This window comes from Pipistrellus hanaki, assembly GCF_964339955.1.
Source record: "Pipistrellus hanaki genome assembly, chromosome: 12".
NCBI classification, from domain to species: Eukaryota; Metazoa; Chordata; class Mammalia; order Chiroptera; family Vespertilionidae; genus Pipistrellus; species Pipistrellus hanaki.
The window spans coordinates 49,863,415-49,986,591 of NC_140514.1; the positions used below are offsets into that span (position 1 = coordinate 49,863,415).

Genomic DNA, 123,177 nt, shown 5'->3' on the forward strand with positions numbered 1-123,177 from the left:
TTCAGCCCCGGAGACAATCAGGAATTCACTGGGACCAGGTTCGCCTCCGTCGTGGACTGAAATGGCTGTTTTATGTGCGTTTGGCTGAAATAAGGGGCACTTCTGTTGACTCGGGTTTACCTAACTGAGTTCAGCTGCGCGGGGAAGTTTAGGTTGGCGCCCAGTCTGCAGGCGCACGGAAAGCTGAAAGGAGCTGGTGTGTCAGCAGCCCTGGGGCTGAATCACAAATTTGTTCAGGAAGTCCAAGATTAAAGTCCAGTTTATATTATTATATAACAGAGATGCCCGCCAAGCAACATATCCAGGCAAATAAATTTGAAACATTTTTTAATACAGCTGGCATACAAAACTCATTTAAGACTTATGTGAATGATAAATAAGGCCACTTCTGTGGAACCTCTTAAGGAAGGTAGTTTACAAGTTTGGAGCCGAGTGAATGTCCCAAAACCCCGGAGCGAGGAGCATCCTGCCAGGAGGATGAGCCCCGCCAGCAGGCAGGAAGGGGCCGTGAGAGAAAGGACCCAAGGGCACCCATCCATCTCCCTGCCAGCCACAAGCAAAGGTCTCTGAAGTGCAGATATAAATTTAAAAAGAAGGTATTGTGATGTCAAACAATACTTAGAGTGAGCCAGGTTTCCACTTCTGGGCCAGTGACAGAGGATCTCTGAAAATGCACTTCACAAATCACGAGAGAACGCTGGCAAAACCTGCTAAAGCCATTTTTTCAGAACTCTGGAAATTAAGTTCAAACAGATGAATTCAAAGAGAATTTACTCAAGAAAAACAGCTGAGTTGTAGTAAATGCCTGGTGGCCGTGACTTGCCCCAATCTCACCCTCCTCCCCAGCTCACAACCATAGGAACTGTCAAACCAGCACCCTGGGGTCCCCCGTGAGTGAAACAGGTTTGGAGCTCCTCAAAACCCCTGAACATTTGCTCTTTAAAAATTCCTCACCTCAAGGTATTTTTCCTTTGATTTTTTTTTTTTTTTTTTTGAGAGGGTGGAAAGGGAGAGACAGAAACATCCAAGTGAGAGAGACACATCCATTGGTAGCCTCCCGCAGATATGTGCCCTTGACCAGGAATCGAACCTCGACCCTCGACCTTCAGTGCCTGGGCTGATACTTAACACTGAGCCACTCGGCCAGGTCTCAGTCACTTTTGATCTATATGACAGTTCACAAGAAGCTATGTTCTCAAGGCATCTTCATCTGGCCAGACTGTCGCAATTAAAAACCTTCTGGGCTCCTTTGGGAAATGGCTGATTCGAAGGCTGAGGTGGGAGCGTACAAATGAGCCTGGAGCACTCCTGGCCAGTCCATTCGGTAGCTGGCAGAATTCGGTGAATCCTGGTGGCTGAAGACTGAAGTTCCCTGGCTCTCACAGCACGGCAGCTCCCAGGCCGGCAGGACCTCCCTCTGCTTTTCGGCTTTGATTTCAGGAGGTGCAAGTGTCTTTTAAGGGTTCATCTGATCAGTTGAGACCCACCCAGGAACACCTCCTTTTTCTTAAACTCAAAACCAACTGACCCAAGACCTTAATTATATCCAAGGTAAAACTGCTTCCTCTTTATCTGTATCGTAACTGAGTCCTGGGAGTGAAATCCCTCACACTCACAACAACGCCCACTCGGAGGAGGTTCCAGTGGCCAGGCAAGGAGTCTTGGGAGCCAACTTAGAATTCTTCCTCAGCCTGGCCAGGTGGCTCAGTTGGTTGGGGCATCATCCTGCTACCCCAAGGTTGCAGGTCTGGTCCCCAGTCAGGGCACATACAAGAACCAACCAATGAATGTGTAAATAACTGGGACAACAAATCGTTGGTTCTCTCTCTCCCTCCCCCTACCTCTCTAAAAAAAAGTATCAGTCAATCAATCAAGAATTCTGCCTACACAAAGGGGAAGAGACAGAAACCACTTTTTCATTAAAAACCTCTTTGTTTACATAATTTATTAATTCAAAATAAATTTTATAACAAATTTTATTTCACAGTAAACTTTTGACTATATACATGTACAACTTCAGTTTAAAATTATATTCAAATCTAAACATGTCATGAACCTAACAAGAGCCACCATTATTCATGTATCAATAAAAATAAACTGACAATACAGTGAGGTGTGACATTATATCAACTAAAAAAGACACTCCAACCTTAGAGATGTTAACTACAAAAACGTACCTCAGAATAACATATAATAATAACATGTTTATTTCCCCCACATTTTTAAATAATGTAAAGGAGGGCTGCACATCTCACAGGAACCAACCCCACCTTGAGGTGAGCTGAGCAGCTTGTCCCTCCCTATTCAACATGCACCTTCTCTCCTTTCAGCCCTCTTAAATGGGCCCTTTCCTTGCCGGTGTCACGTTCCCGCCTTTCTCACACCGGCTTCCTGCTGTGTGCGGTCAACAGGAGCCGAGGAGACTTCGGTGAAGAGAGCTGAGCAGAAAGGTGGACTCAGACGAGGAATGTCGGTTTGATTCTTGGCTCACATTTATCATCTTGCCTTTGGCTGCAGATAAAAGAGAACTCAAGTCAAAATGGCTCAAACAGTAAAAAATAAAGATAAAAAATTGTGTATATATTATATAATTTCACATGGTATGTATAACATGCAGGCTGAAGGTCGGCTTTCCTCGCTCAGGCTGGTGAATTCCATGGCTCAGCTATAGAGGACCCAGCTTCTTCCCAGGTTTCTCCTGTCAACCTCGGCTGGTTTGCTAGCTCCCCTTGAAGTCCTGAGACAGGTGCTTCCGCTCTGGGTGTCACATTCAAGGCAAGGTCTAGCCTCTTCCTGAGTATCTCAAGAGATGATCACTTTCCCAGAAGTGTACCAGAGGAGCTGCATCCCTATTTCAAGCCTAAACCAACTGCTGGCAAAAAGAGTGGCACTTCTAATATTTGTTGAGGCCAGTGTTTTTCAACCTTGGCCGTGCTTCAGAATCACCTGGAAACTACTGAAAATCTCATGTCCGGACCCAGCCCCAACCCCAGATCAGAATTTCTGGGAGTGGGCTCCAGGCACCATATGTTTTACAGAGCTTCCTAGGTGATCCCACTGTGACATCAATGTGGAAATCACAACTCTAGACCCTTGTGGCTACACCCTAAGGGTTCGGGCCAGCAGGGTCCATCCTGCACAACGCACGACCAGCCATGGACGAGGGAGGGACATCTCAGCGAAACTGGAATTCTGTTAGGAAGGGGAGCACACATGCATGATACACAGCTAAGAACAGGAGCCAGGTGACCTTCTTACAGACATGGTTTCCTCATCTGTAAATAGCAAAATTGGATTTCACTACCACAATCCCTGTGACAGGTATTAAGGAGGACTTCATATGTATGGTCCTAGCATTCCTTCAGCAGGTGCTTATCCTGAGATACTCTGATCCCATTGAACCCCAGTGTGGGGTCAGTGCTTCTAACCAGCAATCTGAGCTCCTATTACTCAGACCAGATCACCCAATCACAGCATTCTGACCTCTACAAGCAATTTTGTAAGAAATCCATAACCATAACCCCCCAATGGTTATGCTTATCAGAAACTAGTCAGTGAACCGAGACAACTGTGCAGGAAGTCAGGAAACCTAGGAAGTCAGGGACAAGTCACTTAACATCTCTGGTTGCAATTCCTCTAGTTCTGCAACTGGATCAAGTCAAAACATCAAAAAGCTACACACTTGGCTTATCTTACAAAATGACAAAAGTTGAGTTTTACTGTTGTGGCATTTAGTGAGTGACCACAAAAAATGTGTATGAAACCTGTCACACAGGATCTTAGAAATGAAACTGCTGTCCATTCCATAATGAAGACTTACATTAAGAACTGTTTTATGAAATTATAATTACAAGAAGTTTTTCACCCTACCTTTCCGATAATAAAAGATAAATAGATAAACTATTCATCCTCTTTGTTTTGGCTCTAAAGAAGAGCAGATATAAATTTAATTCAGCCATGATAACCATGCTGGCCACATATGTGTAAATACATATACAGCTTTTCCCTCACAGCTTTCTTACTTATATTTCCTCTAGTCCTCATTCTTTAACCAACTATGGTTTCATTATATGTATGCTTGTTTGGAGCTGCAGGGGTCAGTGAGATTTAGTTCCCAGGAGGAAACCGAGGGGAGCAGAGTGGAGCAAAGGGCAGCAGGAACTAGAGCTCAGTAGGCTTAGATGGCCAGACTACAAAGAACAAGCAGATCCCGACTTAGGGCATTACACAGTGGAGGTGCAGCTGAAGTAGTGCAATGGGAAATCTGCCCTCTAAGGAAAAGGAAGTGGAATGAGGCAGATCGGATGGAAAGGGCTGCAATAACACAACCATGAAAAGCTAAAAATTATGTGATGGTCAAATGAATATTCAAAATATATGCAAGGGTAAAAAATATGGTAATAGATGGAGATTTATCATTGGGTGTTAAACACACAATGCAATATAGAGATGATGTATTATAGGGATGTACACATGAAACCTGTATCATTTTATTAACCAATGTCACCTCAATAAATTTAGTTTAAAAATAATAAAAGTATTAGAAAAAAAGTTTTAAATAACGTAAGTTTTCTGTAATACAAACAAATAAATAAATGCAAACAAATTTCCAGTTGCAATGCAGAATCTGAAACCACATCAAGGAATGATCTACACTGTTACATGAAAATACATTAGTCTGTATTGCAGGTTGGATGGGTGTTTTGCCCATGCATAATTTTGTAATGTCATGTATTGTTTATTTGGAAAATGTTAGTTTATTAATTTATGCAGATCTTTCAAAGGTTCTACTATATAGTATTTTAATAATCACATTCTTTAATATTACCAACCAACTTCACCAAAAGAATGTTTAAATACAGAAAAGTTTTCAAAAGCTTAGAGGCAGATAAAATGTTCTGAAATTGTCCTTTGTACTCAAAAGACAGAATTTCACCATTGAAAACAAATATTTTCAGTTGTTTTCCTTGAAGTGACAGGGTCACTCCATTCATTTGTGGAAAAGTGCCTGCCAAACCACCACATCTGAAGAAACCAGTTGGCCCCCACAGTTGTTCTTTGAAGTAGAGAGTATTCATAAAGACATGCAGTTGATTCAGCTTGAACTCAGATAATAGCACGAGTGCTCTTCCTCAAAATACCACTTAGTGTGTAAATGTAAATACGTGATAATATCTTTCCACTTTGCTAGACATGATAATGAAAGACGAGCACTCAAGATCTGAAGTTTAATAGCATGAATACTTTTTACTGCCTCATCAAGGGCATTCATAAATGAAACTGGCGCCTAATGCAGATGTTTCCAGAGAACCTTCTTTAATTGAAACTAGACATTTCTAATGGAAATGCCTCTGCTGTTTGCCCATTAAGTACAATGCTGACTTTCTTACTAAGTGTAACATTATATCATGTTAAGAAAACATCCATCCGATGATCTCATATGTAGAAAATTTACTTAAAGATTCCACAGAAAAGTTAGAATAAACAAATTCAACGAAACAGTAGAATACACAGTCAACAAAAAAATATCTGTAACATTTCTATACAATGACGGTAAACAATTTGAAAAGGAAATTAAGAAGATAATTCCATTTACTATCTCAAGAGAATTAAAATACTTATTAACTTGACGAAAAGGGAAAAAGCTATACAGTGAAAATTCTGAAACATTGCTGAAGAAATTTAAAGAAGAAATAAATAAATGGAAAGACTCCCGTGTCCATTAATTAAAACACCTAGTATTATTAAGTTGTCAATACTATATAGTGACCTACAGATTCAATGCAATCCCTACCAAAATCACAATGCCTTTTTTTTTTTTTTTTTTTTTTACAGAGAGAGAGAAATCCACCCTAAAATTTGTATGAAATCTTAAGGGGTCCCAATTAACCAAAACAAAGTTGAAAAAGAACAAAGACCAATGGAATAGAATATAGAGCCTAAAAATAAACTTTAATATATTCCAACAAGAAGCCAAGATAATTCAATGAGGAAAGAACAGCACTTTCAACAAATGGTGCTGGGAAAACTGGATATCCATTTGCAAAACAATGAGATTTGGCCATTTCCTAATATCATATACAAAATTAACAAAAAATGGATCAAAGACCTAAACATAAGAGCTAGAGCTACAAAACTCTTACAAGAAAGCATAGGATAAAAGCTTAATGACACTGGATTGATAGTGATTTCTTAAATATGACACCAAAGGCACAAATAGAAAAAACAAACAAATTGGTCTTCATAAAAATTTTAAAATCTTATGCATCCAAGAGCACTATCAACAGAGTGAAGAGGCAACTCACAGAATGGGAGAAAATATTTGCAAATGATATACTGTCTATCATGTGATTAATATCCAGAACATAGAGAATTCCTAAAACTTAACTATAAAAATAAAAACCCAATTCAAAAATGGGCAAAAAACTTTAAGACATTTCTCTGAAGAAGATAAACACATGGCCCATAAGCACATGAAAAGATGCTCAACATCACTGATCATTAAGGAAATGCAATTCAAAACTACAAGATATTACCTCACCAAAAAAATAAACAACAACAACAAAGGTGTGGATGTGGAGAAAACAGAATCCTGTGTACTCTTGCTGGGAATGTAAATTGGTAGAGCTGATGACAAAACAGTATGGTTGTTCCTCAAAAAATTAAAAATAGAATTAGCATATGATCTAGCAATTCTACTTCTGGGTATATATTCAGAATTGAAAATATGGTTTCAAAAAGATATTTGTATATCCATGTCCATAACAGCATTATTCACAATAGTTAAAACATGAAAGCAACTCAAGTGACCATCAACAGATGAATGAATAAAATGTGGTATATACATACAATGGTATATTATTCAGCCTTACCATTAAATAAAATAAATGATTAGCTGCACTTCTTCCTTTCTCCCTATAGCCAGAGCCACACTCTTTTTCATATAATATAGCAGTTCCTCCAGCACAGAAAGTATAAAAAAAAGAATGTACTTCCTATTCCTTGACTTTGGGCTTGGACATGTGACTGACTTTGGCCAATGGTTGTATATAAATGTGATGCAAACAAGACCTCTTGAGCTGCTAGGAAAAAAAAGTGCCCAGCCAGCCTACAGGTCCCAGAAAGACAAACGTGGGGCAGAGCCATCTCAATGGACCTGCTACATAAGTACAGCCTACCCAATGATCTGCAACTATAGGAAAAAGAAATTTTTATTTTTACCCGGGATGGAGAGTTTGTGGTACTTTGTTAAACATCATTATTGTGGCAAATGTTGACTGATATAATTTCAGTTCAAGGAATCTACACTAATAAAGGAGAAAGATGCAAATTTGCCATACCTCTGTGACGCCCACCAGCCAATCAAGAGTATGTAAATTAACCCAACAAAGATGAAGGGTTAATTTGCATACACAGGTGCCAAGCGGCTTGGGTCCCAGGAACATCCTCAGGACTCAGACCGGGGACACAAAATGGCAAAAGAATAGATGGACGGGTTCTGAGCCTTGTCCCAAAGCAGAAAGAGAGAGCAGCTAAGGGTCACGCTGGGAGTGTTTGTTAGAAGCTAAGGGATAGGCGAACTCCAGGAGAAGGTGGAGGACTGCTGATCAGGGTGCCCCTGACAGGGAAGCACCCATGGAGGGGCTGGGTCCCCTCCCGGAGCTACCTACGGGCTTGGACGGGGAAATCTCACCATTTTTAAAGGAAAAGTGGATCTTGTTAGAGGCCTGAATATCCACAGCCGCAGCGACCACCGAGCAGCTGTGAGCCCCAGAACGCCGGTCCTAGGTGGTGTGAACACTTGGACTCAAAGGAGCCTCCACCGCAGGACTCAGACCGCTCTATGGCTGAATGCCATATGTAGGTTCTGAGCAGCCGAAGTCCCAGAACGCTCCTGGCCAGGAGTGGCCTATGGGCGCCGGCACCAAGTGGTCCCCAGGACAAGCAGCCTGGGGCGCCAAGCACAAACAGGCTCAGGGCAGGGCAGGGCGCTTGCATATGTGCCACTCAAAGTGGCCTAGGTCCACACCCCCCAGCCTGGCAGACATAGCGAACGCAGGGCTACCCCAGTGTGTGCCTCTAGCCCAGTGAACACAACACAGGAGATCCTCTGCACATGGGCTGCAGAAGAAACACCTTTTTTCTTTTTTTAATTTGTTTTATTGATTTTTTTACACAGAAGATAAGAGAAGGATAGACTATCAGAAACATTGATGAGAGAGAAACATCGATCAGTTGCCTCCTGCACATTCCCCACTGGGATGTGCCCCATCCAAGGTACATGCCCTTAACAGGAATCAAACCTGGGACCCTTCAGTCTGCAGGCTGATACTCTATCCACTGAACCAAACCAGTTCGAGCATAAACACCTTTTCTGATTGCTCATTGGCTAAGCTCCCTGCATGCCCCCACTTGCAGTGTTCTTGGTAACTTGGGTTATAAGAATCCAAGAAGGTGGTCTAGGGTTTTCCCACCACACTCCTGGAGGAGAAAACAAAGGTCCACTGCTGGAGGGGCTAAGAAATGTCATATCCTGCCCTAGCCTGTTTTGCTCAGTGGATAGAGCCTCGGTCTGCTGACCACAGGATCCAGGTTCGATTCTGATCAAGGGCATGTTCCTAGGTTATAGGCTCCTCCCTGGCCAGGCCCAGGTCAGGGCTCATGCAGGAGGCAACCAATCAAAGTGTCCCTCTCACACTGATGTTTATCTCTGTTTTTCCCTCTCTCTCTTTTCCATACTCTCTAAAAATCAATGGAAACATATCCTCAGGTGAGGAAAAAAAAGGAAAGGAAGGAAAGGAAGGGAAGGGAAGGGAAGGGAAGGGAAGGGAAGGGAGGGAGGGAGGGAGGGAGGGAGGGAGGGAGGGAGGGAGGGAGGGAGGGAGGGAGGAAAGGAAGAAAGGTAAGGAAGGAAGGAAGGAAGAAAAAGGAAGAAAAAGAAAGAAAGAAAGAAAGAAAGAAAGAAAGAAAGAAAGAAAGAAAGAAAGAAAGAAAGAAAGAGAAAGAAAGAAAGAAAGAAAGAAAGAAAGAAAGAAAGAAAGAAAGAAAGAAAGAAAGAAAGAAAGAAAGAAAAGAAAAGAAAGAAAGAGTCATATCCTATGAAAGACACATCTTGAAAATGCCTAAAGAAAGTTGTCATTTTTTTCATGGTGAAGGGACTAGAGTCTGTGTTGATAAAAACACTTTGGCGGCTGCGGTGGCTGGCAGTGGCTGTAGCCGTGGAGTGATGGGGCTGGCCTTTCCCTGATCAGCCCAGTTGCCTCCCGCAGAGGGAGCCAGCCTGCAGCAGAGGCCTTACTGACCTAAGCTGTCAGTAGGTCGTCTCCTGAGGGCTCCTAGTCTGTGAGAGGGGACAGACTGGGCTAAGGGACCTACCCAAGTGCACGAATTTCATGCCCTGGGCCTCTAGTTAAAATATAAAGGTAAAAAGTAAAACTTTAAAAAATATTAAATTATTTTAAATCTTCATGATTGAGAAGAAGTATTTCTTAAATAAGATACAAAACACAAAACATACCATAAGAAAAAAATTGCCAAAATAAGTTATTCTGCTCATTGAGATACCTCAAAAAAAAAGTGAAAAGACAGCCCACAAAATGGAAAAAGACCTGCCATACATACCTCACAAAGGATTATACCAGGAATATATAAAACCAATTTATAAAGGACAATCAGGCCAATAAGCAAAAGACATTAACAGCCATTCCACCAAAGGAGACACTCAAACACCAGTAAAAATCAGAAATAATGTAAACTTCATGAAAATAGAGCTATGGGCCCTAGCCAGTTTGGCCCAGTGGAGAGAGCATCAGCCTGGGGACTGAAGGGGCCTGGTTTAAATATGGTCAAGGACATATGCCTGGGTGGCAGGTTCAATCCCCAGTAGGGAGCATGCAGGAAGCAGCTGATCAATGATTCTCTCTCATCATTGATGTTCTATCTTTCTCTCCTTTTCCCTTCCTCTCTGAAATCAATAAAAAATATATTAAAAATAAGTACATAAAATAAAGCTATGGACACCATTTCCCCACCTACTAAATTGGTTAAAAAAAAAAAGTAAAGTCTTAATAAAACAAAGTATTGTTGGCAAGTGGATCAATAGTTCTTTAACAATTGGTGAGAGTACAAACTGTTACAAGCACTTTACAGAAGATTGGTATCATCTTAAATATTAAGATGATGCAACAATTCTATTCCTTAGTATACACCCAGGATTACTCACACATTTTTATATCATGATACATGAACATGATTATTTGTAATAACAGTTTGCATTTAAAAAACTGAAAATAACTTTAGTGCCCTTCAATAGAAAAACTAAATAAACTATAACATATTCAATGACTGAAATACTATGTAGGAGTAAAGTGAATGAATGACAGTTGCATGCGTCTACATAAATCTTGGAAGGATAATATTGAGTGAAATAGCAAGTTACCATTTAATACAGAGGATGATAATATTTAAATAAAACCCAAACACAAGCACAACTAAATATACTATTTAGTGAACCATGTACCTTTGGTAGATTTATAAAGAAACAGAGGAGGAAAATAAAAATATAAAACATAGTGACAAACCCAGAGAAGGAAGCAGGTCCATGGAGACCCATAATATACAGTGTAATACTCTTTAACAGCCGATTTCTATTACATTTTAAAAATAAAATATATTTCAATAAACACTGCCTTTATAATTTTTCAAACTGTGCATACATTTTTGGGGGACATATGTACCAAATATTTTACAATTTTTTTAGTGGAGGAGGAATGAGAAAATTACTTCTATTTGAGAAAAAGTCCTGTTTCCATGCCAATTTCTAGAGATGCTTTAGGGAAAAAAAAGAAAAAAAAATGTATTAAATCCTAATTTTACCTTATTTTTATGTTTTTCATCTTCATGATGACTTCCTTTCAGTATCTAAAACCTAATATGAAAAAAAAAAAATCATTTTATGCATATCACATATATCATACTTGTAATTTTTCTCATGATCCAATAATATTCATCCTAGTATTCATCTAATATTGACTGTAAGAGAAACTGAAAAACAAATTTTACATATCATTTTTCCATACGTATTTCATACTAATAAGCAAACAAATATTTGTTATGACTTCTAACTCTAGAGTAACACTTCAGATTTTACAACCTAAAAATATCTAGAAACTAGAGGCCTGGTGCACAAAATTTGTGCACGGGGTTGGGGGTTGTCCCTCAGCTCAGCCTGCATCCTCTCCAGTCAGGGATCCCTCTCACAATCCAGAATTACTGGCTCCTAACTGCTCACCTGCCTGCCTGCCTGATGCCCCTAACTGCTCCTCTGCCAACCTGATGGCCCTAATTGCTCTCTCCTGCCAGCCTAATCCCCCAACTGCTCTCTCCTCCTGGCCTGATCCCCCTAACTGCTCCCCCTTGCCAGCCTGATCCCCCTAACTGCCTAACTGCTCTCCCTTGCCAGCCTGATCGTCCTAACTGCCTATTTGCTCTCCCCTCCTGGCATGATTCCCCTAACTGCCTACCTGCTCTCCCTTCCTCTCCGTGTCCTTCAGATACCTGATGCAGGCAAGCTGAGAGCTCCCTGCCACAGCCCACCCCCATCCTGATTGGTTATTAATGATGGTGTCCCAGCTGATTTGCATATTCCTCTATTATTAGTATAGATAAGCTCCTGTGAATTTCTAACATGTGCATGTGCTCAGAACAACTCCTGTCACAATATGGTATGGCTTGGTTTTAAAATAATTTTTTATTTTCACGTATATGTCAATTTAATTTTACAGACTTGCTCCAAATAACACATGGGAAATTATAGAATATAAATGATAGAATATTATTTTTCAATTATCCTTTCTCACAGACTGAAAGAATATTTAAAGAAAAGGCTTGAAATAGCTAAATATTCTGTGATATGACTCTAAAATGTTTATCAACCAATCAATGATTCTTAACTTTCCTTCCAAGAGTGTAATAGGAATACCTTTCTCCTATTTGCTGCTTCCTTTTTTAGCTTAGCTATTAACATTTCTAATTTGCATTCAAGGTTCTAAGAATACTCAAATTTATAATAGCAATGAGTGTAAATTTTCCTGTAAGCTATAAGGACAAATATAAAACTGAATAATACTCTAAGCTGAAGTAAATTCTTATATCATTAGTCCTTAATATAAGTCCTTAGCCATTTGCTAAGCTATGAGGCATGTTACTTCAAGAACAATAGCTTTTCAAATTTTCACCCTTAGTTGAAACATATTCTTTAAAAAACAACAACAAAAGATGACTAAAACTGTACTTACTTTAGCCAACAGTTCCTGTGTTTCAGCAGTGAGAGGAGCATGGGAAAACTTGCAGCTCTCGCCCTGATAGCATTTTGCTCCTGTGTGGTAAAACTTGCAAGGATATTCATGTATCCCAAATGTTAAGGAAGAGAACAATCTTAATTCAACAAAATCATTTTGTTATTCACTTAATGACTTTATTTTTCCTACTTAAAGAACCTTCTGACTAGCAGAAATATCAAATTCCCATATAAAATTCCCCATTTAAGACAATGAATTATTAGTTGGGCTACATGGAAAAAAATCTAACTTTAGGATGATTATATAAATCAAGTTTATTAGCTATCACAGGACATTTTCTGCTTCATATCCACTCTTCTAATAGACAATGGATACTTTTCATTGATATAAGAAAGAGGTGTGGCTGTAGCCTGTTAGCTCAATTGGTTACAGCATCATCCTGATACCCAAGGTTACGGGTTTGATCCCACTAGAGCACATACACGAATCAACCCGTGAATGCATAAATAAATGGAACAACAAATCGATGTTTCTCTATCTTCTCTCACTCTCTCCTCCCCTCTCTTTAAAATCAATAAAATTTAAAAAGAAAAGAGATGTGTATTTTAAATACCGAGAAATGTGATTATTTTTAAAACATTCTTTTGGGGTAGAGAAATTAAAGTCAATGAAAATGGTATGTCTTAACAAATCTGAATCATTCATATATAAGAATCAATTTATACAATGTCAACATTGTTTCCCAGGAAAAGAATCTCAAAATCAGAATTTGTGACTTCCTGTACTGAATGACTAAAAGTAACCAAAGATGCTATTACCTTAAAATGTTCATGTTTTTATAACATGTCTTTACTCTGTGCTCTGAAGTGAGGGTTAGCTTTAAATTAAGGAACAGTTAACCCCACAGAATACAAAATACACAGAAACAAGCATTCCCAAATAATGCAGTCCTGCCTCCTGTAGATTTAGTGAGTGTCACAACAGAAATTCTGACTAAGTCTTTCTGGACTTAAACAGGTCTCAGAAACCTACCATACTTCATCTGAGAGACTTTCTAAGGAAACCCTCTTTTCTTAAGTGAAATAAAAAAATCTGTATACAACTGAATCACTTCAATACTGAGTTGGGCTTAGATAATAAAGCTTTGCCATAGCTAAGACATTGGTTCCATTCAAAACTGTACATATTTTAAATGTTCACAAAGTATTTCTGAAGAGTAAAGTTATAAAATCTTGTGATAAAGGATATTATGCAAATACAGACAGTTTTCACCTTTGGTGCAATATCCTTGTACATAAAATTTACACATTTCCTTTTTCTTCTCTATCTCTGCATCGTGATCAAATTTACACTCGTCTCCCTGGGCCAAAGAAGGAACAAGGAAAAGAAATTATTTCTCACAGTTAACTCATTACAATTCCTACTAAACTTCAGACAAACAAATAATTCCAGAAAAAAATAGAAGCTGTATGGTTGAATTCTTACTGAGTTTTCATATTTAGCTACTTAAAATTTTAAGGCCTAAACATTTGTAATACAAAACATTTTTTTTAATTACCTTTCTTAAACTTAAAAGAGTATTTCAGTAAAATTTTCTAAGTGAACCTTTTCCAGGAGGAAACAAGAATGCTTTTAATAGAACTAGAAGTCAATCTTAGTACATTTTTATCACACCTCCCATTTTAGTATATTTTTGCTTACACATTTTTTTACCTTAATACATTTCCTTTCGATGAAATATTTACAAACTTGCTTTCCCTTTTGATTCACTGTGTGTTGGTTGATGAACCCCTGATTCATTTGAATGCGCTGCTGCTTCTCTTTAGGGTTACCATCCTTTGGATACAAAAACAAAAAAATGTGAAAAACAGAAAATGAAATATGCCATTGCATAAATTATTTTAAAACACATACAAAACATTAAAAAGTGATTTTTCTAAATTGACCTTCATATATAAGATCTGGACTTTTGTACACCAGCTGAAAAATAAATGTTTTGCCAGTTTAAACAGCATTCTATTATTGAACATTAGTATTTATACAATTTGAATATTTTATTGTACTTTGTCCTTTTTTAAATGAATAAAAAAATAAATAAAAGTGCTACTACTTGTGATAGAAAGTGAAGTCTAAGAACAAGCCTCTTTATTTTTATTTTTTATAATTTTTTTATTGATTTCAGAGAAGGGAGAAGGAGAAACAGAAACATCAATGATGAGAAAGAAACACTGATAGGCCGCCTCCTGCACGCCCCCTACTGGGGATCGGACCCACAACGTTGGCATGTGCCCTGACCAGGAATCAAACCTTGACCTCCTGGTTCATAGGTTGATGCTCAACCACTGAGCCACACCAGTCAGGCAAGAACAAGGCTCTTCTTTCAACCACTGAGCCACACCAGTCAGGCAAGAACAAGGCTGTTCTTTCAAGAACAATGGAGACGAAACTGGAAATCATAAAAACTGAAAGCAGTGTAATGTTTCATTTCAATGAGATGCTCTCTGGGTGTGAGCTAAGTATACTAACCAGCTCAAATGAACAAATGTAGCCCAACCTGAGTGGCTCATTTGGTTAAGTGTTGGCCTGTGCACCAAAAGTCAAGGCACATTCCTGGGTTGAGAGTTTGATCCCCAGTCAGGGAGCATAAGGAAGGCAAGTGATCAGTTCATGTTTCTCTCTCTCCTTTCCTCACTCTAAGCACATCCTCAGGTGAGGATAAAAAAAAAAAAAAAAAAAAAAAGAACAAATGTAACTAGAACTATCCCCTTAAAGATGGTGATAAAGGTATAAAAACAAAAGGGGATTTCATAATACATTTTAGCTCTTTAGAAGCATAAACCACTGTTAGTGTGTTAACTTGTAATACAGCTACTAGGTTCTGCACATAAATTTTCTGAATAGTTTGAGAAATACAAAGAAGGGAGCTGGCTATACATAAAATTTACTATTTATATGTCTGTTTTATAATAATGTCAAATTTCCACTGAGCACTATAAAATAAGTAGGTCTTATAAATATGTCAGTTTAAATTTTTGGTTCTCTTTGGTTATGTTGTTAAAATTGTAACATATATACTTAGATTTATTTCTCATATAGAATAGCTATCAGATTTGGCTGAATAACCTTTCAAGTCAATGTAAACCAAATAAAAGCAAATACTTATGGGAGGGTCAAAACACAAAGTGCCAGCACTGGTATGGCCCTGGGTGGCCATGGCAGTCACCTGAATCCTAGGCCTGATTCCTCATTTGTAAAATATGGGGGCAGAGCAATATTGTATATAAATATACAATTTAGTATTTCTAGTAATTTGGCACATGTTTCTGTGGCCAAACCTGATAAAAATGGTTTCCACCAGTTTAGAAACCCTCACAAAGGCCAAGTCCAGAGTAATCACTTATTGTCCCACCCTGATTACATGTACAGAACTTCTACAGTCAAAGTCAAACTAAGAGGAGGGTAGCAGTGAGTGGGAAAGCCGATGCTTTGATATATTCATTTTTAATTTCCAGAAGGAGTCAATACCCAATAGACCAGGGACTGCAACAGCAGAAACTTGGTAAAACTCTGTGGCCTTTGAAATATGATTATCGTATTTTCTCCCTGTTACCCGTCAGTCTGTCCATATACACTGACAGCACAACACTCAAAAATCAAGTCAATGTAAACAAATGAAGGGAATACTGATGTGCATGTATGCATGGAAACGGTGCAGCACGAGGGCTTAAAGGCGGTGCTGGCAGCTCCTGTGTGAGCAAGAACATGGAGCCCATTGTGGTCGGAGATTTCACCTCTGATAACCCTCGTTTTGTAACTTGACACCGAGGGTAAGGCAGAAATGGTCCTTGTACCTGACCCTACCTGTTCCTTGTACCTGTTCCTCAGTGATGGATTTGATCCCTTGTCTGCAGTGCCAGGCCATTTCCGCTTCATTTTCTTCTGTTTACCATTCTTATGGGCAGCTTTAAAGTTATTATTTCTTTGTTCAATATCTGAAAACAGAAAATTAATTTTAATGATGATATAAAAGTACAATAGCAGCCCTGGCTGGTGTGGCTCAGATGGTTGAAACGTTGTCCAGTACACCAAAGAGTCTCAGGTTTGATTCCTAGTCAGGGCACATAGCTAGCTACATTGCAGGTTCAGTCCCCAGTCTAGCCACAAGCAAGATCCTTCTGAAGTGTTCAGGGTAGGAGGAATCTAGTTAGGAACTGCCATATAACAGTAACAATAAAACTGTAACAGTAAAACTTTCAAATGTTTAAACCGACTGTGTAGATTCCTATCAGATTTTTCACTGAAAACATTTTATATAGATTAAACTCATCTATGACCCATATTAAACAGAAAAGCATTTTAAGGGGGGAGGCAGTAAATGAGGATCAAGTATTGTATTTATACAATGATACTGTAATAACTATGTATGGGGCTAGATGGGTACTGGATTTATTTATATAACTCACCTTATAGTCATACAACTGACTAATCACTAAGTTGTAACCTGAAACTAAGATATGTAAAAGAACATATACGTGAAATTAGTCCTACACACCACCATCCCTGACACTGAGTCAATTCATCTTCAGATGATAGCAATACAAACAAGTATATCTTGTCCCTTTTACATGCAGAGGCTGGGATTTACATTCTCCCCTTCAAAGTAGTCATGGCCTCTGATAACCCTCCTGAACTCCCAGCTCCTCCTGCAAACTCAGTGAGCATTGTACACTGAGTGGCCAGGAGTTGAAGGGTGTCTCACATCTGGAGTTAAGATCCATATAAACCATGATCTTATCATAAAATGCAGGAGAACCACCAACCCCCAAGTCATGGACAAAGTGATTGCTCCTATAGATAGACTTTAAATGATAAAATGTTTTATCTTTACCTTTCTGTGTACACATTGCTTCCTCTTTCTTCAAGGATTCTTTATGAGACAGTAAGGTCTGAGCAGCATTTGCCATTTCTTTGGCTCGTATATACTGTTGAAGCTCTTTAGCAAAAGTATCTTCTGGTTCCTGATTGCAGATATTATCAGTGTATACATCATAGTCCTTACTTCTTGATTTTCTATATAGAAAATTCTTTGGTGAGGTTGTAGAGTTTCCAAAGTGCCTAAACTAAGTAAAAATTAAAATTTCAATTTAAAAAACTTAGCATGATACAAAACCACGAAGAAACAATGACTGGCCATAAATGGATCATTGCTGAGGATAGGTGATGGATACATGGGGGATCATATACTATTCTTTCCACTCTCAGGTATTTGAAATTTTCCAGAGTTAAAAAACAAACAAAAACAAAACAAAACAAATACCCAGCATGACACAGCCATTCTTAAAGATAATTTGAGGGAAGATTCTGAATTTTGTATATACCATGTACTATGCTGAATTAACAGAATAAATCCCCAAATCTTAACTTTTTAATAAAAAAAAAAAATTGCCTGGCTGCTGTGGCTCAGTTGTTGAGGATTAAACCGGGAGATCAGGGTTCGATTCTTGGTCAGGGCACATGCCTGGGTTGCAGGCTCAATGTCCAGTAGGGGAAGCGATAAATGATTCTCTCTCATTATTTCTATCTCTATCTCTCTCTCTCTTCCTCTCCCTTCCTCTCTGAAATCAATAAAAATATATTCAACTAACACCATACAAAAAACTTACAAACACAACTTCTGGTCATGAATTGGCAAACATTGGCCTGGCTTCCTGTTTTGTAAATAAAGTTTTGCTGGAATATAGGCACACCCATTCATTCATCATCTATAATCTATAGCTGCTTAGTTGAGGCAGACAATATGGCTCAAAAGTAAAAAGATGCACTATTTGGTCCATTATAAAAAAGTTGGCTGATTCTTGTAATGATTGTTTTTACCTTGGTTCTGTTCTTTAATTTTTATTTAGAGAACCAAAAAATAATTCAATATGCCAGAGCTCCTAAGTTCAGCTTAATCAAACACACAGAGATAAAATTCCACTCAGTGTATGTGAATCAATTACAATAATCCAAACGAGTGACTAAATGTCCCCTTTGCACAAAACATGCAGGCCTACAGTACTGCAGCAGACCCCTTTTATTGCAAGTAATAACATATTTGATTACATATGTTATTAATTAATATTGCATATTAATTAAATATGTTACAAGTAATAACATATTTGATTTTCTTGTATTAAATAAAAAAAGCAAGATGACTTAGTAGTATAAATAAAACCAGGACAATGGCAATGGTAATGACCCAATTAAAAATGCACTAAGATATATTATAGCTACCAAAGCCTATTCTTGTTCCCATAATTCACAGCGTTGGTGACATAGAGGAGGTCAAGAAAGACCTGCCCGGTTCTCTTTAATCAGGTTAACTTTACTTTCAGGAATGCTTTTTTAACTGCTGCTGGAGCTGTCTTGAAATGACAGTTGCAAACATAGGTGCCCACTCTAGCAGAAGCCCACAGCTGGCACCTGCCCTTGGAGAGCTTATTTTAGTAATATTAGAGATGAGTATTACTAGTTGATATGATTCTTTTCAGAGGGCAATGAAATAACACAAAATGCAAATGATTGCTTTAATACTTTCCTTCACACAACTAGCTATAAACTCACTGCTTTGATGTTTGCTGTTCTCTATATTACACAAACACGACAGTACAACTTTTTCCCCCATTTTTGTAAAGGAGTCTAATTAAAGCAGTTTTAAGTAAAAAATTTTCCTGCTCCTGATTCAGGATGGTCTACTAAACTAGTATGGCTTCCTGACATTCCACAGAAATAAAGTACAGAAGGGTATGAGGTACATTCATCAGTGATTAAGAGAATTCAACAGGTTCTTGGCAGATTTTTTGTAAAAAAGCAAGTTCTAAGCTGGAGGCACAGCTTAGGTTGAGGGTAAGAAATGAGGCCGTTACAGGACAAATTAAAATTCTACTTGGAGCCGGGACAGGTTTGGCTCAGTGGATAGAGCGTTGGCCTGTGGACTGAAAAGTCGCGGGTTCAATTCCGGTCAAGGGCATGTACCTTGGTTGCGGGCACATCCCCAGTGGGGGGTGTGCAAGAGGCAACTGCTCAATGTTTCTCTCTCATCGACGTTTCTAACTCTCTGTCCCTCTCAATTCCTCTCTGTGTAAAATCAATAAAATATATATATTTTTTAAATTCTACATGGAAACAAACAAAGCTATTATAACAAGTTCTCTCTGCCCATCCCTCATCAGAACACATTCAAAGAGAAGTTTATCCTAGGCAAAAAGAGAGGGCTGTTCTCCAAAGAAATTGAATAAAATGTCTGATAAAAATCAAGACTCCTGCCGGGACCGGTTTGGCTCAGTGGATAGAGAGAGCGTCGGCCTGCAGACTGAAAGGTCCCAGGTTCAATTCCGGTTGAGGGCTTGGTTGCGGGCACATCCCCAGTAGGGAGTGTGCAAGAGGCAGCTGATCGATGATTCTCTCTCATCGATGTTTCTAACTCTCTATCCCTCTATCTTCCTCTCTGTGAAAAATCAATAAAATATATTAAAAAAATAAATCAAGACTCCTTAGGTGGGTAATAAGACCTCAGAGTAAGTCCTCCACATTCTGGCATTTGGGAACACCTCAGTGCACCATACATTTCAGTGACAGTTATAACTTGACTAGAAGTCTGATACATGAAATTTGTGCATGAGGTAAAAGGTGGAGGGTCCCTCAGCCCAGCCTGCACCCTCTCGGAATCCAGGACTCCTGGGTCCTAACTACTCACCTGCCTGCCTGCCTGCCTGATCCCCCTAACTGCTCACCTGCCTCCTATATACCCCTAACCACTCACATATCTGCCTGATCCTCCCTAACTGCTTGCCTGCCTACCTGATCACCCCTAATTGCTCCCCAGCCTGCCTGATCACCCCTAACTGCTTCCCCTGTCGGCTTGATTGCCCCCTAACTACTCTCCCTTGCCAGCCTGATTGCCCCTAACTGCTCTTCCCTGCTGGTCTGATCGCCCCTAACCGCCTCTACCTCAGCACGTCTCCATGGCTTAGTCAGGAAGGACGTCTGGAACAATGTCCGGTCTAATTAGCATATTACCCTTTATTGGTGTAGACAATTTAGTATTTCTAACAATTTAGCACATGTCCCTGTGGCCAAACCTGATAAAAATTGTTACCACCAGTTTAGAAGCCCTTAGAAAGGCAGAGTCCAGAGGAGTCGCTTATAGTCCCCCTCTGATTGCACGTACAGAAAGAACTCTACAAGCAAAATCAAATAAGACCTAGTAGCCCAGAATTGCAACTGCAGAAACTTTATAAGGCTCTGTGGCCTTTGAAATATGGTCATGATTATTGTATTTTCTCCCTGTTACCCGTCAGTCTGTCCATATACACTGACAGCACAACACTCAAAAATCAAGTCAATGTAAACAAATGAAGGGAATACTGATGTGCATGTATGCATGGAAACGGTGCAGCACGAGGGCTTAAAGGCGGTGCTGGCAGCTCCTGTGTGAGCAAGAACGTGTAGCCCACTGTGGTCGGAGATTTCACCTCTGATAACCCTCGTTTTGTAACTTGACACTGAGGGTAAGGCAGAAATGGTCTTTTTACCTGTCCCGGTGAGCCACCGTTCCTCAGTGATGGATTTGATCCCTTGTCTGCAGTGCCAGGCCATTTCCGCTTCATTTTCTTCTGTTTACCATTCTTATGGGCAGCTTTAAAGTTATTATTTCTTTGTTCAATATCTGAAAACAGAAAATTAATTTTAATGATGATATAAAAGTACAATAGCAGCCCTGGCTGGTGTGGCTCAGATGGTTGAAACGTTGTCCAGTACACCAAAGAGTCTCAGGTTTGATTCCTAGTCAGGGCACATAGCTAGCTACATTGCAGGTTCAGTCCCCAGTCTAGCCACAAGCAAGATCCTTCTGAAGTGTTCAGGGTAGGAGGAATCTAGTTAGGAACTGCCATATAACAGTAACAATAAAACTGTAACAGTAAAACTTTCAAATGTTTAAACCGACTGTGTAGATTCCTATCAGATTTTTCACTGAAAACATTTTATATAGATTAAACTCATCTATGACCCATATTAAACAGAAAAGCATTTTAAAGGGGGAGGCAGTAAATGAGGATCAAGTACTGTATTTATACAATGATACTCTAATAATTATGTATGGGGCTAGATGGGTACTGGATTTATTTATATAACTCACCTTATAGTCATATAACTGACTAATCACTAAGTTGTAACCTGAAACTAAGATATGTAAAAGAACATATACGTGAAATTAGTCCTACACACCACCATCCCTGACATTGAGTCAATTCATCTTCAGATGATAGCAATACAAACAAGTATATCTTGTCCCTTTTACATGCAGAGGCTGGGATTTAGCATTTTCCCTCCCTTTCAAAGTAGTCATAGCTTTTGATAAGTCTCCTGAACTCCCAGCTCCTCCTGCAAACTCAGTGAGCATTGTACATTGAGTGGCCAGGTGTTGAAGGGTATCTCATATCTGGAGTAAAGATCCATATAAACGATGATTTATATATATAAAAGGCTACTATGCAAAGTGTCCCCTGGGGAGTTAGACTAGGAGACTGGGAGTTCAATTGCTCGCTATGACTTGCGCTGACCACCAGGGGGCAGCACAGAACATGGCAGGCAATCAGCAGTCAGCAGTGGTGGGGAGCTGAGGGAGCGAGAGAAGGAGGAGGCCAAGAGGTTGGAGGCAGGGAGGTGAAGAACCTGATTGGCCCTGCTCATGGAACAGGCCTAGGGAACCTACCCATGCACAAATTTCATATACTGGCCTCTAGTCTTATCGTAAAATGCAGGAGAATCTCCAACCCCCAAGTCATGGACAAAGTGATTGCTCCTATAGATAGACTTTAAATGATAAAAGTTTTATCTTTACCTTTCTGTGTACACGTTGCTTCCTCTTTCTTCAAGGATTCTTTATGAGACAATACGGACTGAGCAGCATTTGCCATTTCCTTGGTTTGTTTGTACTGTTGAAGCTCTTTAGCAAAAGTATCTTTTGGTTCCTGATTGCAGATATTATCAGTGTATACATCATAGTCCTTACTTCTTGATTTTCTATGTAGCAAATTCTCTGGTGAAGTTGTAGAATTTCCAAAGTGCCTAAACTAAGTAAAAATTAAAATTTCAATTTGAAAATTTTAGCATGATTCAAGACCATGTGGTTATAAAGAAGAAACAATGACCGGCCATAAACTGATCATTGCTGAGGATAGGTGATGGATACATCGAGGATCATATACTATTCTTTCCACTCTCAGGTATTTGAAATTTTCCAGAGTTAAAAAACAAACAAACAACAACAAAAACGAACAAACAAACAAAAAACCAGTATGACACAGCCATCTTAAAAGATAATTTGAGGGAAGATCCTGAATTTTGTATACTACACGTACTCTGCTGAATTAACAGAGTAAATCCCCAAATCTTAACTTTTTGATTTAAAAAAACTGCCTAATTGCTGTGGCTCATTGGTTGAGCATTAAACTAGGAGGTCAGGATTCAATTCTTAGTCAGGGCACAAGCCTGGGTTTCAGGCTCAATGCTCAGTAGGGGAAGCGATCAATGGTCCTCTCTCAATCTGTCTCTCTCTTCCTCTCCCTTCCTCTCTGAAATCAATAAAGATATAATTTTTTAAAAGAAGCAGAGATTCTTGTATTAAAAAAAAAATACAGTATTACAGTTTACATTTTATTTCTCCCATGATATTGACTATACTTTCAAATGGTTTAATTCAGTGACTGATGATTTCACAAAAGTAAGTTGTAATAGCCCAATTAAAAATGCACTACAGTAAGATATATCATAGCTACCAAAACCTATTCTTTTTCCAATTTAAAGGTTTGCTAACTGTAAGCCTAGAAAAGTCTACCAACAACAGATCTAGTATGTTCAAATAATGGAACACTATGCAGTTAAGAAAACAAGCAAGGAAGTATACACCATAACATCTAAGAATCTTATAATGTTGAGAAAAAGAACATTCATGGTGCTATCTTATTTCTATAAAGTACAAAAATGGGCAAGAACAAACTGTGTTCTTATGGATGACAGCACTAGTAAAACTGTAAAGAAGAGAAAGGTAAGTTAGGACTCTAGGAAGAAACAAGGAGGATGGCCGAGAAGGGAGGCACCAGAGGCTCTGATGGTAATGATCTTTCTTAATTTCCAATGTGTTTTCCTGGGTGCTTTCTTTTTAATCAGCTGTGATACATTGACATTCTACACACTTGTGAGTAAAGAGCCTGGGCTAAAGCAAGCCTCCTTAGGAATAATATAGGTGTCCATCTTCTCACAGTACTGCTCCTTGGAAACCACTGAAAATATCCTGGAATGTCGTACCTGTCTATCTCCTGTATAGTGTTATACATGGATTAGAGAACTTTAAATGGGCATGAAGTAGTGGGCTCAAATGACAAAAATACATAATAGGAAAAAATTGTAGGGAATCCAAGCTGTAATTTCTCCCTGTCAATTTTGGCCCTAGTCTATAGCAGGGCAAAAGAAGTCATATATTTCGGTAGCTGAGAGTCTTCCTGAGGAGCTGAAGATGCTGTACCTGATATATTTTCTGTCTTATATCTTGTACAGACCTATGTATAAGAGTATCGCAGTACAGTCTATTCGTATCTGTGAGTCTCGGTGCCAATTAAAACCCATTCTTTTGTAATGGTCTAAAATTAATAATTAAAAAAAGTTCAAAAGAGAAAAAGAGGCAAAAGAAGAGCAGATATTGGCTTTGTTACTGGTTGTGTCCTTCCAAATTCTTAAGTTGAACTCCTAGCCCTAAGTACCTTAGAATGTGACCTTTTTCTTTTATTTATTTATTTTTTTAAAGGGCATTGTATGTATAACTAAAAAGAGGTATTAGGGTGGGCTCTAATCCTTTAAAGCCAGTGTCCTTAAGAAAAGGGGAAATTTAGACACAGACATGCACACAGAGAACGCCATTCAAACAGATAGGTAAGGATCAGGGTGATGCTCTGGAAGCCAAGCCAAGGAACACCAACGATGCCAGCAAACCACAGGAGCTATGGGAAAGGCCTGGAACAGATTCCCTTTCACAGCCCACACCTTGATCTCAGACTTTTAGCCTCCAGAAGCATGCGTCAACAAACTTCCACTTTTTAAGTTACCCAGTTTGTAATACTTTTTTAAAATTCTCACCTGAGAATACATTTTTCATTTATTTGAGAGAGAGAGGAAGGGAGAGGGAGAGAGAGAAACATCGATAGGTTGCCTCACATACAGGCCCAGTCCGGGGATTAAACCTGCAACCTTAATATGTGCACTGACTGGGATTCAAACTCATCACCCTTTGATGTGCAGGATGACACTTAACCATTGAAAACAGCAGCCAGGTACTTTGTTATGGCAGTCCTAGCAAATGAATACAAGCTTTAAAGCTTGAAATCTCTAAGGTTAGTTACATTAGCAATATGATATCCTTAAAATTTAGATCTAATTTAAGAAGAAAACTTTGAAATACTTGACAACCCATTTCAGAAATAGGAAAAACAGCCGGGACCGGTTTGGCTCAGTGGATAGAGTGTTGGCCTGCAGACTGAAAGATCCCAGGTTCGATTCCGGGCAAGGGCATGTACCTTGGTTGCAGGCACATCTCCAGTAGGGGGTGTGCAAGGGGCCGCTGATCGATGATTCTCTCATCAATGTTTCTAACTTTCTATCCCTCTCTCTTCCTCTCTGTGAAAAATCAATAAAATATATTTAAAAAAAAAAAAGAAAAGAAAGAAATAGGGAAAACAAAAATAAATGCAATGCACTAGAAAATAGTTCATGTTAAATGACAAAGCCTTTAAACATAAATTTTTTAAAAAGTGTAACTGGGTTGCCCTAACCAGTTTGGCTCAGCAGATAGAGCAGCAGCCTGCAGACCGAAGGGTCCCAGGTTCGATTCCAGTCAAGGGCATGTACCTTGTGAGCACATCTCCAGTGGGAAGTGTGCAGGAGGCAGCTGATCGATGTTTCTCTCTCATTTATGTTTCTAGCTCTCTCTCTCTCTCCCTTCCTCTCTATAAAATAAATAAATTAAATTAATAAATAAAATAAAAAATATAACTGGGTTTGATATAAATAACTGTGTCTTAAATACTAACTAAAATGAAACAAACAGGATCCCTAAAAAATTTCTCATATCTATTACAGTAAAACCTCAATATTGCAGACTAATTCAGGTAAGGGGGTGCCTGTTAAAGCTGAAAGTCCATTATAAAATAAAGTATGTTTTACGAATTTGTATATTAAATAATTGACAAATTAATTTACCTGTTTTTATTTATGCACATTGTGCAATTAAAATTAAGTACGAAAAGTTTAATTTCACAGAAAAGTATTACTGTAATTTTAAATTTATTAAATGTGTGCATACACCAGTTACCATGAGCAAACAAATGCACATGGCTGGGCGTGGCTTAGTGCACATGGGAACATCCCAAGGCATGAGTTAATACTATTGCCGCAAGTGACACCACTCAAAAATAGAACCAATCATGTGTGCAATAAGGTGTGATCACATTCTAATCATTGGCCAAACATTGGCTACAAGCAGTGACTCTTGGATTTAAATATGTAAACTATAATTGTAGATATGTAATATTTATTTATGTTGGCGAAATTACTACAGTGTGTTTTCTAAAATATAGCCGATCTGCTAAAATTTGTTTAAAATACCGTATTTTTCGGACCATAAGACGCACTTTTTCCCCCCCAGAAGTGGGGGGAAAAAGTCCCTGCGTCTTATGGTCCAAATATAGCCTACACATATACTGTAAAAAAAAAGTTTTTTTACTTGCCCGGCTCTGTGTGGTCTCTGTGTGCTTGCCCGGCTCTAAAATGGTTCTAAATGCTGCTGTTTACTTTACAGGGTTGATTACATGTGTTTATGACTGTGATGTTGGGTTTTAATGCACATAAAATATTTTAGGACACTATTTGTTTCAGAATCTTTTTTTCTTCATTTCCCTTCTCTAAAAACTGGTGCGTCTTATGGTCCGGTGCGTCTTATGGTCCAAAAAATACGGTAACAGTGAATTGGAGATCCAAGATGGCGGCTTAGGTAAACACACCTAAACTGCTGCCACGCACAACAATTTCAAAACTACAACTAAAAACATAACGTCTATCACCCAGAACCACGGAAACACTGGCTGAAAGGAAGCTCTACAACTAGATTGAAAGAGAAAGGAGCATTCAGGGCACAAACGCTGAAAAACTGAGGTACAGTGACTCGAGTGTGATACGGGCAGGCGACAGATCCCAACTGGCAGAGGGCGTTGCTTTCTTCAACCCGAAGAGAGACAAGCTCCCAATCTCTCTGAAATCTAGTTTCTGGGGAGAAGCTAGACTGTCTGCCATCGGGTCGGAAAGTGAGGGTGGCTTGCTTGCAGACTGCGTGCAAGAATAATTGTTTGTTGTGCTGGGGCAAGAGACGCGGGGACATGGTCAGAGAGGCAGAGAAGGCTGACTGGCAGCCATCGCTATTTGCCACGCCCTAGCCTAGAGACACCCTGAGACTCTGTCCCACACAATCTACAAACACACTCAAGCTCCAAGCAGCGGCTTTTGCATATGAATGGCCTTCTCTATTGCAGTTTAACCTAGCAAACTTGCAACCTGGTGCAGATAGCTCCAAAGCTTCCAAGCTCCAAGCAGGGAGATGAGGACTGTGGTTTTCGCTGTAGTTCCTGCAGGGTGACTTCAGATAGTAGCTGAACTGCACCCCCCATTGGAGATCCGGAAACTAGTGTATCTAGTGGTCAGTATGAGACAACACCAAATTTCAACTACTCTCATAAGGGAAACATTCAAGAGACAGACTCAGTGAGCACCAAAGCCCTACTGGAACAAGTCCTCCCCCCATAAACGTGTCTCCAGTACAGCAATTCTTTCATTATAGACACAGCAAGTCCTCACAGCCAATTGGCCTGGAGGTCAATTTCTCCCAGTGACACCAACAACAATCAAGACTTAACTACAACAAGGGTGTACACACAGTCCACAAAGGGGTGCACCAAGAATGTCCACATCAGGCAACTGGGAGGCTGACCCATTGAACCATATAGGACACCCAGGCCCACAAAGCTACCCTACCAACTCAGGGAAGTAGCGAATATGCTGAGAAAAGGAAGGAAATCTGAAACAAAAGAAATGGAGGAGAACAAAAGACTGGATATAGAGTTTAAAACCACGGTTATAAGGTTTTTCAAATATTTCCTAGAAAAGGCCAATAAACTTAATGAGACCCTCGAGGATATGAAAAAGAAATTAAACATACACTGACTGAAATAAAAATTATACAGAGACCCAACAGCAGACTACAAGAACACAAGAATCAAGTCAAAGATTTGGAATACAAAGAGGCAAAGGACACTCTTCCGGAGAAGCAAGAAGACAAGAGAATCCAGAAAGTTGAAGATAGTGTAAGAAGCCTCTGGGACAACTTCAAGCGTACCAACATCATTATTATGAGGGTGCCAGAAGAAAAGAGAGAAGACACTGAAAACCTATTTGAAGAAATAATGACTGAAAACTTGCCCCACCTGGTGTAAGAAATATTTACAAGTCCAAGAAGTGCACAGAACCCCAAACAAAAGGAATCCAAAGAGGACCACACCAAGACACATCATAATTAAAATGCCAAGTGCAAAAGACAAACAGAGAATCTTACAAGCAGCAAGTGAAAAACAGTTAGTTACCTACAAGGGAGCACCCATACGATTATCAGCTGATTTCTCAACAGAAACTATGCAGGCCAGAAGGGAGTGGCAAGAAATATTCAAAGTGATGAATAGCAAGAACCTACAACCAAGATTACTCTACCCAGCAAAGCTATCATTCAGAATTGAAGGTCAGATAAAGAGCTCCAAGCAGGGAGATGAGGACTGTGGTTCTCCTAAGTCAGGAGAATCCAAACTTGTATTGAAGTGGAAGGTGAAAAAGAAAAGTTGTTTTCATACTCACAAGGACTGAGAAGTTGGCATGCATGCACATCACCAAGTTAAGTTATTTGAGGGTATTTCAGCAAAACTAAAAATGAACCCAAGAAAGATAAAGACAGATAATAAAAAGTTAAAGGAGTACATCACCACCAAACTAGTATTATATGAAATGCTAAAAGGTATTCTTTAAAAAGAGGAAAAATAAGAAAAAAGTAAAGATAAAAATTATGAAGACAAATACATATCTATCAACAAGTGAATCTAAAAGTCAAGTGAGTTAAAAATCTGAGGAACAGAATAAACTGATGAATATAATAGAATCAGGGGCATAGAATGGGAGGGGATTGATAATTCTCAGGGGAAAAGGGGTGTCTGTGTGGAGGGTACGGGAAGAGACTGGACAAAAATCATATATCTATGGATGAGGACAGAGGGATGGGGGCGGGGATGGAGGGGAGATAAAGGCAGAGGGTGGAGTGGAAAAGTAGAGGAGAGCTATGGGAGGAGGGGGGAAAAGGAGAAACAATTGTAATAAATTGAACAATAAAGATTTATTTTTTAAAAAATATTATAATAAAATAAAATAACAGTGAATTAATAAAAATAATAACCAGTTGATTTAATTATAAACAAATCTTGGTTAAAACATTTAAAAATTAACAGGATATTAATTTTCACATGACATACGGACCAGAAATTTTGTCTGCTAAATCAAGGTCCGCAAAATTGAAGGTTTACTGTGCTATTTTTTCAATATGCCAACTTAATCTTACTTTTTTGGGAATATGCTCACATTCCACTTTTACTTTTATTTTCTCTTCTTGTGCTTCTTCAACTTCTGTATCATCTATTTCATCATCGATTCTGTAGCAAAAATATAAAATAACACAAGAGAATTTTTTTCAACCTGAAAGGGTTCATCCCACACCATTAAAATCCACAGCTTTGGCTTATCTTCAACTTGCCCAAATTCCAAATTCAAATTCTACTCCACCTACCCTTCTTTCCAGAGAATTATGTACAAAATTATTATGAGTAGTTAATGACAACATGTTTATGAGTAAAAAATAAAGCTGAAATTTTAGATTACATAACCTTGAACATTAGCTCAAGTATTAGCAGGTTTTTAATTTATCCATTCATTCTCGTTCAATTCATTCAACAAATGCTGTGTATCTATCATACTCAGCATATAGGCTCTGGGCCTTAAATCCTAGGATACAACAATGAATAAAATAGACCTTGTCCCTGCCTTCTGAGAACTTTCTATCTGTTTGGAAGAGAAAAGGAAAGCAATTTCAATATGGTGTGGTAAGTACAGATATATATATATATATATATATATATATATATATATATACACACACACACACACACACACACACACACACACACACATACACACATATGAATATGTATGAAGAAAACAATCTAGATTTAGGTGCCAGAAGTTTTCTGAACCTAAAAGACATGAAAGAGTTAGCAAACAAAGAGGAATGAATGGAAGGGAGAAGAGTATTTCAGGTATAATTCAGGGTGCTTTCCTAAGTCAGGAGAATCCAAACTTGTATTCAAGTGGAAGGTGAAAAAGAAAAGTTGTTTTCATACTCACAAGGATTGAGAAGTTGGCATGCATGCACATCACCAAGTTAAGTTATTTGAGGGTATTTCAGCAAAACTAAAAATGAACCCAAGAAAGATAAAGACAGGAAATACCAAAACACACACACACACAAACAAAAACAAACAAACAACAAGAAAAACACCTGGTGAATAGAGAAGCCAGTAAAATCCTATGTAATAAAGAGGTAATGTGCAAATTAATCCTCATGCCCTCACAAGATGGCTGCCTATGACCAGGGGCAACCAGGTTGGCAGGGGGACAGTGAGGGGCGACCAGACTGGTGGGGGGAGGGAGGAAGTTAGGGGCAACCAGGCTGCCAGAAGAGGGGGGCAGTTGAGGGTAATTGGGTGGGGGGGGCAGCAGTTAGGGGCAACCAGATCTGCAGGGGGTGGGGGGGCTCTTAGGGGTGACGAGGCAGGCAGGCAGGTGAGTGATTAGGAGCCAGTGGTCCAGGATTGTGAGAGGGATCGGGCCTAAACCGACAGTTGGACATCCCCTAAGGAGTCCCGGATTGGAGAGGGTGCAGGCTGGACTGAAGAGGACCCCCCCCCTCCCCCTGTGTACGAATTTCATGCACCAGTCCGCTAATTCATAAATCGAAATAATGGTTGATGGTATAGACACAGGGCTTTAAACACAATTTTGTCTCAGAAAGTAGTGACTACTGAATAAAGCTTCAAATATGTGTTACAAGCCAGATAAAGGCAAGGACTAGGCAATCTGTACATATAATACTCAAAGCAACATGTTACAAGAATGTGAATAGTGGCTTTGTGCTTCTTTCCAAGTTACAGGAATTCAGGCTTCACAGCTATATCCAATCTAACAGTTTACCACGGATCTATCTCCATTCAGAGCTTCAGAGTTACACCCATCAGATAAGCTACCATGTTTTGAGCCTTTTACAGAAGCAAGAGCCAATAAACAAAATCCTGTGGATCTTTATTGTCCTAGTTTTCAGTAATGAATCACAGGGAATAGGAAGTAATATATCCTTGGGCAGAATGATGATGACAATAGCAACTACAGCAGCAGCGAACACTTGCATTATGATTACTCTGTGCCCGCACACTGTCCCACACACATTATCGCAATAACCCTATAACGTACATACTACTGCTTAAAAGGCCGTTTTACAGATGAGAGAACTGAATTATAGAAAGCTTATACAACTGGCCACAAACCTAGTAAATGGTGGAGCTGAGACTGGAATGCTGGCAGGCAGAGCCAACTCCCTATTCACCATATCTACCTGGTGTCTACTAGACTAACCTTAATATATCCAAAACTGAACTCCTGTTACTTAAACTGCAACTCTAACCTTTTTAATGATACCACCCCAAAACCTTGATGTTGTCCTTGGCTCTTCTCATGTCCCGCACCCAAACCATGAAGACATCCAGTTTATCTTCAACATTTTATCTATATTTGACCACTTCTTACCACTAATTCTATGACGCAAGCTCTTGCCCCACTACATTCTACTCTCAACACAAACAGAAAGACCCTACTAAACGGTCACTCTCTGCTGAAAACCCTCCAATGGCCTCTTATCTTATGTAGGGTAGAAGATAAAGTCCTTATTATGGCACCTACAAGTCCCTACATGATCTGCCTACCCCACCCTACCCAATACCACTCAAGTCTGACTACTCTTACTCCACTCCAATTGTCATTCTGGCCACTTTGTTCCACCACCCAATCACATCAAGCTCCTGCACTTCAGGACCTTTATATGGAACATTCTCCAGCTAGGTATCAACCTCCTTCACCTCCTTCAGGTCCCTACTCACATATTACTCATTAATGTTAATATATAAGGCTTCCCTTAATCACCTTCTTTAAAATATCTACATCCTTTCCATCATACATCCTCCCTTCTTATCCAACTAACCCTCTTTCATTTTTCTCTGTCATTTATCACCACCTACAATACCATACAGTATATCATCCATAGGCTCCTGGAACTACAATGAAGCATATAATGAAATCAGTTTTACCATAGGCTAACTGATATACACAGGAGTTAGGTTTCTATGGCATCTCATCGACCTTAGAATGAAACAAAGAATAAAATGACATTACTTGATAACTGTATATTTACATATTGCCTGTGCCCCAAGAATATATAAATTTCATGAGCATGAGACTTTTAAAAAATATATTTAATATTATTATGTTCCCAGGGCTTAGAATAATATCTTGTCCATAGCTGGTGCTCCAATAAATGAGTAATCCTATATTCCTATATAATAAAAGCCTAATATGCTAATGTCCAGTCATCCAGTTGGCCGTTCAACCAATCAAAGCGTAATATGCTAAGGCCACTCACTTGCTTGCTATGGCATGCATTGACCACCAGGAGGCAGATGCTTCAACCAGTAGGTTAGCTTGCTGCTGGGGTCCAGCTCATCAGGACTGAGTGAGACAGGCGGGACATGCCCTGGAGACCTCCTGCAGTCCCTCCCTGGCTGGCCAACCTCCTGTGTCCCTTCCCAGCCCAATTGTGCACCAGTGGGGTCCCTTGGCCTGGCCTGCATCCTCTCCCAACCTGGGACCCCTTAGGGCAGGGGTCTTCAAACTACGGCCCGCGGGCCACATGCGGCCCGCAGAGGAGTCTGATCCGGCCCGCCAGGTTTTTTGGGCAGTGAGCGCAGCCGAGGTGTTACAGTAGGAATTAGTAGTTCATATAGTCTGGCCCTCCAGCTCTCTGAGGGACCGTGATCTGGCCCCCACTTTAAAAAGTTTGAGGACCCCTGCCTTAGGGGATGTTGGAGAGCCAGTGTTGGCCCTAGGGCAGAATGACTGTTTGCTATGATGCACACTGACCACCAGGGGGCAGGTGCTCAATGCAGGAGCTGCCCCCTGGTTGTCAGTGTGCTCCCCAGGGGCCCGAGGGATTTCCCACCTGGGAGAGGGACCCTCTGAGTGCACAAATTTTGTGCACCAGGTCTCTAGTTCCATAATAAAGTTACTAGTAAAAACAAAAAACAAACAAACAAACAAAAAAAAGAAACAATAAAAGATTGAATCATTTGACTGCTTTTAAAACAAAAACCTTTATGCATAGAAAATAATGCCATAAGCAAAGTCAAAAAACAAATAACAAATTGGGGTACAATATCTGCTCACTAGAGAGCCTAAAATTTCAAAGAGAAGAATGGGCAAAAGATATGAATAATAGTTCAGACACTCACTATAACCATATTGCAATACCATCTGCACCTGACATTTTTGCAAAAATCCTTAAGTGTTATAAAAGGATGACATAAAAGTAGTTCAGTAAAATTTTCAAACTGATGGCTGCTGTTGGTTTTTTACATGTTGCCACATTCTTTTGTGTGATTATTTATATTGCTGATTTCTCTTATGTATTTTAAGTTTATTGATTCCTCTCCTTTTTCTTTGTAGATGATCCTATCATCTGCAAGTAATTAGTATCTTTTTCTCTTTTCAATATTTATAGGTTTTATTTTAACCAACTGTGCTTTAGAAACATGGGGATGAAATCATGGGGCCTAGAGGAAGACTTATCTAAGTAACTTAATCCTAGTTTTGCCACTTACTATCAATAGTATACTGTGTAATCATGGCAAGTTATTTATCATCTCTGTGCCTCAACTTTCTACTACAAAAATATGGATATCTTAAAGGCTGTGAAGATTAAAAGACATTTTATGTAAAGCAACATAATAAAGCTCTTGATGGTAGCCTGAATTAAAGCAATAGTTCCAATTAAGGTATGTGAGCCGGAGAGAAGTGAAAAGATTTTAGTGATCTGGAGGTAAAGTCAACCATAATACGACTTATAGTTGATAAGAGAAAGAAAGGAATAAAGGCTCTGTTATAGTTTTTGGCCTAGGGAAACTGGGGCAAGGATGCAGGTTTAGAAGAAAAGATGGGTTTCTAGCATTTCAAAGTCACAAAGAAAAGAGTGAATTAATATCTGGGTGTAAAGAAACTACACTATCCAAGTCTCCACGAATGAGATGAGTTAGGAGCCATTTGGCCAGCGGCCTCATTTTCCCTTTCAACATAAAGGAAATATAACCAAAAAGTCTTTGCTGTTCTATGATAGTTCTTAGGGTCTTTCGATGCTGATCAGTGGAATAAGAGCAGACTATTCACTCATACTTCACCACTTGGCGAACTAACGGTTTCATTATTTTCTACAGAAAAAGTACCTAGCACGTGTCGGTGAGAAATGACAGATGACCTCTGTCTTCTAGGAGCGCACACGTGCTCTAGTCCGCCGGGAGAAAAGGGAGCTTCCCGGCGCACCCTCGCCCCGCACGGGCCCCGCACCTCCGGCTTCCACCTGCGCGCCCGCCCCGCCCCGCACCATCGCTCCGCATCTGAGCTTCCCGCGCGCTTCACGCCCCCCGCGACTGAGCGTCCGGGACGCGCGAAGGGGCGGAACCCGCTGGGACCCCGGCGCTCAGGGCAGCAAAACACGGGCGTCACCTGTCGTCAGAGTCCTTGGCGTTGGAGTCCGTGACCGATTTCCTGCCCAGGGCCGGGTTGGGGGGTTTGGAGAAAAGATTCTCAAAATCCATCCTCCCGTCCGGAGTGCCGCAGCTACCTAGTGACAACCCCGGCGGCAGCGGAGAGGGGAGAGGAAGGAGGGGCTCCCCGACCCCGCAGGCGGCCTACGCATGCGCCGCCCGCCCCCTCTGCGCACGCGCTCCTGGCCCCAGTGCGCACGCGCGCTCTGATCAACTAGCTCCGCACAGGCACCGCCCTACATGTAGGCTTCTTGTTGCACTTGGCTACCCGTTATCTCAAATAGTTGCTATAGTTTTTAGGCTCGGTCCTTAGGGTTCTTCTATGGATCAAAAACCCTTTGTTTCTAAAAAGAAACATTGATTTAAGCACTTGCTTAATATCAGACATGTTTCACATTTAGCCCACTTAATGCTCACTGGAACCCAGGACACTCAACTTATTACAGGTGCTATTCCACATTTTCTAGATGAGGAAACAGGTGTGGACAGTTCACGTGACTTGTAGAGTGTTGTCATCCAATGGGATTAATACAACTTTTAGGCTAGGGGTGTCTAACTCAATCAGAGAAGGGGCCAAAATCTAAAATCCAGCCTAAATCGCGGGCCAAATGGTTTACTGAACAGTCATAAACTGACAATGTCATAAACTGACAGCGGAGTGCAGTGATGACAGCGCAGTGCGGGCCACATTGCAAGGCCTGGCGGGCTGGATTTGGCCCGCGGGCCGTGTGTTTGACACGTGTGTTTTAGGCAGACAGTTCATTTAAAAGTACCAAGAACTAAGAGGATTCAGAAAAGTGGTTGGGAAGGCTTCTTTTTGAAAGGAGCATATTTGAGCTCGGTATTGATGTAATGTCCACAGGAAAAGATAAAGCTAGGAGTATAAATGGACTCTGGGTAAAGGCAGTTTTCCAGTCCCTTTTATGCAGTAGAACCAAAGGAGCAATTATAAGAAAGGTGCATGAAATCCATTGGTGGTAGATTAGGGAGGTGAGGGAAAGCATTGAAATCACTGGATAAAAAACAAAATGGAGTTGCATACTTCTTTTACGTCGGTAGGTATGGGATAATTAGCAATTGCAGTAAATAAATGGGCAACAAGATAACAATAAGGAGTTTCATCGTCTCCCAGTCGAGGTGTTGGAAAATTACCCAGATCTTTCAAATATGGCTTATCCTCCTAGATGCATGAAACTAGCTGGGCTCATATTCAAGGCAAAGAGTGAGTTGCTAAGGAAGCTAACAGCCTGGAACTTGACACCTGCCACGACCTGCCCAGCTAGCAATCTGTCATCAGACCACCCAGGGTAGTTACTCCTGGTCACCCTGCCTGCCAGGACTGCAGTTGGTCCCCAAAGCTGGCCTGGCCTACTTGTACCTTTTTTGTTACCACTAAGCATGGCAAAGGGAAGTCAGATGTTTGGGAGGGTCAAGTCCTAAGTCCATCATTTTAAAAAAAAAGTAAGGGCGTTTCAGCCATGCTATTTTCCTCAAAACGTGATTCTGAGTCCTAGGCATTAGAAAAAGAGAGCTCGCTACAACCATGAAGGAGAAAGTACATTTCTCCATCACTAAAAATATATTAAAAATAACTCCCAATATCCTATTTAAAAAACACACCCCACGAGTGACGCATATTAACACAGCCCACACCGACGAAGGACTGCTTCAGAAGCCACTAGCTAGGGGCCTCCCCCACCCCCGGCTGGCGGCGTCCTGCGACGGCACCGAGACCCGAGCCGCCGGGGAACTCGAGCGGAGGCCGCCTCCGGCCCAGAGCCGCCTCCGCCGCAGAGCCGCCTCCGCCGCCGGCCGCGCCGGAGTCCCGCCCCTGCAGGTGACTGACGGCCGCATCCGGCAATGAAGGCGCGCAGGGGGCGGGGCGAGGCGGGCGCGCGGAGGGATATTGCGCCTGGAGTCCCCGGCTGGCGAGCGACGCCATCTTGTCGAACGCCGCCCCGGGGCCGCCATGTCGGTGAGGAGCAGTCACCGCCACGGCCACTGTCCAAACCCCTGCGTCGCGGCGCGCTCACCCGCCCGCTCCCGAGCCTCGGCCGCCGGCGGCGAGTAGAGACTAGCGTGGCGGCGCCGGCCGCGGCCGCGCCCGTGTGTGCCGAGAGCGCATCTCTCTGGCGTGGTTGTTAACAGACTGGAAAGTCTGTGTCTGTGTCGCTCACTAGTAACCGTGAGTTTTTACCGCCTCGTTACGGCGGGCGGCCGGGGTCCCGCGCCCCGCAGACCGGCCCGCAGCCCCGCCCCGCTCCTGACCAAACATGACAGACTGTGAACACGCAGGGCGCGGCAGGTCGGAACCTTGTCTGTCTGTGTGTCGGAGGAGAGGGCTGGGCGGGGGCGGGCGGGCCCTGTGCATGACCGAGGCATCGCCGGGCCGCTGTGCTGGCCGGCGCCCGCCCGGGGAGGCCGGCTGGCGGCCGCGGGCAGGCCGCCCCTCCCGTCCGGCCCGGCCCAGCCCGCCGCGCGGGTCCTTCCGGCCGCCCGCCCCGCCCGCGCCCGCGCCCGCGCGACCCCCGCCCACGGCGGCGCTGCGGGCCCGGCCAGGCGGGCCCGGCCACGGATTGGTAATGACTGGTGTGTGAGCGGTACCCTGGCACACTCCGAAAAATAAACATGTTTGGGTTTTTTGTTTTGTTTTTTTGTTTTGTTTGTTTTTTTCTTTTAGGAAATAATGGAAGCAAACCAACAGGCCATGTTATCTGAAATGGCAAGTTTCAAGTTTAAAATCTTAACACATATCCGCAGGCTTTGCCAACCTCGGTGTAGCACTTAGTGGAAACTCCATGGATTATCCCGTCTAGCCCAATCTTCTAACTATGATATGTCACCTGAACATGTAACTGAGGTGTTGATTTTTTTAGTTTTGCTTTACCTTTAGAGGCATCCTCTTAGTTCCACGTAAAGGTTGGTGTTATGCATAGAGTTTAAATAGGGTAAAGAGCGTGCTGAACTTTTGATGAGGTTTCTAACCTAGAGTCTAAGCGGTGAAATGACATTTGGGTCGACAGTGGACCAAATAGACGACAGAGGTCTTACAGGGTTACACAGTAACGGAGCTGAAAGATTCCTATCGCCCGGGGCCACCTAGCTGTTGTGTTCTAACATCTTACTTAGCACAAGGTATTCCCGTGTTTGTGGCGATGCTGGTGTCCACAGACCGCTGGGCTGCCGGCCGGTCCTGTCAGGTCTGGCACCTGTAATTACGTGGTCTGTGTTTGCTGCACCGTCCAGTTAGCGTGAGTGCACTCTGTGATGCTGGCACAATGCTCTCACCGAGCCATTTCTCAGAATGCATTCATTCCCTTTGTTAAGCAGCACGTGCCTGCCTGTACGTTGACATCTTAATGATTAGGAAGAAGGGCTTTCCTTCTCTAAAATTACCAGAACCCACTGAATGTGACTACAAAACCCATTGCATCTGATTCTTACATGTAATATATTTAAAAATCTAGAATCTAGCAATTCTTTGGGGATAGGGATAATCAAAAGGACACCTGGTACATACAAATTGCTGAAGTTCTACCGATAGACTCATGTCTGCTTTCAGCAGCATTCCAAACACTTCAACACACACGATACAGAAGCAGAAATCACAAACATCACAGAAATTTGAAAATATAAAATATCTGGCAATTGACATTTTTCATGATTTATTTTTACAATGTCTTACTAAAATAAGAAAATTCTAGGGATGGGTTGAGAGAAATTTCCCACTCAATATTTGTAGACAAATCAAAGATGAGGTTTTGCTTAGGAGCCAAAAATAATTTTTGTGTGTATGGAAGAAGAAAATCTGTTCTTTGTTTACAATATGTAGAATTATTCTATGTATTGAAGAAACCATGGCACCAAATTCAGGTGTCAAAATAATTTTGCTAGTAAGGAACTTTAAAAATAATGAAAATTTAAAACACTGATTCAGAAGTTAAAAAAAAATTTTAAAGAATTCTTCGTAAGATACATTAATAGCTTAGTAGGAACCAAAGATTAGTAGTAAGCTTATTTTCTATTAGGACTAAGAAAATATTTTCTAGTAATTTCTGAAACAAGGTTAGCTTATTAAGTGGCAGCATTATTCTGAGGCAAAAGATGTGTTTTCCACACTTTTTTCCGTCAACCTACATGAAAAAAAAAATCAAGAAAACATAGTGAACTAGGAGTCAGAAGAAATTCTAGTTCCAGCTTTGGTACCATTTAGCTTTGTGAACTTGAGCAAGCCTGGTTTCTTAATTGCTAAAAGGGTTCTACGAGAATGTTTCAGGTTCTCCAAGATCTTGTTCTCAATCTATCAAGAGCTTTTTCAAAGGCGTTGATGTTACTGCTATGTCTAAACCTCAGCCTGTGTTTAAAGTTTTTAAAAGCTCAAATTATGCTAAGATCTTGTAATTTGAGAACTACTATACTAGATCAGTGTTTCCAAACTTAGCTAATCATCCAGTCACTTTGAGAAATAAAAATTTCTGTCCTGCTTAGAGCAATTGAGTCAATTTCTGAGGAGAATTGTGGTGATCTGTATGTTTAATAGGCTCCCCTGAAGTAATTCTTAAGAAATTGCGGGGGGAAATGGACTAATATATGGAATCCCCAAATATTCTGTGCTTCTTTGTTACAGTTATACTGTAATAAAAGTTTGTTAATTAGATGGTGAGGATATATGAATACTGATATTTGTGGCTATGCATTGTCTCAAGGACTTCTATTTCTGACATTCCTGAAAATGAAGGTATATTGTGAGTGCAGGAAAAACTTAAATCTATGATTTTTTATTAACCACTACTTTGATTATACAAGTTAAAATATTACTATTATACTATATATGCAAGTGAGATTCTAAATGGAAATTAACATAATGCACATTTTTTTCTATTTAAATTTTAGTTTTCTTGCACATGTTTCATTTGGTGAATATTTTGCACAAGATTTGTTTGCCAAATGAGTTAACTTTTTTAAAAAAAAAAATACCCATTTGGTGTACTTTCCTCTAAATATAGTATGGGACAAAAGTAGGTCTACAGTTCATTTGGAAAATTTTATAACTAATAAACAATAATACAAGAATAAACTGTTTTGCATCCTCACCACTGTAAACCTACTTTTGCCCCACTCTATTTTCATGCTTGGGGTAAAAACACTTTTATAAAGTGTTAACAATATTAAAACACTTATAAACATGTAGACATATAGAATATTAATTAGTAAGTAGAGGGCTTCTGCCTAGATCTTTAGAAATAAATAATAGAGGTTGGGAGAAGTTAAAGAAATGAAATTCTTGTCTCTTTTTTCCATTCATTTCTTCCTTTCATCCAGTTCTCTTAGGCACAACTCCAACCACCTAGCTTTATATTGTACCTGACTATTGTCTCAATTAAGACAATCCACAAACAACTCCTAAAGGTTAAATACTGAGTCTGGCCTTTAGACATATCTGCAGTAGAGTAGGAAAGGAACTATACATTCAAGTAACTATTGTACAATTTTCTGAAATAAGCTAAAGGTCAAAAGTTTTAGAGGGCTATCACTGGAGGAAAATTAACATGAGCAGTTTATATAAAGCTTAAGAGTCTGTCTTTTATTGATAAGAAGGTATGGTTAATCCTTTCTTTTTGGAAGAGGTTATTTGCTCGTTATGAACAACTTTCCTACCTTCTTTCCCTCTTCTGCCTCCTACTTTTCTTCCTCATGTAAAACAAGAACAACAGAATTCCATCCCATCAGAATGGTAGGAGTTTGTATCTTTCCCTCGCCCCCACAGAATGATGGGAACCTTGCTTGGAGACTTGGAGAATCTGGAGAAGTGAAGTTGGAGAAGATGGTTATACGTTCCCTTTGTAATAGGGCTTTCATTTGATTCTCATGTTAATCCCAGTAGGTAGTATAACATTACAGTGTGTCATATTTGTTTGATATCTCATAGGTAGAGCCTAGATAACCCAAGAATGCCAACTCCCACCTGAAGATTTAATGCAGTAGGCACTAGCCTTCACTTCTTGAATTGTTTGGGATTGTCCTGTGCTAGTAGTGTGTGTGTGGGGGTGTGGGTGTGTGTGTGCGCGCGCGCACGCATGCGTGCACTCACTAGTATTTTAAGAGAGCTCTTTAATTTTTTTTAAAATATATTTTATTGATTTTTTCACAGAGAGGAAGAGAGAGGGATAGAGAGTTAGAAAAATAGATTAGAGAGAATCATCGATCAGCTGTCTCTTGCACACCCCCTACTGGGGATGTGCCCTCAACCAAGGTACATGCCCTTGCCCGGAATCGAACCTGGGACCTTTCAGTCCGCAGGCCGACGCTCTATCCACTGAGCCAAACCGGTCCTGGCAGCTCTTTCATTCTTAATAAAACCTGGGTTCTGAGCTTAGTTTTTTCCTCTAACTTGGTTAATTCTTTTTTCTTTTCTATGACTTTTCTTATTTCTGAAATCATCCAGTTTTAATAAGTCATTAATTTTAATTAAATTACAGATGCAACTTCTTACATCAGTGTTCACTCAGTGCTCCATACAGTATTTGGTTTATAAATTAGTATGTTTACTGAAGTAAACATCTGCCCTCTTTAGGCCATTAGTCAATTAATTGTATTCTTAAGTGTACAATTCAGTGGTATTATGTATATTCATATTGTTGTGCATCCAATCTCCAGAACACTTCATCTTGAAAAACTAAAACTATCATGTTTAATTCCTGAATCTGCTAATTCAACTATTACTAAAACTATCAGAGTGAGTTTTTCTTTAGCCTAAAAACCTCAGACATCATGTACAGATTTGATGTAGGAAAGCACTTGACTGTTAAGAAGACATTTTTCTTTTCCTAGCCCCTTATAAACAAGTTATTCCATTCACTTTTAAATTTCGTTCATTAAATATTTTTTTACTTATTTTAATTTTAAATATTTTTTAAAATATATTTTATTGATTTTTTTACAGAGAGGAAGGTAGAGGGACAGAGAGCTAGAAACATCGATGAGAGAGAAACATCGACCAGCTGCCTCTTGCACACCCTCTACCGGGGATGTGCCCGCAACCAATGTACATGCCCTTGACTGGAATCAAACCTGGGACCTTTCAGTCCGCAGACCGACGCTCTATCCATCGAGCCAAACCGGTTTTGGCTTTAAATATATTTTTATTGATTTCATAGAGGAATGGAAAAGAGAAAGAGATAGAAACAATAATGAGAGAGAATCATTGATCAGCTGCTTCCTGTATGCATCCTACAGGGGATCCAGCCTGCAGCCCTGGCATGTGCCCTGACCAGGAATTGAACCGTGACTGGGAATATAACCGTGACATCCTGGCTCATAGGTTAAAGCTTAACCACTGCTGACCTAAATTTTTATTTATCTGACATTTCTGTGCCGAGTATTGTGATAAGTACTGGGGAAACAATCTGAATACAACATCATTGAACTTGCTCTCCAGGATCTTTTGATCCAGTAGGAGAAACAGATTGGTTAATACATAGTGATAGCACCGTATATAATGGAGGTATGAACTGAATGCAGTGGTGGCACAGATGGGAGCATCTGGGAGGCATCGGGGCATAGGCAGGACTGGAGGGTGAGTAAGAGTTTTGGCCAAGCAGAGACAGAAATATATGAAAAGTATGAAGAAATGAAATGGTAGATTCACTGGATAGAAAGAGTGTAGTATGTGGAGTGTGTACAACATATTTTGGGCAATGAGGAAAACAATAAAGATCTTGTCAAAGTTTTTTCAGCAGGAGAGTGATCAGATACATTTTTGGGTATGATATCTTGGAGGCTAGGAGACAGTAGACTACCGAAAGAGATTAGAAGACAAGTTAGGGAGCTTTCAATCACTTTCATTAAATGTTAAGCACTTAATATTTAGTATTCTATGCTCAGGGAAGATAGCAGTGAAGAAAATAATCCTTTACCTAATGGATGTTACATTTTCTTTGGAGACATAAACATGAAAAACAAATGTGTTAGGTGATAAAGTAGGTAAAGGAAAGTAAGAGTATACTAAATTAGGACATTTAAAAACTTGAATAAAAGAGTGCTGCAGGATTTGCAAACAGGTAGATTTCAGGCCTAAAATCTGCCCACATTGTGGTTTTCCCTACAGGATGTTTCAAAATATTTGTGTTTGAATGCCATCAGGTTTGACTTGTATTCTCCAACCTCCACAGTACTATCACTCATACTTTCTCCGCAAAGTTCATACCTACGCAAGGTCGGCTGTTCATAGGTGCCCCCTGGATTTGTACAGCATGGTGGTCCTGCTTTAGTTTTTCAGATTCGGAAACTGATCAGTCTCATAGCATATCAGACTTGAGGATGTTAATTCATCCTCAAAAATAACAATAGCTAACATTTATTTGGTGCTTAGTGTATGAGAGTGCTTTACGTGAATTATTTATTATATTTTAATCTTAACAACCCACGGAAGTAGTCTCCATCTTTGCAAATGAAGAAACAGATAGTATGAGATTGCTAAATTTTCCAAGGTCACAGAGTAAATCAGTGGGAACTCAATCTAATTCCAGAGCTCAAACTTGTATAAGGAAGTATATTCTCTTCATGTAGAATATTTGAAAAACTTAATTATTAAAAGTTGCCTAATAAACAAGAGCATGGGGTTAAAACAAGGCAATCGATTATAAATGACTATGATTTTAAATGGCATTAGGCTCAGATAAAGTGATATTTCCATCTTATATCTACCAAGTAGATTCTTGCTCCATCTGCCTTTCAGGATATCCTCACTCCTAGGCCAGTGGTGGGCAAACTGCGGCTCGCGGGCTTGAGAGCCACATGCAGCTCTTTGAGTGTGATTCTTCCACAAAATACAGGGCGTGCACGTACAGTGCGATTGAAACTTCGTGGCCCATGTGCAGAAGTCAGTTTTCGGCTCTCAAAAGAAATTTCAGTCGTCGTACTGTTGATTATTTGGCTCTGTTGACCAATGAGTTTGCCAACCACTGGGCATTGGCCACATTTGTCTTTCCATGTTTCCTTTTCATCACTTTCATTACTAACCAATCCTCATTTCTAACAGATAAAGGTCTTTGCATTGCATGTTAATATCTTAAATTTTAGTCATATTTTTACTTGGTTCTGTGTTTCTGACTTTCTAATCTCCATTCTGGTTCATCTTATTTTGGTTTATGGTTGAACTGAGGGCATTTTAAAAAATATTTTCATTGATTTTCAGAGAGAGCGGAAGGAAGGGGGAGAGAGAAACATTGATGTCAGAGCATTGATTGGCTGCCTCCTGCATATCCCTGCTGGGGATGTAGCCCTCAAATCAGGTGTGTGCTCTTGACTGGGAATTGAACCAGCAATCTTGAGCTGCACACTGACCAGGACCTGAGGGCATTCTTATTTCCAATCTTTTTCAGGTGTTTGTGTCCTGGAAGATATACTTGACTGCTGATGCCATGTACCAACCCAGACAGTAGTTATTGGAAGACATTAATGAAAGCAATTTCAATTGATTATTATAATATTTCTCTTGCACAGAGCAACTTTTCTCTATTATAAAATTATATATGTTACTTTTCTTTATAATATAAGTTCATAGCTTAACTCTTTAAATGAACTGTTTTAATACTTAAACTTTAACAAATCAAAGCCACATTCTTGAGTGGCAAAGAAATGTCTAAAGCAAATTCCACAGAGTTGTTAAAAGGAGTCCTAAATTAATTATCATTTAAATTATACATAAAACAATTGTGAAAATCAATAATCTACACTAATAAAAGAGAAACATGCAAATTGACCGTCACTCCACTACACCCACCAGCCAATCAGAGTGAGTATGCAAATTAGCCCAGCAAAGATGGTTAATTTGCATATGCAGGCACAGAAGACTGAAGACAGCTTAGAAGGAAGAGAGAGGGAACTTGGAAAGCAGGGCAGCGGCGGGAGGGGAAGCGCAGGGCTGCAGTGGCAGGAGGGAGGCCTGCCTCTGCGGCCTTCACTTCTCTGCTTCACTCTGGCCACTGGAAGCCCTATTCTTGCAGGATCTCCCTGCAATGGGCCTATAGCTATTATAAAATTGATAGAAAAATGAAAAACGTAGGTTTAGAACTCAGGATACTCAGTATTTTACATATACTGTTGTTTATAATTCACATACTTAATTCATTCGGTCCATAAGACTATTAATATCTTCATTTTATAGTTTAGGATACAATTCAGAGGGTAAATAACTTGTCCAAGGTGACTAAACAGCTGAGTGGGAATTATAGTCTGTGTGGCATTCGGTTTCAGTCCTCTCTGTTGCTTCCATTGCCTCCTAATGATAGTAAACCTACTATCAGATGCTGGGTTGGGTTTTGGACATTTAAGTGGTTTGGGGTTTTTTTTGAGGTGTTATTTGATCACAGGTAATTTCATCCTAGTCATTATAAATTCATCTTATATGACAGCACTTTTCTGAATCTAAAACATTAAAAATTGAATTTATAAAGAATATGAATTTTTCATATAATTCAAGAGAATATGGAATAACTAACTTAAATCTGCAAATATTTAGCTATAAAAAACACAACTTTCAGTTTGTTAAGGGAATTCATTGAAAATGCATAGAGGATCAGAAGAACTGACAAATATTGTTAGATCACTGATACATGTGTGGGTTTGAGTTCTCTATAGCATACACTAGCTCATAAAGAAGGTTGTGGGTTGATTTCTACCCTTGGACAACATAGGAGTCTGTTTAAAGATTATAGTTTGGGTAAGCAAATAAAAACGAAAGTGAATAATTTAAGTAATACCTACATCTTTTCACTGTATAAATATATTGCATCAAATATACACTTTTAAATGCCTAATGTCCAAGTGTGAAAGCCAGTATTTGACCAAAGCTGGGGCTGAAGCTATCATCATCATATATTAAATTTCTGGAATAGTTAATAAATCTTAAATATTCTTCAAATTATTATAATTTGTTATAAAAGTTGTGGTCTAATTTTAAAAATAGGGCATGACAGTAGAGTAACAATAATTTTTAACACTGCCTATTGCTAGGTTTCTAGGTTGCTTCTGAGATTGCTGTAGTGCACATGATAGATCCTGAAGAGAGGGTCATTTCAACTAATATTGTAATACAAAATAGTTGGGGGAACTTTTTTTACTAATACTTTCTTTTTTATATATACTTTTAAATATCTGGAGGAAAGATGATTGATTATGTTTCACATGACTTTAAAGTTTTTTCTCATGAAATTTTGCAGTAACAATGTTAATATTATGTTTTTAATTCACACATAAAAGATAAGAATTCCCAAATAGGATTTTTTTTTTTTTGGAAAGATTTATGGAGTTAAGTAATTAAAAATTAAACATCATCTTTAGAAGTTATTTTCTTGAATGTTATGAATACTACTATGCCAAATAATGGAACAAAGTTAGAATTATGACAAAATTCATTATTTTGCTTTGTATATGTCATTTAAATTTTTAATCATTTTTTATCTTTAAAAGAATACAATATTTTTCCTGAAGTCATAATCTATCAGTATTATTACTCTATTTTTTATTTGATTGTTTGAAAATTGTTACTTTATTGTGCCCTGGCCAGGAACCAAACCCAATATCTTTCGGTGTGCCAGTCAATGCTCAACCAACTGACCCATACTGGCCAGGGCAGAAAAGTAGCTCTTATAATCATCATTAATCGCAACCTTTATTTCTTGTATCAGTATACATTTATACTTATCTAAGTGGTAAATTGTCAATATATCAATAGATAAAGCACACAAGGAGATTAAGTTGTACCTAAAATATCTTCTTAACTTAGAAAATGAATATGCAGGTACTAACAGGGAATTCAAATGACATGGCTTTCTTAAATATGACCTTGTTACCCTGATTGGATAATACTTACCTAATGTCATGCAATCCCTGATCACGTCACATTCAGGGACACCAGAAGTTACTCGAAGCCAGCCAAGGCACAATGGAGAAACATGCTTTAGCTCGATACTTAAGCCAAAGCCTAATTTTAGAGCATCTTTTTTTAAAAAAATACTATCACACTCCCCAAATCGTAAATCCCCAGTACCTCATAGTTAATCTGGTATCAGTTAATTTGGGAGTTAGACACGTATAGACCAAGGGCCCTTTTTAGATATTGGATCAGAGGCAATTTCACTCAGCTCATTGTAGATTCATCCTTCAAAACTTTTTCAACTTTTGTTTGACATCATACCTAGAAGATTGCTTTCTAGCTTTCAAATTCTCAAGGTATTTTATTTGCTGGGATTTGTTTCTGTTAAATTTCTGGTTTCTACAGTCTATACTGAAGAGCCTAAATTAAGAGGAGGAACTGAAAGGAAATGAAAGTAAGTGAATTTTAGCTCAGTGAGATATCCCAGATAATATATGAAATATTAAAAGAAACATTTAAATGTCTCAAAAAAACAACAAACAACAAAAAGCTATGGCTCTCGCTGGTTTGGCTTAGTGAATAGGGCGTCAGCCTGTGGACTGAAGGGTCCTGGGTTTGATTCCAGTCAAGGGCACATGCCCAGGTTTCGGGTTTGATCCTCAATGTAGGGCATGCAGGAGGCAGCCGGGATCAATGATTCTCAACACTGATGTTTCTATTTCTCTCTACCTCTCCCTCTCTGAAAGCAATAAAAATATATATTTTTTAAAAAGAACTATGGTAAGTGAGTTAACAGTTTTGAGTCATGTAACAGTCTCTGTGTATGGCATAAAGGCTGTTTGAGGAATTAATGCTTTTCCTTCATGATATCAAATGTACAAGTTTAAGACTATATTTTAAAATTCTTAATTTTTCTTCTGGCATTGAATGGGGTTGGGTAATTAACATTTATCAGCAGTCAATTTTATTTAAATATTTTCAAAGGGACTCTTTGTAAATAAAATACTTGGTGTGCCTTCCTATCTTACTAAATAGTACTGTTTTATCATTTTCTAAGTTACTTTGGGTCATCATGAATATCTGTTGTCACCATTGCCACTCTGACACTAGGTGCTACATTCCATCTTGTATTTTGTTACATTAAGGAGACTTTAGAAATATGGGAGCTTTGATACACACTGTAGGAAAAGCAGAAATGCCCTCATGAACAGTCTTCAAACTTTGTGTACACCAGCTTCCTTTTTGCTTTGCCTTGTTTTGGTAATTTTTCATTGTTATTTATTCTCTGAAGGAAAATATGGGCAATTTCCCCTTAGAATCCATGTCTCTTGGATTTATAATCTTCCCCATTTTCAATGAAAGTAACTGTAGCATACCCATTTTATTCAAATGCATCTATTTCAAGTAAATCACAAAAGGAAATTTTAGTTGAGGACTGTCTGCTAGATATAGTGATAAGTGATTAACCGTCTTAATCCTTAATCTGAAATGGTAAATTGGTTAGTCCCATTTTAGATGAGGAACCTGAGTATTGAGTGTGAGATAATTTGTTCAAGTTCAAGGGTGTATAAAACTTGGAAGTAAGACTTGAACCCAGATCTTTTCCCTTTCTAGAACATTTCCTACTATGAATGTCTTAAGTATTCAGTTTTAACATGCCATGAATTTAAAACATTAATTCGTCCTTTTAAGAAATCTATTATTAGTTATTATTTTTGCTTAACATTCCTACTTTAATTTCCGGTTATAGGTGACTTCACTTTGCCAGAACCCTAAGCCCTCATTAAAGGGTTTGTTTTGGGGTTGTTTTTGGTGGTGGTAGTGGTGATGGTGGTGATGGGGTGTGTGTGTGTGTGTGTGTGTGTTATTTTTTTGTTTGTTTGTTTGAATCTTTAACTTTAGGTGAAAATTGCTATTCTGGCAGCCTCATTAGTATTCCACTCTTATATGGATATTGGTGCTTAGCCCGGTTTTGTTTTAATTAAATAGCAAATCTTAATAAAAACAGAATTTTTATTTTTTCCAGCATTCCCCTTTTCTTTCTCTTTTCTGATTTGGATGTGGAGGCCTTCACCTAATAGGCTTTCACCTACCCTGCACCATTCTTGATCAACTTGTCTGAGATCTGAAATGAAGTAGAGAGACCAATTTTCCATCTCTGCATCATTTAAATATTGTTACCTCTTTTTTAAAAAATCTGTATAATAAAAATTTTGACAATCTAACAGGCCTCGTCTGGTAGCTTCTATTTCCTGACAGTCATTAAAATAACTCCTGTGGAATTAAAGTAACTCACATTTACTTTTGCATGTTAGAAATGCAGCTTTCAGATTTTAACAGTTCTTTGTATCATCTCTTAAAATAACACCTAAATGCTGAATCAGTGAAGTTTTCTTTTCCTGATATTTTATTATGAAAAATTTTAACATATAAAAATGTGGAAAGAATTTTACAGTAAACAGCCCTATATTCTGCCTACCAGTTGGTGAGGTTCTTAAATCTTTATATCAGCTACTGTGAAGTGTTTGGGCTATTTGCAAGTTCTTCGGAGAACAAACACATGTGTAGCTATTAAAGCAACATGGTTAAGATGATGGGTCTAGAAATCAAGTGTCTGGGTTTGGATTCTAGCTGTGACATCTGCTAGCTCTTAGTTCAGCTCTTTGCCTCCTTTTTTGTGCCTCGTTAATTGGGATAATAATAGTATTTCATAGATTTTCACATGATGATGAAATAAACTGATCCAACAACATAGCTGACAGAATAGGAAGTGCAATAATTGTTAATTATCACACTAGTTTGTTTTTTTATTGAGATGTAACTTCAGAATTATTTTATTATGAACACAATAGCTGGAATCAAAGATAGATAGATAGTAAAAGAATTAGATAATAAAATATGTAGACTAAAAATTATTGAGCACTGTTTTTAAATTATTTGTTAAAGTCATGGATACATGATCCTCCAACAGCCTAAGTTTTTTAAAGGTTTTGTTCCAGGCAGTATTTGACCTTTGTTGGGAAAACAGCGAAGTTAACTTGTCCTCTTTTTAAGACATAGATAAAATGGTATCATTTACATTTCTTCATGTCTATATTAGAGTGGCTGCAGGGCTATTGAGACCAGCTGATACGGGATAGTGAGTGATGGATCTGCCTCTAAAAATTATCCTGAAGCTTTATTTACATCTGCTATCTTTTTTTTAAATCTTTATTTTGTTGATTTCTGCCCTTATACTTATTATTTTTATTCATTTTGTTGTTTTGGTTTTGCCCATTTTCAAGGTCTTCATTTGAATGTATGTATAGTTCATTTGTTCTTAATCATTTTTATTTTCTGAAAGTGTGTTTAAATAAAAACATAAATCTCCCTCTGAGGACTCCTTTTCTTTGTTCAGAGGTCTTTTATAACTTCATGGTGTACTCTGTACCAAATTTATACTTGGAAGTTAGTTCATCAGAGGGCTACATTGCTTGAATTTAGATGTTTCATTAGCACATTACTAATACATTCATTACCTATACATACATATATATGTATCTGTACATATATCTATGTATAGACATATGAATATACACACAAATATTATACTTTGCCATTTTTGAGACTGAAATGATCGGTATGTACTGCTAGGATATAGAAAATAAACTCATTATTCATTCATAGCCTATTTTTAAGGAAAATCTTGACTCTATTAAAAAGAATGGCCTCAGTAGACATAATGAAGTAACATTTTAAAGGTATAAATTATGGGGATGTTTGAAATATTCATGGAGGATTGTCTGAAGGATAATAGCCTATTGCAGTGGTTGGCAAACTCATTAGTCAACAGAGCCAAATATCAACAGTGCAATGATTGAAATTTCTTTTGAGAGCCAAACTTTTTAAACTTAAACTTCTTCTAACTCCACTTCCTCAAAATAGACTTGCCCAGGCCATGATATTTTGTGGAAGAGCCACACTCAAGGGGCCAAAGAGCTGCATGTGGCTCCGAGCCCCAGTTTGCCGACCACGGGCCTATTGATTTCTCAGTATTACTTGTTTTCGATGAATTTTTCTGCCTCAACACTGTTAGGGGAAAAGCATTCTCCTTAGTGACAGTGGGTGTGGCTAACATCAGGTTCTCCATGTAGTACATTCCATTGTGGGCTTTCACTGGATTACTGTAGTGTGTCTGAACTGATTCCCTGCACCTGTTTGTTTTCTCTAGGTCTGTTTTTCACTTTCAGTCAGAATGGAAGCCTAACTGCATCACCTTCTTTCCTGAAAACTTCAGTGCTTCCTCATTTTCTCAGGCTGCTCAAAGCTCTGTGTGATCCAGAGCCACCTGTAACTTCAGCATTCTTTTGAATCAGCCTCCCCCCTTTTCTTTATGAGCCCGTGATACTCGCCTTGTCTCGGTTCCTGTCTCAGTTCTACACAGAAATTTTGTTCATCATATTTCCTGTTTGCCTGAGGCCCACCCTTGTATCTCAGGCTAACTCTACATCTCAGTTCATTCGTGTCTTCCTCAGGGAGAGCCTTCCAGACTTTCCCCTACTGTGTGTATTTGTAGCACTATTTACCTTCTTCATATACTTGTATGGTTGTTACTTTATTTTTTGTGATTCTTTGATGTCTGTCTGTCTGTCACCTCCACCACAAATTGAAAACTTTATTAGAGAAAACCATGTCTCTTTCTTGTTTGCCATTGTATCCTAACTGAGGTGATGAATAAATATTTTCTAAATGAATTTATGGCTTTTTTTTTCTGACAGAAAATTCTTCTATACATAGTTTTTGAAAATCACTTCTCCAGATGTGGATTTCATCCCTGGATTAAATATGGACGTGGGGCACTGTGTACTTGAACAATATTACTTTGTTTCTTCAGTTAATTGCTTTTTCTCTATGGAACTGTGCACCATGTTTTTCACACTGGAGTATGCTATAAGTCATAAGCTGTTGACTTGACTATATGGACACTATCTATAGTATCCATTGTGCCAGATAATAGTGTCTTCATGAAAACTGAGGACAAATATTTCTCTGATCTCAATCCCACAAAAAAAAATTGTGATTCTCTTGAATAAGCAGTCTGGGTTTTTTGTCCTAGGAGCACTTTTGTCTTACACCAAATCCTTGTTTCTTGAAATGCAGAGCCAAGTTTGCAGCTTACATCTAAGAATTAGTCCAGGGTTTTTAGCATGACCCTCTGAAAATTTATCTTAATCTCATCATCATCTTAATCTTTAGAATTTTAACTGATTTACATATTTTATACTTTGTTCAATAAAAGGCTCTATAGTTAGCTTTCAAGGAAGAATGAAACTCCATCAGAGCTTTCTTTTTTCTTTTTTTCTTTTTTCCTATTTTTATCTTTGCTGAGTAAGAAATGAGTTTAGTGTGTTTCTGTGTGCTGAAAGGGGAGAGGATAACAGGAGAATAAAAAGTGTATTACTTAGTGGGAGGAATTCTAGGTGTTAAGTTATGATTGATCCATTTAGGAACTAGAAATTCTTCCCTTTTTTCCTGCTTATTTCACAAAAGCACAGGCATTGCTTTATAGAGATAGTTTGAAGTTTGTGAGAGTTGTCTGTGATGCTCAGGGATCTATAGTTAAAACTTTTGTGTATACATGCTGGGGAACTAGGCAGAGTTTTATTTTCACTGCCACTGCCCCACCCCTTAGTCCTACCCACACAGAGCAGCAGTCACAGGTTCACTGCTATGTGGGTTATGATCTCTGGAAGTTGTTATCAGAGACCTTGCTTAGTATTTAGCTTGACTAAATATCAGAATCCCTTTGTTTTCCTTGTGCTTCAAAATAAAATTTTGTGCCATTTGATGAAATAGCATCTGTGCAGTAGCATGTCTGACTCTGGAGACCAGGCATTGGAGGAGAAGTAGGAGCAGCCACAACTATTCTAAGGAGAAGCTGGAAGGCATTTTAGAGTGATAACTGAAGAATCCCTCAGTTTGATCAGATCTTAAAACTCCTTCAGAGTCCACTTTTGATGGCCACATTCTCTTTTCTTTTAGTTTGAGCATAGATTGGTCAACTTTCCGTGTGGCATTACTCCGTGGGCAGCAGGATCTAGGGCTACGCTTTTACCTACAATTACTTGGAGCAATGACTTTAGTTTGTTGTACTGCTAGGGCTTTACAGTATTATTTACCTTTACAGTCAGTGTTAGTAACTTTTTTGGGGGGAATACATAAACCAGCAACATAATCATTTATTATCATTAGTCATTTAATATCTGTGTTTGTACAGAATTGCATGTTCCATGCTTTTATTTTTATTTATTCTTTAATTCTCTATTGTTGAAAGTATTACATCTGTCCCCTTTTCCCACATTGACTTGTCCCAGCCTGTCCCCACCCTCCAGCCCAGACCTTCAATGTTAGTAGCACATTTTTTATAAATTTCCAAGTTATATGTCTCCCATAGTTGAAAATGGAGCTCTCATGATCCTAGCATAAAGGGAATAACTTTTTTTCTCCAGAGAAATCACTGTCTTTTTAGATACTCCCAGAGAAGCATGGCCTCCTGGAGGACATGGGAAAGAAATATCTATAAATGTCTAATTATTACATGTTACATATAAGTGTTACTTGTATAGGCAAATTAAATTTTGATGACGCAAATATGAGTAAGCATGTCGATTCAGGAAATGACTAGAAGAGCCACATTCAGTTGTAAAAACAAAAATTACTTGTACCAAGTCCCATTCCTGAAAGAATATGTATTTGGGTTGAGGCTTTGACAAATGCTAAGATTGGCTCAAGGAGTAAAACAAGCCAAGTAAAAATTGCCTTGGCTTTAGATTGTAAAAAAGGATAAGCTGAGTTTCAACCAACAGATACATTTCAGGTGTCAAAATGTGTTGGATAAATGATAAAGGCAAAAATGCTTTGGAGGCTATAGATATCCAGATTTTACCACTGGTGGTTTGTAAAGGGAAACATTTTCTGAAACAAATACAACAAGCCACTTAGGACATAAGTGTTCAAGGGCCAGTTGGGGATAAACATAAAATCACAAAGACATGCCAGGTAGCTTTCCCATGGCCCCAGTATTCCTTAAAGGGGAGTACCTAGTTTGGTAGAAAGTTGGGTCAAAGCTTAATCAAGAGGGTCCCATGTGAGCTATACAGTTTGAGGGAGAAGATCGGGGAAGGTGCAGGCAAAGCCTAGGAAACTCAAGCAAGTTTTCTGTGAAGCCTGCTGACAAGTTCAGCCAGTTCATTACTTACATAGGGCATTCTCAATCAGCATTGTTAGCTCCTCATGTCCCTCAACCAGCAGGAGAATACTGACCACCAAGAGGCCAGAATGTCATAGGTGACATGAGGAACAGTTTCCATACTGTAGCTAAGCAGTTTTTTTTTAGCCTGAGTGGTGGTGTAAGGCACTGGCAAGGTGGATGACAACCTGCCTTAAAGCAGCCTCCATAAAGCAGGGAGGTGAGTAAGAGTCTTACAACGGCACCTCCAGGACCTCCTGTCTTCCATACTCTGGAGGATCACAGGGTGCTCCTCCAAGGCTCAGGTCACCTGTGGTTGGGCCTGAACTGTATAGAATGTGGAGACGTGAAGAGCAGCTCACCTACCTATCATCCTTAGGAAGGGAGAGAGGACGTTGGATCAGGACATAGTTTCAAACATTTAGGAAATTTGTGTTCTGTTGGTCATAGGATAAGCAGTCTATTCTAATGTCTGCTCCCAGGCTGTGAAGAGGTCCTGGATATCCTCTCACAGTTGCTTGGGATATTCTGGGAGATGTCCTTATGATCATACAACTTATCCCAAGAAGCTCATATTCATGAGTAGTGTCTGTGTAGTATCATCCATCAGGAGTACTAGTAAAGCCTTTCAGTGAGAATTTTGTATTTCTTCCAGATATACAGCTTCTGACCTATAGTTTGTAACAGGAGTCTCTAGGCAGCATGAAGAAGCAGAAACTGCCTGTGGAGGTAACACTGAATGGTTCTAGTTCATTTATTTTACTAGTCAACAAAACCAGAATAGAAAAAAGTAGATTCCTCTATGGAGGCACTTCAGTTTATGATAATTTAGTGAATAATGACCTCAAAATAGGAACATATCAGGGGCAGTAAGAGCATTGACCAATTCGTCCTTAGTTTATTAGTACACCACAGTATGCTATGATTTCCTCCAGTTGTCTTCAATCCACATATTTAAATCAGGAGATAAAACCTTTTTTACGTGATTATAATTTTTTTAAATGACAGCTTTATTGAGACAGAATTCACCCATTTAAAGTATTCACTCATTTTGCCGAAACCGGTTTGGCTCAGTGGTAGAGCGTCGGTCTGCGGACTGAAAGATCCCAGGTTCGATTCCGGTCAAGGGCATGTACGTTGGTTGCAGGCACATCCCCGGTAGGGGGTGTGCAGGAGACAGCTGATCGATGTTTCTAGCTCTCTATCTCCCTTCCTCTCTGTGAAAAATCAATAAAATATATTTTAAAAAATAAAAAAAATAAAAGTATTCACTGATTTTTAGGATATTCAGAGTTGTATAACCATTACCACTGTCTAATTTTAGAACATTTTTATCATTGAAAAAACAAATGCTGCTGGCCATCTTGTGGTGGCCATCTTGTGTTCACATGGATGGCAGGATCTTTGACCACATGGTGGCAGCCATCTTGTGTGTTGGAGTGATGGTCAATCTGCATATTACTCTCTTGTTGGGTAGGATAGAAGCCTGGTGCATAGGTGGGGGCCAGCTGGTTTGCCCTGCAGGGTGACCCAGATCAGGGTGGAGGTTCCCTTGAGGTGTGGGGTGGCCTGGGCGAGGGGCCTGTGGTGGTTTGCAGGCTGGCCACGCCCCATGGCGACCCAAGCGGAGATTCTGCTATATGGGATTTATTTATCTTCTACAGTTGAAACTTTGTAGCCTAGAGTGGAGCCAAGCCTTCTGCTTGCTCCATGGCAGCAGCCATTTCTGTTGGGATTTATGTATCTTCTGTAATTGAAGCTTAGTAGCTTGGAGTGGAGGCCAAGGCAGGCCAGGGCTTCAGAAGCATGGCTTCCTCCATCACCAGGGGCAACCCTAGCCTCCTGCTCTTTCCAGCTCTGTGACTGCCACTATTTCTGTTTGGATTTATTTATCTTCTATAATTGAAACTTTGTATTCTTAAGTGGAAGCATAGGCTGGCAAGGGCAGGCGGAAAGCTTGGCTTCCTCCATTCCCAGGGAAACCCATTCCTCCCTCCTGCTCTCTGTGGCCACAGCCATCTTGGTTGGGTTTATTTGCATATTTGCTCCTGATTGGCTTGTGGGCATGGCTGGTGGGTGTAGTGGAGGTATGGTCAATTTGCATAATACTCTTTTATTAGATAGGACTGTTTTTAGCTGTCTAAGGTCCCTAAGTTAAAAACCCCTTCCTGGAGTTATTTTAGGTATTTTTGTGGATGGTAACTATTGTAATACTTTGGGATGATACTGCATTCATGCATTTATTTTGTGAGAATAATCTTAATCTAAATCAGAAGTTGACAAACTGTGGCTGCTGAGACTGCTTCTTACATTTTTGAAGAGTTGTTAAAATAAAAGGAAAAATTTGCAACAGAAACCATATGTTGCCTTGCCAACCCTGATCTAAGTTAAAATAACTTAAATTCTTTTCGCCTGCTTATTTTCTTTGGGAAATGTTCCTGTAAGATTTGTTTTAGAATGGACATTTGAAAATTTTCATTGTCTTCTACAGAGAAGATGGTGAATTAGAAGATGGTGAAATTGATGATGCAGGATTTGAAGAAACACAACAGGAAGCAGAAGAGGATGATAAACAGAAAAATGAGAAAGCCTACAGAAAATCAAGGAAAAAACACAAGAAAGAAAGAGAAAAGAAAAAATCCAAAAGGAGAAAACGTGAGAAACATAAGGTTAGTTAGAATCTACTTTTTCAGTAAATTTTTATGAAATATACTGAAAATTAGGAAGAATAAATCATTGCTTATTTTCTTATAAGACATGGATTATATCTTTTTATTTATGTGATTAATGTATTTTTAACATGAGTATCATATAAATTATCTTAAAGATTTAAAAAATAATTTTTAATACAAATTAAAATAAATCTTTTTAGTTGATGAAAGTTTGTAGAATGCTGAAGCTTAGGGAATGAAAGTTTCATTCTGTACAGATACAGATTAACAGCATTGGCCTTGTCCATCCACTTATTGATTTATTTACAGGTATCATGTGCTTATTGTGGAAGTCTCCGTGTAATGTGCTGGGGGTTATAGTAACAAGTGTTCTTTATAGAAATTGCATTGAAAAGGGAAGGAGAGCGGCAGTAAACCCAGGAAAAACAAATGCTATAAAAACAAACAGTAAAGTGCTGAATAGATACGTGAGTTGGGGTGGAGAAGAAAGGAGAACTGTGCTGACAGAGAACCCAAGTAGTTTTTGTAACTCTGAATTTTCCCCATACAAACAAAGCCATTAGCATATTGTCAAAGCCAAAAAGTTATTAACAATATCTACAAAAAATGAACTAATAAGATATCCCCACAAATGTCAAAAGTACAAATGGATAAGACTAACCCACAAATAGCAACTGTGTAATGAAGCAGAGGGAAGGTAAAAGGAACTTCCAGAAAACAGACTGCCAACAGGTGTTTCAAATGGCAGAGTCCCCGTGAACCTTGTTGAGGGCACCATTCTATTTCCAGTCAGGGCCGATAGATGTTTCTCATCGATGTTTCTCTCTCTCCCTCTCCCTTCCTCTCTCTGAAATCAATAAGAACTTTTTTTTTTTTTAATTCAAGTCTTTTTTTCCCAAGGTAAAAATTCTTTACTCCAAGAAGACACTTCAGAAATATAAAAGTAAAAAGAAACCACCTAAAATTAAACTAACTAGAGTAACCACTGTTAACATTTTGATATATTTCCTTCAAATCTTTTTTCTTCTGTGATTTTTCCCCTTAATATTGGAGACATACTGTTGAATTGATGTTACATTTTGTATACTTACTATGATAATATTATAGATAGACATTTTTATGTTACTCTAAAATCATCCAAAATACCATTTTAATTGATCACTATATCGTTTAGTAAATCATTCTTTTCCTGTTGGACATGGAGGTCATTTGTGGTAAATCTTGAAGGATAAGTGGGAATTAAGATAGTTGGCCAAAGAAATCCAGAGAATACAAAAGCAAAAATTGTTAAAAGGATTGCATGTTTGGGGAAATCACTGAAGTCCCTAAATTCTTTCTGTCACTATTTGAATATTTAAGGGATTCACCAAGTGGTTTCCTATTAATTTGTTCTAGGTTTATATGTTTTTGCCCTTTCCACTCACCATGATATGATGTAATGTTTTTTGTAAAGAGTTCTATAAAAAACACAATAATTTAGACTTGAACTTTAGTACTTACTAATCAAGTTCAGCATATTGAAAGAAATAAACTGCCAGTGTATAATAAGTAAAATAACAAAATTAAAGGAACACTTTCAGACACTTTGAACAGATACCAACAGTACCCAAAAAAGTAAGAAAAAGTATAACATCCTTTTCACTTAAAATTCTAATAACTTTTAAGTAGCATTTCCAGCTATTTTAATGTAGACCAATTGCTAATTCCAGGTTAATGATTACTTCTTAGTACTATCCTAGTGACCCTATTTCCTGCACATTAAAAGGGAATGAATTAGAGGAAATATTTTAATATTGCTATTTGCCCTTTCTGTACAATAGAAGTGTCAGAAATGAAAAGAAAATAAGTAAAATGTATATGAAAATTCTCCTCCTGTCAGAGTCTGGGGGATGCCACGGGAACCAGAGGCAAGCCCCGCCCATCCATGTGCGCCTCCATATAATGCGAGACCCAGACCCAACTGGTCCCACCTCCATTGGGCTAGTTCCAGACCAGACCCAGCTGGCCCCACCCCTGTCAAGCCCCGTGGGGTGGGGGGGGGGGGGGGCTCGGCCTCAGGTAGACTGGCCAGGTGCCAGGGTGGGATGCATAGCCTGAGGTTCCCTGGCCAAGCAGGGGTCAGTGCCTCAAGTCCCCCAGTGCCAGGGAAGGGGGGCATGGCCTCAGGTCCCCTGGCCCAGTGCCGGGGTGGGGGTGTGGCCTGAGGTCCCTGTCAAGCCCCACCAGGCGGGGAGCACAGCCTCAGGTCCCCTGCCCTGGCCCAGCACCATGCAGCCTCAGGTACCTGCTGATTGCTCATTAAGGTTGATTACAGGAACTTGGCCTCTACTGTGGGCGCAGCCATCTTATATTACAGAATCCCTGCCTCTGCCATGGGCGTAGCCATTTTGTGTTACAGAATCCCTGCCTCCCCTGTGGGCACAGCAATCTTGTTATGGCATGATGGTCAATTTGTATATTCCCTCTTTATTAGATAGGATGTGAGCCCTTAAGCAGAACTTCTATTCTCTGATAGTTCTTCCTGAGGCAGTGTCTTCATTTGAGCTTTTTCTTTCTTAAGCAAGTTATCTTATTTAAGTGAAAGGTTTTCCTTTGAGCTAAAGCTGACTTCTGTTAGCAACTGAGCAAATTTGACTTTTAAATGGACAATATTTATTTCAAATCCTTACCAACAAAGATTAGGTAGTTAAGCATGAAACATTTCATAGTATAATTATAAAAAGGTTTCTTCACATCACTTATCAAATCAATAAAACAGAACTAACAACACTATAAAACTAACCCCCCAAACATTTGAAAAACAAAGTAGAGGAAAACAATTTGTGTTCCTTAAAAAGCATTTAAGAATGTAGTAGAGGAGCCCAGCCAGTGTGCTCAGTGGTTGAGCATTGATGCATGAACCAGGAGATCATGATTCATTCCCAGTCAGGGCACATGCCCGGGTTGCTGGCTTGACTCCCAGTAGGGGGTGTGCAGGAAGCAGCTCATCCATGATTCTCTCTTATCATTGATGTTTCTCTCTCTCCCCCTTTCCCTTTCTCTCACTGAAATCAATAAAACATTTTTTTAAAAAAAAGAATGTAGTAGAGGAAAACATCTCTAAAAGCATCAGAGTTCAATTAATTCAACCAAATTTTAACTGAGTTTATTCTAGGTCTAGATACTGGGAATGCAATAAGGATAAAATACAGAGCCAGTTCTTCACTGATAAGACCTTTAGGAATTGTTTAAAGAATGCTCAACCTGGGAATGTAATTATTTTGATGAGATGGAAGAGATTTTAATGTAGACCAATTGCTAATTCCAGGTTAATGATTACTTCTTAGTACTATCCTAGTGACCCTATTTCGTGCACATTAAAAAGGAATAAATTAGAGGAAAAATTTTAATATTGCTATTTGCCCTTTCTGTATAATAGAAATGAAAGAAAAGTAAAATGTATATGAAAATCTTTTTTTTTTTTTTTTTTTAGAAATTGTACACATACTTGAAGAATGATATTTGTCACTTTATCAATTACTGGTGATTTCTGTTTCACTTTTGTTCAGTTTTATGGGTTGGATTTATTTTATAATTTAGAATGTTTTAGAATCTTTTAGCTTCAGGATACTTATACAATAGAATAAAAACTCTAAAGCTATTTTAGGTAAAAATAAATTAATTCATACTCTATGCATGTTCTAGAAACATTTTTGGTGACGAGAAACCAACTTTATTTCTTTTAAGAATCTTAAATCTAAAGTTTCTTTAGAGTATAGAGATTTAGTATTTCCTGGTTGAAGTCCCTGGGCCAAAAGTATGATGAGGAAAATGCTGCCATGAAGTCCCTGAGATGAGGGGAAGATATGCTTTCCCTCAGAAAATTTTAGAGAATTTTTTTGGGGGTGGCCTTTGGAACAAGAAATTTTTAATTAATACTTTAGAACCTACTAGGATAATGTAATCTATTAGTTAGCCCCTCTAACTGAAATAAGCTTCTCTAGTTACTAGTTAAATATTCTTTAATTTGCAAGTAATGTATTTATTTTTTCTTCTTTTAGCATAATTCTCCATCTAGTGATGACAGTTCAGACTACAGCTTTGATTCAGATGTCGGACATACAGAAAGTTCCCACAAAAAAAGAACTGGTTTCTACAGGGATTATGACATTCCATTTCCTCAGGTATTGTCTTTTTTATTGTAATAAAATACCCATAACATAAAATTTATAGTTTTAACCATGTAAACATATACAGTTCAGTAGTATTAAGCATATTCACAATAATACATTTTGAGAACTTTTCATCATCCCAAATAGTAACTGTGTTTCCATCTATATATGTAAAAGCCTAAGTAACCATTCCACTGTTTGACCACTCAACTGGTAGCTATAACACACACTGGCCACCAGGGGGCACACGCTCTAACCAGTAGATTATTTTGCTGCTGGGGTCCAGCCAATTGTGACTGGGCCAGACAGGCCGGACATGCCCTGGAGCCCTCCTGTGGTCCCTCTCTGGCCCTGGTCATGCACTGGTAGGGTCCCTCAGCCTGGCCTGCACCCTCTTAAATCCAGAACCCCTTGGACATGTCAGAGAGCTGCAGGCCAGGCCGAAGGACCCCATCCATGCATGAATCTGTGCACCGAGTCTCTAGTTAAGCAATAAAACCTCATTAGCTCCCCCCTAGCTCCTGATAACCAGTGTTCTACCTTCTATCTCTATGAATTTTCCCACTCTAGGTACCGTATATAGGTGGGTTTATACAGTAATTGTTTTTTTATTAACTTACAAAATTTTCAAAGTTCATTCATGATGCAGCACAACATATGTCAGAATTTCATTCCTTTCTAAGGCTAAATAATATTGCATTGCATGCATATACAGAGGATTATTAATTATATATTAATTCCTCTGTTGATGACCACCAGGATTGTTTTAACTTTTTAATACTGCTATGAACATGAGTCTACTTATAGGAATGGAGTTTCTGATCATATGACAATTCTGTGTTTAACTTTCTGAGGAACCACGGTCCTGTCTCCCACAAAGGCTGCATCGTGTTATCGATACATTCCCACCAACAGTGCATGAGGTTTTCTGATTTCTACACATCCTTGTCAAACTTGTTATTATCTGTGGGGGTTTTTTTTATAATAGCTTTCCTAATGGGTATGAAGTAGTATTCATTGTAGTTTTGAAGTACTGCTTCTTAAAAAGGGAAAAAATTAAACTTTCAATTTTATTCTTTACTTTCTGATATTTTGCAAAGATATTTTACAAGATATATGCTTTAAAATACACTGTGTATTATTGTGCTTAGGCTGCCGTAAGAAAATACTACAGACCGGGTGGATTAAACAACCCAAGTTTATTTTCTTGCCGACTATGGGCTGGAAGTCTGAGAGCCAGGTGCCGGCAGGGTGGTTTCCTCTGGGGCTGAGGGAAGGGTCTGTGTAGGTCTTTCTCCTTGGCTTGTCTGGCCACCTTCTTGCTATTGTGTCCTCACATGGTCATCCCTCTGTGCATCACACAACCTGGTATCTCTCTGTGTCTCCAAATTTCTTCTTCACCAGTCGTAGTGGGTCAGGGTCCATCCTAACAGCGTAATCACCATTTTAATGGCCTGATCTTCAAGTACAGTCACATTGCGAGGTGCTGGGGTTAGGACTTCTACATATAAATTTTGTGACATCTATCTCTTTAAGTGCAAAAATTATTTGAAGTGTTTTAAATACAAAATATTTTAAGACATCATAATAAACTTTATTTATAATATTTATGTACATATATATATATCCTATCTAATAAAAGAGTAATATGCAAACAATAGCACATTTTTTTTAAATGACTCATTTTCTTAAACAATATAGTTATTGTCATTATTATCAACTATTATATATCCCTAGAGATGCAAGAATTTTTGTTTAAAGAACTCCAAGAAATTAAGAAAAACGATATAACATCTACAAAATTACAGGCCAAAAGTAGAATATATATTAACACTAGAGGACTTAATATATCTTCCCCTGCTGGTCCCTTATTTCATGTTGACAGAAATTGCCAAGGGGCCAGCTTCTGTTTGGCAGAAACAAGACATTCTAGCAGTGTAGATGGCCTAGTAATCAGCCAGCATAGTGATCAGATAAACTGTATGCTGTGGCAGAATTTAATAGTTTTTCTCATTTCTTTTATTTTTTTGCTGTTGGGCTTTAAAAAACACTTGCTGGATCCTTGCTGGTGTGTTTTGTTCATTCGTATGATGAGCATGTGCAGCCTACGGAGACTTTCTCCTAGGACCTAGAGAATGAATGGGGCTGCTTGTGGCCAGTCTGGGCGCTCTGACCTTCAGGAAGCCAGGAGACTCTTCCACTGCGGAAGGAGCCCTGAGACAGGATGTTTGCCGTTGTGAAAACTAGGGAGAAGATAAAGTGAAGGCTAGGAATAATTCTATTTTAAAAACTAGGACTATGAAGATTATTTTTGAGAAGGCCATGACAAATAAGAGAATTGAATTAATATTAAGACTTAAAAGTTTTTATGATAAACATCTAATCTCCAGAGAAAAATTAGTACTCACCTATTAAAAGTAATTTTTACTCATAAAACATTGAATATAATATTGAGGCATCAGTGTTATTACATTTTTATAAATAGAAATGTGGATACCATTCAACTAATTAATCTAACTTAATTTTAAAAATTATTTTGTTTTATTTCATTGGCTTTAAAAAAAAAATCAGAAACCATGCCTTTTGGCTACCATTTTGATTTCTTTTCTGAATTTCTGAAGTGCTAGACTTGAGAAATTTATAAATTTTAAAATTAAAAAAAAATTTTAAATTTTAAAAATACTGCTTAAAAATGAAAAATCTAATACAATGTTTTTAGTACTTAAAATTTATGAGCTAATTGATTTCTTTATTGTGTTAATTACATATTTTCTTTTATTTCTAATTATGAACTTAGTATTTTCCTAAATTTTATTAAAAACTCATGGTCGCATATTGATATTCTGACATGGGCAGTATTTTTATATCACAGTTAAAATGTATAAACTGAGTTTATCTGGATTGTAATTAAAATTTTTTTTCTTATAATAAAAAAAAATTGACAGAAGGCGTGATAGACCTAATAAAATGAATAGAGGCAGGCTTGAATACTGTCATTAAATAAACTTCTAGGACTAAAATGTGTTGTTTTCACATGCTTTAGTAAAGAAGCAATAAAGTTAATAAGGTGTATTGTCATAAATAATTCTTAATGAGCAGTTTATAAGATATCTACCATTTCTAGGGAAATAATTTATTTTTCAATATTAGACCTCTGATACAAATATTTTCTTAGAAAAATGTCTAAACATATCATTATTTATTCAATATAACATGTAGTTTTGGAACTTTTCAATGTTAGAACAATATATATGTTTTTTCTACCTCTCCCCCAAGTTATTTTTTCCTTATTTTCAAAAAGACTTTTTCTGGGTTTTGTTGTTTTTTTTTTTTTGAAGAAAGAACTCATATATGACAGCAATTCGCGTAAGTATCCTATATGTACAAATGTTGAGATATGGGGCATGGAAAGCAAAAGACATCTCAGCAAGGATCTTTGACCATTATGAAATTTAATAATATCAATTTACTTTTTAACTTATTTTTAAATGGTGTCCTAGCTCAGTACTAATCAAGGGCAGAACTAATAACTCTCCTTCTTTCTTCCAACTTTCGGGGGGAGAAAAGAGGCCTTATGTTACTATCAATTCCTGTATGTGACTGAAAAATCCTAACAGTGAGTTGTCCATTTCCACTTAGCATGGGCACATATCAGGAAGCTACATGACATCAAGGAGGACTCAATATAACAAAAGATTTAAAAGTAAAGACTATGGTGAGTACAGTACCTACAGTGATGACAACTTTGGTAACTACAGTGACGACAACTACGGTAACTACAGTCAGGAAACAGAAGAAGATTTTGACAGTCAGCTCAAACAATACAGACAAGCTAAAGAACCCTCCAGTATTGCTTTAGGATCATCATTTTTTAAAGAACCAGGGAAAAAACAAAGAATGAAAGGATTTCAGCAAGGTAAGTTTTTAAATTGTCAATCTGTTTTTGAATGTAACAACCTTATTAAAATAGGTAGCTGTGGAGTGAAAACTTACATTTCTTAGCCCTTTCTCAAGATCAGTTTATTCATTTTTATTTTATTTTGTAGGCCTTGAGGACAGAAATCTATAAATATTTCAATCTGTATGAAATGTTAATATTTGAATTCGAAAGATACCCTAATATTTTAAAAGTATATAAAAGTATAAAACAATTTTCCTGTTATGTTTTTCTCTGCAATATATTACTATACTGAAAGAAAAAAAAAATAACCTACCTTTTTCTGTTGTCTCTGATGCTCTAAGTATTTATATACTTTAGACCAGTAAAGACAGAGTACTGGAAAGCTATTCTTTCTTTGTTTATCTTCACCTGAGGATATTTTTTCTATTGATTTTTTTAAAAGAGTGTAAGGGAGGATGGGGAGAGAGAGAAACATCAATGTGAGAGAGACACATCGATTACTTGCCTCCCAAGTGCATCCCAACCAGATCAGGAATTGAACCTGCAACTGAGGTGCATGCCTTTGACTGGAATCGAACCCACAACCCTACGCTTTAACCACAGAGCCAGACTAGCTAGGGCTGGGAAGCTATTCTTTTGTTTGGCTTTAAAATATGGTGGTTACCTTTGCTCTGCAAAGTTGTCCTTAGGAATAAGGACATATATCAAGATTGGAAATAAGAACCTAATCTAAAGAAGTTTCTACAGTCATCACCTATTTATCTGTTATATTGAGACACATGGTCCCTGGAAAGATCAGGGTAAGTTACCATAGAAACTGTAGGCCCCATAAAGATGGAACCAAGCTTAAGAAATGTTAGATCAATGTGTTCTGCTCAAGAAAACTAGAGCAAGATGAGGCTGAGGTTAAACAGTGGGCACCCAAACTCTGTGTATCTATCCTTTAATTATTGTTGAGAAAAGCAGTCAGTTACAAGTAAATTTGGTTATTTCTATGGCTTTCTTTATTTCCTAGCAAAATTCCTTTGAAAAATATGAAACTAGGCTTTGCTGAACTAAGGAGAAAGGAATTTGTCTATGCATTTGCTGCCATACGTATAGTCAGTGGTGTGGAGATAACTCATGTGGGAAGAGCCGGAATGTGGAGGCCCCTTCCTGCTGAGGTTTTCCATCAGGCTCTTTCTGTTCGTGCTGGTAATGAACTGAGTGATACCTTTATTTTTGACATTTGTTTTCTCCTGGATTATGGAAGGAGTGTATGACCAAAAACTTTTCCTATGTGTAGACAAGATAACCCAGCAAAGACCAAAGATAAAATTATTTTAATCCCTACTTCCAGAGATAATTACTTGAACATTTTTGGTGTACATTCTTTTAGAATTTTTCTGACAATTATTTTTAATGAAAACTATTTATACTGAGGTAATTTGTTTTCCACCACCGTTACTTCTTATGTTAATGAGTAGCTTTTAATGCCTGCATTCTGTTCAAAGTAGATATACCATAATTTGTCTAACGAATTGTTAGGTTTGTTTGATAGTAATTATTTGAGATTTAAGTTGCACCCAGTTTTTTAAAATTCTGTGGTTAATCTTGCATATTTATACATATATTAGAAAACATCTTGGCAAACATATTTCTTTCTTTTTTTTTTTTAATCTTTATTGTTGAAAATATTACATTTGTCCTCTTTTTTCTCCCATTAACCTCTTACAATCCCCCAGACCCCCAGCCACAGGCCCCAGGCCCCAGGTCTCCACCAATCTATTGTAAACATATTTCTTAAGAATAAAATCTAAAATATAGAATTGAATCAAAGGACATAGCCACATATTTGAAGATTTTTTATTCATTTAGCAAAGTGATATCCAAAAAAGTGATGTACCTATTTATAACATCTCTGTTAGTGTGTGAAAATGCCATACTCTCCAAGTCCCTACACACAATATTCTTTGAGGTGAAAATCAGTACGTTATTTTTTAATTTTAATTTATTTTAATGAGATAAAACTTTTCCCCACGTATTTATTGGCTATTTTATAGTTTAAGATCATTAGAAGATGTATTAGTACAGTATGACTTTGGTAAAATAAGAAATCATTTTGTATTTTAACTTCCCACCCTAGTAAATACTGTTTGCTATTTGGCTATCTTTATAGATGCTTTTAAATAGCAAGTTTTTCAAAAGTAAAAGACAAGTCGCCCAGCTGGCAAGGCTCAGTGGTTGAGTGTTGACCTATGAACTAGGAGGTCACAATTTGAATCCAGGTCAGGGCATATGCCCAGGTTGCAGGCTCAATCCCTGGTGTGGATTGTGTAGGAGGTCATCTCTCGTGATTCTCTCTCATCATTGAAGTTTCCATCTCTCTCTCTCTCTCTATCCCTTCCTCTCTGAAATCAATTTTTAAAATTATATTTTTTAAAAGTAAAAGACATAAAAGTCTTATTTGAAGATATATGTGTTATGTACTAAAAATTATCAATAGAAACAATTCGCTATAAATTAACCACTAATACCTACAATGTCTTACATAGAGATGAGTATAATATTTAATTCTCTGAAAAACTGAAAGCCTTGTTAATTGCTTTTTCTAAGGAAAATTGAAAAGGATGAAACTGGATTTGACTTCTCCATCAATGTACATACTTGTTCTTTGTCTTCCTTAATGTTGTTAACATCCCTTAAGAAACAAAAGAGCCCTGCATGGTGGCTCAGTTTGTTGGAACATCATCCTGTACACAAAAAAAGTTGGGGTTCAGGCCCCAGTCAGGGCCTGTATGGAAGGCAACTGCTCAGTGTTTCTCACATCAAAGTTTCTCTCTCTTCCTCTGTCTAAAAAAATCAATGAAAACATATTCTCAGGTGAGGATTAAAAAACAAAAATATAAGAAGCAGTGCCCAGAAAGTTTTAAAATGTAAAGATTGAATTAATTTTTTCATTGAATTTAGAGGAGAAAAATGCACTGTACATTCTAGACTGTTAAAAACTAAGATGTTGCCCTGGCTGGTGTCCTCAGTGGGTAGAGCATCGGCCACACACTGAAGGGTCTCAGGTTCGATTCCTGGTCAAGGGCAGACCTGTGTTGCAGGTTCCATCCTTGGTTGGAGGTAACCAAGGAATATGTCTCTTTCACATTGGTTGATCAATCCTATCTATCTATCTATCTATCTCCCTATTTATCTCCCTCCTCTTTCTTTTTCCCCTCCCTCCCTCTCTTCTTTCCCTCCTTTCCTTCCACTCTCTCTAAAAGCACTGGGAAAAAATATCCTCAGGTGAGGATTAACAACAACAACAAAAAAAACACCAAACAGCTGTTTCTAATAAACTAATATATTGACAGGTGTGCTGTTTTTCTATAGTATTTGAAGTACATTTTAACTTTTTTTAGGTACTGAACAGAGGCTTAAAAGTTTTAATGTTGGTCGTGGACGAGGTTTGCTGAAGAAAATCAAACGCAAAGACCGTGGGGGAAGAGTCAGTAAAGGACCCAGTATGTATTCAGGAATGGATGACTTTCACGAGGTACTGAGAGTTTATATATAATGAGGAGATTAGCTTCTCCATCATTTAACCTATTTGGCTACTAATAAAGCATTCGATTTTAATGCTACTTTTCTAGTAAAATGAATCATTCTTAGTTCAGATCAAATGAATACAAATAAATTCCAAAAAAGTAATTGTCTTTTAATTAGTCATGATTCTAATATAGAGATCCAAATTTAGGTGACTTTGAAATAAAACTGGTATGTTTGAAAGCAGTTCAAAATAGCAGTGATAAATTTTAGTAAAATGTGCAAGATTGTTCTCTAGTAAACTGAGGGAAAACTAGAATCAAATCAGGAGAGCAAATAGTCACTGCATTTCTACAGTGCACTGGGCACACACATGCGAGGTGCTCAGTGAAAAGTGCTATGTCATGGCCACATGAGTGGTGTCTTTAGCACGATCAAGAACCATCCCGTCATAATTCAGTCTTATACTCACAGAAGTCAAGTTGGTGCCTGAGGACAAAGGAAAACATAGGGTTGTGAGATTTGCCATCATACACTATTTTTCTTAAATTTTTTTTTAATTTATAAATTAAAGATAATACATCCTCACTGAGGATTTTTTTTCTCTAAAGAAAGTACAAAATAATTAATTTTTAAGGGATTCATCTAGAGACATATGCTATTAAATGTGGGGTTATATTTTTTGCTTTTTATTTTTATTATAAAATTGTGATTTGTTTAGATGTGTAGAATGTTTCTAGGGTTGTTTGGTGTGGTAGGGTTTTGTTTGTTTGTTTTTTACTATGTAAGTAATTCTGCTATTGTTATATTTATGAATAAATCTTTGTGTGCCTTTCTGACAATTCCTTTAGAATAATCCTATAAAGTACAAATTTTGTGTCAAACATGGAAATTCTAAGTCTTTTATAACATACCTATCAACACTATATTTTATTGTTTCTTTGCCAAAATTGAGTGTTATTGTTAATTTTCAAGCTCTTCATGATTTTATGCTTTAAAATGTAGTTTTGCATCTTCCTTAACATAGAAATAGGGCTCTTTGCAACCCTAGTAGCATAAGCAGTTCACTAGAAGCATCTCTCTCCAATAAATGAGTAACCTCAGAATGTCCCATCTTGCCACTTTTAATAGTCAGTTTAAACTGCTTTCCAGATTCATTAGACTGTACAATTTAATATATGTTGCATTTAAATAAAAATTTTTCTTGCAGTATAATAAACCAGGGAAAAAATGGAAGGTGATGTCTCAGGAATTTATTAATCAGCACACAGTGGAACACAAAGGAAAACAAATCTGTAAATACTTCCTGGAAGGGAGATGTATTAAGGTAAATTCACAGGGATATCATAAATCATTTCACTTACAAAATGCTCTTTTAAATTTAAATCTTTTTTCGGGGGTGGGGTGTAGTTTTTTCATTTCTCACTTAGTTGTAATAAAACTGGTTCTTCACAATGTAACTCATGTAAATACTACATCAGAATTCATTTAATGATATTTTGGGATAATGATGTAATTTGTTGAAATCAGATTTTATTTAATGAATACAGTGCTGACTGTGTGGCAAGTACTGTTCAAAGTGGAATACTAATATTAAACGTTTGAATCTTTATAGCAACCCTAGAAAGCAGTTACCATTATTGACCCATTATAAACACAGCCACATCAGATGGTTAAATTAGTCCCTATAGTGGCTCAGCTAGATGTGGTGATACTAGTAACCACACCCACCATCTTGAGCAAAACTCTTAAGGAATTGTTTGAATTATTAACTCATTATTTAAAGACTGAAGATGTAACCGTAGTTCCACTATGAAATGCCATGGAGAAAATTCAATTCAGTTGTTTCTTTTTTTCTCTTTGTTTCCTCCTTTCTTTTCTCTTTGGAACAGGGAGATCAATGTAAATTTGATCATGATGCAGAGTTGGAGAAGAGGAAAGAGATCTGCAGATTTTATTTACAAGGATATTGTACAAAGGGGGAGAACTGCATTTACATGCATAATATCCTTTACTGAAACTATGTTAACCAAAATATTGAGGTTTGAGAGAATAATTGAGGGTTTGAAAAATCCTAAGTACAACCTAGAAAGCCTAGTTTGGTTTTAAATTTAAAACAACACATTACATAAACTAAGGCTAGTCACCCTTTGTACTTCAGAAGGGCAAGCTGATTTTTATTCTTTAGGGAAATGAAATAAATAACTTCCCTGTGGGAAAAAAAAATCTGTGAAATAAAGGTACTTTGTATCTAATATACACTTATAAGTATTTCAATAGCATGTGCTTCCTGAAAGAGTTGGCAAAATACAGGGTGTCCCCCAAAAATGTATACATGCTTTAACATGACATATCAAGCTCATTATTCTTAATAGGTATGAGTTCTTGCTATAAAATGTGTTTGTTTTGCATAATATTTTATTTTATTGTGGAAAATAACAGGGTTTGCATAAACATTATAAATATTATAACTATTATAAATATTTTTCTTTTAAAATTGTTTTCTAGTTTTAATAGAGTAAGAGAGATTTTAAATTTTTGAATATTTTGCTATATAACTAAAATATTTCACCTTAAAATAAATTATCTGATGTGATTATAGGAAATTCAGTACAGTATATAATTATAGTCTTATTGATTCAGCAGTTTTGTTTTTTGGCTGAAAATATTAGAATTTTATTTCATTTGGTCTGTTCCTTAATATTTTTATTTACATGAATTTCCATGCAAGTTCTATCATAGTGGAGCAAAATGTTACCAAGGAGACAAGTGTAAATTTTCACATGATGATTTAACTAAAGAAACAAAGAAACTTTTGGACAAAGTAAGTAATGTTTTTGTTCCTTGATTGTTAAGTCTCTTTAGATTCATTTGACTTGAATCATGTTTTATAAAACTGCTAATAAGTCATGGATTTGTTATTTCATTGATACATTGTTTTAGAAAAGCAGAAATATTGGGCTAGGAATTAAGAATCTTTTATTCTGATCCTTGTTCTGCAGTTAAAAAGCTAGTTTACTTGGAGAAATATCCTTTACCTCTTGACATTCTTTCTCTTTATCAAAATGAGTTAGCTGTGTGTGACCCATGCAACTTAACGTTATATCTTCCTATTAATAGAACTAATTTGCTGAACTCTTCACAGTTTTAAATGTGAGGACTATAGTTTGTTTTTTGTGGTAATCTTTGCCAATTACTTTCAGGTTTTGAACACTGAGGAGGACCCCACAAATGAGGACGAAAGAGAGTTAGAAGAACTTAGGAAGTGCGGCATAACCCCCCTTCCCAAGCCACCGCCAGGAGTGGGGCTCCTGCCAACCCCACCGGAGCACGTCCCCTTCTCTGACCCTGAGGAGGATTTCCAGGCAGATCGCTCTGATGATTTCAAGAAAATCCCATCTCTCTTTGAAATAGTTGTAAAACCTACTGTGGACTTAGCTCATAAGATTGGGAAGAAGTAAGTTAAAATTTTCAAAAACTGTGGCATTTTCTCACTAGAAATTCTTACTAAGAAACTAACTTGGGTCCATGTTAATCATGTAAGCTGAGGTAGCGGTAGCAGCTGTCTGGCACACACCTGATTGCTCCTTCCCACGTCCTCCTTGTCCCCGTCCTCTGCTGCCTCCTCTTGGCTTTCTCTTTAGAAACCTGAGCCAGCTTTAAAACCTCCTCACAGTCAAAACATTTATCTCTGGGTGATGGGATTAGGGGTGTTTCTTATTTATCTTTGTACTTTCTGCGTTTTTCAAAAGCAGTAATGAATACGATTTAGAACAAACGTTAATCAGCAATTTAGAAAACTTTGGGCTAAAACAAAGGCAGGATGCACATGTTGGTACTTCCCGTTATAGGTACTATGGAATAAATGGCTTCTTAGATACAGACTATTCTCTTCTGATATAGAAAACCATGTAACCATTTAAAAATGTGACATTCTTGTTTGCCTCTTTTCTTTGAACTAAGAAATATTATTCTTTCTATCTGCAGACCACCAGCATTTTATGACAGTGACTCACCACCAGGATCACAGTTTCAGGAAAGCAGCCCACATCATCAGCATATCTACAGCTCTGGGTCAAGTCCAGGTCCCGAACCTAGTATGTCTCAGGGACACAGTATTCCTGTGATGCACTCAGGCTCCCCTAGACATCATCCCTGTGCAGGACCGCCTGGCCTACAAGTGCCACAGAGCCCACCTTTGCCACCTGGTCCGCATGGAGCTGGATTAATTCAACCAGATGCACCTTTGTCAGTACCAAGTATGAGTGGTGCTTACCATTGCCCAGGTTTTCCAGTACCCAGAGAGAAGCATGATTCTCCAGGCTCATCACACCTGCAAGGTTCTGGTGAAATGCAGCTCAGTACCAGTTATGAGTCCCTACAAAACCCCGCCGAGTTTTATGAGAATTACTATTCTCAGCATGGTGCACCTAATTTTCAGCCACCCAGTAACTCTAGTGGTAAGTTGACCTTTCAGAATAACAAGCTAAATATTTGGAGTCCTATCTTTCAGTAAAAGAATGATAAGAAAGTATGTTTTAAATAAAGCTAAGTGAAGACAAATAAACCTAAGTAAAATGTGATAAAATTGAGACCTTAAAATATGTTTGTTTGTTTTTTGTTAATTTCCACCCAAGGATATTTTTTCCTCTGATTTTTAGAGAGTGAAAAAGAGGGAAGGAGGGAGAAAGAGAACAACATCAATGTGAGAGAAACACATTGATTGGTTGTCTTCTAACCAGGGCCAGGATTAAACCTGCAACCCATGCACATGCCCTCAACCGGTAATCAAACCTGAGACCCTTCAGATCATGGACCCATGCTCTAACCACTGACCAGTACCAGGGAAGGCTTTAAATTTAAACATTGTAACAATAGAACTTAAATAACTTTTTTTCTATAAGATTTATTTTTTTAATTAATATTGATATTTTTTATTGATTTTTTACAGAGAGGAAGGGAGAGGGATAGAGAGCCAGAAACATTGATGAGAGAGAAACATTGATTAGCTGCCTCCTGCACACCCCCCACTGGGGATGTGCCCGCAACCAAGGCACATGCCCTTGACCAAAATAGAACCTGGGACCCTTTAGTCTGCTGGCCGATGCTCTTGAGCCAAACCAGTTTCGGCTTTAAAAACTTTTTAAAATATTTGCAATCACATAATAATTTTCTAATCAAATGTGATTATTAATTAGTAGGGCTTTAATTTCTTTGAACTCACAGTGGTACTCTATTGTGGAATACTGTGCTTGAATCAACGTCTGTTTCTTTATTATGTGCGCAGATGGGATGTGGCATGATGAGTTTGCTCAGCATCAGCCTCCCATTGTTCAAGACTCACCTAACCGTGGGAGTGGGTGTGATGGCAGCGGCAGCATGACAGGCCATGACCCCTTGCCTGCACCAGGTCTCCTCCCTGCGGTGCAGAGAGCTCTTTTTGTCAGACTTACTCAGAAATACCAAGAAGATGAAGAACCAAGCAGCAACCAACCTCAGAGAGCACCCAGCAAAGAAGAAGGTATGTCATGTTATTTTTTCATAATTCTGCAAAGAATAGTGTCATGCAAGTGTCTGAGTCCATGTTTTTAATTCTTTTGGAATATACCGAGGAGTGAACTTGCCAGGTCATTTGTTAACTCTATGTTTAACTATTTGAGGAACCACCAAATTTTTCCACAGTGGCTACATCATTTTACATTCCCACCAGCAATGTAGGAGGGTTACAATGTCACTCTATTCTCCCCTACACTTATTTTCTATTTTTGGAATTATTTTAGCCATCCGTGTAGGTATGAAGTGATACTTCATTATGATTTTGATTTGCATTTCCCCAGTAGATGTGTCACATGTTATGATACAGCATCTCACCTGTTTGGGTCACTCAGTTCATAAAATGGTTTTGAATAGATTAAAGTTTGAAAAATTAGTTTCTCTGAACTACCCATCATGTTTCCAGCTTACTTCATAGCTCCTCTCTTTTGGGGATTGTTTGTGGTTTCCATGCCATGGTATATTAGCAATTAGTTGCAGGGTGGTTAACTTGAACCAGTGATTAGATCTGAAATTGGAGTGAGCAGACTTGCTATTAGGTCTTTTTATTTTGGAAGACAATACATATTGTAGAAAAGGAATAAGACACCTTCCAGTTCAGGAATTTTGACTTGTAGACCAAGCTCAGAACAATTTAGTTATTAGAGGAATGTTTATGGGCATAGACTATACACTTCAGATTCTGCTTTATTATTAAGGAATATTATCCTATATAATAAAAGCATAATATGCCAAGTGTCCAGTTCTCCTATTCAACCAATCAAAGCATGATATGCTAATGATATGCTAAGGGCACTCAACTGCTTGCTATGATGAACACTGACCACCAGGAGGCAGATGCTCCAACTGGAAGGTTAGGTTGCTACTGGGGTCCGACTGATCAGGACTGAGCAAAAGGGACCAGACACACCCTGGAGCCCTCCGGCAATCCCTCTGCTGACGAATCTCCCACATTCCTTCCCAACCCCGATCATGCACCAGAGGGGTCCCTCAGGCTGGCCCTGACCCTCTCACAATCTGGGACCCCCAAGGGATGTCAGAGAGCTGACAGCCCGATCCCACAGGCCAGGTTGAAGGAGCTTTCAGGTGCATGATAAAAGATAATATGGAGACACTAAGTTTACCTTGGTGTTTTCAGTGTTAATAAGTGTACAGCATCTAGTTAATTTAATCAAGGAGAGAAAAGTTTAAAGCATCCAGTTCTTATGAATTACAAAATTGGTGGCCATCCTCAAACATAAAATTTATTAGTAACTATCTTAAACTATAACAGTAGGTAGCTACAAGCTATTACATAAATAGTCATTATATTTTCAAATAAGGTAACATTAATTCTTTATTTAACATCACAGGGAAATGAGGGATACCTAGTAACTTAATTTCCTGTACAATTTGCATTTATTCCTTTAAGTGCTAAAATTTAATTTTAAAAAACAGCCATTTAACAGTCAATTTTTTATAGTCTTACCGAGTTTTATATTTCCATAAGCAAGAGAATCACTTTTCTAGATTATATAAAATCTTATAATATTATATAACTGGTGATTTTTATAAAATTTTAATGCTTATATAAATCATATCTGTCTCTTGATAAAAAGCTGTTACTCATCATTTCCTAATATTTGCTTCCTGTTGGCCTCTGCTGTTCTACTTTCCTTCTTTTCTATATTCATTCTCATTCCAAAAGGGATTTGACTGCTTATTAAATATGTTCATATGAAAGTGAGAACAAAATAGCATCTTCCCTCTTTGGGTCAGGTAACGACTTCTGTGAGGAACATTACTCTACAGAAATATTTAAAGTGAATTGCAAGCCCAGCTCTAGGCTTCCTGGATGTTCAAGAGAAGAAGGAAAGAGACTTAGAATCTAGACTTAGTTTTCTTAGACCCTGAGATACCAATAAAACCTTTTGCTATTGTGACATAGTGTATTCTATTGTATATTAAGACACATCCCCACCCTAAACACAATTGCTTGCTTTGTGAGCACTGATCTATTCAAACTAAGAGGGTAACACTAGAGTTCCATGAGGTAGAAACATATTAGTTTCTATTATATTCATCAGTTCATTTAGTAATGCAAGGAGATAAAATAAGAATATCTGCAATGGCCTATTGATCCGGGATATTCTAGTGTGTGTGTATGTGTGTGTGTGTCCAACTTAGTGTCAACCTATGTGTGTCTGAATGGAGAGGAAGGAGACTCACCATACCATACCTTCTATTTATTGTGCACAACACACGAGGGATAAACAGACTTTAGGAGTAAGGCCCAAAGTGTTCTCATAAAGGCCAAGTATATAAACTTTAGGGTGTTAGTTTTGTTTGATATTTTTTTAATATATTTTATTGATTTTTTACAGAGAAGAAGGGAGAGGGAGAGAGAGTTAGAAACGTCGAAGAGAGAAAGACATCGACCAGCTGCCTCCTGCACACCCCCTACTGGGGATGTGCCCACAACCAATGTGCATGCCCTTGACCAAAATAGAACCTGGGACCCTTTAGTCTGCAGACCAACGCTCTACCACTGAGCCAAACCAGTTTCGGCTGATATTTTTAATTTAGTGCTTGAATAGCTAATATAGTCACATAGGTCAAATATCTAAAAATGTAGTAAAATACCAATGAAAAGTCTGCACCTCACCCCTCATTTGCTCAGTACCCATGGCTTCCTTAACTGTCATTATTAGTGTTTTGTTTTCTTTCCAAACATATTTTTATCAAAATAAATTCAGAGCTTAAGGATTGCTTTAATTAAGGAGATCCAAATCCTTTTGGTCTTTTTAAAAAAATAAATCTTTATTGTTCCTCTTTTTTCCTCTTTTTTCCCCCATAGCTCCCCTCCACCTAATTCCCCACCCCATGCCCTTACCCCTTCCACTGTCTTCAATCATAGGTGTTCCTCTTTTTTTCCCCCATAGCTCCCCTCCACCTAATTCCCCACCCGATGCCCTTACCCCTTCCACTGTCTTCAACCATAGGTGTAAGATTTTTGACCAATCTCTTCCTGCATCCCTCAGACCCACTTCCCCCTGAGAATTGTCAGTCCACTCCCTTTCTATGTCCCTGATTCTATTATATTCACCAGTCCATTCTGTTCTTCAGATTTTTTATTCACTTGATTTTTAGATTCACTTGTTGGTAGGTATGTATTTGATGTCTTTTTGTTGTTCATAGTTTTTACCTTTACCTTTTTCTTCTTCTTCCTCTTCTTAAAGAATACCCTTCAGCTTTTCATGTAATTCTGGTTTGGTGGTGATGAACTCATTTAGCTTTTTCTTGTCTGTGAAGCTCTTTATCTGACCTTCAATTCTGAATGATAGCTTTGCTGGGTAGAGTAATCTTGGTTATAGGTTCTTGTTGTTCATCACTTTGAATATTTCTTACCACTCCCTTCTGGCCTGCATAGTTTCTGTTGAGAAATCAGCTGACAGTTGTATGGGTACTCCCTTATAGGTAACTGTTTTTCTCTTGCTGCTTTCAAGAATCTCTGTCTTTTGCCTTTGGCATTTTAATTATGATGTGTCTTGGTGTGGTCCTCTTTGGATTCCTCTTATTTGGGGTTCTGTGCACTTCCTGGACTTATAAGTCTGTTTCTTTCACCAGTTAGGGAAAGTTTTCTGTCATTATTTCTTTCACTATCCTGCTCTCTCTCTTCTTCTGGCACCCCAAAAATCCGCATGTTGGTACACTTAAAGCCATCCCAGCGGCTCCTTACACTATCCTCACATTTTTAGATTCTTCTTTCTTTCTGCCTTTCTGGTTGGATGTTTTTCGTTTCCTCGTATTTCATATCTTTGGTTTGACTCTTGGGGTACGTTGATCTACAGTTGAGTTTCTGTCTATTCTTTATTTCAGACAATGTATGCTTAATTTCTGACTGGTCCTTTTCTTTTTTACTTTTTTCTTTTTCTTTTTTTTTCTTTCTTTTTTTTTCTTTTTTCTTTTTTTTTTTTTGTGGCATTTTCATTGAGGTCCTTGAAGGACTCACTAAGCTCCTTGGAGGTCTCATCAAGTTTCTTGGCATTTTTTAAGAAGATTCTTGAGTAACCTTATAAATGTGGTTTTGAACTCTATTTTTAGTAGTTTGCTTTCCTCCATTTCTTTCATTTGTGACATGTTTCTTTGTCTCCGCATTTTGCTGCTTCTCTGTGTTGATGGAGTGATTTTCTGTGGTAGATGACCTATAGGTCCCTATCACCTGAGGTAGACACTCTTGGTGCACCCATTTGTGGGCTGAGTGCAAAGTCTTGGTGTAGTTAAGCCTTGATTGCTGTTGGTACACTGGGAGGAATTGACCCCCACGCCAATTGGCTGTGAGCATCCACTGTGTCTATAATTAAAGAACTGCTGTCCTGGAGACACACTTATGGGGAAGGACTTGCTTCAGTGGGGCTTTGGTGCTCACTGAGTCTACCTACCTCTTGAATGTGTCACTTACAGATGTGAGGAGTTGAAATCTGGTGTCGTCTCAAACTGATTATTAGGTACACTGGCTCCTGGATCTCCAATGGGGTGCAGGTCAGCTCCTGTCGGAGGCCACCCAGCAAGAACTATAGCGAGAACTACAGTTTTCTCCTCTTTGCTTGGGGTTTGGAGGTTTTGAAGCTGTCTGACTAGAGCTGCAGTTTGTTAGGTTAAGCTGCGACAGGGCAGGCTATTTATATGCAAAAGCTGCTGCATGGAGCTTGGATGGGTTTGTAGATTGTGTGGGGTGGGGTCTCAGGGAGTCACTAGGCTAGGGCGTGGCAAACAGTGATGGCTGCCAGTCAGCTATCTCTGTGTCTCTGAGTTTCCAAGTCCCCACATCCCACACCCCAGCGCAGTAAATAATGATTACTGCGTGCACCTCTGCAAGAAAGCCACCCTCACTTTCTGACCTGATGGCAGACAGTCCAGCTACTCTCGTAGGAGTTTGGGTCCCCAGCGTCTCCCCAGAAACGAGTTCAGAGTAATCAGGAGCTTGTCTCCCTTCAGGTTGAATAAAGCAGCGCACCCAGTCTCCTGCTGCCCGCCCGATTCGCAAGCCTCTGTACCTCAGCTTTTCAGCTCTTGTGCACGTATCTATGCTCTTTTCTCTTTCCTTCTAGTTGTAGAACTTCCACTCAGCAAGCATTCCCGTGGTTCTGGGTGATAAATGTTTTGTTTTAGTTGTACTTTTGAAATTGTTGTGTGAGTCTGCAGTTTAGGTGTTTACCTACTCTGCCATCTTGGTTTCCCCCTCCTTTTAGTCTCCTATCCCCAGAGTATTTGCCTACTCCTGGAACTCTGTTACATACACCACACATGCTCTGAGTTCCCCTGCCCAACTGGTGGGAAAGGCCCTGGCTATCTCTTGCACGTGTTCCAGTATCCCAGCTCTGTCTTTCCAGAGTGTGATAACCAAATTGATTGTCGCAGCCTGCCTTGTTCCAGTGTTGAAACTCTATGATGGCATTGTATTTCTGGTACATGGGGCTATACCCAACCAACCGAACCACATTGGCCAGGGACTGTGATGCATTGTCTTGAAGTTAAGCTACACTTATTTCAGAATTAGCATGTGCTTTTTTATCTTAATTCAGGCCAAATATTCATGCTTCATTATTTATAATAAGTCTTTGTCTGCATTTAGATGATCCTGTTAACTGGTATTCCAGTAGTGAAGAGGAAGAAGGGAGCAGTGTCAAGGCAATACTGAAAACATTACAGAAACAAACAGAAACTTTAAGGAGTCAGCAGCAGACTTCCTTGGAACTCAGCACTCCTACTGATCCAAGACTTGCTAAAGAGAAGAGTAAAGGGAACCAGGTTGCTGACCCTCGACTTAGAACCATCCCAAGACAAGACATTAGAAAATCTTCTGAGTCTCCCGCACCAGGTCTCAGACTCGTGTGGGATCCGAGGAAACCAAGAGGAAATGGAACTGGGCAGGTGAGCTCCTCTGCTGGCGCAGCCAAGTGCGACTTACATCACGCACATTCCAGCGCTAATGTCACACACAAGAGAGGAGATGAGGAGGAAGAGGACACAGAACGAGAACTGAGAGAAAAGGCTTCGTTGATACCCCTGGACTCCCCCCCGGGGGCAGTGCTCCAGGACCCACGGTCGCAGCTGAGGCAGTTCAGTCACATTAAAATGGATATCAGACTCACCAAGCCCAACTTCGCAAAACACATCGTGTGGGCTCCGGAGGACTTACTTCCAGTCCCTTTACCAAAACCTGACCCCGTCTCTTCAATCAGTTTGCCTCTGCCCCCTCTTATAGCTGACCAGAGGTTATGGAATTTGAAAAGCGATCTCCATCAAAGCACAGTGCCCGTGGATTCAAAATTAGCAGTCAAAGCCAAAATTAACCTAACAAACAGAGAAGGTTACCTGGAACAATTTGGGGACTTGCACAGTTCAGCAAGTAAATTGGGAGACCCCAGGCTACAAAAAAAATGTGATCCTAGACTTCACAGACTTCACAGTACAGTGTCTCAGCAAGCAGTTACGAAGGAGTCACATACACCAAAGGGTGCCCCTCACTTAGCCAGGTCAGGCCCTGGTGCATCACAGCCCTCAGCAGCAGTAACCAGCAACTCTGGGCCTGGGGTTTTGCCTCCCTACACTCCTAAACTCTCGTCTTCAGCTGGTGTTCCACTGGGGACTCCAAGTTCAGTTCTCAGTGGTATTAGTTTGTATGACCCTCGGGAGCCTGGCTTATCATCTGCACCAGAGCCAGCAACAGAAAATGCAGAGAGCCAGAAAAAAAGTGACGGTTTAAAAGGCAGTGACAAAAATGAGCGCACTCCTGGAGAAGCAGTCCTGCCGCAGAAAACCACTGCCGATGTGGAAGCCACTGTCCATGGGCCAGCGGACTCACAGGCCCATGTCCCCAGCAGCTCCTGTGCAGGCCAGGTCCCTGCAGTGCACAGCCTTCCCGTGCAGGCATTAACCGGCTTAATGAGACCCCAGTACAGCGATCCCAGGCAGTCCAGGCAGCTGGGACAGCTGAGCCCCACCCCAGAGGATGACCCTAGTGGGGAAACAGATGACAAATCTCTGAAAGAGGTTTTTAAAACTTTTGATCCAACTGCTTCACCATTTTGCTAGCTACTGTGTAATTAAGCAATTCTTTTCCGTCTCGTGACCATCGCAGTCCTCGCTGTTTTGTAACTGGTTTACCTCTATAGTTTATTTATTTTTAAATTATGAACACTTTTCAGCTGCTAGTATCAGAACCACATGAAGTTATATCCTCTAAAGGCTGTGGTATTTTATATAATATTTTTATAAATTTAAGAGGCTGTAGCAAGTGACATAGAAACCTATATATCATGTTAGCTTCAGTAAAAATACTTTTTTTTTGTAAATAAACCATCATGAATTGAACACTCTGCCTGAATATATGCCAGTTGTCTTTCATAATCAATGTTTAGATAAATGATTACCACTTTTATATGGCTGTTCATTTCAAGCAATATGATGTATATTACTTTTGGGAAACAGTATTTTGACTAGGAACCTCTTGTCAACACATAACTGCTAACAAAAATATAAAATGAAGTAAAGAAAACATTTTAAATCATAGCAGAACAGTTCATATTTAAGGGCATCACTTTTATTAATGTTGGCAATATTATTTGTGTAAATGAAGCATTTGAATGTCATATCTTTTAAAAAGTATTTTATTGTATCATAGAAGTTAGAGATATATAAGTAGATACATTGTTTTTGCTAACGTGAAAATTACCAAGTTCTCTGACATACCTTTTTAAAATTAATTTCGTATTGATTTTCATATTAAATAGTTATGAATTACTGCTGTCACCTTGTGATGTTTATCTGTGCTTATGTGTTTTGTCTTTAGCAGCATAATTTATATTACTTTTTCAAATGATGTAGCTACACTAATTGTATTCATCATGACCTTGGCAATTTTTACAGACTTTTAAAAGATTCAGTGAAAGTCTATCGTGATTATTGCATTGATAATGTTTAAGTGTCCAGGTTCCATATTTTTTTTAAATAACAAGAAAACAGAGATATTGTAGTCAACTGTGTGGCCACCAATAAAAAAAAACTTTCAGATCTCACGTGACTGACTTCTATAACAGAGTTTGGAAATTTCCTAAATTGGTTAGAAATTGTATTTTTATGAAAAATAACATTCATCCTTGTGTATTTATTGCAGTCTAAAATAATAGCAGCCTTGTTTTACGCATTTATTATTCATAATGGAAACAGTTCACACTGATACTGATGTCTTGAACTGAAAGGTTATGACAGTGTTTGCTGGTAACAATTTCAGCAACTTGAAAAGGAACGTTTCCTCATAAGAGATAACGAAAGTGATGGGTATCAGTCTTTGGGTGAACAGCTACCCTTGAGAAGTGATTAAAAAGTATTCAGCAAAATGTTTCTGTAGGAACCTATGGTTTAATGTGAAACCTGACTTTATGTTCACTTCCTAGCCCTGCGCTCCCACAGGGTTAAGTGACCAGGACTCTGCCAAACTAAGAAGCTTGCTTTGTTCAAGGAAACATGAATTTCTGCTATTTATACTTGGGCTACATTGTTGTCTAAAATGGCTCTGGATAATATTTTTGGGTTAAAAATGCAGTTTAAAGCCACCATAAAAAGTGTTTCCTGATTTTCTGTTCAAACAAACTTTATTATTAATTGAAAAGTCACTGAAATAGATAAAACTGACCAAAAACAAGATTTTATATATATATAATCATATATATTAGTAGTTATATATTATACATATAATTATATTATATATGATTATATATCTTTGCTATTATATATAGATTATATCTTTGTTAAAAACTAAAATGTAATCCAAATCCTTAACCGAAGATATTTTTACTACTAAGATAGATGTTAAAAAGTTAATTAAAAAGTAAATCATTAATGCAAATAATAATGTTCATTTACTCACTATCCTTGAATCCGTATTACATTAGCTAATGTCCTAGAAGCTATTTTACAAGAAAATTTGGACTTTCAAATTTAACTATATTTTATATGAAAATGTGTTGTTTGTGTTTAAAATAATGATTTCTATCTGTGATGCTTTTAAAATTGTAATAACATTAGCTTAGGAGATATTCTGTTACATCCTATCAACTGTGGTTATTTTTTAAAAGTTGGGTTTTTTTATTGATTTTTTTTAGAGAGAGAGGAAAGGGGAGGGAGAAAAAGAAACATTGATGTGAGAGAGAAACATTGATAGCTGCCTTTTGCATACCTCCTATTGGTGATTGTGCCCACAACCCAGGCATGTGCCCTGACCGGGAATCAACCAGCCACCCTTCGTTCAAGGGATGCCCATCCTGAGCCACACCGGCCAGGGCCAAACTGGGTTATTTTAATATTCTTTCTTTGTTCCTATTTTCTCACCAAGTTAATAGTAGCCATTTTCCCCAAAGAATAATCTTCTCTTTAAAGTGAATTGTGATTTTAAAATCCATGGAATTTGATTTATACTATAGTATACTGAGAAGTATGTTATGTCCTTATTCTTAGAAGCCAAATATTTATAGATAACATAAGTAACTTGCATCTTAAAAGAGTCTGGATTGGATTCATTGCTTGAGATGTGACTTAACCATTCATACTGGTTTGTCTCAGAAGTTTTATGCCTGTTCACTTTGAATAGAGTAGGATATTCAGGATGTTGATTTTTGATACCCAGATGATTAAGCAAATGTTTTTCCAAACTCCTGTTTTGCTCCAAACTCCTGTCTCTGGAGCTTTCCCAGTTAGGACCTCATTCTGAACCTTGAAAATGAACCAAGTGTTAGATTGATTTCAAACGCTTGTTTCTGTTGGACCACTCTGTGGCCCAGCCCTGGAGCCAAGCCCCGCGTTAGGCTGCAACCAAAGCAGCCAGCCTTTGAAATGATCCTGGGTTAGGTTCCCATTGTCTTTAGACTTGCGTAGGACTTCAAAGGGTAGTTTTTATTCCTAGTCCACTTATTTTAAAACTGGAAGAATGGTTGTTTAGTAAGTAAATCCCGTATGAGCATTCATGTGAGTCACTTTGCTGACTTAATTAGGAGGAGGAAAGGATAACTAATGAGGGCTGGAGGTTTAAAGCCCATGAATTCATATTCTTGTTCTGATACGATAAGTATTTCATCTCATGTCTAGTTCCTTCTCTGTGAAATGGAGATAATTTTTACTGCTCACAGGTTAGACTTAATTTTAAATATAAAATTGCTTCATAACTTTCGCAAACATAATAATTACACTCCTCTCAGAGTAACAAAGCCCAAAGTAACCTGCCTCTTTTGGAAAGAAGATAGGTCTAAGAACGTTAGCTTAACATCAACATATTATTTAGAATATCTAATTTTTAAATGAAAACCACATTTTAAGCTACCACTTAAGCTTTTGAAAACAGGACCCATATGTGTCTCCTTACTTTTCTGTTTTCCCATAGCAACAAGCCTAGCTCTAGGCACACAGTTGGTGCTTTGTTAACTGCTTCTTGAATGCTTCTCACAATCCGTCTAGGCTTAGATTTTCAGGTGCTATCAACTATTAGGGCAGATGTAGCAAAGCTATTCTTTGATTGCATTAGAAATACAGTTCATAACTATACCTCTTCCAGGAGACACTGGGCGCTTACCTTCTCCCCTCTCCCCCATCAGCTGAACAATGTGAAGGTTTATGTTTCTACAATAATTCATAACTCTTAAGAATCCTCCAGACTTTACTTAAATGTTTCTACAATAATTCATAACTCTTAAGAATCCTCCAGACTTTACTTAATGTAACTTTACTTAATGGTGGAGGTTTGAATAGATCAATAATTTATTCCTATGGATCTACAAAGGATTCTTTCTGTAACCAGAAGGAATTGCATAACTAGAGTCTTATGTTTTTACTAGAGGCCCCATGCATGAAACTCATGCAAGAGTAGCCCGCCCTTCCCTCAGCTGCGGGCACCAGCTTCCCTCTGGCACCCAGGAACCTGAGCTTCCCTCTGGCCACCAGCATGCAGCCAGGACCCGGGCTTCCTCCAGAAGGTTGTCTGGAAGGACATCTGGTCTAATTAGCATATTATGCTGTTACTATATTATTTTTTTATAACTCTAGTTTCTCCCTTTTGGTTATCTTCAAAATACCAACCAAAATTATGAAGGTATGCCTAAGCTAATGAATTCCCAATAGCACTGAAACGTTTTTCTCCTAACACCATGAACAGTAATTCACCTTTTCAGTCATGAATTGCACTCGAATGTGGGCCTTGCATCTGGTCCTTAAACACCCTCATTATCTTTTGGAATGGAACAGTCATGCTACAGTTGGCAAAACGGTTGTGTGCACAATGAAACTCATAGTTTTGTTCAGCCTTGAATCTTGTTTTTTTAAACTTAGAATTTATTTTTTATTAATATGCAGATAATTATAGCATTTTGGGAGAAAATCAGCGCTGTGAATTATCTGGCCCATGCTTATTGCCTCACTACTCTGTGTGTCACGTACTGTGGAGTTGTCTCCGACGACCCCATGAATGAGTGTCCCGGTCCCAGCAGCCCCTTCCGGCAGCTGTAGACTCACGCCTGTGGCTTCTATTATGGAGTCTGTCCTCACAGTTGGCCTTCCCCTTCTGCTGCTGCCTTTTGTTTTCCCAGCATTATTGTCTTTTCCAAAGAGCCTGCCTTGTCTTGATGTGCCTGAGGTCGGACAGCTCAGTTTTGTCATACTTTCCTCCAGTGATGTTTTAGGCTTAATTTGCTCCAGGACCCACTTGTCTGTCTGTCTGGTGGCCTGGGGTATTGGTAAAGCAATCAGTCCTCCCAACTGTTTCAAGTGAATGATTTGTTTTCTGTCAGCCTTCTCCCTGTCCAGCTTTTGCATGCAAGGGTGTGGGTAGCCTCGGCCTTGATCTCTAACGATACATCTTTGCTCTTGGTGATCTTTTCTAATTTTCTCATTGCTGCCCTTCCTAGTCTCCGCCTTCTCTTGATTTCTTGACTGCAGTCTCCATTTGAATCGATGCCTGATTGCATCAGCTAATATTGTTTTATCAGGTGTCTGATATATAGTTTACTTAAAGGAATTAAATAGAGGACCAACTTGTTTTAAAAAAAATTGTTCCATTCAGATCTCCATTATGAGCAATAGCTTGGGATTAGTTGTCAGCGACAGACTATATATTTTACATGCTTTTTAAAATAGAGAAGGTGAAAAATAATGATTATTGCAGGTAAGAGGTTTTAGTCCACTTTTGTCTTATATGAGTTTGCCCTCCAAGAAGTAGGATGATATTTCCTTATAAAAGTAACAATCAAGACAGTTGTTTATATAGTTAACTTGCCAAAGTTTTTTTTTTTTTTAAAAAAAAAAACCTTTACTCTTTGCCCTAAAACCATGATCCCACACCCATGACTAGAAAGAGCGTATCTCTAGGGTGCCAGGGCTCAGGTCACTGCTTTAGTACAGGGTTTCTGTGCCTGCGCAGCAAGGGTGCTGGTGGCAATGTGTCGTGTGTGTGTGTGTGTGTGTGTGTGTGTTTGTGTGTGTGTGTGTGTGTGGAGGGTGGAGCTGTGTCCAGACTTAGGATGGCCTATTTTCTATCAGACCCACAAGCACCATCTACGGGCTGAAATCCAGGTAAAACCTATTCAGTATGAAATGGGACTTCTTTTTTAATTTCCTAGCATTATTTCAGTTCCCCAAGTTCTGTCTTTCCCCAAGTTACAAATGTTGGGGAAATGCTCTCCTGATGGTTTCACTCTGTAAGTTTTAGTAAATACCAGTTTATTAGCCTAACTACATTTTTAATCTCCTTTCTGTTCAAAAGATACCAGCAATGAGAGTATTTTGCTGAATTGATAAATTATTCTGCTTAAGGACAAGCAAATCGCTTGGTGAAATCAGGAATATCTATTATTTTTCCTCACTAATAACTCTTGCAAGGTTACATTCTGTTGTTGCAAGTTTCTGTAATTTTCTCCTGTGACACCTTTCTGTTGTCTGACTTTAAATAAAATGTTTCTAATAGTATTTGTCTGGCAGTGCATTGCTTTGCTTTAATACATTCATCATTTAAAGACTAAGTGTAGTGGAGCCGTGTACTCATATAAGAGCTTGTAAATGGAGCCCACTCCTGCCTTCCTGCAGGGAGAGGGGGTGGGCGTGGCCGCCAGTGTATCCATCAGGAAGCTGCGTGCACTACACCGACTTCCATCCTGCAGGCCCTGTGTCCCCATGCTGCGTTTGCTCTGGGAAGTATGTCACATGAGCAGAAATTAGTTTTCTATTAAAGGATCTGAATGAGAGGTTGCTAGCAAATAGGCTGCTTTGGAGCAGAGCGGAACTCCAGGGTCAACGTCAGATCCCCTGGCAGGAAAGGCTCTCTGAGAGCCTGGTCACTCCTCTCCCCGCCCACCCCACCCCCACTATGATTGGAGCAACAATGAGGTGACTCATGCTTCCCTCAGAGGTTGGAAACCTCATGAGAAAATGTCTTGTGGCTTCTCCTGTCTGCTCAGTCAGGACGAGGGGGCCCTGGATTTACGTGTCGAGCAGCCCTGACTGTGGCCACTTCTCCGCTGCGCGAGGTCGCAGTGGACCAGTCAGGACTCGGCGTCGCTTCCTCGGGGACAAAACAGGGACTCGTCACTGGTGTCAGACCGGCATGTGAGTGCTCATCGGTGCCCGTGGCCGCGGAGCTGCTGAGATGGGGAAGACAGACTGCTTCCCAATGACACTGCCAAGCGAGTCTCCCTCCCTGCTTTGTGATGAATGCCAAAGGATCAAGCACAGGACACATTTTAGAAGCTACAAGGAAAGGACTGTCCAGTGTTACTTAAGCATTCCACTCTAACGGTGTGCTTCTCCAACACCCTCACATGAGGTGGCTCTGCTCTGGCCCATCCTCCACAGTGGCTCGCCGCTGCCCAGCGTTTATGACAATCACAGGAAGTCCACTGGCCTTTAGCCTGCAGCACAGCAGAGTTTCTCGAGGGCCCCAGAGTGTCCTTCGTTAACCTTGGAACCACTTCTCCAAAAAGTGAGGGAAGGAAGCCTCTCAGCTTCCCTGAGGTCGCCTCCTTCCTCGAAGTAGCATCATGAAATCAGTAAAGGGGTGCTATTTTGAGGGTTATTAATGGACTTTCTCTTTTGTCTTTCCGAGTTTGCAAACTATCGCCTCGTTGGCTTATGACATCCATCAGGCTGGGACAGTACAGAGGAGAGAAAGAGACTATTGCAGTTGGTTACAGAGACACAAAGAGAATGACAGTAATATTCAGCTTTGATGCTCAAAAATGAGACTTGGCAGCAGGACCCTAGCCTCGTGGGAAGGGATGTCCACGTCTCTTTATTCTTCCTCCGACATACCAGTGAGCAGTGCCCTAAAGGGGGCCACGCAGAGCAGGGCTGGAGTGAGGCTGGCGTGGAGGAAGGAGGCCCTTTTCTCTCCTCCCTGGGAATCCTGAGCAGCAGGAGGAGAGCAGGCGGACCAGACGGGTGTGGACTGTGTCCGTGGGCGCAGTGGATGAAGAGCCTGTGATGCCGTGGCTGGGGTTCTGGGAGGAGACCAGTGCAGAGGCCCGTCGCTGCTGTGTGAGTGTGTTTTCTGTGTCCTAATCAGGACTCTCAGTTTCTATGGTATGGATGCCCTCTGACAAAATGAGGTGCCCGCCCATCAGAAGCCAGCGAAGGGGCCCCCATGGTTTTGAGCCATAAGAATCGAGGAGGGGCCGAAACTAGTTTGGCTCAGTGAATAGGGCATGGGCCTGCAGACTGGAGGGTCCCAGGTTCGATTCCAGTCAAGGGCATGTACCTTGGTTGTGGGCACATCCTTGGTAGGGGGTGTGCAGGAGACAGCTGATCTATGTTTCTCTCATCGATGTTTGTAGCTCTTTATCCCTCTCCCTTCCTCTCTGTAAAAAATCAATAATATATATATTTATATATACTTTTTTTTTTTTTTTTAAAGAATCGAGAAGGGGCAAAGTCCTGAGGGAGGTTGGTTGATACTTCCTGGGGCACTCCTCAACCAGAAGGCCATGGTGCACCCCAGTACATATCCAGTGGGAGAGGCCAGAGTGTGGGTGTCCCTGATTGGAATGATGGATACCAACCAGTGGTCCCCCCGGGACCAGCACAGTGTCACAGGGTTCCCTGCCCTGCCCCAGTGCATAAAGGTAAGAGCCCACTCCTTTCCACGTCTGCGGTGTGTGACCTAAACTCTGTAGCCCACGGACACTTGCCGAAGAGCAGCCTCCATCCCCTCAAGCATCGGGGTTTTCAGAGCCCAGAGCTCACTGCAGCCCATGGGGCAGTTTGCTCCGAGGCCTCGGCTCCTATTTCGTTTGATCCCTGGCTCAGAGAGCCTGTCAGCACGGGCGTGCAGCTCTCAGCCAGAGCCAGGTGCATTGAGAAGATACCTCGTGACATGTTCCAGGAGGCAGACACTGAAAATGTGGTGACGCATCACTCAAACGTCTCCAATACATAGAGAGGAAGCAGGACACGAGCGAGGCTGAGCAAATGTGGCTGCAAGATAGGTTAGCGAGAAAATTAATTACAGCCAGCACCCACCCAACCCCTGCCACCGCTGTCCCCACAGGCTGGTTCCCATGGCGACCAGAGCCTCAGGGCCAGTGTCGGAGAGCATCCGGGAGAACGATTCTCAGCTTTCGTAATGCTCTGGCAGCAGGGCTGCGAGCCTGGGGGGAGCTTTCGTGCTGGTTTTCCGCAGGCCCAGCTCATCGCAGTCCTGGCTGGAGGTTTCCTGAAGCCGGTGCTGCAGCAGTTTCCTTCTCCACTGCATGCAGAAGGCGGCAACTTCCTGCTCCTCCGCCTCGGAGGACAGCTGCCTCAAACCCTGGCGGAAAGAGAGACAGGTGAGCCCCGGGGACACTGCACCCTCTCCCGGGTCCGCTGCCCGGCGCTCTGGGAGATTCCTCTGAGGGGCGGGGCTGGTTTCCTGACATCTCGCTTTGCGTTAACAGAGACCAGGGAACGGTGTTCGGAGAGGCCCTCTGGGTGGGCACCACTCATTCTGGAAGGAGAAGCACAACAGTGCAAAGAGCCGCATATTCATCAATGTAAGATGTTCTGAGAGTGTGATTTTTAAAACTCTCTCTTTACCCCAAATTCTGCCTCCTTTGGATTGTGCCATATTCACTTTGCTTTATGCAAACGCCCCAAGGATCTGGCCAGCGAGCGGCCTGAGCAGAGCCAGAACACAGGTGTATGCTCGGCTCTAATGTCAGGTTCACTTGCACTCAGATGGCCTGGAGATTAGGCCGTGGACTGGCTGGCCTAGGCTGGTGCTGCAGGACCAGCGGGAGGCTGTGGGTGTGGCTGTAGGACCAGGGGGAGGCTGTGGGTGTGGCTGTAGGACCAGCGGGAGGCTGTGGGTGTGGATGTAGGACCAACACGAGGCTGTGGGCGTGGTTGTGATGGATGGAGGGACACTATTCCTTAATGGCCAGGCCTGAGCTTTTCTCTCAATCTCCTTTATATTCAAAATACTCTGAAACTTGTAGCTAAAATATGCACATTTTCCAAATGCTTTTCACTGAATGCTTCTTGAAATGAAAACTCTCCCTCTGCGTACTTAGCACCTCCAGGCACTAGCCTACTAGTCCCAGTCTCTGACTTCATCTAATAAAAGAGCCAGTCAAATACATAAATACAAGGGGGGAAACAGACAAACCTGTAACTACAAATTGGGCTAAGTGCTATAAGGAGTTATACAAGGGACTAAAAGAGAAAACTGGGTGTGATAGTTTGAGTATGGGAGGTGTTCCATCTCCTGAGGAGGCGGAGTGTAAGCTTGGGCCTAAGGATGAGGAGCCAGGTGTGGGGAGACGTGGCAGAGGTTAAGGGGTAGAGGCCCATCTCCCAGGCAGAATGATACCCATGAAGCATGTGTCAAGGCCCTGGACAGGTGTTCTGTGAGGCATTCAGGTGTTTCCATTTCCAGCCTCCACTTGGACACAGAAAGCTGGAGAGGGGATTGCTCCCCCCCCCCCAGACAAGAAAGTCAGATGATTCACAAAACCATAACCTTTCTTCAGTATCATTTTTTTAAATTCACACCCAAAGGTATTTTCCATTGATTTTTAGAGAAAGTGGAAGAAAGAGGGAAACACAGAGAGAAATATCGATGTGAGAGAAACATCCATTGGTTGCCTCCTGTACTCGCCCTGGAGCCTGCAAACGAGGTACGTTGACCGGAATCGAACCCAGGACCCTTCTGTCCGCAGGCTGAGGCTCTATCCACTAAGCCAAATTGGCCAGGGCCATAACTTTCCTTGAACCCATTAGGGAGCTGAGGTTGAAGGACATCAACTAGCCTGAAATCTAAGAAAAGACAGTCACTTTCACACAATGCGGGTACTTCACTGGCTCCTTTAGGACAGAGCATAGGGGAAAGACGGGCTACCAGAGACTGATAAGAAGACTTTAGCTGAAATTCTTAACATGTTGCTAATCGCCAAGTGCACACAAGTGTGAGTATACAGGACCCAACAGAGCCAGGAGCCAAGAACAGTCCACGCCTGCTCTCAGGCTCTCTCTGGGCCCTCCTCGAGGATCCTGAGAAGGATCTGGGACAGAGCAGGAGGTTGGGAATGTCCCTAGTGTGGGAGCAGCCAACACAGCAACCAAAGGCAGGAACCCCTGCCCACATTGTCTGCTATGAAACTAAGACCTAAAGCCACCCTGCCATCCATAGGACATAGGGTGAGGCCATGCAAGAGGAGAAAGAGACAGAATACAGGCCTCTACATGGGGGGGAAGAGCAGAAAATGGTCCTGAATTCATAACATTCAAAATCTCCTATTACTGGGGAGGAGTAGAATCAGTGAGAAAGCCCCAACCTCTAGACCTGGGACACCAGCCTGCCTTCAACTGAGGCTGAACCACATCCCCTCCAGGCAGTGAGTCACGAGTGACAAGGAAGCTGTGGGGAGGCAAGCACCTGGAGGAGAGCAGCTCACAGGTGCACAGCAGGCCTCATGCTGCCAGCGGAGCAGGGAGAGTGACGGACACCCAAACCCAAACCCCAAACACATCAGGGGTGGCTATCGCTATAACAGCCACACACAGCTCAAAACCTGACTCACCCCCACACGAAGGGCTAAGGGAAGTGGGTGCCATTTTCAAGCCTACATACTATTCAGTTCATCTCTGCCAGTCTACACATAAAGTCAAGTTTCCAGGGGGAAATTATGAGACATGCAAAAAAGAAAAGAAAACAATTGACTTTCAAGAGATAAGGAATTGAACAACCCATACTCAGGTATGAGCCACTTGTTGAAACTATCAGATAGGAAGTTAAAAATTACTATGGTTAATGTATTAATTACTTTGGTGGAAAAAGTAGATGAAATGCATGAACAGATGGAGAATTTTTAGCAGGAAACAAAAAATTATTAGAAATAACTGAATGAAAATGCTAAAAATAAGAAAAAGAAAACAACATGGTAAATGATGAAGGATACTTTGACAGACTCATCAGCAGACTAAACAGTGCTGAAGAAAGAATCAGTGAAACTGAAGGCAGGTTCATAGAAATTAGCCAAACTGAAACACACAGGAAACCAAGTGGCAGGTTTGGGATAGAATCAAGTTGATTTTTTTTTTTTTTTTAAGATAAAGAAGCATTGATCTATTGTTCCACTTGTTTATCCATTTATTGGTTGATGCTTGCATGTGCTCTGACTAGGGATCAAACCTGTAACCTTGGCGTATTGGGATGACACTCTAACCAAAGGAGCTACCTGGCCAGGTTGAATTTAACAACTAAGAAGAAAGTTGAGTTTCCTCATGCATGTATACAGTATATCATGTTCCTGTCGGGCTGTGACAGCCCTGCACATGTGTGCTCCACGCCAGCACCTGCTCTGGGATCAGCACTTACCCTGAGACTCGCAGCCTCTGCAGCCCTCACAGTCTTGGAGACGGCCCGGAGGAGCTGCTGCGCGTTTCCCAGCAGGAGCTCCTCAGAGGACTTGCTTCTGGCCAACGAAGCCTTGACACTGGGGGTTACAGGAGGAAAGCAGCTGACATCCCACTGGGTGAGAGGCGAACCTCAGACAGCCCAATGCCAGAGCGTTCGCAATGTGAGCCTTTGTGTTCGCAATGTGAGACTCAGAGAAAGAATGTGCTAATGAAGTAATTTGACGTTTTAAAGTAAAAATGTACATTTGGATACTAAGAAAGTATGACTCATATGGTATCTATAAATTAACAAGAAGTGTTTTTAATGAAAGTAACTGAAGAGATATACTTAAGTAATGAACTTGGGTAAAATCTCAGACTTTCAGAGCCTTTAGGATTTAGAGCTTGACAAATACACTGTAAGAAGCAGGCCTTGTCTCTGTGATCTGAGCACTGACAGTTTAGGGCCTGGCTCACCTTGGAAAGGCGGCCCCTCCCAAGGAGAGCCAATTCCTGGAGGTAGTGAATGGTCACCTGAAAATGCACCTTCCATATGCAAACTAACCAACCCAAACCCAGCTCACCTCCTCCCACTGCAGAGCCCCTGGAAACTAGTCAAACCAGCAGATCCTAAACCCCTGGAACCTGCTCGCCCCTCTTGCCTACTCCTCCCAAGAAAACCATAGCAAGGCTCTGGCCTGTTTCCCCCTCACTCCTGCTTTTGATGGACCCTGCATGGACCTACATGGGCCTGCGTGGCCCCGCGTGGCCCACGTGGCTCTGCTCCTAGGCCCTCTGAGGGTCTTCTTCCTTTCTGACAGTCATTTCCATGTGTGCGCGTCCTACCATGCCTGATTTAAACAAACCTTGAGCACCTGGATTTGAAGTGCTAATTCATTGCAGTTCCTGTAGTTTAAGTAGAGAAATTTGAGTAGCTAATCTTGAGATGATATGTGCCTGAGATATTTCCTAAACTAGTGATTTTCCACCTTTTTCATGCCATAGCTCACAGAAACTAATTACTAAAATTCTGCTACACACACACAAAACAAACAAACAAACAAAAAACCAACAACAACTGTTTTTGCTGATATGACCAAAAGAAAAGAGGTATAATTTTGATTTATTCACATTGGATGGCTAATGTTGTGTTAGCTATTGTCATTATTTTATTTGACAATCTAAGGGAAAAGAGGTCAGTGCCCTGACTCTTGCAACACTACTAGTTGAAAATCACTGTCCTAGATAAAAGTAACCAGGTTACATTTTTAGTTTAAAATGTAAACTAGCAGCTTTCCATAATATCAGAATATTACAAACTAGAGGCCTGGTGCACGAATTCATGCACTACACAGATGGGATCCCTCAGCCTGGCCAGCAATCAGGCCAATCAGGGACGAGGGAGAGGCTTAGGGAGGTTGGCTGTGGGAGTGCACTGACTACCAGGGGGAAGCTTTTGCATTGAGCATCTGCCCCCAGTGGTCAGTGTGCATCATAGTGACCAGTTGTTCGGTCATTCAGTCACTTAAGCTTTTATATATAGATATATATCCGTTACTGATGAATGTGTAGTGTAGCTTTAAGGCACTTGAGTTGAAATGAAACTGGTCCATACTTATGACATTGTATATTGTCAACACGAAAGCTGTTGTAAGCAACAGTTAGCAAAACTGCTCACCTCCCATTCAACCAGCATGGCTCAGTGGTTGAGTTCAACCTATGAACCAGGAGGTCACTGTTTGATTCCCAGCGTGGGGCTTGCAGGAGGCAACCAATCAATGATTCTCTTTCATCACTTACATTTCTATTTCTCCCTCTCCTTTCCCCTCTGAAATCAATAAATATATATTTAAAAAGCAAAAACAAAAACAAACAAAACCTCACCTCCAGAGTTCAGGCACATTAAATTAATTCACCTTAGCATAAGTTATGTGCTAGCATAGTCTTTCTTGGACAGATAACACTGAAAATACTTCCACTTTACAATTATTTTTACTGATAACTGGCTTTTTTGGTTATATTATTAGTATAAAAACAAATAGATCGCTAATGGTAAAATTTTAAACATAATTATAAAGCACAGTCTTGAGTTTGTAGATGGAGCCTGTCATGCAAACACCAGCATGCGTGTGGATGTCGCAAAGGGAGATGGGGGGTGTCAATGCCGGTGGATTTGATTCCTGAAAATCCTTACGGTTACTCTATGTTCGTACCTACTCAGGGACAAGTTTTCCATGTTAAGTCTTATTTTTCTTTCCTACATATATTATCCGATATATTTGTGATAAAATAAGAAACAACAGTGGCTTAAATGCATTTCTGGTCCTCTGTATTAATTTGAAATTGCCAGAATCAATGCAGGCTCTTGGAGGATGAAGCGTTAAAAGGCCTTTCCTCCCCACCCAGCCCTCTGGAGCCTGAGACCACAGAGCACAGCTGCCCCCACAGCCGGTCCCACCACACCGTCTACCTGGAGATGATGCGGAGCTGGTTGCTCAGGGTCTGGATCTGCTCCACGGCACACAGGAGCTCCTGAGAACACCTGTGATCGATGCAGTTCTTCGCAATGATGCGGGTGAGCCTGGCGAAGTCCTGTCCAGACGTCGCAACTTTCCTGGCAGAGGCGATGAGCTGCTCTTTGGTCTAAATCCAAAGAAATGACAAAGAAGGGGGCAAGCAATACTGTCGCAGTTTCCCCTAAGAAATCGGTGGCAAAGGGTGCCTGGCACCACTTTCTGCAGAATGAACACCGTTCAACGTGGTCTCCAGCAGGAAGGAGAGGGGCTCAACTGAGGAGGTCAAGCTGAACATCCCATAACCTTCGAGTTATGGGAGGCCGTAAACCAGGACTCGAAGGTGCCCAAGAAAACCCAGACCACAAGAGAGCAGTCTGGTGTAGATCTCCGCCAAGAAAGGAGATGCTGCCCTTCCAGGTGGCTCAGCTGGTTGGAGCGTCGTCCTGTAGACCAAAAGGTTGCGGGTTCGATTCCTGGTCAGGGCACATCCCTAGGTTGTGGGTTTGATCATCAGTCAAAGCGAGTGAGGGAGGCAACTAGTGTTTCTCTCTCTTTCTCTCTCCCTTGCTCCCTCCCTCTCCTCCATTCTGCTCTCTCTAAAAAGCAATGAACATATCCTCAGGTGAGGACTAAATAAAAACAAACAGGACACCCCTTCGATCTTCCTGCCGTCCTCCAGCTGCACCAGCCACAGTGCTGGCGAGGTCTAATGCCCTTCCCCAGGGTCACAGAGTTTCCCAGCTCCCGGCCAGGACCCCGGGTCCCCCGCCTGTGTGGCCTGTGGCCCTCTAACTGCCATTTCAAGCTCTTTCCAATTTACTCCCGAGCACCAGGCACTTTGGTGCTTGAAATCGGTTTGGTAGGAAGATGGGAATTTGAGGGTTTGGAGGAGAATTCTTCATGTTCCTCCACCTCACCAGGCACGAGCCTCACTACTGAAATTATCCTCTAGGCCCAGCCCATGTGGACCTGTTGGTGAGCATCATCTCTTGCACCAGGAGGTCGCTGGTTCGATTCCCGGTCAGGGCAGCCTCGAGGCCCGCTGAGGGGCCATGCAGGAGGCAGGCAATGGATGTTTCTCTCTTATCAATGTTTCTATTTCTCTCTCCCTCTCCCTTCCCCCTCTCTCTCTCTAAAACCAATAAAAACATATGTTTAAACAATGTATCCTTTGGTTCTTCTTTAGGTGCCATTTCCCTGGGAACCCCAGGATTTGCATATTCCTGGCCCCTTCGACCACACACCATGGCCGACACCCAAGCCCTGTATGAATTAGGATATCAGAGAGGTTTGGAAAGGAATAGCAGTGAGCAAAAAGAGGTCACCACTGCCAGGTCTGACCTAAGGACCTTGGGGTCACAGTCCAATGAGAAACTGGCTGGTTGAAGTGGGCAGGGTTGGGAGGAGGGATGGGACAATGGCAGGTCCTACTGGCAGGTGTTAGGGGCTGCTAGGTTGGCTTGTAGTCACCTGGTCAGGGGGCACCCTGACATCCAGCCTTCTCATCTGGACTCCCTTTCCACCCAGGATGAGAAATGGGGCCCCACGCAGCCTGGCCATGGCTTCAGGAGCCATTGGTACCTGGCAGACCAACATGGAAGGAGTTTTCCAAATGGCTTTGGAGCCGTTTTGGCTCTTCACTCTGGTCCCCACTCTTTCATTTTCTCAGTGTTGGTAAACAATGCTTAACTGAATGCGGACGAGGGCCAGGAGAGTTAGGACAGGGCCAGGGTGGAAGCGGCCCCTCCCGGAGGCAGCAGCCCTCCCCTCCAGGCCATGCTGGCCCTGAACAGGGCCTGCGGAGGCTGTCACCCTGTTACCTCTCTTTGGGGCAATTTTAAAAGATGTAAGTGGCCCCTTAGTCATCCTTCTGGAATACAAATGAATCCTTGATTTCATTAGGCCGCAGCTTCTGACAATTTATCTTTCTGGTGACTAAGACAAAACTGTGGTCATTGAGCCCAAAAGAGGAGAGGAAAGGAGCGGTAAAGTGACATTTATGATGCAGTAGACAGAGAAAGAGGAGAGCATGCAAAAGCGCTAAGTGCTGAGCAGCCGAGTAGGAGTGTGGCCCTACTGTGCGGGGAGCCCCAGGCCCTGGAGGGCAACGCCTGGTACCCATCCCCACCCCCTCCCTACTGCCCAGTCTTTCCATCTCCCACGTCCCCGAAGGCCACGTACCAGCAGGCGTCCTCTGCTCCGTAGACTCTGAGCCATCAGGAGCACCTCCTCGGCCATGTCCTGGGTCATCTGGGTGATTCTGTTCCCGCTGTCCGTGCTGTGGTCCTGCGGGGGCCGCTCCGGCTCTGCCCCCCGCCAGGCCTGGCCGCCAGGGGCGCAGGGCGGGCCGCCGCAGGGCTGCTGCAGGGGGAAGACAGAGCTGGTGAGACGCCTGCTGCGGGGACCTTCCAACCACCAGGGGAGGTTAACGGCCTTGTCACCATGAAACTGAGGGAACCCGGAGGGCTTCCGACTGCCCACATGCCAGCTGCCCTCAGCACCTCTCCTAGCCCACGGGAAAACGGCGAGAAGAGGAAACGGCGGGTCCCTGTCCCTCGGGGCCATTCACCCAGAATCTGCACAAACTGGAACCTGGCAAAGTCCGATCCCAGGATCGTTACAACAGCAGTGTCTTTCCCGCCGTGACTTTGCGGACCTCACCCGGGAGAAGGGGGGATCTATAGGTTCTTGAAATTCGGGAAACTTTGGGAGCCCAAATCCTGGCCAATGACACCGAGGGCCCGTGGGGACCCCAATGGGCCAGATGACTCATCTGGGACGAGGCTCAACTGCAGTGAGCGAAAACAGGGAGAAAATGGCAAACGCGTGATTCGATGGCCCTTAAGCTAAGGGTTAGGAAAGTCGGGAATGTTCTTTTCAGCTCGTGTCTCACATGCAACCACAGGGACCCTCCGCTTCCAAAGCTAGAAATGTCCCCAGGCTCCTCTGCGGTGAGGGGGGCCACGCTGGAGGCCCCGTAGCCGCGCTGACTATTAGAAATAGGGAGTGCCCAGGCTGTGACGTACGAGTGCGCAGGCGCCGAGGAACCCCTTCCCAAACCATGAGGCCCCAGCAGGCTCTGACAGGTGCTCACGGTTGGGGGTGCTGTTCTGGGATGTGGGGGGAGGGCTCTGAACGAGCTTGCTGTGGTGTCTGCCCAGGGCGGCTGTGCCGGGCGGCCAGCAGGTGTTGATGAGGAGGGGAAAGTGTCAGGTGAGCTGACAGACATGGATGTGCTGTCAGTGAAGCCGGTGGCATTAAGTGTCGGGGAAGTCCCAGTGGGAAACCAGAAAAGGAGGAGCCCACAGGCTATCTGAGCAGATGGGCCGGAGCCAGGGAGGCCAGAGAGCCTGGAAGGGCTGGGAGAAGGAGCTGCCTGCCCGCCCAGCTACGTTGGGAACAGGGCCCCTTCACAAGGCAATGGTTTTTTGTTGTTTTTTTTAATCCTCAACCAAGGAGTGAGGATATTTTTCCCATTGATTTTTAGAGAGAGTGGATGGAAGAGGGAGGGAAGAGAGACAGGAGAGAGAGAAATATCAGTGCGAGACACACCGATTTTTGCCTCTCTCATAGGTCTCATAGGCCCTGGCAGGGATCGGACCTACAACGCAGGTATGTGCCCTTGACCAGGAATCGAACCCGTGATACTCTGGTGCACCTGCCAATGCTCTAACCACTGAGCACACCGGCCAGGGCTCAAGGTAATTACAAGAAAAGGGAAGTAAAGAGATGAAAAGTAACGGAGTGAAGAAACAGGTGATCTGGTCAACTGCATCTCAGGAGAGGACTGGGCAGGGTTTGGAGGCTCTGGGCTTCCTAGCACAAGGTTGCAAAGGGGAGGGAGCAGGTTTGCCTAAAACTCTGGCCACTCTCTCTGCTAGGGAGCTTCTCAGGCCCCACCAACCCCTCTCCCCCCACCCCCCCCCCCAGTGTCTCCCACTGGCTTTGATCACAGTCGGTCTAAGAAAATCAAGTGTTTGAGATCTAATGCCCGACTGTGCTGTCCATTGCCCTGGGAAGAAATGACAGTGCCGGAGGGTGTCCCAGACCCAGCACCTCCCAACAAGTCCTCCCCTTTTGCCTACGCTGACTCAGCTGGGGTCCCTGCTGCTTAAAACAGAAGAACCCTGATGGGGGCCGGGCAGGAATGGTGGCACAAGGAGCCAGGGCCATAGAGGGTAGCTGTCAGTCACAGCAACGCCACTCGCTGCAGCTGGGCGACTCAGCAAACTTTCTGGAGGTCAGTAAGTATGGCCACTCCACACAGCACCCTCACTATGTGCAAGTATCTCATGTGGACGCTGCAGGAACCCGCTGCCCAGAAGGCACCAATGCTCCCATTCTCCAGATTGGAATCTTGAGCCCAAAATAGCTAAGAGCCTCTCTGTGGGCTCAGGGCTGGGCAATGGCAGAGGCAGGCGCATCCCAGGTCATCTGCTGCCCGACCCTGGGCTCTCCGAGGTGCCCGTGCTGCCTGCCAGGGGTGAGTTATACACATGGGCACCGGGACAGATTTTGCTGGAACTCGACAACAGGTTTGGTTCCTAGAAAGCGGGCTGAGGAGGGGGGGGGGGGGGGTGCTGCTGTCCTACCGTGTCCAGGTCCGCCGCAATGGTCCCGGTGACGGCTGGGCCGGCTGTGCAGGTCTCTGCAGAGCTCCCTGGCGTATCTCTTGGGGCAGCACCCGGAGACTCCACCCTGCCCGCTGCAGCAGCCCCTGCGGCTCCCTCCTGGAGGTGGAGCTGGGGCCGGGCAGGGTCCTGTTCATCACTGGGCCTCAAGCACCTCGCCAGGAGTCTGCAGGCCTCGCTGTGACCACCTTGCCAGGCCTGCAGCTGGGCCACGGTGTGGTGGGCCTTGGCCGCCCACTCCCACTGGAGCCAGTCCGGGATGTGCGCTCCCCCCTCCTCCGGGGGTTCTTGGAGTGCAGGGACCCTCTGGGCCACCTCCTTGGTGAGGACAAGAATGCTCTCCAGAGCCACCAGAAGGCCTTCCCGACTGGGCCCGGCCTCCTGGCCTCCTGCCACGATCGTCTGCACAGCCTGGATGCCAGACACCATCCTTTCCAGGGAGCTTTCCGGCCTGCGGGGTCTGAGGCCCGGGGCCTGGGGGTCCTCACAGACAGAGAGCCTGGGGCTGAAGGCATCTTGGAGGGCCCGTCCATAGTCGGCGTTGATGCTGCCGAGGTGGCCGGTCAGGGCCTTGGCCCTGAGGGTGAGCTCCAAGCAGAGAAGGTCAAAGCGTGTGGACAGGCTGGGAGATGGCCTGGGGGAGGAGGCCAAGATCTGTGCCACGTCCAGCAGAGCGTCGGTGAGCACATGGACTTCCCTGCCCAGAAAGGCCACCTCACCCTTGACCCGCTCATCCCCACACAGCGGCCTCGACAGCCTGGCAGCCTCCTGCAGCCTCTGAGAGACATCTGCTGCCTGAGCCAACCCTTCCTGCAGCCCCCGCCGGTCCCTCACAGCCTGTCGCAGGGGCAGGAGGAACAGTCCTTGCCTCCCGCTGAGCCTCTCCATGCACTGGAGCAGGCCTTGGACAGCCACTGCCCACTGCAGGCACCTGTCCCCGAGGCTCTCCTCCCACGCTATGGCGGCTTGGAGGCCATCCGAGACCAGAACCTTGTTCAGCAGCTGTTTAGCGTGGGTCTCTGCCTCCTCCAACCTGCCCCGCATTTGTAAAAGTGCTTCTGGATGCCCCATCGGGCCGGGGTCCTTCTTACCCAAATCCATGGGCCCCCCCTTGGCCGCTAGTTGAGCCATTGAAACTAAGTTCTGCTGCAGCTCCATGAACACGGCCGCGCTCCCCGGAAGATCTACTGCTGGGTGGTGACAGAACAGCTGTTGACACAGAGGGTACCAGTCACCAGCCATAGCTACCAAATCCCGCCTGCTGGCCCTGGCTCTCCCAGACAGCTGGAGAGATACTTCCAGAAGCCTGCTGGTCCTGGCAGCTGTGCAGTGTGCTGTCTTCCCTGCCAGGACAGTAGCAGAAGGTGCCAGCACCGGGATTTCTTGGAGTCCATTCATCCTCTCTGACCCCAGTGGTCCCTCCCCAGCCAGGGACTCTTGAGCTGCAGCCACAGCTACACCCGGCTGCTGAGGGGTGCTGCCGGCTGAGGACACGGGCTGGTGGCTACAGCTCTCTGCAGCAAGAGTGAGCTTGCTGACTATGGGGAGTGGAGGGCCCCTACTCTGTGTGCAGGTGTTGGGACTCAAGGGACTGGAAAGATGGCTCCTGGGTGGATAGGAAGTGCCTGGATCACTTTCCCCGAACCCTGGCCCCCTCTGGTGCGTCAGTGCTGGAGCTGGGGAGTCCTGGAGGCTGGGGAGAGCAAGAGGCTGTCTCCTTGCAACGTCAGACCTCTGGACTTGGTCCCGAAGCGGGCTGAGGATATCGGGGTGGTTCGTCCCATCCAGCCCCTCCTGGAGGCTCTGAGCGGCACATATGAGACGTTTTGCCACCGTTAGAAATGCATCTGTGTCCTGAGCGCTGTGCCCGCCTGAACAGCGCTCAGCGGCCGCACCCAGGACCAGGGAGGATTGCTCTAACTGCCAGATCAAGACTCTCAGGCCGTTCCGGAAGATGGGGTCTCGATCTTGGTCCACGTATCTGTTCATCACCTGCACGATGTGTGCGGCGCGGCCCTGTAAGTATGCCACCAGCCTGGGAAACTCGCAGGCGTCTCCGCTCCTCCAGGCCCAGGTGAAGAAGTCCAAGTGCTTGCCCATCTCCTGAACGGATACACTCAGGAACTCGGGAATACTGAGAACCTCGTCAAAACACGCCAACAGGCGCGCAGAGGCCGTGGCCCAGGCCTGGAGCAGGGCCTGCAGGGCGGAAGGGCTCCAGCCTGGGCCTTGGGAGAAAAGCTGCTGCACCGTGACCACAAGCCCCCAGAGGCCGGCCATGGTGACCTCCAAGTCCCCGCCGGCTTGTGGTCGGGGACAGCACACCAAGGCCAAGTGGCCCACTCGGAGCATCTGCTGGGCCTGCTCCTGGAATGCGGCGAGGAGGAGCTGGAGGCTCTCGGGCCCGGCCTCGCTGCCCCGCGGGGAGCGAACAGGTGCTGTCGCCGAGGCGGCCCGGACCAGCCTTTGCAGAGGGCCCTGCGTGTCGGTGAACGCGCCCAGGATCTGGCGCAGCAGCCCGGCGCGCACGCCCCGGGACAGCGCCTCGGTGGCGGCCCGCAGCGCCGCGCGCTCCCCCGGGGGCTCCCGGCGCCGCAGCTCCAGCAGCCGGCGGCACGGGGCCACCAGGCGCTGCCTCTCGGGCGGCGCGGCCCCGGCCGCCAGGCACATGCAGGGCCCCAGCAGGGCGGCCAGCGCGGCATCCAGCCCGCCCCGCGAGCGCTCGGGCGCGGGCGCCGCCAGCAGGGAGCGCAGCTGCCGCAGGCGGCGGGGGAGCGCGCCGCGCGCACAGGCCGGGGCCTCCGGGATGCCCGGCTCCAGCCGCGCCAGCAGCTCCAGCAGCGCCTCCCGGGCCGGAGCGAACAGGCGGCGCCGGGCGGCCGGTGGCGGGCGCGGGGGGCAGGCGCGGAGGGTGGCAAGCAGTGCGGGGACCCGGCTCCTCAGCTGGCGCCCCCCGGGCCAGCGCGCGCCCAGGCGGCCCAGACTCAGCAGCGCGCCGGCCAGGTCCATCCAGGGTCCCCGGGGTGAGCCCGTGCCCGCCTCCTCCAGGGCGTCCAGGCAAGCCAGGCACCGGCCTGCAGCCCGAGCCGCGGTCCGAGCCGCCGCCGCGTCTTCCAGCAGCAGCACCTGTGGGGCAGAGGGGAGGAGAAGGGAGCTTGAAAGGCCTGCAGGTGTCTGGAGCGACTGAGAGCTTCCCGAATCCCACACGGGTTTACAAATAACCATCCAGTCTTCCCACACTAAAGAGAACTGAATGTCAGCCTGCTCCACCCGCCCACAACAAGGCACCTAGGAGTGACACTAAAGAAAACTCTAGTTGGGGGTCAATGTGGCTGAAAATGTAAACCTCCTGAATTCGAACTACAGCCAATGGGGGGCCCAGTCTGGGCTTGAGCGCCTGTCTCCGGTTTAGAGGAGGCCATCACCTGTCCACATGGCAGCCGACATAACCAAGGAAAGGGTGTGTTGGAGGGACTTGATGCTTGGATGAGGTGATGGGGCTGGGGAGATAGATGCCTGTCCTGTCCGGGAAGCGCCCTGAGACTCTCCCCTGCCTGCCCCCGCCCCCGGCTGGCTCTCTCCCTCCCCTTCCACAGAGAAGCTCCCAGGAGCCAGCCCTTCCTCCGCTCCCCTCCCCGCACCACGTGCCCAGGCCCTCTGGCTCTCATCTTCTCATTTCCATCTCCCTTCAATGAGGTTCTGTTAAATTACAAATTCACCCCACTGTAACCCACACTACTAAAGTTTCAGTGATGAGCATTACTAATATTTGACCATATTTATGGCAAACACATTCCAACAGGGAGCGTGTGTCAACCAAGAAGAGTTGTGCCCCTTAGTGGCACGTCAGGACGGAGTGTGGGGAGCGTTTGGAGGCTGAGGGGCTGTCCTGGCCCCGGGGCCTCCCAGCTGGGGGTCAATAAGCAGAACTTTCATTTTGGAGGCTGAGAGCTGCCGAGGTTTCTGTAGCTGCTCCAATAGCTCCTGGCCCCGGGTCGGTGGGAAATGAAGCCCTCGGTGACACCTTCCATTAGGGGTTGGTGGATGTGTGGGGTGGGCGGGCTGCACATAGGTTTAAGATCACAGAGCCTCGCTCAGGATGTCTGCTCAGCTCCCTATGGCAGCTTCCACACTTAGCATTCATTCAATTGGTAATGAACTCTGTGCCTGTGACCTTGGCAGGAACTTGGGCCGCAGGACACCTGAAAGGGGTCCACTGTGGGAGCAGCATGCCACATCCACGCCTCCCAGCAATGAGCTCTCTGCCCAGGCCAGCCCGCCAGCCAGCTCTGACATCAGCTTCACCTTCATGGTGTCCAGCAGGACCTGCTGAGCTGTGGTCACCAGCTCCTCCCGGTGGCTCTGACATTCTGGCTGAACTCGGAGCTTCTGAGCCACCAGCATGATGTTCCTCCCAGATGTGATGAGAGAGTCAGCCGCAGGGCCCATTTCCTCCCACAGCCACTCCTCCTCGGAGTCCTCCGCCAGCCTGCAGACACGTTCTCAATCAGCATTTACCAACGCGCAATGTGACAGCAAAGAAACACACCCACCAGGAAATTATGATACATACCGGTAGAAGGTACAGAGCACCGTGAAGCCATTAAAATGGTGATGTAGATCTAACCCTTCACCCTAAGATAAGTCACAGATGTAAAGTAGAGCACTGGGAACACAGTTAATAGCATCGTAATAAGGTTGTACAGTGCCAGGTGGTACCAGACTTACTGTGTGACCACTTCATAAGGTATATAAACATTGGATCACTATAGTGTACACCTGAAACTAATATAATATTGTATGCCAACTATAATTTAAAATAGATACATTTTAAACTTAAATATGTATTAATTCAATTGATTGGGGTGACATTGGTCAACATGAACATATAGGTTTCAGGTGTGGGTTTCTGTGTTACAAGATCTATTACACCATGTGCCCACCTTCCAAAGTCAACTCTTCTCCTGTCACCTTAGGAGCCCCTTCTCCTAATACATTAATTTTTTAAAGTGATATAGGCCTATTTTTATGATGACACAGCCTCTCCAAGATGTAGTGTTACATAAATAAAATCAAATTATATACCTGCATATATGGCAGGTATCTCACTGTTTTCAATCACATGCAGATCTACATAGAGAACCATGTATCCAGCTCTATCGTTGGTGTCTTAAAATATGCTCTGTCCCTTTTGTATTGTCTCATCTTCTATAATGACCATGTTTAATTACTACAAAGCACAATGAGCCTCTTTTTGCCGGGGGAAAAATATGTAGACTCTCATTTCCATCGTGTTATCAAGAGGAGAGATTTTATGAAACAAAAATTTGTTTCCATGAACACAGATGTCCACAGCAACTGTTCTGTTCATGTGATTGCAAACATTCCTCTGCCAGTAATAATCCCTAACCACACAGAACAACACAAGAGAAGAATCCCCTCTGTCCTCCGTCCTGAGAGCGGTTGTTCCTTACGAACAAGCTGAGGGCTGTGCCTTTGGGGGTGAAGGCTGGGAGGACTCACAAGTGCCACCTCAAGGTTACTGAGCAGCTCTCTCAGCTTGTGATCCCAGATGAGTGGCAGCCAATTTCAATGCCCGTCCCCTCCGGCCCCAGCTTCCCTCATGTGAAATGGTCCCTGGCTCCCATGTGCAGTATCACTTCAACCCAAACAGCCCAGCATGGCAAACTGTTGAAACCCTGGGAGAGAAAAGCAGAGGGAAGAACAGCTGTCTCCTCTCTTTATTTTACGTTGACCCCTTGTGCAGCATTTGCTCACCAGCGCAGCTGACATTCAGGTCACTCGGCCTGTAAACATGACAGCGCCACATCCTGACAGCTGCTCCTTCGCAGAGTGGGGCCCTCACCCACACAGCCTCCCTTCCTGGGTTTTTTCATTTCTCAGCGTTAAAAAGAGGAGGGAGAAAGACAGCTATGAAGCATCAGGCTCTACTGTGAAGTGGGGGTTTATTGTCCAGTGTTCAGGCAATTTAAGACTATGTCCTAGTATGACCTCGAGGACAAGGTACTTCACACAGAGAGATAACCCTCTGATGGCCCACTGAGCTTCCCCACTCTCCTCTCTCCTCCCTCACTCCCATCGCCACTTTGAGATTTGGCTAAGCTGGTTTAATGTTTTTAACTTGAAACGACTATTCAAGTTTCCCTTGACCTAGCATCTTCTCCTTCAAGGACACATATAGTGTTGTCCTTCCCAAACGTTCTTTTCTTCTTCATCTTCCCTCCTCTTGAGGTCTCTAGTTTCCACTTGTGGGTTAGAGTCGCCTATCAAATATTTCTCTTGAGTTTCTTGAGTTGGGGTGCGAGGAGAGACAGTCACTAAGTCCTTGCTTGCTCATCTGCTTTCATGTTCTCCCAGTGGTCTGCTGAATAATAAGCTGTCTGGATGGTGCATTCTTGGTGGTAGTCCTGTCCCCTCACAGTTCACAGATTTGATTCCAGCATCTTCTGGCCTCCAGTTATGGGTGCAAACTCTGAGGCCAGTCTATCTGATACCAGGCTAATTAAACTTCCTTCGTAAGTAGTTTGCTTTCTTTTGTTTGAAAGCACTGAGAGTTAGGGAATTTACCAACATATGCTTTATGCATATCTTTCCTCCACAATCTCACCTAGAACCCAGGAAGCAGTTCTTATGTACAGGTTTTGGGTCATGAACTGGCTCAAAGAAATGTTCTTCTATTATTTGTTTAATTATTGCCTCTCCTCAATGTCTTCATTTTTCTCCATCTAGAAGTCCCATTATTTGCAAATTGGATCTGTCTTCCACGTCCATTATTTTTTTCATGTATGATTTGCATGCCTTCCTGCTTTTAATCTATGGTTTGAATGATACTATTGACTTGATCTTTAAAATGACTCGAATCATAGTATAAGCTGTCTCAAATATCCACTTCAAGGCTCATGGCTTGAAGTGGAAATTTGAGATCAGCGTTTCTACCAACAACACTTATAAAAGAAAGATAAAATACTAAAAAAAATTTCAGATATTTTAAGGTCTAGAGAGAAAACAAGGCAGTGGGACTTCATCCTGAGAAACACAGGCCAAGAGACAGAAAAGCCATGTGAAAAGGGGCAGCGATGCTGTGACCTCAGAGGTCTCACAGTGCTGAGAAAACAAGAATTAGGGTCTGGGTCTTGTCAATGTGGACAGAACCTGATGATCACCCCAGGATTTCAGCTGAGACCCCAAAGACTACACGTTAGGAGTGAGAACAACCTGGAAATAGGTATTTCCTTAGAAACACTGAAACTGGTCTTGAATCATCTCAAGACTTTGGATAAGAATGGCCTCATCCTAGTTTAACTGCCACCAGAATAAAATTAAATTCTCTACAGGAGACAATTCTATCTAGAAGCACTATAAATTTATATACATATATAATGTACTGTACTCAGTGTTTTAAAATTACCCCACATGAAAAGATAAAGGTGGTATCTTGAATAACTTGGGTAAAAAAGATAGAACTTGGAACAAATAGTGTTGGGGCAACTAAGTAGAGTAACCATCTGGAAAAATGTAAAGTGAGTTCCCTATCTCAGTCCATATGCAATTTTGAACTTCAAATGGATTAACGATTCTAAGTGTAAAATCAAAACCATACAAGAAAAGATGAGTGAATTCCTCTAAGAAATCTTTGGAACTATAACTCAAAGTCCAAAGGCAATAAAAGAGTAAGTAAATAAAGTTAATTCCATAAACATTTTAAAAGTTTAAATGGCAAAAAAAAAAAAATCTTAAAAATCAGAAGACAGATGATAAACTGGGAGAAGATATCTGCAATGTATCTGACAGACAATGGGCTCACACCTTAATGCATATTACATTTCCATATTTACAAACCTGGTAATATAATTACCCATGTACACTTTATTTTACCACTTAATATACCTATGTGTTGAGATAATAATATAACCCAATAAATAATACGAAGGGCTAATAATTTAATACATATTTAATATATATTTTAACCCAGAAATCTCCCAACTAGGACTCTACCATCCCTAACAACTTGAAAGTACACACACGCAGCATTATATGCTGCAATATTGCTTATAATGTCAAGTCCTGGGAAAAACCTAGATGCCCATTGATAGGAGAGTGGTTGAATAAATTGTTGTGCCTTCATACACATAACAGCATATTATGAAATCGTTTAAAAATTAAGGATATTTTTTGTAAGATTATATGTGCTATTTCCAGGATATGTTGTTTTTTTTAAAAAGTAAGAGTACACAACAATATCTGTAGTCTACTACCCTGGGTAAGAAAGAATATATCAGAAAATACACCTGGAATGTAAGGAAACCCCAGAATGAATTATGAAAAGTAAGAAATGACTCTAACTAGTTATGACAGATGGTAGAATTCTAAGGTGGCTCCCAAGGTTCCCATTTCCTGGATGCATGCCCTGTTCAATGGCCTCTCCTGGCCTGTGGGTGAGACCTGTGAATTGAATGGGATGTCACTCTTTGATTACGTTTTATTATATGAAAAAAAGTGATTTTCCCCCCCAAATGTAATTAAGGTCCCTAATCAGTTGTCTTAAGTTAATCAAAAGATTATCATGGTGGGCCTGGCCAATCAGGTGAATGCCTACCAGAGGGAGTGGATCCTTATTGAAGAGACACTCAATTGTTGGCCATGAAGGAGTAAATTGTCACATTGTAGAGGGGGACACATGTCAGGGCTTCGATTCTACAACCCCAAGGAGTTGAATTCTGCCAATAGCCAGTGAGCCTGATGGATTCCTGGGCCTCACGTGAGACTGCATCCCAGTCAACACTTGGGTCACCAGGTCACCCAGCTTGGTGAGCCAGAATCCTGACCACAGACACCATGAGATAATATTATAAATGGGTATTGTTTTAAGTTGTTAAATGGTAATTTATGGTGCAGCAATACAAAATGAATACAACTATAAATAAATAACATTAAAATACTTTGGGCAAGAAAAGAACTAACCTAGGTAACTTTGGAGAACAGCATTTTATCCAGGATAGAGTCAGGCTAAAAACAATAAGAACTGCATGCCCTCTAGCTAGTCCATCTCGGGCTCAGATGGTTACAGGTGAACTCTGCAGCTTCATGTGTATGTGAGGGTTGAACAGGTAAGTGGATCTGTGGTGGATCATGACAGTGAGGATTTCCACTGCTGGAGAAAGAAGCTGCAAATAAGGAGAGGGATTGATGCTGGGTTGAAATGGAAGGTGTCAAGATGATTACATATGAATGAATGTTACATATGAATATGTGTTCAGACACAGAGAAGTAAGTATGGAGGAGTGTGCATCCATGAATTGGCATACAGGCATATAATCTTAACTCTGTCTGCTGAGGCCCGAGGAACACCACCACCTGTGGTCATTCATGAGCACATTTAGAGCCCACATCTTGGTTTCCAAAAAGTGTTCTTCAGTAAAGAAACCAGGGCTGTTGGGGAAGATTCCAGGGCCGGGCCTGGGAAAAAACACAAGATGAACCTGGAAAATAAGGAAGTGCTTTTAAAAGAATGAAAATGTCTCTTAAGAACGCCGGAGCCCAAGGAAGGAGCCCACAGTGAACAAAGCAGGAATTAACTGAATGATAAAATAAATGATGACAGTATTGGATTAAAACCCACAAAATCGAATAAACATCCATGAGTCTATATGTATAATTGAATGGGAGAGAAAGGATAACCTTTCTATACAGAGGAATTTCAGTTAATACATGCGAGACATGAAAAAATTATCACTAGGCAAACATCATAGATTCAATTTTTGCAGGTGTGGCTCAGTGGTTGAGGGTTGACCTATGAACCAGGAGATCAGGGTTCAATTCCCAGTTGAGGACACATGCCCAGGTTGGTGGCTCCATCCCTAGTAGGGGGCGTGCAGGAAGCAGCCAATCAAGGATTTTCTCTCATCATTGATGTTTCCATCTCTCTCTCCCTTCCTCTCTGAAATCAATAAAAATATGTACATATTTTAAAAAGACACAATGATGAACACTAGAGTCAATGCATGAAAGTCTGAAGAAACACTGCAAGATTCCAGTCACAATGGGAAAACAGTGGAGGTGTCTGTTAGACGGCAGCTTGACCTAATGATGAAGTGTAAAATCACCAGTAACAAGACAGAGAAACATCATGAGAGAATGCATGACAAGAGACACAGCATCACTTCTGTGGTATCCTTGCCACAAAGGCACAATCTCAATCTAATCAACAAAAAGAAATGGCAAACCCAAGTTGATAGATATTCTACAAAATGACTGACCAGTACCTATCACAGTGCCAGGGTCATGAAAGACAAAGAAAGAATAAAGAACTGCCACAGACTGGAAAAGTTTAAGGAGAGACAATTAAATTCAGTCACAGAGAGAGGTTTTTATCACACTTTTCTCAGCCAAAAAAAAGAAAGAAAAGAGAAAGGAAAGAAGGAAGGAAGGAAGGAAGGAAAGAAGGAAGGAAGGAAGGAAGAAAGGAAGGAAGGAAGAAAGGAAGGAAGGAAGGAATGTAGGAAGGAAGGAAGGAAAGAAGGGAAGGAAACAAGGGAAGGGAAGGGAAGGGAAGGGAGAAAGGAAGGAGGGAAGAGAGAAAGGAAGGAAGGAAAGAGAAACAAAAGAAAAGCAAATGGGGACAGAAGATCTGAACATATAAATTTGACCTAGATGGCATATACATTCACTAATAGAATGCATGTCTAGTTGAGAGCACAGGGCACATTTACAAATATAGACTAAATGCTGGGCTACAAAACATGGCTCAAAAATGATACAGAGGCCTGGCCAGAGGGCTCAGTGAGTGAGCATCAACCCACAAATCAGGAGGTCAGGGTTTGATTCCCTGGTCAGGGCACATGCCTGGGTTGCGGGCTTGATCCCCCATAAAGGCTTGTAGGAGGCAGCCAGTCCATGATGTTTCTCATCATTAATGTTTCTCTCACTCCCTTCCTCTCTCTAAAATCAATTAAAAAAATATTTTTTAAATCATACAAAGGATTTGCTAAACCACAGTGCAATTATACTAGAAATCAAACAAAACAATTATACTAGAAACCCCAGGAGAGACTGATGTTGAAGTGGGGGCAGGAGATATGTTTAGCACTGTATGTCCCAGAGCTGCTGCCAGGATGCTCATGCTGACTGTGCAGGGCACCCCTCAAAGGCCCTGCTCAGCCCCGGACTCTGGAGCAAATGGTACCCCTGGAAAAGGCAACCCAGGAGCTGGCCCTGTTCACCAATCAGTGTCACTAATTTTACACATCCATGTCCCAGCTTGCGCATACATGAGGCCCATTTACACCTACGTATCCATGGTTACATATGTGTAATATGATATATATACACATAGTTACACAGTGCTTTATATACATTTTTTTTAAAGGAAGAAGGAGGGATGGGAAGAAACAAGGATGGGAATAGGAAGTGGGAAAGAGGGAGAGAAAGAGGAAATATCTGGAATAAATATACACCCCAGTGTTTGTTGTGGTTATTTCTGGAACATAGACTTATGGGTAATTCCTTTCTTCCTCATTTCATCTGCATTTTCTAAATAGTCCCCATAGGATATATTTTGAAGCAAAAGGAAGCATGCACTTGTGCTGGCCTCCCCTGCCGGGTCTTCCCGAGCCCTGCCTGCGGCCAGCTCTGCCCTGCTGCCGTGGAGGGTTCTTTCTGGCTCCTGAGAGCCGAGCTGGCAGAAGCACTGGAACTCACCAGCCCACCTGGGCCCGCTCCCAGGCCTCACCGCCTCCCCCGCTCCCCGGCCTCACCGCCTCCCCCGCTCCGAGGCCTCACCGCCTCCCCGCTCCGAGGCCTCACCGCCTCCCTGCTCACTGGGCTCCAGCAGGGGCCTGACAGCTGGGGGAGCTCAGCCCAAGCCAGATAGGCTTTGTTTGCAGGATTGCCCTGATGGACGGGCTGGACCGTTTCCCGTGGCCATGAGCACGGATAATTCTCTTTATAAATAATTTACCTGCCCATAGCAGACACTATTGAAACAGACCGAAAGGACATTTATCTTCTCTCAAACTTAACGTACCCTTTTTTGTGTAATTACAAAATGCATTGCATTAGAAAACTTAGGATGTACAAAGACTATTAAATTGGTGTACAATCACTATGTTCTCAAACTCTTTAGTAAATTAATATCTTGGCAATTTTTTCATGATTTTTTTTTTCATTTTACATAAACACAGAAGAATCTTCAAAATCAGGAAACTAAGTGTTGACACGCTGCTTTTGGCCGTTGTGAATCACGCTGCTCTAAGCACAGATGTGCAGATGTCTGCTCAGGTCCCTGCTCTCACTTCTTTTAGGGATAAGCCCGAAAGCAGTTGTTGAACCACATGGTGATCCTGGTCTCAGTTTTTTGACGACTCATAGACACTTTTGAATCCTCTTTATTTCCAAGTCACTTAACTTTTGAGCATGATTATCTTCAACAATATTTTGTCACTTTTTATTTTTACATAATGTCAAGCTTTCAAAAAAGTTGCAAAAATAATGTAAAAAACTCTGATATATCCTTCAGCCAGATTCACTGATTGTTCTCATTTTGCCATATTTTTTATTCTCTCTTTCTCTCTATGCATGTGTATGGGTGTGTGTGTGCATCTGTGGATGTCTGTGCATGTGTCAGTGTGTGTTCATGTATACGTGTGGGTGTGTAGAAAGTTCCAGGTATGATGCTTCTTTGCCCCCAAATAATTCAACATGGGTTGCCCGTGGAAAGGACATTCATTTTCATAAACACAGAACAATCATCAAAATCAGGAAATTAAATACTGACACAATGCTATTATCTAATACAAACTCAATATTCAAATTTTGTTAATTGTCTACCCTGACTGGTATACTCAGTCCCATACTCCAAAGGGTCCTGGGTTCTATTCCTAGTCAAGGGCATATACCTGGGTTGCAGATTCAATCCCTGGCCCCAGTCAGGGCCCATGCAGGAGGCAATGAATTGATGTGTCTCTCACATCAATTGTTTCTCTCTCTCTCTCTCTTTCTCTCCCTCTCTCTCTCTCTCTCTCTCTCTCTCTCTCTCTCTCTTTCTCATTCTTTCTCTCTTCCTCCTCCTCCCTTCCACTCTCTATAAAAATCAATGGGAAAAATATACTTGAGTGAGGATTAACCAAAAAAATTTTTGTTAATTGTCTCCAAACTGAGAACATGCATTAAATTTGTGTTGTTTTTTATTTGTTATTCCTCACCAAGGGATATTTTTTCTATTAAATTTTATAGAGAATGGATAGGAGAGGGAGAGAGAGAGAGAGAGAGAGAGAGAGAGAGAGAGAGAGAGAGAGAGAGAGAGAGAGAGAAACATTGATATGAGAGACACATTGATTGGATGCCTCATGCACTCACCCTGATTGGGTACAGGGATTGAATCTGCAACCTAGGTACATGCCCTTAACTGGGAATCAAACTCTCAATTCTTTGGAGCATGCTCTAACCACTGAACAACTCCAACCAGGGGAAATTTAACTGTTAAGTCCTGTGGTGCACAGTTCTAAAGATGCCCAGCCTCAAAATCCCCGCCTGCTGGTTCAATCAAATCTTAATCTGGTCCTGCTGGGAAGGGACTTTGCCAATGGAATTAGGCTGATAATTAGCTGACCTCAAAATAGAGAGTTGACCCTGGACTATCCAAATGGGTCCAATGTAATCACACGAGCCCTTGAAAGCAGAGGAGGAAGGCAGAAGCAGACGTCAGAGAGAGAGGTTTGAAGCATGAGAGGAGCTTGACCTGACATTGCTTGGTGGGGAGTAGGGGTGATGCCTGGAATGCAGGCAGCCTTGATGAGCAAAAACCAGCCTCTGGCTCACAGCCAGACCCATGATCAAAAGGAACTGGATTTGGCCAACCCGAAAGAACCTAGACGCAAGTTCTCCCCAGAGCCTCTGTATAAGTGTCAGGCCTGTCAACACCTTGACTTTGGTCTGTGAGACCCAGGACAGAGAAACCAGCCAGGCCCACTGACTTCTAACCTGGGGGGAATGAATTTGTTTTGTTTCAAGTTCTTAGTTTGATGATAACTTGCTACAGCAGTGATAGATATTTGGCTTTTCCCTGCTGATGTAGTTATGTGCTTTTTCCTCTGTTTGCTCCTTTGCTCCTAGGGCAGGGACAGTGAAGGTCTTACTCACTCCGCATTTTAGACCATGAACCATGCCGGATATCTTAGCAGTGGTCAGTGCATGCTGTGGATGAAAGGGGAATACTTATGGGACTCTTTCTATTTGACAGAGATATCTGAAGCAATTTTCATTGCTGCCCTGCTCCAGGCTCGGTGACTTTCTCATGCCCCGATGACAGTCCTGTGAGGGAGGTTTGGTTATCACTTTTACCCTCACAGATGGGGCACAGAGAGAACTTAGCCAGACAATTAATAGGTGTTTAGGTGGGACTCAAACACAGGAAATCTAGCTGCAGCATCTACAGTATGGTTGGGCAGTAAAAGTGCAACACTTTTGTTATAACATGTAAGTTGCAATCAACTTTCATTTATAGAGTTCAGTTTTGTTGCTATAACTAGGTCCTTCTCTATTAAACCTGGGATTGGAATTCATTATGGAAACTAGTGGCCTAGTGCATGAAATTCATGCTTGGGGGGAGGGTCCCTCAGCCCGCCTTCACCCTCTCCAATCTGGGACCCCTTGGGGGATGACCTACTGCCTCTCGCAATCTGGGACCACTGGTTCCTAACCACTCACCTGCCTGCCTGCCTGATAACCCCAAACCCCTCTATCTGCCTGCCTGATCACCCCCAACTGCTCCCCTGCTGGCCTGATCTCCCCTGCCTCGCCCCACACCTGGGACCCAGGATTCCCTCCCTCTGGCTGGCCGCAGGCACCCAGGACCCAGGCTGGTTTGCCTGGGCCACAGCCGCAGTCACCGGGACCATGAGGCAGGAGGGCTTTTCCCTCTCCCGGGCCGCAGCTGCAGCCACAGTTTCCGGCACCGGGACTATGGGGCAGGCAGTTTGTCCCTCTCCTGGGACACAGGACCAGCCTGGCTGGTCCTCATTCCTCTCTTAAGAGCTCATTTGTGCCTGACTAATCCCCAATCCTCTCTCCCCAGTATTGAATGTCTGAGCCATTAAGGCATGCCAATGTGAGGGCATGAAGGCATGAAGGTGTGACAACCATTTGCATATTAGCTATTTATTATATAGGATCATTTGCATGCAAGTTTACTAAAAGGACCAGGCCCATGCACTGAATGATGTTTAGACATGAAAATGATGTTTAGACAACTCTGAGAATTCTTTTCTCTAGAATAAAAACAATCAGTGAAACAGGAATGAATCTAGAAACCTTATGATGGGACATACAACTGCTTCTTAATGCAAAACTCAGCCAACTAATTCTGAAATGTCTTCATATTGAAATTATACCCCAACTAATAACATATTAAGCAAGTTTACTTTATATATATATTTTTATAAATCTTTATTGTTCATATTATTACAAATGTTCCTCATTTTTCCCCCCTCCCTTGCTCCCCTCCACCAGGTTCCCACCCCACCCTCTGGCCTTTCCCCACCCCCCATTGTCCTCATCCATAGGTGCACAGTTTATGTTCAGTCTCTTCCCACACCCCCTTCTCCCCCTTTCCCTGAGAATCATCAGTTCACTCCCCTTCCATACCTCTGATTCTATTATATTCACCAGTTAATATTGTTCATCAGATTTTTTAATTCCCTTGGTTTTTAGATTCACTTGATGATAGTTATATATTTGTTGTTCATAATTTTTATCTTTATTTTCTTCCTTTTCCTAAAGAACCCCCTTCAGCAATTCATATAATTCTGGTTTGGTGATGATGAACTCCTTTAGCTTTTTTTATTATTATTATTAGTGAAGCTCTTTATCTGGCCTTCGATTCTGAGTGATAGCTTTGCTGGGTAGAGTATTTTTGGCTGTAGGTTCTTGCTATTCATCACCTTGAATATTTCTTGCCATTCCCATCTGGCCTGCATGGTTTCTGTTGAGAAATCAGCTGACAATCATATATGGGTTCTCCTTTATGGGTAACTACCTGCTTTTCTCTTGCTGCTTTTAATATTCTCTCTTTGTTTTTTGCTCTTGGCATTTTAATTATGATATGTCTTGGTGTGGTCCTCTTTGGATTCCTTTTGTTTGGGGTTCTGTGTGCTTCCTGGACTAGTAAGTCTAATTCTTTCACCAGGTGGGGGAAGTTTTCTGTCACCATTTCTTTCAGTATGTTTTCGGTATCTTGCTTTCTCTCTTCTTCTGGGACCCCCATAATTCTGATGTTGGTTCGCTTGAAGTTGTCCCAGAGGTTTCTTACATTATCTTCCACTTTCTGGATTCTCTTGTCTTCTTCTTCTTCTTCTTCTTTTTTTTTTTTTTTTTTTTTTTTAATATATTTTATTGATTTTTTACAGAGAGGAAGGGAGAGGGATAGAGAGTTAGAAATGTCGATGAGAGAGAAACATCGACCAGCTGCCTCTTGCACACCCCCTACCGGGGATGTGCCCACAACCAATGTACATGCTCTTGACCGGAATCGAACCTGGGACCTTTCAGTCTGCAGACCAATGCTCTACCACTGAGCCAAACTGGTTTCAGCTCTTGTCTCCTTGTTTCTGCAGAGGAGTGTCTTCTGTCTCTTTATGTTCCAAATCTTTGACTTGATTCTTGCAATCTTCCATTCTGTTTTTAGGACTCTGTATAATATTTTTTATTTCAGACAATGTATTCTTTATTTCTAGTTGATCCCTTATTATTTTTTGTTGATCCCTTATTATTTCTTTTTGATCCCTTATTATTTCTAGTTGATCCCTATTCATATCCTCATAGGTCTCGTTTATTTTATTGGCCTTTTCTAGGAAATTCTTGAAAAACCTTTTTTTTTTTAATAGAGAAATACTGATTTTAATCCAACATAAGGTAAACAATAAGCATCCCTTATCTTTCAGCCTAAAAATTAACAAAAAACTGTTGAAACAAGGCACAATTTACCCCCATTCTTATTATGTGACTCCAGTCACACACAAAAAATTTCTATGAAAATGGTAAAACAAAAATAGAAGTCTGAGTTTTAAAAAATGTATTTTAAAAAATGCCCACAAAACCTGTCAATATTATTCCTTATTCTACAAAATAGCACCAGTAAGAAGAGTAAAAGGTGTTAAAAACCATTACAACAGCATTTCTGAAATGCAGCTTGCCCACCTCATGTTATCCCTACAAAAGAATTATCATGGAATAAAAAAGGACTTTAAAAAATCTCTGGAAGGAGGGTCACGCTTTTATTCAGTTTCCCCCTGCAATCTCTTAGATGTGAGGAATGTGCTTCTGCCTCTGGCTATCGCTGCTTCTGTTCTGAGAAAGACCGAGGAGCTAGGGTCATACTTCCAGTCTGGGGGGTTTGTATCTGTGAAGTCAGGAAGGTGCATTCGTGTGTGTTTGTGTCGGGGTGGGGAAGTCCTTACCAAAGCATCCTTTCACTCCTCACATGGGAGATAGTGAGAGGCCATACCTACCTTCATAATATGATCCAGCCACTCCTTCCTTCCTGAACTGCCTAAAGGGTTCTATTGCAGTCACTGCGAGGGATGTAGCTAAGGTGATCCTTCCTTCCTTGTGTCTAGAGGGGAAAACAGCCCTGAAATTATCACCAGTGTGGACAATACTCTCAATGGGCCCCAACAGTGCATCCCAGCCCTTTATACTAAGGTGAGGGGAACATGCTGAGTAAAATTCAAGAATGGCAGACATCATTTCCAAATCTGCCCTAGAAAAAAGCATCCTGGTCCCTTAAAATGGCCCTCAGCTACAACATGTCTACCATTGTACACTCCTGGAAACAATCTGCTGCAGACGCTTAAAAAATAAAGTATTGCAGTCACTGTCTCGGTTAACTTTTCAGCCTTAACCTGAGTGTGGGAGAGCAGTCAGCCCTGTGGTTTTGGTATATTAGCTATTGTTTCTGAGCGGTAAACCAGGAGGAGGAGGAGGAAAAAAAAAAAAAAAAAAAAGCAATCTTTTCTAACTACTTCAAGTTTCAAAGTTTTAGAAGACAAGATGAGCACTGTGTTTGGCCATTCCAAGAGGGCCAAGTTGAATTGTGCGCAAGGAGGTGGCACCCGGGCACCCCCTGCCAGGAGGGTGTCAGGCGGCTGTGGCCCAAGATCCATGCTGTGGCTCCAACACAGTTGAGCTAAAGAACAGAGCCTGGGATGTACCTTCTGGGCCCCAGCTCTGTCCCATGCACCCCAGTGCCCCAGAGTGGCTGGGGGACTATTCACAGGCAAATTGAAAAACCTTTTAAGTGTGGTTTTGAACTCGATATCCAGTTGCTTTTTGTCCTCCATTTCTTTCGTTTGTGATCTGTTTCCTTGTCTCGGCATTTTCAAAGCTTCCCTGAGTTGTTAGCCTTAAAAGTCTCTGTGTTCAGCTTGGATGGGGCGGAGTTTCAGGGTGGAGCCTACAGCCTTGACTTCCGTCAGCCCTGCCCTATGAGGCTCCTGAGTCTCAGTGTTCCTCAGTGTCCTTCAGTACTCGCTGCAAGCACCTCTGAGCGAGTTTCTCCCGCTACTAAACAGTCTAGGCTCTCCCCCAATGAGCCCGGAACTGGGGTTCAGTTCAGTTGGAAGTGGGGTTCAGAGCAGTCTGAAGCTTTTGTCTCCTTTCCACTAGGGCAATCCCACAGCACAGTCAACACTCCGTTCTCTAAGCACAATGTACACGCCTCCGGGACTTCCTTTTGCCGCTCCCCTGAGTTTCTGCCTTACAGCCCAGGCTCCCTCCATATGAGCCTGGGTCCCCAGTGTCTGGCCTAGAACTGGGGTTCAGTGCAGTCGGAACTGGGATTCAGCACAGTCCAGAGCTTTTATCTCCTTCCCGCTAGGGAACACCAGCCAGGCACTCAGCTGCCCCTCCTCTCCGGCTCCATCCTTTCCCTGAGCGCACTGTGTCTCTGTACCTTAGGCTTTTACAGCTCCTCTAATTTTCCTTCTGGTTTTCTCTTTCCTTCTCGTTGTAGAATTTCCAGTCAGTCGACTTTCCTGTTCTGGGTAATGTCCATTTTGTATTTTAGTTGTATTTTTTGAAATTGTTGTGTGAGGCTGCAGTTAGGTGTTTACCTATGCCGCCATCTTGGTTTCGTGAAGCTGAGTCTACTACTTTATATTTTTTAAATGTGTTTTTATTGATATTTTTTGGAGAGAGAGAGAGAGGAAGGGAGTGGGATAGAGAGAAATATCAGTGTGAGAGAAACATGAATCAGCTACCTCCTGCATGCCTCCCTATAAGGACTGAGCCAAATTCAGGGCATGTGCCCCAACTGAGAATCACACCATTGATCTCTTGGTTGATACTCAACCACTGAGCCAAACCGGCAGGGCTTCTTTATGTATTATCAATTTATTTTTCATACCTGACTTGACTCAAATAAGGCTCTATTACTCTCCTTCTGCAGACATGTCAGTGTAAGGGGTCACAATCTTTGAAATCATTACCTTTTTGCGATTTGCACGAACTCCTCATTCGCCTGAGCCAATTCCTCTGCGGTCTTCTCCAGGGAGGCGAATGTCCCACTCTCCCCATCGTTCCTCTCCGTGGACATGATCAGATGGCAAAGCTGAACCGTCATCGGCAAGATGAGTCTCCTGATGGCCTCGTTTGGAATCATGGAGCTGATGTCATCGAAGACAAAATACTCCATCTCTTCCTGTCTGTGAACGGAAGTGACAGGGTCACAGCCCACGCTGACTGGCACCCAAGGGTGCTTTTCTCTGATGTAATGTTCATCTAGTTTTACTTCTACAATGGGAAAGTAATCTATGAAATACTAAAAGGATGAATGGGGTAATTGTCAGGATCTAACCCCTCTGCCTACTTGATCACCCCTAACTGCTCCCCTGCTGGCCTGATTGTATAGAGTAGGTTGTGGCTTAGCAGCAGGTGAAAAGCGTGATTCAGACAATGAAATCGGCTCAGAGAAATAGAATGGAAAGTGGACCTCCAAGCTGCATCAGCTTAAGAAATGGTTAATAAGGGAACACGCCTGAGGTCCTCGTTATTTGCACATGTAGAACGAACATATTTTGCCCAACTTTTGCTCAGATGCTCTTCAGAATGAGGGTGAAAGCCACGTGACAGAGGTCCTCCATGGGCCTAAATGGGCATCTGAAGACAAAATTCTCACAGATCCTGGGAGCACTGTTGCCTGGGGGATAGTTAACATCCTTCCCCAGGCGGTTTGCAAAGAGGGTTGACAACTCAAGGGTGTTATGGAGAAAGGTCAAGCACTGTGCTGGTGGGCAGACGAATTTCCAATGCTGGAATTCCATGACTTGTTCAGTTTCTTTTTTTGTTTTTGTTTTTAATATATTTTATTGATTTTTTTACAGAGAGGAAGGAAGAGAGATAGAGAGCTAGAAACGTCGATGAGAGAGAAACATCAACCAGCTGCCTCTTGCACACCCCCTACCGGGGATGTGCCCGCAACCAATGTACATGCCCTTGACCAAAATTGAACCTGGGACCTTTCAGTCCACAGACTGACGCTCCATCCACTGAGCCAATCCGGTTTCAACATGACTTGTTCAGTTTTATTCTCTCGTTCAAAATTCCCCTCAAATGGAGATGAAAAGAGGGACCTCAGACTTGCCCTTCTGGTTAGGATAAAATAGATTACCACAGGTCAAAGGTCCTGAGTGTCAGGTAAATTATACACATTCTATTCCAAAACGCAGATCTCTGTGGAAGCAAGGATGGTGAGCTGGCCTGCAATTCCAGAGGGGAGGCTCTTGGAGACCTTAGTTAGTATGGTGACTGTTTATCTTCTCAGAGGCATTTGACAATCTGGGCACAGGCTGAGGTATAGGGCCTGGAGTAATCAGCAGTCCTGTGCTGGGGGAAACATCTCAAAAAAATTTTGTAATAAAACAACCCTTCCTAACCGGTTTGGCTCAGTGGATAGAGCATCGGCCTTCAAACTGAAAGGTCCCAGGTTCGATTCTGGTCAAGGGCATGTACCTCGGTTGTGGGCACATCCCCAATAGGGGTGTGCAGGAGGCAGCTGATAGATGTTTCTCTCTCATTGATGCTTCTGACTCTATCCCTCTCCCTTCCTCTTGGTAAAAAATTAATAAAATATATATTTTTAAAAAAACACCACATAGTCCAACTGCTAAAAAATGAACACCAGAAAAAATCTTAAAGCACCCAGAGGAAAAAAAAAAAAGTGTGCTGTCTTTAAATGAGAACTGTGTTATCTACATATTTCTGTGTCAGTACAACTTTAGGTCAAAACCTCAGGGGAACCAAAGGGCCAGAGGCTTATTCAGTCACACAAAGGTCCCTTTAAACAATGAAGGGCTCCTTCGCAGGGAACCAGCATGGCCTTGGGAAGCGGCAGAGCCCCTCTCCACAGGAGCTCGGGATAGTGAAGGACCACAGCTATTAGCTTAGCATCCAGCCCTGTGCTGGCCCAGTCTGTGGGCCCAGCTGCGAGAGAGGGTCTTCCCATCAGGCAGGTGGCCCCGGACCCTCACCCTGGGCTGTAATTGGGATTTGATTGCGCTGAGACAGTCATGTTCTCTCTTCACATCATCAAAGATCCAACAAGTCTACTGCCCCTCAGTCACTATTATTTCTCCTGCATCTCTAAACACCAACAGTGTTGCATGAGGAAGTGCCTCTCTGTGGCTGCTTCTTGTTTCAATACATCACAAGTAAACGTTTTCACAATTGAGCAGCTAAATCATGACCATTTTGTGAGGTGTCAGATGGGTTCTAGGCTTAGGGTGACCACGGCATACGTTATATACATGTCTAATCACAGTGCTGTACTCCTGATATGAATATAATATTGTATGTCAACTGTAATTGAAAGATTAAAATTTGAAAATTATGAGAGTTCTGCCAGCACTCCCCTCAGCGTGAGAGTGGGGCACACGTTGCCAGCTGGCTGGTGAGAGACCCAGCTCAGAGTCTGTCCTCAGCGTCTGCTTCCCAGGACCTTTCCCAGGATGACTTTCTCAGGCTGCACTCCCTGAAACAGGTGTGTCCTGATACAGGGATCTGGGTGACAAGAGTCACTGAGGGAGTGAAGCAGGAGAGTGCTGTGGTCTGCACTGTGCGTCCCCCAAAATTCATCTGCCGAATCCTAACCCCACGTAATATTAATAAAGGGGGAAATTTGGGAAGTGGTTAGGTTGTGGGGGTTAGAGTCCTGGCGTGTGGGATTTGTGTCCTTATCTCAGATCCCAGAGAGCTCTCTTGCCCCTTCCACCCTGTGAGGACACCAGGGCAAAACAGCCGCCTCTGATGCAGGAATCAGGCCTCACCAGATACTGACTCTGCCAGTGCTTGATCTTGGACTTAAAGCCACCCAGTCTGTTGTATTCTGATAGAGCAGCTGGAAGGAACTAAGTCAATAGGGAATGGAACAGAGACAAGCAGTGTCTTGGCCTGATATATAGGGGGGGGGGGGGGAGAGCATAAACCATACTGCAGAGGGGGCCAGCATTTGGGGGCCAGCATTTGGTACCCCATGTTCAGGCTGCTATAATAAAATACCATCGCCTGGGAACTTAAACAAGAAACACAGTCTAGAGGCTGGAAGTCTGAGATCAAGGTACCAGCAGATTCCATGTCTGGTGAGGATGCTCTTCCTGGTTTGCAGATGGCAGCCTTCTTGTTGTGTCCTCACATGGTAGCAGGCACTAACCCCATCATGAGGGTCCCACCTTCATGATCTAATCTAACCCAAAATGCCTCCCAAAGTCCCCACCTCCAAATACCATCACACTGGGGCTTCAACATATGAATTTGGTGGGAACGCAAACGTTATCCACATCATTCACGTGTTAGCTGAGGGCTGCCTCCCAGTTCCCCTCCCCGTGGCCAGACTCAGTGTAGAGGGCACGTCTACACTGTGAATCAGGTGAGGTGGTTCCTGAGCTGAGGGCAATTCTTTAGAGAAGGGATGCCCATGGATCAGCAGCCGGAGGCAGATGCGTTGACCTGGCGAAGGCAGCCCACCTCAGGGAAGGATATACTGACAGACCAGGTACAATTCATGTGCCCTCCCCTACAGCCTGTGCTGGGATTGGCCCCACAGACCTCATGGACTAAAGGTGGGGAAGGGGGATTCCATATGGAAAACCAGTCCCTGTGCTCAGAGGAAGGATACCAAGCAGAAAAACAGCAGGTAGCACTGCCTTAGAACTTTAGACACCAAAGAATGTAATATAGTATATTTGAGATGAATCACAAAAACAGTGATCAACCTACTATCTAATTTTGCCAAATTTATAACTCTCTAATTGTATTACCCAGAACACAATGATAAAAAAAAATTCTTTAATTGAACAACTTCATCAGTGACTTCATGTCTCAGAAGCATCACAAACAAGGGAACTGCTCTCCAAAAAAGTAGGGGGTAATCAGTCTCCAGACATCACTAGCGAAGTGAGCACAGACTCGGGGCCACGTCATTAAGTCTGCGCCAAACTCCCAAGGCAAAGAGTGGCCCTCGGAAGGTCAGCTTCCAACCCTACAGCTCCAGCCACACTCTCAGCCCAGGGCAACCCCTTTCTCCTGGGCCATCAATGCCCACCCTTGAGCCCTCGCTCAGGCCACTGATGAGCTCCTGTGACAGGATGGTTTTCCATCCATTGACATGTGCTGCTCCCAAAAGGGAGACTCCCCTGACAGCAGGACCTAGTGGTGGAGATAGAAGTGACCTTTCTTGCTGTCCTGCTGGGGGGATTTGTGCGTCAGGAAACCCTGGTTCCCAAAGCAAGATGTACCCACAGGAAAAGTGGGTGCTGCGAGACCCATGCAGACTCCACCAGCCAGAGT

At 41.7% G+C, this 123,177-nt stretch overlaps 3 protein-coding genes across 4 annotated transcripts; 1 reads left to right on the forward strand and 2 right to left on the reverse strand.

Annotated features, from left to right (window-relative positions):
* Positions 1-433: 433 nt before the first annotated feature.
* On the reverse strand, positions 434-34,599 carry ZC3H8 (zinc finger CCCH-type containing 8). Of its 2 annotated transcripts, XM_084900254.1 has the most exons (11): positions 34,353-34,597; positions 29,038-29,128; positions 22,183-22,414; positions 20,873-21,006; positions 17,188-17,419; positions 16,161-16,291; positions 14,013-14,135; positions 13,548-13,659; positions 12,297-12,406; positions 10,876-10,927; positions 449-2,511 (listed from the first exon to the last, which is right to left on the reverse strand). In XM_084900254.1, the coding sequence occupies exons 1-10, from the start codon at positions 34,442-34,444 to the stop codon at positions 10,898-10,900; spliced, it is 1,287 nt and encodes a 428-aa protein (XP_084756380.1). In that variant the 5' UTR covers positions 34,445-34,597; the 3' UTR covers positions 449-2,511; positions 10,876-10,897. The 2 variants fall into 2 exon arrangements, with proteins under 2 accessions (XP_084756381.1, XP_084756380.1); XM_084900255.1 differs by lacking the exon at positions 29,038-29,128 and having other exon boundaries at positions 434-2,511; positions 12,297-12,404; positions 13,546-13,659; positions 22,183-22,409; positions 34,353-34,599.
* Positions 34,600-36,311: 1,712 nt separating this feature from the next.
* ZC3H6 (zinc finger CCCH-type containing 6) lies at positions 36,312-85,598 on the forward strand. Its single transcript, XM_084900215.1, has 12 exons — positions 36,312-36,698; positions 55,991-56,168; positions 60,212-60,334; positions 63,962-64,238; positions 67,613-67,746; positions 68,947-69,063; positions 69,629-69,740; positions 70,451-70,560; positions 70,940-71,193; positions 71,724-72,196; positions 73,024-73,257; positions 78,904-85,598. Exons 1-12 carry the CDS (start codon positions 36,667-36,669, stop codon positions 80,364-80,366), a joined length of 3,507 nt encoding a protein of 1,168 aa, XP_084756341.1. The 5' UTR covers positions 36,312-36,666; the 3' UTR covers positions 80,367-85,598.
* A 3,301-nt stretch (positions 85,599-88,899) lies between these two features.
* On the reverse strand, positions 88,900-119,029 carry LOC311631156 (uncharacterized protein; the record flags this gene model as incomplete). Its single annotated transcript, XM_084900972.1, has 7 exons — positions 88,900-89,109; positions 92,158-92,275; positions 94,648-94,820; positions 96,875-97,015; positions 99,286-102,450; positions 103,630-103,813; positions 118,824-119,029. The coding sequence occupies 7 exons, from the start codon at positions 119,027-119,029 to the stop codon at positions 88,915-88,917; spliced, it is 4,182 nt and encodes a 1,393-aa protein (XP_084757098.1). The 3' UTR covers positions 88,900-88,914.
* Between the last annotated feature and the right edge of the window lie 4,148 nt (positions 119,030-123,177).

Coding starts and splice junctions, on each gene's coding strand:
- ZC3H8 (XM_084900254.1), bottom strand. CDS start 34,444: ATGGATTTTGAGAATCTTTTCTCCAAACCCCCCAACCCGGCCCTGGGC. Junction 22,415..29,037: donor GTGAGCATATTCCCAAAAAA/GTAAGATTAAGT, acceptor ATTTTTACTTAG/TTTAGGCACTTTGGAAATTC. Junction 17,420..20,872: donor ACGGTGGCTCACCGGGACAG/GTAAAAAGACCA, acceptor ATTTTTACTTAG/TTTAGGCACTTTGGAAACTC.
- ZC3H6 (XM_084900215.1), top strand. CDS start 36,667: ATGACAGACTGTGAACACGCAGGGCGCGGCAG. Junction 36,699..55,990: donor GAACACGCAGGGCGCGGCAG/GTCGGAACCTTG, acceptor TGTCTTCTACAG/AGAAGATGGTGAATTAGAAG. Junction 60,335..63,961: donor ATGACATTCCATTTCCTCAG/GTATTGTCTTTT, acceptor ATTTCCACTTAG/CATGGGCACATATCAGGAAG.